Here is a 144,179-nt window from a genome sequence, read left to right as displayed (position 1 = left end):
CTTGCCGTGGTAGCGAGTCTAACTCGGAAACCGGCAGATACTCCTTGTATCACTTCCCATTCCTCCCTGCTATCTCTTTCTTCTTCTTAGAAATAATAGCATATCGGAGGTCATGTAGATTGAGTCGATGGTCACGCGGGGGGGGAGCGGGCTTCGGGGGCTCCCCCGAAAAAAAAAAAAAAAAAAACCTCCACAGTATGCACTAGCCATGGGTCTTGGTGGGTGTGCTATGTACCAACTGATGAGCCCAACTTAGCACATAGGGGCGAAACGCAGGCAACCAAGAATGAGTTATCTGGAAAATTTATGATGTCCAATAACGGACCATTAAATTGGTATTAAGAATTTATATGGCATGATTCATGAATAAACATTTAGAGCTATTTTGTGGGTTATTTCTTTCCTACTCCTATTATTTAACACTCAAACATTACTGGTAAATGGTATGATCATTACCACACACTGAGTCAGTGAATAATATATCTTGGAGCAAGGAAAGTCAGTGTGTTAAGGATATAACTTCCTGACAGTAAGCATGGCAAACACAGTGTGACAGGCATTTTATTATTTTATTATTATTTGTAGAAAGAGTCCATGTGAAGAACACACAAGGTTGTTGTGTGTTGCGCTACTTACATTATGAAAAGATTTCTTTAGCTATCATATTACATGCCATACTCCCACAAGTGTGTATTTTATGGGGCTGAACTTTTGTTTATCTGAAACAATCTCTTTGGGGGGGCAAATAATTTTTTTTTTTTTTTTTTTTTTTTGCTAGTTGTTTTACGTCGCACCGACACAGATAGGTCTTATGGCGACGATGGGACAGGGAAGGGCTAGGAGTGTGAAGGAAGCGGCCGTGGCCTTAATTAATGTACAGCCCCAGCATTTGCCTGGTGTGAAAATGGGAAACCACGGAAAACCATTTTCAGGGCTGCCGATAGTGGGGTTCGAACCTACTATCTCCCGAATACTGGACACTGGCCGCGCTTAAGCGACTGCAGCTATCGAGCTCAGTACGAATAAATTAAACCTGCTTGGATCAGACCCAATTCATTGACAAAGGACTCCATTTCTTCTCACCACCGTAGACTCATCAATTGAGAGGAAATGACAGAATAGAAAAGAAAGGTATATTTCTGTAATATTAACTGCATGTGTATTTACTTAACCTCATTCCAGCCTGGTGCCAGGTCACAGGATGAAGTCCCAGCTAGAGCCAAGGTATAGTTGAGGACAAAACATGACGGCCTCAGTTCCTAGAAGCGAGCTGGAAGCCAGTAGTCAATCGCACCCTGCACCCTGCTGAGTTAACGAGTTCTAAGTGATCCTTGTTTGTTTTGGAGAGGCTGTCAAACCACTTTCTTCCTCACTCTCTGTAGTATTTACCCTTTCTTCGTGTAGAGCGCAGTAGCCGATTTAGCAACTCTGACTGCAGTACAGGTAGTAAATCCTGTAAGTCGCTAATAGACACCGAGCTGCCACTGGAAAGTAGTGGTGTGAGGCAAGGTCGTCATGATTTGTCCCCAACTATACACAAATGTGCTGGACAGCAAGGACATCAAGGGTGTTTATGAATAGATGCAAGATGTTTTTGTTATTAGCGATAAATGAGAAAGTTGTTTATCTTTTAAAATGAATTTGACACAGTTCTGAAGTGGTTTTCATGAATTTGAGAATTTGGCCTTTTTTCGAGAATATTGTTTTTTCTGGTGATATATGAGAAAGCTGCTTTTTTTTTTCATTTTGACTAGAAAAAGTATATATTTGTTTCATGTTGAAATTAACAAAACAATTTCCAAACAAATCTTCAATTAAATGTTAACAACTGTTAATTCAATTAAGTCAGTAATGCTTCATTTTGAAATAGCGGTGAAGGGACTGAGCTATAGGCAGGAACATACGTCGTTGAAGACTTCTCTGCTGTTCGATGATGAGAACAGATGATTTCCTGGAATTCTCCTGCCTTCCCCCACCCCCAATCCCTTTGCAAGATGGATTTTATGGTTGTTTCCTGGGGTTCCTGTTACTTGTATTTTGTTTGAGAAAGGATATTATTGCTAATTACCAGGGTTTTACCACCAATGTTCTTGACCTGTCCTGAGAGTCTCTGAAGGAAGTGATTTAGTATCCAGAATACAGAATACTGTAGCTGGTTAAAGTGAGGCAGTTTGCTCATACGAAAATTAAACATGGGAAGGCAAAGTGAAATAAGTGCAAATTCATGTATTTAACAATATTGAGAACATGAGTTTTGTATAAGTGCTAATAACATTGTGCTTTTTAAATACTGTGACAAGAATTGAGTGGAAAAGCACATTAAAACCACGGGCCATGTTAAGCAAATGTAGGATTCATTTATGCACCTAAGAGGAAACTGAACACCAAAGGTTCGCTTCAAGTGCAGAAAAAGGCAAAAAGTGAAAAAATGGAGTTTATTATGGACGCAACAGAAATTACTATCAAGGTATGGCTGCTGACATTGTTAATTATTCCTTAGATTATGCTATTTGTTTGAGTTAGAATATTATTAAATTGGTTAAACATTTACACGATGTAAAACTTGTATAAACTTTGAAGAATGGAACATGCTTGAAGTCATGTAATGAAGTAAATTTTAAAAGTTGTTTAATATGTTTGCTTGACTTGCTAAAACTAATAGTTTTAGTGATAAAAACTTATTTTATTTAAGAAGTAACACTTGAATTAATTGCCTCAACTTGTCATAATTGCTCCCCCCTCCCAAATTATATGTTACAAATTTTTTCATTATGATTAGTTAAAACCATTAAGATACACATAGTTTTAATATTCCACCCCACCCCTCAAATAGGCCCAAAGTTCTCACGACTGAATATCTAAATTTACATTCATACATCTCTTACGCATGTTTTCTAACATAAATTAATTTATTTTAGGCAAAAATTCCCCTTGAGAAAGTTGACAATCCTGCTGTAAGCTTGAGAATGAAAAAAATACATCCCAGGCTCCAGGGATTTACCTACCGCTGACTGGCTAAGGAAAGAATATCGCCCAATGTATGCAGAAGAAGGTGTTACAAATAAGAGATTTCTGCAATGAAACAACAGATCATAGTGGTAACTGCATCTTTGCAATACTTTTAAGAACTTTAGACAGTGAAATTTGCCAGCAACTATATGTAGGCTCCTGTAGTTTCTTAGAATCACATACACAACCACAACAAATCAGCCAGTTTTGCAGACAATATGACTTCAATATTGATTTCAATACTGTCAAAGCCATTTGTATATGCCTTATATGCTGAAATGTGTAAAGTCTCTTAAAGTAGTAATTGGAGATCATTTGCATGGTTTCACCTGCTGGTGCCTAAGTTCAATTTGTCAGGAGAAATAGGGCAGAAAAGCTTAAAAAGAACTAAACACTGTTGTCTCCGGGCTCAAGAATGTGTTCCAAAATGCACAAAAGTTAAAAAATATAAACAATACCTCGCTAACAGCCGTCCAGATTTAGAAGCACAAGTCTTCCCACTGCCTATACTGACACGCTGATCTAGCTGGTTTGCCTTTTTTTTTTTTTTTTTGCTAGTGTTTTATGTCGCACCGACACAGATAGGTCTTACGGCGACGATGGGACAGGAAAGGGCTAGGAGTGGGAAAAAAGCGGCCGTGGCCTTAATGAAGGTACAGCCCCAGCATTTGCATGGTGTGAAAATGGGAAACCCGGAAAACTATTTTCAGGGCTGCCGACAGTGGGGTTCGAACCTACTATCTCCCGAATACTAGCTGGTTTGCTATGGGCTTTTACGTCGCACCGACACACATAGGTCTTATGGCGACGATGGGATAGGAAAGGCCTAGGAGTTGGAAGGAAGCGGCCGTGGCCTTAATTAAGGTACAGCCCCAACATTTGCCTGGTGTGAAAATGGGAAACCACGGAAAACCATTTTCAGGGCTGCCGATAGTGGGATTCACTAGCTGGTTTGGTTCAGCGGTATACCTTTCTAAATATTTTGCTGTAATTGCCGATTTCCTTTCTAAGAAGGAAAGCCTTTCAGTCCCTGCACAAAATTTATTAGATAATTATTTGAGTGAAGCTAAATACTGCAAAATTGTAAATATACAAGCAATATTTGTTTCTGATAATTGCAGACTAATATCAGATCCAATCTTGGAGTTTCAGTCTAAACAAAAACCCTTTGCTCATCTTGTTTTTTTCTCAAATTAGCTCACTGAGAACCAAATATGAAATATTAGAAAGTGGCAACTTTGAAAATAGAGTAACTGAACTTGTAGAAAGCATGGCACTCGATGCTGAAAATAAACTGGAAAAAAAATTAGAAAGCTTGCTGTCACATGACTTTGTCTAAACTGGATTCCATACTGTTGAAAAAACTCATGATATAATAGTAATTAATGTTTTACATAATTTGTTTGAGCCTTCAAGGTTAGTTACAAGATCAAGCATAAGTGATTTAAATAATGTCATGGCCGAGTTCAACAAACTAAATGCATTCAAAACAGATTCTAATGATTTTGGTTTGCTTCTTTGTTGCAAGGAACTTTGTAGCATTGCTGAACAGTTAAGCCATGACAAAGTTAAAAAATTTGATATTGTAACATCACAGTTAGCATTGTAAGCAGGTCATTCTTACTACGTTTTCTGTGAAAAGTCCTTCAAATACCTCTGGTTGCCAGTATCAAATGCTGACAGGCAGCATAATTTACTTTTTCTTTACCTTTATATATGTTTGTGCATATAGCCTATAGTTATTGCAAATATAAATTAGTTATTCTTTCATTCATACTCGTGACATAGTGGGTGAAGAACTATGTTCGCTTTCATTAAAGCTTATTAACTTCTGTTTGTAGTCACTCAGAGCAGCATAAATTTGGGGATGGAAGTAAGTTTGTTTATTGTTTACTTTTCTATCTGATTTCAGCAAGTGTGAACACCCAGCTACATTGTCCACGAGATGCCACTGCTCAAAATAATGAACTTCAGCTCACAGCATACTGTCAGATTTTCTGATTTTCCATCTTTGTTGATTTAATGAAGTTCTCGTATGTTTCAATGGACAAGGTTCAGAGGATACACAGAATTTCTGTAACATTCTAAATTATTCCAGAAACAAAAGCCATAACAGATTAAAAGTGCTTATAACAAAGAAAGCAGCTGACCTGTATTATGTAAAGTATCATTTTCTTAAAATCACAGACATTTCACAAATATCTACCAGTACTTAAAAAATTGAACTTATGAATTATATAAAAGGCACCATTGAAAGGCATTATGTTAAATACACACCTGCAGTTCAACTGATAGCCATTGCAGTAATATGTAACCTTAATGTTTTTGGTATATTCTGACTATAATAATACTAGAACATTACAAAATTGCTCGATACTTAAGTTGCCATTTAAGTGACAACAAAATAAAAAAAATCAAACACATCAAAGTTCAAGGACATAATTTTTCTCAGTTTTAGAACTAATTTAAGACTAGATAAGCTGTGTGACAATAACAACACATTATTCGTTGCAATTCTCAATTGAACCTCGGAATATCCCAATGAACACATGTTGGCCAATCATTTAGAAGTGAAGCATTTACTTCTATAGGAAGAGAAATAAGAAATAGCTATACATGGACATTAAGACATATCTGTCAATAATGGACATAAAAATAAAAGTTACAATGAAAAGTATAAACCTGAGTAGATATCACATAAAAGAAAGATCCAGATATTAAAGTTCATACATAGCTAATACAAAATTGATTTCCAGCATTTGAGCAGAAAATTATTATAAAATGTAAATATTCACATAGTTTATATAAGACACAACACAGAAAAATGTGATCAAAACATTACAAAAATAAGCTTCCATATTCACAACTATGACCTAAACTATGTTAATCATGCTTGTAAATTACAAACGCAGTGTCCTCAAATGAACAAAGTAATACTGTGTCTAAGGACGGTAACAAAGTTTAGCTGACATAGAAAATGGACTTGAGGCTATCAGCCATACTTTATTGAAATAATAATAATAATAATAATAATAGCCTAATAACTTTTGTGAACAATACTGTTTAACTATTCTACAATAGTTAAAATTTGTATAAAATAATTAATTATTCTGTAACCCTTAAATAATATTTTATCCTAGTTTAGAGACATCAAAGTTTTATGCACATGAGTTTTACAGAAGTACTACTTTATGGTACATGGTCCTTTTTTTAACTTCTTTGTTACTGAATTAACAATGGAGCTCATAACAAACTCTGCATTCATTTTTAAGAGTAGAGTGAAGAGCACAAAAAAAAAAAAAAAAAAAAAACACAAAAAGCCTATGACATATGTAATGGCATAATAATAATAATAATAATAATAATAATAATAATAATAATAATAATAATAATAGCCTAATAACTTTTGTGAACAATACTGTTTAACAGTTAAAATTTGTATAAAATAATTAATTACTCTGTAACCCTTAAATAATATTTGAGCCTAGTTAAGAGACATCAAAGTTTTATGCACATGAGTTTTACAGAAGTACTACTTTATGGTACATGGTCCTTTTTTTAACTTCTTTGTTACTGAATTAACAATGGAGCTCATAACAAACTCTGCATTCATTTCTAAGAGTAGAGTGAAGAGCACAAAAAAAAAAAAAAAAAAAAAAAAAACACAAAAAGCCTATGACACACGTAATGACACAATGAGCAGCTACTAAGTAAGCTCTATATTAGTAGCCAAATATTAAAATAATTGACAATGCAACAGATGTGGGGAGATAACAAGTGGAATAGTATTATATTCAACTTCTGGGTGAATATCTTCCAGACGAAGGACAACAGTGACATTTTTTGTCACGTATACTACTGCTTACATGAGATTTTCAGTTGCATTATTTGCAATTGTTGCCTGTACACAAGACTTACACTTAGCTAAAAATAACACCTTTGAAGTAATTGTGACAAAGGTACCCTCCTACTTCTCTCTGTTCTGCAAGGATTTGACAGCAACTTATCACCTTTATCATTCGTTCATCAGTTTCAGTCCACTGTTTCTGATCACCTCTTCTTATTTCAAAACACAAATTAAACATGTAACAATCAGATAACTTGTCTCTAAAGTTAATAAAGTTAGCCTCATTTCTCATAATCCTCATGAAGTTATCTAAGGTACAATCCCCATCCAAATCTGATCCTTAAGCCTAATGTAATGCTAATCGATGTTTAAAATTGTCCATAACTTTGGAATCAAAACAACTCCTTCCTTATAGCTCCAAAGTCTTACTACTTCTAGCCAAATTAGAGCCAAGGCCATCCTTTGTCATTATGATATATCTACCTTCATAGCCATGAGGTGTATGACGAATAACACAGACTATGAAGCCAAAGTTAACTAGCTTGATTATGGAGTATAATAATTTTGGCAGATAATCTAAATGAACGTTTACCCTAGATTTATTCACACACAACAGTCAAATGTCGGGATCTCAAGTCTTGATAAACATTACCAAATCCTAGCCTGAAGAGATTACAGATATACCAACATCATAAAACAAGGTATTACAAAGATTTCCCAAATACAGAAGATGCATAGGGATCATGATAATTTCCCAGAAAATCAATAATAGCAATTTCCTTTTAAGCCAAAAGAACTTGAGAGGGGGAGGGAGAAAGGGGAGGAGCAGATGTTCATTAAAGAAACCACTGTTTTGTAACAGAAGGTGTCCTACAAATGTACAATACAGAACACCAGACACATTGCCGTAAGACCTATCTGTGTCGGTGCTATGTAAAACAACTTGAAAAAAATACACCGGACAGTTTTTAGCAAACACTATAAATAAACAGTAGCTTTCCCCTTTGTTTTTCACTTTATGGAGCTCTCATTCTCACACAAAATCTCTAACATAACAAAAGTACTGTTGCAAATTCACTAATTTCTTAAGACAGGGTTCTAGGGAGTAGAAATATCAAGGCCCACCTTGGATTAGATTCGTATGTTACTTAATGCTCCATCAACTAGAGCCCTGTAAGTCCTACCCTTCAGACTAGAAAAAGAAGACCCCACTACCACAGTGAACACTTCTGGTATCTTATGACTCAAAGACACTGTAAAAGCCTTTATACTATTAAACAGCCCTACCAACAACTACAAACTACAGATCATATCAAATAATGCTTATCCAGTTTAACACATGAACAATAGAGCCCAATACTGAAAAAAAAAAAAAAAAAAAACAATAAGTACATTTCCTAATTTAACACCAAAACTCCACAGCCAAATGACTCCCAGCCAGACATGTAGCCAGATGTTATCGTTGGCACAGGAGAAGCCCAATTTTAAGGATTAATAAAATATATCTCATAAAATAGATGACTTCATTTCAAAAATGTTATTAGATTTGCAAATCACATACAGATTTAGCACATTTTCATTTTTGCTTACATCAGCTCATAACTGTGCTCATAACTGCACAGACAGCAAAACACATTTTAATCATGCTAAAGGATTTCGAACAGCAAACAGTCTAAGTGTGTATTCTACACAATTAACACTCGACAGAATGAAAATATGTATTTCTTTGACCCTCTGTAACAAGCATGTCACACTGCAACACCAATACACATGCATAGACCGACTTTTTAAAAGCTTCCTTTCCTTGCATTTTATTTATCCTTTCACTTTTTGTCAAGTTATCTTTCAAAGTAATCACTTTATTCTGATTTTAAGTATGTTCCAAAATTCTAAATAAAATATATTTACATGAACATTTCCACTGTTTTAGGGTACTTTCTAAATACCAAAGTGCAAACAACACTCTGTGGTGTGTGTAACAGAACTTAATGGTCAAGTGATAAACCCTTCCCTCATTTTAGACACTAGGGGCCCCCCCCTCATTTCTGTTTAAATTACAGGCAGAAAAAAAGGTGTGAAATCCGTGAGTCTCATTTCCTCTTTTGTTGATAAAACAGACACACTCTTCCCCACCCTCTAATTTACTTCTCTGGTAGTTCATACAATAAAAATCATTATTTTCCCACTTAAAACACTAAAAATTCTACTGTACTTCTGGTAGCACTGAATGAATGTATAGTTATAACAGCAAGTTCATCTAATATAAATATAGCAGAGACCGTATTAATACCATAAAAGATTTCCAACAAACGTGACTGTCAAGTGAACAAATATTTTTTAAAATATTATTCCCTTTGACTAGAATTTGTATTTTGCATATGTGAAGATTAAGTAAAGAGGACCGGGCGAGTTGGCCGTGCGCGTAGAGGCGCGCGGCTGTGAGCTTGCATCCGGGAGATAGTAGGTTCGAATCCCACTATCGGCAGCCCTGAAGATGGTTTTCCGTGGTTTCCCATTTTCACACCAGGCAAATGCTGGGGCTGTACCTTAATTAAGGCCACGGCCGCTTCCTTCCAACTCCTAGGCCTTTCCTATCCCATCGTCGTCATAAGACCTATCTGTGTCGGTGCGACGTAAAGCCCCTAGCAAAAAAAAAAGTAAAGAGGGCTTCGCGTGTAAAGTTACAAAATAATAATAATTGATATTATTTTTACGTCCAATTAACTACTTTTAATGGTTTTCGGAGATGCCAAGGTGCCAGAATTTCGTCTCACAAAAGTTCTTTCATGTGCCTGTAAATCTACTGATACAAGGCTAAAATATTTGAGTGCTTTGAATACCATTGGGTTGAGCCAGGATCAAACAGCCAAAGCCAGCACTTCTATCACCTAAGCACTCAGTCCAGTAGTCTGAAATTGGAGATGAAACTCCACGACAGAGGTACAAAAGCATTAATCCATCACCAGTCATTTAACTTGATCCTTATAATAATATTTGTGTTTTGAATCATCAAATAGATTTTGAAAGCTGATATAAATAGTGAGAGTATATTTCTGTGTCTATAGGATATTAACAATGCCTTAGAGCAAGTCACTAAAATTTATGAAGTGTGTAAAAAAATTAATGATATTCATGCACTAACCCGAATATGAGTGGTGTTTTTACTTTGTAGGTACGACAGCAGGGGTATCAATAAGGAGCTAACAAGAAGACAATAGTAAAGCACTGTTTTTTTTTATATGAATGGATTACAGAACCAGAGACGAATATCAGAAGATACGAATGGATCCAAAAGAAAAGAAACAAAATTAACATTACTTCAATGGAATCGTAAAAATGTTAGTTTCACCCATTTTTCATAAAACAATGAGCTTTTCAGAGCTTTACGTAGGAGCGAGTCCTGATTTTAGTATATTATCCAGAGAAGTTCACTCTTGTTCCAGCCAACTTTGAAAGAGATAACTTTGGTGGCATACATATCCAAATGACAAAATCATATACAGAAATATAGGAACACACATGAGAATAAACAGAATGACAGAGTTATGGAACACATTAGCATTAGTAAAATTTCATATTCTATGCGTATTAAATAGAAGATCATAATGGTTCTAAGGTAAAACAAGAGCAAATTTATGGAACCATTTGTAAATATTGAAACACCTATATACAATACAAGTTCTTCACCTTTCTCACCCCCCTTAAGAGAATTTTCCGGAAACAGAAAAATACGTGTTTATTTATTTTTAAAGGAGATTCCAAATATCAAATTTTACATCTGTAAACTGTTAAGTTTTCGAGACACAGATACACTCAATTTTAAAATTCACCCCCCCCTCCATTTTAACCCCCTTAGCGAAGGAATATCCAAAAATCCTTCCTTAGTGAGCACCTACACTGCAATATGAACGTATCCCCAAAATTTCATTTTTTTAATGTCCAATCGTTTTGGCTCGGTGATGATGAATCAGTCAGTCAGTCAGTCAAGACAAGTTATTTTATATATATACTAGCTGATGTACCCGTGCTTCGCTACGGAATTTTATATTTTATACAGAATTCTAGGTTAGGTAGTGTACGCGTTGTGAGCAAGATTGTATTAAATCGCATGGCCCTTAACGTTACCCTTGAAACGCGACGGGGATGTCACATAACGTCTTTCTTTATATGAAGAATGAATTAGGGAATTTTCATTATAATGGTAGTCCTGCTTGCCTAACATCATTCACAATCACGTTGGGGAGTTTTCATTATAATGGTAGACACTCACTCTCCACCTGCATTTTTAAATCCCAAATGAAATGAACATACGTCATTACAATAACGTCAGTAGGAATGGCGCGATTAAATGCAATGCCTTCATATGAAATACTCGATCCAATGAAACACCACACGTTCTCTCACTTTTAACGAACAGGACTACGCTGCCGATCTAACAGTCCACAGTTCCAGAGCTGGAACGATCAAAGCCGCAGACAGCCGTGATACGTGAACACTCTTCATCCTTTTTCGGCGGGGAGGGGGTCGAATAGTGGAAACTCCCAGGGCAAAAAACCATGCCCTTTTACTAATCTGATTCCTAGCAGTACCCGATACGTCGGAAAATCTTAATTTACTACACTGGCGGCGGAAAAATCTCTCCGACTTGGAGGCAAATTTTTCCTCCATTCCTTCACTGCTAATTTGGAATAAAATAAAATATAATTTAATAAAAGTGAAGAAGAAAAAGAAGCTTTTCTTACGAAACGGCTCTTTTCAGGGTTGAATTTTGAGTTATTTAGTGAACTGTGGTGCTAGTTTGGAATAGGCCTAAATTGTTATTCTAGACCAGGCCATACTACCACTACTACTACTAAGTAAGCTTCTGCCTTAAGTGTGCACACTGCTCATCCAAAACAGCGCGTCAGAGTAGGGATCGAATACTACGATGAACCAATGTGTTATGTACCAGCTGTATCAGAAAATGTACGAACCACAGGAATGGCATACTAAAGAATAAAGTTTTCTAACTCCCCAACTATTTCCCACCAATAACATACGTACAGTATTTAAAAATTGCATTTTAGGCGCCTTCCCCTAAACTACAATTTCATCCAGGGTGAATACATTTTTTTATCGCTTAGACTGTTGTTTCTTATCCCCGACTCTATATACCGGTTGTCATTAAATTATGTTAACTCATTTTCTCGTAGCTCGGCATTGATATAGACTTAGCAACAAAATTACAAATTCATGAATATCTGTGTTATCATAGCCAGTACGGTAAAAATGTATAAGACATAAATGGTCGGACATTTGATTCTATATAACTTTAGTTATGTAGTATTTATCGATAGGACCACTAATAATATAAATATTTGAAAATTAAATTTTAGGCCTTCCTCTAAACTGCCATTTCTATCAGCGTAAATAAAATTATTTATGCCCTAGAATGTAGCAACTTATTCCCCGACTTTGTATACCGATTTTCATTAAATTATCTTTAGCCATTTTCTAGTGATGCGTGTACATACATACATACGTACATACATACATACATACAGACAGACAGACTGACAGAAATTACGGAAAAGTAAAAAGTGCATTTTCTTCTTACTGTGGACATGACCGATACAGAAATACCATTATTTTCAAATTCTGAGCAATGTACAGACAAAATTCTTATTTTATATATATATATATATGTGTAGATAGATGAGAGAGAGGAAGGGGGGGGGGGGGGGGCAAAGAAAGCAAAACACTACACATTAGAGACAAAATTTAACGTTAGTCCATTTGCAACCTTATATAATTTAAATGTTATGACATTTTAACAATATGGCAATTTACCACATGTTAAGTAGCCCATTTGAGAAGTTTCAATGTAATAATTGAAAAACAGTATTGATTGTGACAATCACAACACCAATATTGCCGTTTCCTGCCTTTGGACAAGAATAACAACAACAATAACAACAAACAGCTGTCTTAAGGTTTATTGCCGTGAATTCTCGTACTGTGTATTTTTGTGGACATTACGGCTTGTATACAACAGTTAGTCTTGCTTCTAAGTCAGGTTATAATGGCTCTTTCACCTGAAAACTCAGCAAGGGCAGTGGCATTAGTGGAGGATGGGTGCATTATACACAATGTTGCAGACGTTATAGCCATGTCTTGGTCCAATTTGTACAGACCTGTTAAAAGGTACAGAGAGGACAAGGGAGAGAGTATGGGAAAGGTCCAGGGAATGTTATTCACCCTGTACTTCTCAGCAAGGACACCGTCCAATGGAGGCTCTGTGATGGCCAGGACTACGAAATGTGTTGAAAACATGTGGACAAACGGAATACATACGAAATGGTGCAGAGCTCCAGGTTTCAACATTTCTAAATTCATCTTGGTGGAATGTTGTGATTGTCATGATCAATAATGTTTCTCAATTACTGACCTGAAACTTTTCAAATGTGCTGTTTAATTTAAAGTACACTGCCATATTGCTGTAATGTCATAATAATTTATTTTTGCCTGGTTTCAAATGGACTAACATTAAATTTTGTCTGAAATACGTAGTTTTTCACTTTCTTTTTTTTTTTTTTTTGCCAGTATGTGTGTGTGTGTGCGTGTAAATACACACATTTATATACAAACACACACACATCCATCCAGGACTATTTCACTGCACACATGACATTCTTCACTGGCACTGCGCTTTAATGTGTTGTCCTTTGTTACCTGTTGAGGTGCAGAGCTGATACAAAAGAATGTCTAATATTATGTCTGTGGAGATTGACCATCTTCACACTGCACTTTAATGTGTCGTCTTATGTTACTTGCTGAGATACAGGGCTGATACAAAACCATGCTGAGTATTATGTCTATGAAGTCTGAATATCTTTGTCTAGTTACTCTTGTTTTAGCTTGAAACGGTTATGATGATCTAGTGTTACATAACTCAAATGGTTGCTGGGGTTATGCAGAACTGTCCACTTCGAGGGGAGTTTTGACATTCACACATAAAACCATACCACAGCAGAAATTTTATCGATCCAATTAATGGTGCTTAAACCAACCACGGCTTAAATTATAGCCATCTATAGTACAAAGCCATGGCGTTCGAATCAGCAACGCCACCTTAGCAGTTGCCCAACAAGCTGAGAGAATGAAAATCACATGCTCTTTTTAATGCAGAATCTTATTTTGAGATTTATTGTTAACTAGCTGATGTACCTGTGCTTCGCTACGGAATTCTACATTGTATACAGAATTCTCCGTCAGGAAGTCGTAAAATTTAAGAAACGAGATTTCAACTTCCGGAGTTACACATGGCCCTGAGGTTCACTCAGCCTACATAAAAAATGAGTGCCAGGTTAATTTCTGGAGGCAAAGGTGGTCGGGCGTAGAGCTAACCACTCTACCCCATCAAGTGCCGAGGTTACGGATAGTGGAAGCCTTTACCTTCCACCCCTCCAAGGGCCTTCATGGCCTGTACGGAGATGACTTTGCTTTGCTATACAGAATTCTAGGTTAGGTAGTGTACACATCAGTAAGATTTAAATTGCATAGCTCTTAACGTTACCCTAGAAACCTGATGGCGAAGTCACCAAATGTCTTTTCTTATGTGAAGACTGGGTTAGGAAATTTTCATTATAATGGTAGGCCCTCTTGCCTACCATCAGTCGTAATAACGTTGGCGAGTTTTCATTATAATGACGAACACTCACTCTCCATTTGCCTCTCTTACATCCTCAGAAAGACTGTCTTAGTGGTTTTCCCAACTGAAATCAACATAGGTCATTACAATGACGCCAGAAGGAATGCCGTGATTGAAAGCAATGCTATCATATGAAATACTCAATCAAACAAAAAAATCACACATTTTCTCACGTTTAACAGAGGCTGCCGATGTAACAGTCCAAAGTTCCAGAGCAGGAATGACCAGGCCGTAAACAGCAGTGAGCCATGAACACTCTAATTTGGGGAGGGGGGGTATAGTGTAGAGTCCCAGGGCAAACACTACGCCCTTTTACTCATCTGTTTAATAGGAGTACCCAATGAGTCTGAATATCTCAATTCACTACACTGGCGGGGGGAAACTATCTGACTTGGAAGCAAATTTATTCAGATGAGACCCCCCCCTTCTTCGCTGCTAATTTGAAATAAAACGAATGTAGAATTTAATAAAAGTAAAGAGGAACAAGCTCTTCTTAGGAAAATTCTTCATTTCACAAAAGAGCCCTGGACTAATAGTACGAGTAATTAAGAAATTACGGCTATATCCTATTAAGTCATCACTTTGAGATTCGATTCAACAAAACTAAAGCAAAGAACTTCACAAGAGCTAGACAATCTACATGTAATGAAACATGAACTAAAGAGATGATAACACATAGTGCCCTTGTAAAGAAAGTCGTGTGCAATGTATATGTATGTTTTGATGATTTAATAATATTTACGAATGGTTCCATAAATTTATTCTTGTTTTAGCTTTAAAGCATTATGATCATCTATTTAAGACACACGTAAGTATAATTTTTTTATTTATTTTTTTGCTAGTTGCTTTACATTGCACCGACACAGATAGGTCTCATGGCGACGATGTGATAGGAAAGGCCTAGGAGTTGGAAGGAAGCGGCCGTGGCCTTAATTAAGGTACAGCCCCAGCATTTGCTTGGTGTGAAAATGGGAAACCACGGAAAACCATTTTCAGGGCTGCCGATAGTGGGATTCGAACCTACTATCTCCCGGATGCAAGCTCACAGCTGCGTGCCTCTATGCGCACGGCCAACTCGCCCGGTAGTATTTTTTAAAAAAATTACGAACACTAATGTGTGCAGTAACCTGATGACAGATCTGTATGGGAGTGGGAGCAACAGTAAGAAAGAAGAAACAGTTCACACATCAGGACTGAAAACCTATCAAGATGGCAACCCAGCAAGTGCTGAAACCAACCTCCTGATGAAACTGAGAAACAGAAACAAGGTTGTTGGAGGCTGAGAATAAACTGATATAGAAGCAAGAAAAGGAGGGAGACCATCTTCAAGAAGAAGGCAGTGTATGAAGATGTAAAAATCATCCACATCCTTTATGATTCCCCACTTAATAACAGCGTGCATGACTAAATAGCTACAGGACTGAGATTAATTCGACATATTTATAATATTCTTCGAAAATGTTGCAGATTTTAAATATACAGTAGAAGTCCGTTATAGCGAGAATTCATAACAGCGAAAAATTTACTCACTATAACGGATTCACGTTATATCCGATTTTTGTATAAAAGTCGGAAAACCCTTCATGCACTTTATTTTTTTTTTGCTAGGGGCTTTACGTCGCACCGACACAGATAGGTCTTATGGCGACGATGGGATAGGAAAGGCCTAGGAGTTGGAAGGAAGCGGCCGTGGCCTTAATTAAGGTACAGCCCCATCATTTGCCTGGTGTGAAAATGGGAAACCACGGAAAACCATCTTCAGGGCTGCCGATAGTGTGATTCGAATCTACTATCTCCCGGATGCAAGCTCACAGCCGCGCGCCTCTACGCGCACGACCAACTCGCCCGGTCATGCACTTTAAAATCAGTATGAAACGGCAATCAGTTTGTTCAAAACTTGCGTTTCCGTAGATTATATTCACACTACGGCTTACTTGTTTGTTATTTTTCGTAATCCGATACTACGTGAAAGTGTATGTTTAATTTCATTCTGAAAAAATACAGTACCGTAGATCTCCGAATCCAAGATGAACCCCACTTTTTCCTTCAAAAAATTTAAATCAGGCTCAAAAAGAAGTTTGTAAAATCATATGAATGCCTTGTCTTACAGTGGGCCTACGCATTTTTAGACTATTTTTAGACGCCGAACATTGACTTTCGTCACGCCGTATTTCTTTATTTTTTGGCGGCTGCACAATTATTAATTTCCGCGGGTTTAACCCAACATTGGCATCATAATATCGAAGAGAACTCGTTGAAAAATTTTCCGGCAATACCTATTCCATGCGTCTCTACATACAACGATCCATCAGGAAATTATTCTTGCTGTCTATAAAACTGTTACTTTTACGCAGCGTCAGATATAACCGCCACTGCGCTACACGCACGTCTCGCTTGTCGGGTTCGGCCAAATTCAGCGGCTAGCGATGTATTGGCCTAATCGCGAACGTTGAAAGTCAACGAACGAGTTTATTACGCCACGGTATGGCAATTCCGCCCTTGCGTTTTTCGTGCACATACCTCACAATTTCATCTTCGACTTCTTTAAAGCGTCCTTGTTGCGGACAACTGAATACATTTTTTGTACAGTACGCATTTTTTTAGCTCTTTGTCTTCACGCTAACGCCAAATATTGGCTTTAGTTAGGCCTATGCCGTATTTGCTTTAGTTACGCCTATGCCGTATTTACTTGCGGCTGCACAATTATTCTACATTTCCGTGTGTTCAATAAACATTAACTTATAACTGGCATCATAATATCGACTAGAACCCGTTGAAAATTTGCCGGCAATCCCTTTTCCACGTATCTTTACAATACGACTATCCATCACGAAAATATTCCTGCTGTCTATAAACCTTAATTTTACTAAGCGTCAAGTACAATAGACGCGTTATGACTCTGCCACTGAGTAGCCATGGCTTTTCTATGAATTCGAAGGGTCGCATGCTTTGATGCCATTCTGCAGATTTGAGAAACACACAGGCTCTGTACAACCGGTTGTCGCGGCTTGCGATGTGTAGTAAAGAGGCGGTCGTTTATTGTCAACGAGTTCAGTGCGCGTGTGAAAAGAAGCAGCGTGGTTACCGTGGTAGATTCCAGTGGTATCCATTAACTTACTGTTAGGCCGCGAATGCAACAACCCTTGAGTTTTCGCATGAGATTCTGAGAAAAAAAAGTCTTGGATTCGGAGAAATACGGTATCTCTCCAGATATTTCTGTGGCAAACACCTCAGGTTTCTTCTTCAGTGTCACCTAACCTAACCGTATATGTAGCCTATTATGAAAACATTTGAAACCCATGTAGAGAAATAACCTCCTCGCGAAAAACTGACATGTAAATAGCCGTAGCTAGACGCGAGAAGATATGAAATATCCTCTGAAATCAGTGATGTACTCTGCCATATCTTAAGGTGTATCACATTCTTACTTAATTTCCGTATATAACATTAAAATTAGGATATCGTTTACTTCGGTCTTTATTTTTAATGAGTTAACAACTGCTATCGGCCACGTTATTTACGCATTTATTAAGAAAACATATTTTCCTCTTTCATTTCGAATTTTCTTTAGAGAACAGCAGTCAATGGGTATTACTAATAAACTCCAACATCGCCTTTGAATGTCAACGAGAGAGCTCGCAAATGCACAACGTGAGAAAACTATACCGTACCGAAGATGATCGATAGCATTTTGTTGCAAACGTTTCGGTTTTCTTATTCAAACAGCGTCACGTAACTTAACCGTACTATACGTATGATGAAAACACACTTCAAGCGCCAGTAGGGAAATTATACCTTTCTCGCTATAAATTTTCATAAAACCAGACGCGCCAAAATATAAACTAACCTCTGAAATCAATTAAGCACTCTGCCATATCTCAAGGTGTATCCCATTCTTACTTAATTGCAGATTTAGCCTCAAAATTAAGCGGTGGTTTAGTCAGCCTTAATTTTAACGAGTTAACAACCGTTATTGAACACGTTATTTACGCATTTATTACGAAAATATGTTCTCTTTCATTTCGAATTTTCTTTACAGAACTGTCGACGGATATTACTAATCGACTCCGACATCGCCTTCGAATGTCGACGAGAGAAATCGCTAGTGCACATAGCGAGGAAACGATGCCGAAGGTAATGGATCGCATGCAATATCATCGCTGGGGTGCATAAATATCGGCAACGGAAAAAATCGCGCGCGCTTAATCGGTCGTAATAACGGATGCGCCAGTAGTAGGGTTCTCGCTGTAACCGAAGGACGATACACAGTTTAATATAGGAATTTTGAAGGGACAGAAAAATGTCGTCGCTATAACGGAGTTCTCGTTATATGCCGTACTCGCTATAGCGGACTTCTACTGTACATACAAATTACAAAATATATACTGGAATAACTCCAAATTATCTGATATAGCATATCCCTGAAGCTAAATCTTTTGCATTCTCATCCTGAAAAATCTACAGAAATGTTGGGGAACGTCACAGGATGAACAAAAGATTCCACTATGATGCTGAAGACAGAAGGTATTATGTTCAACAGAATGTGTATGTACTGTCCACTTACTGTTGGGTGTTTAACAAGACAATCAACTTTACAAACCGTAACTCAGTATTCATTTACCACAAAGTAGAGATGCAATCGTCTACCAGATTAATATCAGATACATACAATTAGGATTTATCTGTATAATATTTGTTTGATTTCAGCAAAACTTCAAACGTTTTATGGAAATGTTTAAATAATTTACAATAAATGTAAAAATTGTGTTTAATTTGTTTAACCCTTAGCCTCAAGCAGCAAGTTTAAACTTATTAGCCTTTGACATCTAAGTATTATTAACACAATACTTTCCTATGGTCTAAAATGCAAGAACAATGAATTTTTTTGTGGGCTTATGCCATCTGAACTGAATAACAATGGAGCCAATTTCAAGTTACATTCATGTCCTGCTCTTCATTCCTTTGCAGGCCAACCACCTCAGCTGTGCTTACTAGGCACAATGGAAGGACTAAGAAACCATGTTTGTTTTAAATTATTTTATTTACAATTTGCTCTACGTCACGATGACACAGACAGGTCTTATGCCAACGATGGGATAGGAAAAGGACAGAAACGGGAAGGAAGCGACTGTGGCCTTAATTAAGGTACAGTATTCGTCTGGCGTGAAAATGGGAAACCAAGGAGAACCCTCTAGCTACTTGTCTACATTTAACAGTAGGGTATGAACCCACTATCTCCCGAATGCAAGTTGATAGCTACGTGACCTAAACCGTGTGACCACTTGCTCGGTGAAACCAAGTTAAATACCACACCTTGATGATTCTCAGTGGCTATTTGAAGGTGGTTTCTCTCCATGTTGATGTCTAGAACCAACAACTTTGAAGAGTCAGATAGATACAACAAAGTGAAGTTTATAGATTCAAATTTCAACAGCATATATGATAGATACATTTACATTCTACTACATGAGCAATTCAAAAATCTCCTCAGGAGGAGATCTCTCATTTACTCTCATTTCACAAAAAATCAAATTCTGACCATATGGGCAGTATTAGTTCTATATTAAGTTACTACTATAAATACTGATGATTTCCACAGAAAAATTTTTTATCACAAAATTATTCTAAATACATCGTATCTTTTGATGTCTAGAATTTCAAACAATATCACAATGAACTAAATAAAAATAAGATATTTTGATTTCTTAATTAATGCAAACACAAACATTTTGTAACAAGAATGGTTTTAAGTATGGCTTAATACAACAATCTAGTCACAAGAAAACAAGTACATTACTTATTCTAGATAATGAATAGGCATATAGTCCATGAAGCATATCTGCTTAATGCATAAAAGAACAAAACAAATTTAAACTGAAGAAGATAGATATACAACAATGACAAAAAATCCCACCAACAAATATGGCTAATTTTGTGAGCAAAGGTACAACAAATTTTAAAAAAGCAGCCTTTGGTCTCTCAAGGGGCACAATGGAGGAGCTTCTGTGCTTTTTGTGTGTAACATAACAGAGCATAGGACAGAGCTCAGTTTTATAACTCTGATGGCAAACTGACCACGACACTTCAGGCAGAAGACTTATAAACACACAGTCTCCAAGAATTTGCAGCTTTACCTGTCTATGTATGCCAATTTCATCATACAAAAAAACAATATGAAGGTAAAACACTGATGCTTTTCAAGAGGCAAGTAATCTATCAACTCCAGTAAACTCTGATTCAGCCAATCAGTAGACAAATCATTTCCTGATTATACACCAAGACGATCAAAAAGTTACATGGCCAGTAACAGCTACACGTGTTTACAGAAAAGCAGCAAATACTGCAAGAATACTTAATCAAATTTAGACCTCTGAACTACATAATCAGTGAGGTGGAATTGTGGAAAACCCACATCTGTCAGGTCATCAATTTTTAGCAGACTGGCATTCACTTATTCTGTTATAAAATTTCTCATCCCACTTTTAAAACAAAGAAATGTCCTTTGTTATAATTCAAGAATACAATTGAATGGGTGCTCGCAAAAACATGCTAACCAATAAATTTGGAAAAAATGAGTTATGTGCTGCCATCTATTGCACAAGGTTCAAACTATCTTCTGTGAGTTGGGCTAACATGAAGTAATCCTGTGTGATGAGATACAGCGCTTTGAATTTTATGCCATTTTTATTTAGACTAATTTTGTTATTGCAAAATCGGGCTAACAGACTTAACGGAGGTGGCCGTAAAGATGGCGTTGCTGTATATGTAGGTTAACAAACCTTATTCCTATGTATGTTAGAGGCTGTGGGTGTTTCTTGTGTTTTTGTGCCAGATGAATGGATGGATTCAATAACAAGAGCTACAGTAAGAAAGCCATTTCAAGAAGTAAAAATGACAAGTGATAAGTTTGTGAGCACTCAACCTTTGCTAGAAAAAGTAACCAAGAGATTGATATCTCTAAATAAGCAAAGAGTACTAATTAGTAAAGTTGCAGGCACACTATTTAAGAAAGATGAACCATTTAAGTATTTTTTTAATATTCATATGGTATTGTTGAGGAATATGATTGTGTTGACCTTCACAACAGGAACAGTAATGGTGGTCGGCCATCATTTGCTAATATTCAGCTGTCACGAAAGTACAGTGTTACAAGGTCAATAAAGCCAGCAAAGCTTAAGGACTTGCTTGAGCTACTTGAACATGTCCCTGCAAGATATCACCAGTATTGCAGAGAACTGACAGCTGGCAATGGCCAAGAAGTGACTGAGGAATCATTTTCACAATGCATTAGAATATGACCCATATGACTGATGATTGTCCCATGAGGGAAAGTTATGTCATATTTCAAAATAAGTCTGAAGCATCTTTATGTCTAGTTTACTGTATAAAACACCTTTTTGTATTGTATGATCATAAAATAAAGTTTGGTTACGAATCTAAGGTACTATTAACTATAGCTAGGTCAACGCAGAAGTCAATTTTTTCCCTTTTTTATATTCCTACTTTCCAAAGCCCTTTTCATTTTTAATACAGTTCCGATATATGGTATTGATAATTTAAAGGTACTAAATCAAGATAAAATAATTAAACAAATAGTATTTTTATGGTATAGTTTTTGTTTTTTGACATTTGCAAAAGTTGATTTATCTCTGTTCTGATAAAATTTTGTTAGCCCATTTTTGCAAGCACCCATTCAATTCTAAAAAGCTCAAATGCCTAAATCTACATCAGTGTCAATCATGATCACAGCACAAAGATCATGCTCAACTGGTACACTGGAAGATCAACAACATAAAGGAGACTAATGGTCATAGGCATCCTCTAGTAATAAAAAGAGTAGATTGAATATCTATTAACCAGCAAGTGAGAACATACTGTAAGGTATGATCTGTGTAATTCTATGTGTCACTCTGTTGCGGTCAGTTATCTAGATGGATTGACTAGAAGGGTATTATATGAATTTACTACTCTGTTTGACAATGGTAGAAAATATTATAGTATGCCCAGTTACACACACACACGTTCTTTGAAGTGCACTTAGGTATATTTATTATTTTGAGGCAGCAATACTACTGCAAACATAAAAATAGCATGAGTATTCCTGTAATGGCAATACCATTAATTATTAAAACCATGAAATTCATTGTGATGCATGGCATGGGTGACCAAGTTTCAATAACCATAATAAATTATATAGTTTGTTGTTGTTCCATCATTTTAAGGGCTTGGGACAACATAACCAACAGGCTTAGGTATTTACAGTGCATAAAATCTGTCACTTAACCTGTATGATTGCAGTACTCATATTTATAACTAATCAGCACTAGGATTGAGGAGAAAGTGGTTGTAATCTATCCATTAGTTACTATTCTGTTATTTGTCCAGAGTTGTAATTAATCTCCGGGAAGAAAGTGGAATCTAAGGAAGATAGAGTAACATTTGTAAGCTGCTTTTTTAGGATGTAATCATATCCATCCCCATGTTCTCATCTAGTAAACCATGAAGCTGTATTGTGGAACTGCAGGTCTGGAAGGTATACACCGACCAAAGTGATGGTCACGTAACATCCCTCTTCATTCCAGGACAAGAATAGGCATTTCAATCATTACCAAAAATGTCCCCACATTAAGTAGTTCTCCAGTAACCATCAATTGTACCAAGCTAGCCAAACAACAGTGACATAACTTATATGCTGGCAAAATCCAACAAGTTGACTGAGGCATGATGCCAGAAATAATGAACTTCTCTCTCTTGATGTACATCATTACCTCTGTTGCCAATGAACCCTACAGACTACTAACCAAACTTTTGTTAACTAGCTTTCTGAAAATATTGAAATGAAGACCCTCTATACAGTTTTTAGTTAAAAACCTTCAAAATGATATTACAATGAATTTGACAACTTTTTGATCAAGAAATTTTAAAAATTAGTCACATTTTCCCAGTTATGAAATGCATATATGATTTACAAGTCAAAATGCAAGAGATTAGGTTCTACCATGTCAATTACAATGATATTTTAAAAACAAATAAACTGAACTTTAGATTTAAAGAAATAACTTCCTCTCCCCCCTCCAATGCTAATTTAAAATATTCAGTCATTTTACAAATTATAAATCATTCTGAGTTTATTTCAATGAAATCTAATCACAGAATAATGGGAAGAGAGATCAGGATGGGTAACGTTACGTTATAAAGCATTTTATTTCATTCCTGGATACTTTGGTTCTATGGTAACTCTGCACGAGATTCTATGGTCACACTGCAAGAAACAAGCCACAGAATTTATGTTCTGCAATATACAGTATTACCATAACTATGCAAACATTGTACCTCTTCTGCATTGAAAATCACTGTATTTTCAAAATCCTTGCTTATGAATTATGTCTTAACTGGGCATACTTTCCTCAAAAACATACGAGGCACATCATATCACTCATGTAAGGGATGTCAAATTTAGTGGCCCTTGAAGAATCTTAACCATCAATTCAGTGGCTTATGTGACATCACACACAGATATATATTTAAGGAATGACTAGAAGCTGATTAGAACATGCCATGGAACACCATGATATGTGCTGTGCAACGAGTGTAAGAGCAACTAGCCAGCATTAAAGTATCAGCAGTAGCTCTTAGCATTCACAATTCTCAACACATACGTATCAATTTGAACATATGGACAGAGAATTGGACAAAATTTGTTAACAAAAAGATCATTGAAATTTGTATTAATTTCAAAAACCTCGAAAAGTACAATAAAAAAAGACATGCGCACATAAAAAAATATACCGATTGCTCTGTTAAAATTTCTCTTACACATGCCTACAATAAATAATAAACCAATGTCAACTAAGACACAAAATCAAAACTCCCATAAGGTAATTATTACAACAACAAAAAGTTAGTCATAGATACTAACTCACATATTTAGAATGAAAAGGAATGCATTATTACATTCACTCACATTTAGGCAGTATTTTACCAACATTAACAAACTAATTAAAGCTTGAATATTGAAAATAAAATATCCAGTTGGAGTATGTTGTACAGTAAGAGCATTCTAAAAACAAGGCAAAATTACATTTGGTGATAGGAACAGTAACTTGAATAAAATGATAAATACTTTTAATTCCAGAAGTTGATTTCCACTATGTAGTGACGATACACTTAATATGACAGACATTATTAGATTTTCAAAAGGCAAGCAAGTTTTCTTTTAGGATTACTTTTGGCTGAGAATATGGTAATTCTCAACAAATGATTCCATGAATAGGGACATTTCAATCCTGTGTCCACTAATTATCATAGGAACAGCCAGATGTCAACGGTGCAAGAGTAGCCAGAAAATTACGAAGAGACATTGATAGAATTTCAGCATTTCATAATATGGCAGCACACTGAAAATTTTCTTGGTCAGATAAGAAAAGAAAGAGCATGGTTTGGTTACTGTGGTAGTTGTAAGTGGTGTTCATTACTATCAGGCCGCAAATGCAAAACGACCCTTGATTTTTCACACGATATTCTGAGAAAAGAACGTTGTCTTGGATTAGAAGAAATACGGTATCATTCCAGAGGCTTCTGTGGCAAACATTTCAGTTTTCTTTTCCAAACGGCATCACGTAACCTAACCGTATATGTATCATGGAAACCTATCTAAAACGCATGTAGAGAAATGATAACCTCCTCGCTAAAAATTGACATGGGAATAGCTTTCCGAAATTTAACTAGAACGCGAGAAAATATAAACTATCCTATGAAATCAGTGATAGTACCCTGCCATATCTTGAGGTGTATCACTCTCTTACTTAATTTCAGTATACGGTATACCATTAAAATTAAGAGATCGTTTACTTCAGCCTATATTTTTAACGAGTTAACAACGGCTATCGGCCACGTTACTTACGCATTTATTACGAAAACATCTTATCCTCTTTCATTTCGAATTTTCTTTTGAGAACATCAGTCGACGGGTATTACTAATCGACTCCAATATCGCCTTCGAATGTTGACGAGAGAGCTCGCAAATGCACATAGCGCGAAAACTACACTGTACCGAAGATGATTGATCGCATTTTGTGGCAAACATTTCAGTTTTGTTATTCAAATAGTGTCACATATCCGAACTTATCTGTACTACATGTATGATGAAAACACACTTCAAGCGGGAGTAGAGAAATTATAACCTTCTCGCTATAAATTTACATAATAATAGCCTTTCTGTAATTTAACGGATGCGAGAAAATATAAACGATCCTCGTAATCAATGACGCACTCTACCATATCTTGAGGTGTAGGCCTATCTCATTCTTATTTCATTGCGGTATTTAGCATTAAAATTAAGCAATCGTTTATTCAGCGTTTATCTTTAACGAGTTAAAAACGGCTATCAGACACATTATTTACGCATTTATTACGAAAACATGTTCTCCTCTTTCATTTTCCTCGCGGAAGAGCAGTCGACGGGTATTACTAATCGACTCCGACATTGCCTTCGAATGTCGACGAGAGAGCTCGCTGGTGGGCATAGCGAGAAAACGATACGGTACCGAAGATGATCAATCGCATGTAGTATAATGACTGGGTGCATAAATATTGGCAACGGAAAAATCGAGCGTGCATAATCGCTCGTAATAACGGATGCGTCAGCGATAGGGTTCTCGCTGTAACCGAAGGATAATACACAGTTTAATATAGGAATTTTGAAGGGACGGACAATAGTTATCGTTATAACGGGTTCTGGTTATATGCCGTACTCGCTATAGCGGACTTCTACTATATTCAGGTTTTACTGTCAGCAGTGTTCAACAATGAATGGAATTCCTCAAACCAACATAGATTGCGTTCAAAATGTCTTAGACCTGGACACATCATTAGTAACTGTTCTTCCAGTTCCTGCTCTTCATGCGGCTTGAAAAAATCACACCCTACTTCGTTGAACCAAACAACCAGCGATGTGAAGGCAGCTTGAAGCCAAACCTGGAAGACACTGTGGTGCTGATGTCAACCAGCAACAAACTGTTTCAACAATGTATTGTTCACTAAAGGTAAAACATCAAACCCAGATACTATTCTGCACTGCATTGGTTGAAGTATGTGACGAATATGAAAGACTGCAAACCTGTAGAACTTTCCTAGACTCTTGTAGCCAGGCATACTTCATTACAAATGCCCGAGCAGAATGACTCAACTTAACGAAGGTTTGAAACCCAGTACCAATACAAGGCATAAGCAGTGCTACTACAGAATTTTGCAACAGCGCTACCGTTAACGTGTATACCAAGTAGAAATTAACTGTACTGTGCTGCCATAATCATACATTAATTTTGTTGATGGGGATATTCCAGAAGAGCTCCCTCTAGCCGATTCAATGTTCAACCAACCTGGGCAAACTGATATGCTGACTGGTGCAGAGGTATCCTTCCAGCTTCTTCAACTTGAAAGACAGATCAGACCAGGTGACTATCCTGTTCTCCAGAACATGGAACTTGGATTCTTGCAGGGCTGTTTCAGTTAGAACGGTTTAAGCATCTTCACAGACAATACAGTCCTTTGCAAAGAGTGACAATTCACTCAACCATCCAGTTAAATGATTCTGGGAACTGGAAGATATAAATCAACTAATCAGATTGAATAATGAACTAGAGTGTGATAAACATTTTGCTGTCAACACCAGGAGAGAGGCTGAGGGAAGATTCAGTGTATGCCTTCCACTGAGTGAGGACTCAACAGATCTTTGTGACACTGTTAAAATGGCCATGTCATGGCTTCATCATCTTGAGAGAAGACTGGAAAGAAACAACCAACTCAAGAACTTTCTAGAGAAATATGAAGTTCTAGGACACATGGAGGCTATCAACACATCACAACCTAATGAACATAGCCCATGCCCCATCAACCAGGTCTTAAAGAAGCAAGCTCTACTACGAACATGAGGGTGGTGTTTGATGCTTCTGCCACCACTACAAGCAGGAAATCGCTAAATAACATCCTCTGAATTGCGCCAACCATCCAGCAAGATATCTGGTCCATCATGACAAGATTCTGCACTCGCCAAGTGTGCTTTACAGTAGACATTCGCCAGACGTATCGACAAGGAAAGGTTGATAGTTGCGACTACAACCTTCAGACAATTGTATGGCACCGATCACCAGAAGAACCTATAAAACATTACTAGCTAAAAACAGTCACGTATTGAACAGTTTCAGCATCCTTCCTCTCTAGCAGGTGTCTCCAGCAGCTCGCTACTGAGGAGTCTCTCAGCCTACCCACGATAGCTGAAGTTCTCCAGAGATTTGTGTGTGGATAACAGCACATCTGAGGTGGAAACCGTTAAGGAAGCTCTGTGAATTCTAAAGGAACTCTCTGATCTTCTACAAAAGGGTGGTTTCCAACTTCAAATATGGTGTTCCAATCATCCACGACTACTCAAAGCTCTTCCTTCAGAGTACAGAGAAGTCCAGGTACTCCTTCAACTTGATAATGACCAAAATGTTAAGACATTAGGACTCTTGTAGCATCCTGCCAAATCATCCACAGATTTTGAATTATACCGGGATCACTAACATCAATGGACCTGTTAAAAAAAAGAAAGGTACTTGCAGTCATAACGTCAATATACAATCTGTTAGGACTGATGGGTCCATTCATCATCACCTGCAAATATTTCCTGCAGCAACTGCGCTTAGGTTGGGATGATAAACTACTAACAGAACTACTCCAACGCTGGGAGAATCTATACAATCAATTTCCTCTTGTAAGCCAAATTTGAATCGACAGACTAGTGCCAGCAAAGGGAATTGCCATCAACATACGTAGGTCGATCAAATATAAACGGGATTTTTGTTCCTGAACATCAACAATTGGTAGGACTGGCCCCGCGCTTCTACTATGCTTAGGCGGGACCTTTAGGAGTGGGTAGAGTGTGCTGTTAGGTATTCCCTCCATTCCGTCAGTAACACTCATGATGTCTGAGCAAGAAGTGCACCCCTCCACTGCGCAACGCATAATTATAAAATTTCTTGCTCGTGAAGGAGTTACAGCAGCGGAAATTTGCCATGCACAGTTCGGTGATCAAACATTGTCAAGGACGCATGTGTTTGCCTGGCATAAGAAGTTCAAGGAAGGACGAGAACGTGTGGAAAATCAGCAACGCGATCGCCATCCTCGGTCCAGCATTACAAATGAAAACATTTCTGCGGTTAAGGATATTATTGACGACGATCGACGGGCGACAGTATCAGAAACTGCAGAACAAGTTGGAATCAGTTATGGGAGCCATCAAGCAATCATCACAAACGACCTACAGTTCCGTAAAGTGTGTTCCAGATGGGTCCCTCGCCATTTGACCAAAAATCTGGAGTTGAGGCGTTTTGAAAGTCTGTCAGAGGCTTACAGCAAGGTTTGTGGAAGAAGTTGATGCATTTTTGAGTTGGATCGTCACCTGCAACGAAATATGGAACCACCACTACACTCCCAAATCCAAACAGGCCAGTAAGGATGGGGCAGAGGAAAGGGGAGGCAGCACCAGTGAAAGCCCAGACTCGACTGTCAGCTGGAAAGGTTCTTGCAACCGTTTTTTTCGATCGGCGAGGCATGTTGTTCATCGATTTTTGCATGAGTGACGCACAATCATTGTTCCTTACCACTGCAAGCTGTTGAACAAGGCGAGGGTTGCATATCGCCGCAAAAGACGAGACCAACCGATTCGACAGGTCATCCTCCTCCACGATAATGTGCGACCGCATACTGCAGCTCTAACTCTCTCCATGCTACAGCAAATGGACTGGACTACACTAGATCATCCTCCTTACAGCCCGGACTCATCACCCTGCGATTTCCATTTGTTCAGACCGCTTAAAGAAGCTCTAGGAAGGCAACGATTTGAAGATGACGAGAGTGTGGAAGACTTCATGTGCAACTTGTTGGTGACACCACCCTGTTGTTCTTACGATGAGGGCATCAAAAAGCTGCCCATACGCTGGGACAAATGTTTTTCAATAAATTTAAATAAAAAATAAAATCATGTTTATATTTGATCCCCCCCTCGTACAACTGCACGTTTTCGGATGCATCTGAGAAGGGCTACAGACGCTGCATTTATATTACATTGGAAAATCAACAGGATGAGCGTACCACGGGCTACTGTGCGCTAAATCAAAGATCGCCCTACTGTAAAGGGTCATCCCTCCTCATCTAGAGTTGTGTGGAGCACTGCTGCTAGCTCATCTTTTCAAGAAGTTTACATCTAAAATCAACATCTATATCAAGTTAACATCTGTCGCAAATTTAACTAATACAGTAGTAGGATCCACCAGTGGACAAATTCAACGACAGTTCTTTCATGCATTGCAGCATCTCTTACACAGTGGAAAACTTTCATTGCCAATAGAGTTGCAGATATTGACAACAGCATATTGATTGCAGATTGGAAACACAATGTATCAGGGGATAACTTGTTTTTTAAAGTTACTATATGCCGCACCAACACAGACATGGATAGGGAAGGGTAAGGATTAGGAAGGAAGTGGCCGTGGCCTTAATTAAGGTAGAGCCCCACCATCTGGTGTGAAAAAGGGAAACTAACAAAAACCACATTCAGAGCTGCCATCAGTGAGATTTGAACCCACTATCTCCTGAATGCAAGCTCATAGCAGAGTGCCCCTAACCGCACAGCCAACTTACTCAGTGGAGATAACCCTGCAGACCTGATTTCATCGGGACTCGACCCAGGCGCCCTCATCACTAAATCACTTTAGTGGAGTGGGCCACTGTGGCTTGTGGAAGATACTCTGTTACTGCCTGATTCAATCCCTTCTGCGGAGACTCAGGACATCCCAGAACAGCAGAAGCATCCAACGTGGCACTCCAACGTGAAAATGAGCTCCATGAAGCGATTCTCTAAGATTACGCGACTGAAGAGTGTGACAGCATACTGACTCAGATTTGCCATCAATGGGAAACTTTGTCCCACGGAAAGAAAGGCGGGTGAATTAGACCTTCCAAGAGTTAATTTCTAGACTATACGCATGTATCAAGAGTGCCCAAGCATCAGCATATGGTGTAGAGATTCAAGCCCTTCAGACTATATAAACAATTAGTAAGAAGAGCAAGCTTATACCTAGTAATCCATTACTCTGTAAACTGGAACTATTTCGAGTTGGTGGCAGATTATAACGATCTGAGCTTCCTTTCAATCAATATCATCACATAATCCTGTTCCCAAGGCACCACCTAACTAAACTGATTATTGAGAACAAACATCGACGAATGTTACATGCTGGGCGCCAATTGCTTCTCTTTTCCCTTCACTAGCAATACTGCATACTAAGTGGAAGGAATGCCAATCGCCAAATCATACACCACTACCTCATCTCCCATGAGCTCAAGGCAAAAATAATGCCCAGCAACTACTGGGTCAGTTGCCAAACTACAGAGTATCACCTGTCAATCACGAAGTTTATACAAGGAGTAATTTTAATACCACCTATTCAATATAATTTATTCCACTATTGTGTGGTTAAATATACATGGAAATTACAAAAATTAGAAGGGTACATGTTTCGCCCACTGTTTATTGAGCATCATTAGCCTCAATCAATCTTAAAAGATACAGGGTCTAAGGAGTCATAATAATTTACATAAAACGTATTGAAGAATATTTACAAGTGTTAATACTGTGGGTGTAAAATGTTTACAGTACAAAAATATAGAATAAAACAAAACTTATGCTAAAATCACTGAAAAATTGAAATGTTCCTCAAAGTGATTTTAGCATAAGTTCTGTTTAATTCAATATTTTTGTACTGTAAACATTTTACATCCACAGTATTAACACTTGTAAATATTCTTCAATACGTTTTATGTAAATTATTATGACTCCTTAGACCATGTATGTTTTAAGATTGGTTGAGACTGATGATGCCCAATAAACATTGGGCAAAACATGTACCCTTCAAATTTCTGGTAATTTCCATGTATATTTAACCACACAATAGTGGAATAAATTGTATTGAATAGGTGGTATTAAAATTACTCCTTGTATAAACTTGGAGATTAGCCATTCTTCAATACGGAATAATGACGAGAATAATGGTTTGTAATCACTTGTCAATCCAGTCTTACACTGCAGGACTGATTATACTAGCCCAGTGTACATAAAATTAGGCTCCCGTAAAAATAGCACAAAGCTTAAATACTGTGTATCAATTTTTCTATGTTTGGCTACTACGGCTATTCAGCAGGAAATCGTTAGCAGCATGTACAACCTGGCCTTTCTTCCAGATCTCAAGCACTTTATTTCATGATGAGGGTGACCTGCACACACGTATTTGGACAATGGCAGAAACTTCATACACAATGAGGACTTTGGAAACTGCAGAGATTGTTCGATAAAGAACATCATCAAGACATCTCAAACTTTGTTCAAACTGAAGCTTTCAGTGGCACTCCATTCTGCCTCAAGCACAACGGTCTGGAGGCATTTGGAAGGCTGGAATCAAATCATTTAAGCATCATCTTCAACAACTGATGGGCACAGCACAACTTACCTTTGAATAACTGACAACATTTACAACAGAAATCGAAGCATGTCTAAACTCTAAGCCTTAAGTTCCCCTATCCGATGATCCCAAAGATCTAGTTGCTATCACTACAGGTCACTTTCTAACTGGAAGACCTCCCACTACCCTTCCCAAACCAGATCTGAGTAGTGTACGCCTCAATGTACTCTATAGATGGCACCAACTGCAAGGGCAGCTCCAAGGATTTTGGAAGGTGTGGTCAATTGACTACCTCTCCTACCTGCAGCAGAAGAGTAAATGGACACTAGTAAACAATAATGCACAATCAGGCACATTAGTGATTGTCAAGGAAGACTTTTTCCTCACTGTGCTGGAAGTTTGCAGTAATTGGACTAGTAGGCATTGCCACTATCTTATTTCTACTGGAATTTCTTTGCTATCATTTAAGAAAAGGCTAGGAAAACAAGAGATAGGGAATCTGCCACTTGGGCAACTGCCCTAAATGCATTTCAGTAGTGACTGATTGATAGGGATTGATGAGGCGCATTACAAAATTCCGTACACACACTTCAAGTCTCAAGAAGTTGATATCTGAATGGTGTGTTTTCTGTACTGTAGTTATATTCTTTCTTTTTTTTACTTTGTGTGTGGAAAAAGTGTTTAACCCTTTTTGGCAGGAAGCACGTTTGATTACTAGTACCAGATTCAACTTTGTCGCTTTGCTCTTACTTGATTTTTAGCAGGCCCTCACAGAAGTCAGATTAGGACAGAGCTCCTCTGTATTACCACAGTTCACTTAGGTAAGGGAGGCAGACTACCTGCTGCTTCCTGCCACCACACTTAACGGGAAACAAAGAAGATGTGACAAGGAGTAGTGACAAACTGTAGCGTTACAGAACTAGCATGCTATGACACAGTCGATGCAGAACAAGCATAATTTGGAATTCCTTGTACTGTGTACATATGTGTAGGGAGTTTATTTTATTACCGTATATATTATGTGTGTTTAAGTGATGTGCAAATATATTTGCATTAAGAATTCCACAGAGATCCAATGATATGAACAAACTATCTACCTTGTGTCCTATACCTACAGTCCATTGTCTTTGTCAATCTTTTATATACCCTACTACAATCAATTCAGACAGTGATAAAAGTGATGATGAACCTAAATTATTTAATGGTGATTACTGTCTACACAATTAATTGGCAGAAAATGTATTCCTTATGCTTTGTATGCTTCATAATCAATAAAAATCTTTTAAATTTTCATTTTTTGAGTTCTGGGGATGTTACAATCAATGTCAGCTTATAATTGAATAAATATGTTAACTAACTAACTAACTAACTAACTAACTAACTAACTAACTAAATAAATAAATAAATAAATACATACACTGAACATTATTTCAACAGAAATCTTTTCAAATGTGCTCCTAAGATGGGCTCTAAAAACACATCCAGAGAAGAACGGGCAATGTAAAAGCTAACAAGCTTGTAGTTTTTCATGACTGTCGATATCAAAATCATAGTCATGGGACCTCCAGTTTTACATGTAAACCAAACCACAGGAACATAGCTTTATACTTCAAAAATTCTACATGCATCGGCCAGGAGAGAGAAGTCAGTGATGTCACTCAACCAACCTTCCCTTTCAGTAGCATGGTCATGTTGGGTTTTAATTCCTAGAAATCTGTTAAAATATCCTCCATACATTTTTTAACTCTAAAGAGTCTTAAAAATGAAACCTATCCAACTTTAAGAACAGTGGTGGTGGTGGTCTTAAGGTGGTTAACCTCTATATCATCAGCCATTGTTTAGAACCAAGATCTATGGACTGACTTCATTTTATTCAAGTAATTGTTTACCCTAATAATACACTGGGACAAGTTCCCAGGGATATTGAAAAGCCTTACTGCACAAACATACTATGCAAATACATTTACTTGCAACATATATATACCACTGTATTTAAATGCAGCAAGCACATCTACAAGAATCGTACAATGACTCAACTAGCAACATATTCGTAAAGTAATATGAGCATGACAAATATACTTTTAGTTTATTGATCTGGTAGTTTGAGATTCACTCTATTGTCAAGATTACTACTAATGAAAACTATGTCCGACCTTAAGGTCAGGTTGTACACATTCAAATTTCCACATAATTCAAAACTTTACAGGACTTCAAAGAGAATTTACAAGAGTTAATAAAATAACTTAAGCTCTTCAGTTGGCCAATCATATTCATGAACTCGCTTGGTATTCGCAGTTTCAATCATGCAACTATTTCTATTCGTTCACTTTCCTTTGCTCAGATAAGCTCAATTTCTCCTAGTTCTCCCAGAGAATGTAAGATGTGAATTTCTAACATTTTTAATATGCAAACACACCTACACTTTGTAGTATTAACGGTTATTCAAGCTGTGTAGAAGTCTCTACTTGTAAAAACACAGTACAATACACATAATAAAATAAAGTAAGATATTCATGCAGTGTAGAAGTCTCTACTCGTAAAAACACAGTACAATACAGATAACAATAAGTACTTCATTAAATTTAAATTAGGCCACTCTGAATTACTGGTTTTGAACAATAATCACTATCATTGCAGTTCAGTATCTAGTCCATGAATCGCAAGATATTTGGCAGTGTGGAAACAGATCACAATGTTGAGCGAATGAGAGAACTGGATGGCATAGAATAGGAACTGTTGTTGCCTATCACAGCTAGTTTAACCTATGATCCTGAGAAAGTACTGACCAGAGAACAATGTTCATCCTGAACAAAGGTATATTTATCGGGCTTATGCTCTTTCGTTTATCTTTCATAAAGATACTGATCTACTGAGAACAGCAAATAAGCCTCAGCAGATATTCGTTCTTTACACATATAATTTTGACACAAATCAGGAGTCTTCTGAACACACTGAATTTTAAAGTACGGTAAATTATCTACAAAGCATGTTTTTTAAGTGCCATTTTTAAATATAGCCACTGCAGTACTTTGGTAGTCGTCCAAAGCATGCGCACTCAGTACGTATATCTGTAAGCTAGCCGCAAACACCATTATGGAAGCATTCGCCTATATTTATGTTTGTGCGTATTGAAAATTCCTCTGACAATTAATGGTCGCGCCGAGTGTGAAGTACGTGCTGTGATTGGTTTCCTAAATGCAAAAGATGTGAAAGCTGTTGAAATTCATCTGTAGATTACTTTTTTTAAATTACAACTTGCTTTACATCGCACGAACACAAGTAGGTCTTATGGCAACGATAGGATAGGAAAGGAAGCAACCGTGACCTTACTTGAGGTACAGCAATTACCTGGTATAAAAATGGGAAACCACGGAAAACCATCTTCAGGGCTGCCGACAGTAGGGTTCGAACCCACTATTTCCCAAATGCAAGCTAACAGCTGCGTGGCCACTTGCTCGGTCAGGCAGATTAGTGAAGTGTATGGAGAACACACTATGAGTGAAGGAATGGTATGAAAATAGGTTAAAGCATTTAAAGAAAACTGTACTAATGTCCACGATGAGAAGCGTAGTGGGGCGACCGCCTGTCATTACAGAAGACTTGGTGCAAGAAGTTGAAGCAAAGGTTTGAGGAACCAGATGCCTTACAATTTCGTCATTAACTAACGAGTTGCCTGAAATTTCAGGGAGTGTTCTTTATGAAACTGTGTCAGGATGCTTATATTATCAGAAGTTGTGCTCACACTGGGTACTGAGGATGCTGACAGAGGTGCACAAAACCAACTGTGCAGGCAGTGCTTTGACTTTCCTTGAGCAGTAATGAAGGTGATGCATTCGTAAGCCGAACTGTCACCAGCAACGAAACATGGGTGGCATATGTTATGCCGGAATCAAAACAGCAATGCACGGAATTGAGACGCTCAACATCACCCACAAAAGCAAACAATTTTAGCTCACAAACTCACGTGCACTATGTTTTGAGATAGGCAGGGTGCGTTGCTTGTGGATTTCTTGCACCGGGGTGACACAATAAATGCCAATATTTACTGTGAGACCTTACGTAAACTCCGCCGTGCAATCCAAAACAAATGGTGTGGAGGGATTCTTTTGCTTCGACAATGCGTGACCTCACATGGCTAATCAAACCCAGAGACCTCATCGCTTCATTTGGCTGGGAACAATTTGATCATCCTTCGTGTAGTTCTGACCTAGCGCCTAGTGACTAAAACTTGTTCCTGCACTTGAAAAAGCATCTAGGAGGTCAGTGCCATGGCGATGATGACCTAACAACGACCGTGCTGCAGTGGCTGGCACATCATGTGGCAGATTTCTATGAGGATGAAATTCAGATGCTGATTTCATGATATGAGAAGTGCCCTAATATGCTTGGAACTTATGTTGAAAAGTAGTTTAAGGTACAGGATTACATCTACAAAAAGAATTGTTTAAAAAATTGCATTACATTTTTCTATATCAAAATGGTACTTAAGAAACATGCCTCATACATAATTTTGTAATGTTTATTGCAATTTTAATATATTTATCATGTAGCTCTTTAATCAGTAAGTACAGTTTCTAAATACTGTAACACAGCAATCACCAACAAATAATTGAAAATAACAATGTTCAAATTACTGTAAATGAAGAGCACTAATTTCTAAAATTAATATGACAGAGCTCTGAAAATTATGATTATAGGAGGAACAATATATGAAGGAATTTAGGTAAAATGTGTTTCTATTCCTTTTACTTTCTTTTTTACTTTGAATAATACACATATACATAGGTTCTACTTACTGCTACTGATTGCAATTTACTGTCAGTATTGTAACTGTGTCTCACTATTCTTTTCCTATTTCCACATTTTCTAATTTATATCCCTTGAATGCTTCATGAAACAAGTGGTAGTTAGTTATAAGCATGCATGAAATTTATTGCATTTTGTTCCATGCTTCTGTTCATTTATATTACTTTCAATTCCTGTTGAATAGGTCTACTTTACTGCCACTGATAAAACAAATTGTCAGCACTCTAACTGCACATCATAACTCCCACGTTCTTATTTTACATATCTTGAATGCTGTATGAAATGTGGGGAAACTATTGCACTTAGTTCTTTGTTTATGTCGTTAATGTGAGGCAATCCCTCATGCACAATCAACCAAGCAACTTCTTCCCAGCAACCACCTCTGGGTTAAACCAAATGCAGATAAATGCTACATGCTTAATATCCCTTCAACCAACAGTCTTGTGAGTCCTAGGAGAGCTGGAATTTTGACCAAAAGGAGAATGTTAACATGCCAGCACTTCTGTTAACACAGATGACTTCGTGTTTAAGCATTCTTTGATTCTGGCTGTTCTGAAATTCAATCCTACCAGCTTGAACACAGCAGGTTAACATACAACCACCTGCACTACACAATCAATCGTTCAGATGAACAAACAAAAACAGAAAACAATGCACCACAAACAATACCACTCACTAAATAAATGCTCTTACAGAAAGCAAGAGAATAGATCGAATATACTGTATATATATGTGTGTGTGATTTGGAATTGCAAAATAACAGTATGTAATATTTTCTTCGTATGATTTGTACCACTTCACTGATTTCATCACTCACCAGCTTCATTTACTTCTTGAAATATTTACAATGTAACTTACTAACAGAATTCTCAAGAATTATAAAACTTTTACAAACTCTTCCTTGATTCCCATGATCCACCTTCTTAAACTAAACTGAAAAAAAAACATAGATTTATTCTGTATAAAAATGCTATGTAAATATTTGTCTGGTATGCATAAATTTAACATGTGGCAAGCTGATTAGACACTTTGACAGATATGAACTTGAAGTACTGAAAGGTTCCCATCTCATGAAGTCTTCTTCCTAGCATTTGTCCCGCCTAGGTGTAGGGTCCGCTTTCTTACACTCTAATCACCCCTTCTGCCAACTGAGGGCATCATTGGGGCGATGTTCAGAAGTTTCATGTTTTCCTTCAGCCAATCAAGTCAACATTTATTGGGTCGGCCACAGGGTCAGTGTCCTTCTGGGCTGAGATAGAAAGCTCTTCTAGCCACAGTCTGTTCACTACTGCATACAACACAGACATACAAGGGTATATGGGCCTCACATCTCCTCTGGTATGGGTTCCACTCCAAGAACACACTAGACGTCTTCACTCTCTACACTAATAAGTTATTTAACTGAAACTTTAACTTCATTTAAGAGATCAGGACAGGTGACATCTGTGACTTATTCCTGGTAATCTTACAGATCAACAGCTCAATTAACATGTTCACTAATTAAGGCTACGGTTGCTTTCTTCCCATTCCTAGGCCTTTCCTATCCCATCGTCACCATAAGACCTGTGTCGGTGTGACGTAAGACAAATAGGGAAAAAACCATGTTCACTCCCATATCCGACATAAATCAGATAGTGAATATTGCTTGTAAAAGACTGTATCCAGACCTAAGTCGGATTAGCTTTCGTGGGGACTAACACAATTTAAACCCAGCTCCAATTACATTTTTTATTGTAGTTATGCTTCTAACCTATACATGGCAGATAAATGAAGTATAACTCAAAGAAGGAATACATTTTCACCCTGCTTATGTGCAGACCCTGTGTCTCCTATTTGTTATTTGAACAAAAGTCGAGGTAGAGCATTCAGGATGCCTCACTGTGTTTCTAAGAGTGTATTGTGTGTGTTGACTAGTCAACAGTTCAGAGCAATACTTTCGTAACTAGCATTTTTCACATCAAACATTAAAACAAATTAAAAGTTCCCATGATGGAGACTTATGGCTGTCAGTATTGCTTGAATGCTGCTAGCCATAGTCTCCATGGTGATTTTTGACATGCACATATTTTTAATTTGCTCCAACATAAAATGTGAAAAATGCTAGTTACTATAGTACTGCTCTGAACCGTCTAAGTGTGTTGTGAAATAGACAAGAAGCTATGGCCTATAAGGGAAGTTATGAAGTGGATGACATACTGGAGGTGTTGCTCAATCACGACTTGGGTGATGTATTTACCATATTCCTGTTGAAGGGGAAAGTGATGGTTATAGTAAATTTGAAGAAATACCCTACAAAATGCAACCCGGAAGATGTTTTACTACCCGATACAGATACTCTATATAGGCCAACATCGCCATTATTCACAACTAATTCAGGGCTAAATGTTCTGCTGGTTAATGATACTGAGGGTATGTCTTTCATGAATTTGTTTATTTACAAGAACGTTTTGACTGTTTGCACCAAAAAGAACTCCTGCGGGACAACATTCCGGCACTTCGGTGTCTGTAAAAACCGTAAAATATTACTTAGTGGGACGTAAAAACCAATAAAGTTATAATTAATGTTGGAAAAACTATCATAAACCAATAAAGTTATTATTAATGTTGGAAAAAACTATCATATATGCCAGTCATGTGATTAGCGATTCATCTAACACTGCCATGCACAGAAGTGAAGGTCTGTAAAACATTTCAGATTGTTAAGTTCAGTACCGGTACCTTAGGGGCAGTGAACAAGAATATCCAGTGATGTACAGCAGGACATTAGGGGCAGTGATCAAAGAATATCCAATGATGTACAGTGTGCCTTAAGGGCAGTGATTAAAGAATATCCAATGATGTGCAGCACGATCTTAAGGGCAGTGACAAAGAATATCCACTGATGTACAGCAGGAGTTTGAAACAGCACGGCATTTAAATGGCTGGGCTGGTCAATTAAATCACCCACACACTAGCTGGCAGTGAACATGTTAAGAAAATTTTGCTACATATTTTAACACAATGTAAAAAAAAAAAAAAAAGACTAGCCTCTTTTGCCTGGTTTGAATCTGTGAACGCATATTACAAATGCACACACAAAAACCCCAACATAATGTTACGAATTCTGTGGCTTGTAATAATAGCTGAAGGTAGCTACTTCCATATTTCACACTATTTTAAATAGTTATCCAGATTTATATTGCAATTTTGTTGACTGAGGTAATAACTAAGGATATCCTGACAGTACGGAATTTCTTGATTTACTTCATCGACTGATTTGGAGTAAGTATTTACAAGTGACATTCCCAATAGTAAAAGACAAGCAGACAACGACGGTGATGATGATGAGTATGCTGTAATGTCATTATTGCAAGTAAGAACTGTGGCAATATTCAAAACAATAGGACGATCTTCACTTCAATGGGCACTCTGTTGTTCTTTCAAGAGAGTCAATCAATATCATACATAGCCATCAGTCCAAGAGAATAGAATGGTAGAAGAAGAATATGATTCTGCTGTTGTCCGACTCGTTGGCTGAACGGTCAGCGTACTAGCCTTCGGTTCAGAGGGTCCCGGGTTCGATTCCCGGCCGGGTCGGGGATTTTAACCTTAATTGGTTAATTCCAATGGCACGGGGGCTGAGTGTATGTGCTGTCTTCATCATCATTTCATCCTCATCACGACACGCAGGTCACTTACGGGTGTCGAATAGAAAGACCTGCACCTGGCGAGCCGAACTTGTCTTCGGACACTCCCGGCACTAAAAGCTATACGCCATTTCATTTCATTCTGCTGTTACCAGATAACAGACAACTCTTGCTTCACAGGGAATAAGGAGATATATAAATTCCTATGTTCTCTGCTCTTAGTATTATCAGATAAAAATTGTTGTAATTATTCAGGCTCAAATAGCACAAAATGAGAGTTTCAGAGCACATCCATGCTAGGTGCTAAGCTTGTCCCATAATAATTCAATGGCCAGCTCTTCACTCGTTTTCGAAGGAAAACTGTGTGCACTAATAGCCATCAGCAACAAATAATGTTGAAAACAGACTTTACTACAACAGTACCTATAATGTGAGTAATGTTATAGCTTACATTTGTACTATTAAAAAATTCCTGATGACTGATTTCTTTAGTACACAGATATACTCTTTTACAGAGGATATACGTATATACTCATAAATATAGGCCTATCTTCCATTGTGAAGAAGGAGAGAGATTTCTTAAGATTCACGTTTGGCAACCAACCTGCCAAGTAATCTAGAACCAGAATTTTTTAATGCTGGATTAAAAAGGGTATCTACATCTGCAATATTGCATGTAACACTCGGACTATTGACTATAGCAAAAAAGGACATTACTACAATTCAATCAAGGAAGTTATTAACTACATCAACATACATCATCAAGGTTTCTTATTTAAATGGATGTACTTATTAAACATGATAATTCATTAATACCTCAAGACTTGTAACCAGGAAAATGTTCAAACAGTAACTTCCCCCATTTGAATGATGCCCATTTTCAATGAACACATTTCCATGAATATTTGTTGGAAAGTGAAATTTTTCTTCACAGGCTAATTATTCTATATGTCCCTTTTTGTAAGCAACTAATTCTACTGATCTCAAAACTATGTAGAGTTTGAATTAGAGTGAAAATTTGAATGTACACAACTAGTTCCATTCTGCCAAAACTATAAGTTTTGCAATTAACATTTTCATACAACAGTTATGATAATCATACACAGCAGTTTAGTAAATAAATAAAACTTGTACAAAAATGAATGGCCTGATGTTGTCTAGATAATATACTGTTCTCTCTGTATCTGAAGTATGTCTCCAGACAACCTTACCTAAAAATTATCTGCTAACAGCCACCACTCTGGTATTTCTCTTCCTAAGATTAAAAAACACTACAGAAAAATTACTATATAAGATCATACTACATAACTAAAAAATCTCAACTGATTCAAATTCATTCCTTGCCTGTTACACATCTTCAACAGGTTTGATTTTAACAGCATTTGGTGCATACTGATGTTGTCCTCCTTTATCTTCTGGGGGCATTATTCCATTCAAAGGATCATCATCTTTTGCTGGAAAGAAAAAGGCCTTCTATGACAAAACTCTGATATACAAACAACAGTAATAAAGATAGTCACATTCTACCAATAGATAACAAGGTATAGCTTGCTTTAGCCAATTTCAGAAAGAAGAATACAACAATGTACCATGCAGCTTTGGTCTAGTTCATCTGTGAAACAAAAAGTGAAATGCAAGGGATGGCATGGTGAGGAAGCAAAAGATGAAGAGGTAAAAATAGTAGGATGTGAACCTTAATTTATTACTCTACTGGATATGAAACAAAGAGGATCATCAATAACATTAAAGATTAAATAAATTTTCACTACTTAATAAATATGGACTAATCAATCTCAATTATTAAGTCTCAATTCTAAAGAACTGACTATCCGAGATGAGTAAGTAAACAAACATTTTCAGCAAATTTTCAGTCCAATTCACCAAATTATCTGTAGGAGAAATGATAATGAATAACTTTGTAAGACATGCATTTTACATATGATTCATTAATTACTGAGAAGAAACTTTGTAGGACTGACATTTAAATGAGATTATTTGATCAACTGTGCAAGTAAGGTGCATGCACTAATGTACTGAAAAAATAAAATAAAAATGTTCAGGCACCCTACAGAGCTTCACAAAACACAATACAAAGTTTGAGGTAACACAGTATTTACTCATATGTAAGATTCCACTAGTTTTAAGAGTAAAACAATAAGTTCTTGCATATTGGACCCTTTTAAATAAAAAAAGTAACACTATTACCGACTGTGCTGTGCATTTCATATAACACGACATAACATTATGAAGATAGTTTATACATATTATTAACTTATTGTCGCTTTTTTAAAGCTCAAAGAAGAACACCAACTACTCTTTTAACCTATTTTCGCACTGCACTCAGCACGTAGTTCTATGCATATGTTGTGGCTACCGATGCCGCACAAAGAACTTAAAACTACAAAAAATTTCAAGAGTGCCAAAGGCTTTGAACTTGTTTTTCTACAAGGCTCCTCAGCTTCAGTTATTTTTATTTCTGACTAACAATTTGTCATACCTGCACAAATTGTGTATTTAAACCTGAATATTTAGCATGAATATGCTTTGTATTTTAACTTGTTATAGACAGTTTTAATTATGAAGGTCAATTTTGTGTGTTTTAACATTACTATGTATCTTTGTATAATGACCCTACTTGGCTCATGATGACATCCATGGATGTTGAAACCGGTACCATAAATACATGAGGTTGTAATCTTAACCAACAACACATCTTGTATTGAAAAGGTGGATCTTGTACAATCTACTTCATTGGTGTTCCTCACATTGTGCGTACTAATCACAGGCAATGCCCAGACCCGTGGTACATAATGGTACTAAATACAGGCACAGTAAGTGGAGCCCTGCGCGGATATACAAAATATTATCCGCATCCGCTCTGCATCAGCACTACCCACATCCACATCCGCTCTTCCTTGATCCGCATCCGCTAATATTGCAACTATTTAACTATATTACAGCGATGAAACGTCTGGTTTCTTGATATCTGATTTAGAAGTAAAGAAACTAACTATGCTCTTTTCGTTTTCACATTAGCGTTTTATTAAGTTTGAAGTTCCAGATTTATGTGCTGTCTAATGATACACATTCTTGCAAATAAAATACCCTACTACAACTTTCACTTTCTTATTTCCAGCAGAAACATAACCAAATTTCTGCCTCATCGACGATTTGAACTTTGCTTCGCGCAGTAATGTATATTCGCCTTGTTTTATTTTACCGGTACGGGATATTTGAACCATAATGATACGTTTAACTCAGACTGAACACTCGCAAAAACATTCACTTAGTAATGATCCCCAAACCACTAGGCAATGTTGACTGTGCTTGTCACGTAAGATAACATACAGACTTCACAAGAATACAGACCGGCAGATAACGTGACGTGTGGACGTGCAGAGAGATACTCCCCTCCAGTTTGGAAGCTGCTTGCGTCGCACATGGCTAGTAGCGAAGTGACAGCTATCGGGGAACTGAAACAGTATCTGCTACCGGACTGTAAATTAATTCATAATAGCATTTATTATTACATCATAACTCTAAGTATATTTATTCCGATATCCTTTCTCATACTAGATATGTATTTACGTAGTTTTAGGCATTGAATGTAAAGGCAAGTAGCAAATGGATGTCATAATGAAAGCACCTATTGTAACAATTCTCAACAGCATTCAATTCACCCTACTCACTGGTTCCTAAAAATGGAGCATTATAGAATCAATACACAATGGCAGCACCACTTTGTCTTACTTCATTCATCGTTCTTAGGAATGTTGCTCTTTATATAGGGCCTACCATCATTCTTCCGCACCAATGTCAAGGGTTGCCTCACCAAAAGCAAAAATAACTCCATGAAATATATGAAAGACTGACTTTTCTAGATTTCAAGAGCATACCTGAGTGAAAATCAATAAACATCATTATCTATAAATGATCAGCAAAATTATCCGCACTGCCACATAGTTTAGAATGAGTTAGCTGGAAAATTTATTATGTCCAATAACGGACAAGACACTAACCGCACGGATATCCGTGCAGGGCTCTAACAGTAAGCCCGCGGTGTTCCGCATGTTAGTGGTACTAATCACAGGTGCTGTAAAACCCATCCTGATTTACACACGGTTGCTACTTATCACAAACATATTGTGTACCTAACTCAGTGGTACTACTCGTAAGTAAAGGCGACCCATGGTGTTCCCCGCATGATGGTACTAATTACAAGTAGTCTCATGGTTCTAATTCGATCATCCCTTGATTGCCCATTTTAGTCGCAGGGGATACCATGGGTGCATTCTTCGTCTGTGTCCCCCACCCACAGGGGCTACTCAGAGAATTAGAGTAGGCAAAGCTATAACTGACCCTGTAATAATTAAGAGGGGAATTCTCAAGACAGTATTATTGGACCTTTATGTTTACTTATATACACATATAAATGATATGAGTAAAGAAGTGGAATCAGAGATAAAGCTTTTTGCGGATGATGTTATTCTGTACAGAGTAATAAGTTAAAAGATTGTGAGCAACTGCAAAGACCTCGATAATGTTGTGAGATGGACAGTAGGCAATGGTATGATGATAAAAAGGGTTAAAAGTCAGGTTGTTTCACAAATAGGAAAAGTCCTCTCAGTTTTAATTACTGCATTGATGGGGTGAAAGTTCTTTTTGGGGATCATTGTAAGTATCTAGGTGTTAATATAAGGAAAGATCTTCATTGGGGTAATCACATAAATGGGATTGTAAATAAAGGGTACAGATATCTGCACATGGTTATGAGGGTACTTAGGGGTTGTAGTAAGGATGTAAAGGGGAGCACATACAAGTCTCTGGTAAGACCCCAACTAGAGTATGGTTCCAGTGTAGGGACCCTCACCAGGATTACTTGATTCAAGAACTGGAAAAAGTCCAAAGAAAAGCAGCTTGATTTGTTCTGGGTGATTTCCGACAAAGAAAGTAGCAGTTCAACAATGATAAAGGTGTTTTAATTTATTCCACCTATTCAATACTTATATTTTCACGTATAGTTGTTACATAATTAAATTCTTAGTTACATGGGACATGTTTCACCCTCAATTAAGGGCATCTTCAGCCTAAATACAATAATCAAAAATACAACTAAATTAAAAGTGGAAGTTAAATACAATCATCAAAAATACAACTAAAATAAAAAGTGGAAGTTAAAAGTTTAGTCTGTTATTAAAATTAGGAACAATAAAATTGTGAAAAATGATAAAATAAAAAGATGCTAATGGAAAACTGTCTTATGATTAAACTATAATCTTGTCGGAGACTAAAACTTCTATTAAAATTCTAATTAAAACAGTTCATATAAAATATTGGAAAATCAAAGTGGTAGTAATAAAAAGCCAACGACATGAGGGCGTGTACACAAGCATAAACTTGATTGTCATGAATACAATCTTTTCAAGGCCGCTGATGAAATTCGTAGTAAGTAAGGCAGAAGCGTCTATTGAAAAATTGTAAGAGGTCGTTAGCACCGGTAGGTAATAAAATGGCTGAATCCTTGCCAGAAAATGTCAACAGATGCAGAAATAAGTTTTCTGTAAGAGAAGGAAAAGAAGAAATAAGAAATTGAACGTAAGGAGAGACTTCAGTCTTACATAATTTTGAAACAGATGAGGACTTACATGTAAGTGGAAGTTGTTATTTGTTAACTACTGTTGAGTTGGTTGCTGCCCGTCTGTTGGCTCTAAGTCTGGTGTTATAACTGTGCTGCAGAGGCGGTAGCGAACTCGGAGGGGAAGGAATAGGGGAGTGCGGAAGGGAGGAGAGGATGGGTGGAGTCAAATGTGACGAGGCTGACAAAGGGGCGGAGTCAACTGCATTGCTGGAAGTAGGTCTAATATCTGTAGGTATGGGAGGAGTATTAGGGTTTGAAGAATTAAATATATTAGGTATCCTAAATTTATTCAAACTAACTGACTTTAATAATTTCGGCATTAATTCATGTAACATACTTTTATTGTCCGTGGTTTCATTGAGATTCTTTTGCTTATTGTACGTCTGATCTAAATAGATGTATAAACTTTCTAATTCATTCAGCATTCTTCCTTTTTGTATGTTTCTAATTATCGTTAAGTCTTTCTCAATGGATTCAAATCTGTGGCCAGTCTCCCTCATATGCAAACTCATCGCTGAGTATTTCCTATGTTTTTCCGCGTTAACATGTTCCATGTATCTTGTCATAAAATTTCTCCCAGTCTGTCCAACATATGAAAAATTACACTGAGTACATTTAAGTCTGTATACTCCCGATCCTAAATAACGATTCTTATCATAATTAACTTTTTTATGATTAAAGAATATGGACTGGTTAGTATTAGTAGTTTTAAAAGCTATATTAAAATTATGTTTCTTGAATACGCTAGTAATCTGGTGTATAGCTGGATTATTAAAAGTGAATGTAGCATACTCAGTTTTTTTGGTCTTTTCTGGTATCAGATTCGTAGATAATTTGTTCTTAATTTTATTGATTAATTTGTTGATCATTTCTATTTTGAAACCATTTTGTTTAGCGAGGTATCTAATATAATTTAATTCTTTCTTCAAATTCATGGGAGATAGAGGGATTCTAAATGCTCTATAAATTAGACTGTGAAAAGATGCTTGTTTATGTGAACTCGGGTGTAAAGAGGAATTGTTTATAGTTGTAGATGATTGTGTCAGTTTTCTAAATATTTGGAAATCAAAAGTGTTAACCTTACGCGTAACTCTTATATCTAGAAAATTCAATGAGTTATCGACTTCGTCCTCTTTCGTGAATTTCAAATTAGGTTCGATTTCATTTAATTTATTTAAGATTTCTTGACTATTAGTGACATCTTTGTTTATGATTACAAATGTATCATCTACATATCTCAACCATAAATCTATTCCTTTAATTTTTGCTATTATTTCATTGTGTTCGATTGAATCCATAAATATGTCGGCAAGGATGCCCGATATTGGGTCACCCATTGCTAATCCATTCTGTTTATAAATATTATTGTTAAATGTGAAGTAGTTATTGTCTAATACGAACTTTAACAATCTAGTGAATTCTTCTACTTCCATTTTACTAAGATTACTGTGTTTACAAATATTATCATGAATGATATTAACAGTTTTATCTGTCGGAATATTCGGGAACATATTCACTACGTCATACGAACACATCATCTGGTTTGGAAGTACGCCAAATCCAAGCAAAATGTCACACAAGTCAATGGAATTTCTTAATGGTTGTTTATTATTAAAAGTGTAATGTCTTTTCAAAAAATTGTGAATGTATTTGGAGACTTTATACGTGGGAGAATTACGGCAATTGATAATCGGACGAATCGGAATATCTTTTTTATGTATTTTGGGCATAGCTCTAGTTTCCGGGAGCCTAGGATTCATATTGACAAGTTTTAATTGTTCTTGTTCAGTAAAGAGAGATGCGGATCTTTTAAGTAAGGCTTTTAGGTTGCGTTGAATTTTAGTTAGCGGATTTTTTGTTACTAATGTGTATTTGTTATTATCAAAAAAATCTTCAGTTTTCTTGATATATGTATCTTTATCCATCAAAACGATCGATGTTCTTACGTTGTGTTGATTTAAGAAAAGTAGGTACAAGTTTTAGTCTCAGACATTGTTTAAGAAAAGCTAAATCTTTTCCTAACTTACAAATCTTCATTTTCAGATTGAGAAACTTATTTAAGAACATAAGCAATCCAAGCCATAATGTAACCCAAAATAAGGTAAATGAATTATGGCTTAAAAATGAAATCAAGGCATATTACAGGAAGAAGTCCAAATTGAATTTGCAATTATATAACGTTCACTTAGCGGTGACAGGATTTAGCCCCATGAGAATGGCAGTCTTTTTATCAACACATGGAACACAAATTAACATACGCACTTAGTAAGAAACAGGATACATTGAATAAGAAATTGAATCATTTAATAGACACACAAATACGTCGTAGTAAACAAACGAAACAAGAACAAATTAAGGGCCCATCGGACAATGTTACTCCCACGGTAGTTAACTTGACCAAGGTAAAATTTACGGAAGGAGAGAATGACCTACTTAAAAGGGGTCCAAAATACAATTGGCCTAATAAAGATAGAGAAATAGATATCATTAACACAGTTGCAGAAGCGGAGGCGAACATATCAAAACTCCCACGCGATGTACAAGATGAAGTAAGATTGGAGTTAAAGAAGAAATTACCCAGACTGGCTAAAGAGATTTATTCCAATTTTGATCCCAAACAACAGAAAACAATAAAAAACATGAAATCGAAAATTGAAGATAACAATATTATAGTAACCAAGGCTGACAAGGGGGGTGCGATCGTTTTGATGGATAAAGATACATATATCAAGAAAACTGAAGATTTTTTTGATAATAACAAATACACATTAGTAACAAAAAATCCGCTAACTAAAATTCAACGCAACCTAAAAGCCTTACTTAAAAGATCCGCATCTCTCTTTACTGAACAAGAACAATTAAAACTTGTCAATATGAATCCTAGGCTCCCGGAAACTAGAGCTATGCCCAAAATACATAAAAAAGATATTCCGATTCGTCCGATTATCAATTGCCGTAATTCTCCCACGTATAAAGTCTCCAAATACATTCACAATTTTTTGAAAAGACATTACACTTTTAATAATAAACAACCATTAAGAAATTCCATTGACTTGTGTGACATTTTGCTTGGATTTGGCGTACTTCCAAACCAGATGATGTGTTCGTATGACGTAGTAAATATGTTCCCGAATATTCCGACAGATAAAACTGTTAATATCATTCATGATAATATTTGTAAACACAGTAATCTTAGTAAAATGGAAGTAGAAGAATTCACTAGATTGTTAAAGTTCGTATTAGACAATAACTACTTCACATTTAACAATAATATTTATAAACAGAATGGATTAGCAATGGGTGACCCAATATCGGGCATCCTTGCCGACATATTTATGGATTCAATCGAACACAATGAAATAATAGCAAAAATTAAAGGAATAGATTTATGGTTGAGATATGTAGATGATACATTTGTAATCATAAACAAAGATGTCACTAATAGTCAAGAAATCTTAAATAAATTAAATGAAATCGAACCTAATTTGAAATTCACGAAAGAGGACGAAGTCGATAACTCATTGAATTTTCTAGATATAAGAGTTACGCGTAAGGTTAACACTTTTGATTTCCAAATATTTAGAAAACCGACACAATCATCTACAACTATAAACAATTCCTCTTTACACCCGAGTTCACATAAACAAGCATCTTTTCACAGTCTAATTTATAGAGCATTTAGAATCCCTCTATCTCCCATGAATTTGAAGAAAGAATTAAATTATATTAGATACCTCGCTAAACAAAATGGTTTCAAAATAGAAATGATCAACAAATTAATCAATAAAATTAAGAACAAATTATCTACGAATCTGATACCAGAAAAGACCAAAAAAACTGAGTATGCTACATTCACTTTTAATAATCCAGCTATACACCAGATTACTAGCGTATTCAAGAAACATAATTTTAATATAGCTTTTAAAACTACTAATACTAACCAGTCCATATTCTTTAATCATAAAAAAGTTAATTATGATAAGAATCGTTATTTAGGATCGGGAGTATACAGACTTAAATGTACTCAGTGTAATTTTTCATATGTTGGACAGACTGGGAGAAATTTTATGACAAGATACATGGAACATGTTAACGCGGAAAAACATAGGAAATACTCAGCGATGAGTTTGCATATGAGGGAGACTGGCCACAGATTTGAATCCATTGAGAAAGACTTAACGATAATTAGAAACATACAAAAAGGAAGAATGCTGAATGAATTAGAAAGTTTATACATCTATTTAGATCAGACGTACAATAAGCAAAAGAATCTCAATGAAACCACGGACAATAAAAGTATGTTACATGAATTAATGCCGAAATTATTAAAGTCAGTTAGTTCGAATAAATTTAGGATACCTAATATATTTAATTCTTCAAACCCTAATACTCCTCCCATACCTACAGATATAAGACCTACTTCCAGCAATGCAGTTGACTCCGCCCCTTTGTCAGCCTCGTCACATTTGACTCCACCCATCCTCTCCTCCCTTCCGCACTCCCCTATTCCTTCCCCTCCGAGTTCGCTACCGCCTCTGCAGCACAGTTATAACACCAGACTTAGAGCCAACAGACGGGCAGCAACCAACTCAACAGTAGTTAACAAATAACAACTTCCACTTACATGTAAGTCCTCATCTGTTTCAAAATTATGTAAGACTGAAGTCTCTCCTTACGTTCAATTTCTTATTTCTTCTTTTCCTTCTCTTACAGAAAACTTATTTCTGCATCTGTTGACATTTTCTGGCAAGGATTCAGCCATTTTATTACCTACCGGTGCTAACGGCCTCTTACAATTTTTCAATAGACGCTTCTGCCTTACTTACTACGAATTTCATCAGCGGCCTTGAAAAGATTGTATTCATGACAATCAAGTTTATGCTTGTGTACACGCCCTCATGTCGTTGGCTTTTTATTACTACCACTTTGATTTTCCAATATTTTATATGAACTGTTTTAATTAGAATTTTAATAGAAGTTTTAGTCTCCGACAAGATTATAGTTTAATCATAAGACAGTTTTCCATTAGCATCTTTTTATTTTATCATTTTTCACAATTTTATTGTTCCTAATTTTAATAACAGACTAAACTTTTAACTTCCACTTTTTATTTTAGTTGTATTTTTGATGATTGTATTTAACTTCCACTTTTAATTTAGTTGTATTTTTGATTATTGTATTTAGGCTGAAGATGCCCTTAATTGAGGGTGAAACATGTCCCATGTAACTAAGAATTTAATTATGTAACAACTATACGTGAAAATATAAGTATTGAATAGGTGGAATAAATTAAAACACCTTTATCATTGTTGAACTGTTAAATTTTCAATACGGACCTAAAATGAGGTTTATAACATGTAAAGAAAGTAGCGTTACAAAAATGTTTATTATTAACCAAACACAGTTTCATCAGCACACTATTAAAATAGTGTGTGTATGATTAATAATAATAATAATAATAATAATAATAATAATAATAATAATAATAATAAATGCACGGCTCAAAAAATAGGGGAACATGTTTTTGAACGTATGCCATGATCCACAAAACAATACCTCACACCCAGGTATATTACCAACTAAACTTTTATTCTTTACCGTTGAAGTATACAAAAGAACATTGATGGATTCGTATTCATTTTCAGAACACAAACGGAAATGTCCAAATAGGGGCAAAAACAAAGTGATAACAGTCCTCCAGGTGGAGGACAGTTGGAGAGCTTCAGTATGGTGTACGTCCTCCACGATCATTTATAACAGCTTGGCACCTACGTGTAAGTCGACAGAAGTCACGTTGCGGTATCAGGTCCAATTCTTCAATGAGAGCCTGTTCAAGGTCTTGGAGAGTCTGTAGTGGAACAAGACACCCATGAACGCTTCTGTCAAGCCTATCCCACACATGCTCGATGGTATTAAGGTCGGGACTCACTGTTGGCCATTCCATCTCTTGAATGTCCAGTTCTCGCAAGACAGCTCTGGTGATGCGCGCTACATGAGCCCAGACATTGTCGTGCATAAGTACGAACTCAGGTCCAACACCGTATGCAGCAACCATCACGTGCTGTAACAGTTTCTGCTCGATGTACCCCGCAGCAGTAAGATTACCAGACGACCAAGGTCCAACACCGTAACCATCATGTGCTGTAGCAGTATCTGCTCGATGTACCCCACAGAGGTAAGATTACCACGGACGACGACAAGATCCGTACGGCCATCAATACTGATGACACCCCACACCATCACAGAACCATGTCCGAATTGGTCGCCTTCCTGGACAACATTTGGCATGTACTGCTCACCATGGCATCTCCATACACATTGACGCCCATCACGCTGTGTCAGGGGAAATCTGGACTCGTCTGTGAACAACACAGGTCTCCATTGGCAAAGTTGCCAGTTGACGTGGGTACGGGCAAACAGAAGGCGAGCTGCGCGATTTTGCTGCATTTAACGGGGCACTCGCACAGGACGCCTGGGTCGTAAGGACACTTCTCTTAACCTGTTCCTCACTGTCTGGTCAGACAATGTGACTCCAGTGACCCTCCTGAGGTCTTGTTGCAGTTCTCTGGCAGCTGCTGAACGACGCCGCAATGCACAGATGGTCAGATATCAGTCAACCAGTGGGGTTGTCATGTGTCCACGAACTTGTCCAACCCTCCCTGTGAACTGGCCTGTCTCAGTGTAGCGATTTCTCAAGCGTTGAATAACCGACGAAGACACATTGAGATCCACAGCAACATGACAAAAAGTCCATCCTTCCTGGATCAAAGTAACGGCCCTTGCAACTTGAACCTTGTTAAGGTGTCTCATGGGATGTGCTGGTTTACGTACAATGTACTCAAATAACCGCAGCAGTCTGTGTACCTCACGATGACACACGGACACAATGCTATTCACTTTGTTTTCATGGGTCATCTAACAGTTTAATGCATGGCTACGCCTACAGATTGAGTATAACTTCGATTTGACATACCCTGAGAAGGTTTCAAGGTATGCTGTACGATCACTGGAACCCCATCTACCAAATTAACGTTCACATACCAGACATTACAAAATATGTTCCCCTAATTTTTTTGAACTGTGTACTATTGTCAGCACTGTTTACTGAAATAGCTGTAATATTTTATAATGATGATAATTACGAAAATGTTGCAAAGTTTGGGCTGGGGAGACTTGGGAGAAAGGAGATGAGCTGCTCAACTAAATGGTGGGCCGATGACCTAGACGTTACGCCCCTTTAAACAACAAGGATCAACTAAATGGTATGTTCTGAGCTGTCAGTGTGGAGATGGCGTGGAATGACATTAGTAGACGGAGAAGTTTGAGTGGTGTCTTTAAGAGTAGGAAAGATCACAATATGAAGATAAAGTTGGAATGCAAGAGGACAAATTGCAGCAAATATTCATTTATAGGAAGGGGAGTTGGAATAACTTACCAAGGGAGATGTTCAATTAATTTCCAATTTCTTTGTAATCGTTTAAGAAAAGTCTAGGAAAACAACAGATAGGGAATCTGCCACATGGGCGACTGCCCGAGATGCAGATCAGTAGTGACTGATTGATTGACACAGATTGGAAAGGAATTTCAGCTATGCTTGAATCTGGTTCAGTAGTTATGGATTGGCTTGTTTGTGCTCCACTGCCTGTTTCTTCTCTTGAATACAGAGTCTGTTATGTTACAAATCGTCAACAAGTTTTAAATTACTGGATGATAGATGAAGCCTTTATTGACTGTAGCAAAATTAGGGCTCTTCACCATTTCTTACACTTAATCATCACATTATGATTGAAAAGTGTCTAATTTTGGCATCTGGTATAACACATAGCTTTCTTTCTTTCTTTCTTTCTTTCTTTCTTTCTTTCTTTCTTTCTTTCTTTCTTTCTTTCTTTCTCTTCTGCAGGGTTAACTTTCTAAAACACCACCAAAGAATTGAAGAATATTCATCATTTCAATATCGAAATGTGCACATAAGGAATGTTTAAAAGATGACACTACATTAACACATGAATAACACAAGTGAACATAACACAAGGATGCAATTTGCTTTACGTAGCAAAGACACAGATAGGTCTTACAGCGAAAACGGGATAGGAAAGGCCTAGGAGTGGGAAGGAAACAGCCATGGCCTTAATTACGGTACAGCCCCAGCATTTGCCTGGTGTGAAAATGGGAAACCACAGAAAACCACGTTCAGGACTGCCGACAGTGGGGCTCGAACCCACTATCTCCTGGATGCAAGCTCACAGCTAACACAAGGATGCAATTATCAGCACTTTAAGGCGACAGCATTGCCAATGACACAAGGACTCATTGCATAAAAATCTTCCCTCTTCCTCTCCAAATTTTCCTCTCCCAAATACAAATTCTTTCTACAAATGCTGTACCACTTTTTTCACATAGAATTTAAATTAATCGTGAATTTCTTTTTAAAAATTTTATCACCCTGGGTCCAGGCCCAAGCAACTCACTTGTAAAAATTGCCCTCATTATTATTATTATTACCATTGTTATTAACAGGGTGCAAAATCGCAGAGGGAGGGGGGGGAAGGGAGGGTTCCCCTCCCGCCGATGATTTTATCTCAAAGGTTCCCCACCACTAAAATTGCCCAGGGGGCATACTTTCACTATAAAATTAGGAAAATGTAACACACAAACTACTGAAATCAGTGTTTTTACTGTGTATCTTTTCATAAAAACAACAATAATACAAAAGATAGAAATAATCAGTGGCTTACGCTGGGATTAAGACATGGGCTACCCCTAGACTTAGCTTACCTCTTTTCAACGGTTGGTTTAGTGAACGTCAAGCCTTCAGCGTTTTGAGCTGCAGCCAGTAGCCAACGGAGAAGCCTGCTGTGTTGTCAAAACTGCTAGTGCCCTGCCCTCTGCTACTGCCAATACTCAAAACCCCTGATCAGTGGAGATGGTAGCCTAAGGTTTAGCAAATTAAAGTCCGGCTTTGTGGCTAAATGGATAGAACATTTGCCTTTAGTCGGATGGCCCCGTTTCAGTTTCCGGAATCAAACCCCTCATACTGTTAATTCCCCTGGCTTGGGGACTGGGTATTTATGACGTCTTTGTAATTTATTTTATCCACATTACGTCAACACCAAGCCACAATGGGTTAAAATCGAAATCTAGGGGAACAAAATTATTTTTACGTTTTAATCATGAATTTAGAGTGAAAGCAACGTATATAATTTGTTTACTTCATAATAAACATCAGTTCAGACCTCTTTTAAGCTACATCTACGTCTACACATGTAAAATTGTCTATGACTAGGAGTTGGATTGAGCCTACAATAAACTACAATAGATTGAACTCATTTTACCTTTAATTTGGAAGACTGCAATTGTGGATAATTGCAGACAGCACTTCAGTCACTATCACTAACCACTCAATGACCCTGACCTTGATGACTCATCACATGTGTCATCTGAAGCATCATCGTCATTCACTGCCTTATGCTGTTCATGATGAGCCGGTACATCTGGTTCTTTCAGGAGTAGTAATACTCCACTGGATAATGCTCTTCTCGTTTTATGTTGAATTTTGGTTTTATGAGATATTACTGGGTCCGAAGATATCAGAAGCATATGTAATATGTCCTCATTTGTATGTTTTCATGAGGATTTCCTAGAATGTCCAAATCTGTATTTTCTCAAATCTTTGTTACGAGTTTCTTGGGCTTCTTCTGACAATTGCTCGATAGGTATAATACAAAAATCAATTCTATCTGCACCATGAATTAATACTTTATGCACAGTGACTGGCATATAATACCATGGATACAGATTTAGATACAATTTTGCTGTATCCTGGGTGTAGGTTTTGAAAGCGGGTGTATTTATAGGGAACTGACAAGAAAGAGCACACAAAATTGTAGAAAAACGTCTGATTAGCTCTTCATTTATACCCGTAATTTTGGATGACAAGACTGGATCCTTAAAAAAAAAAAATACGGCGAGCAGTGTTGCCATCATTCGAATGTCCGACGCCTCCAGATCTTGGTTTGTCAACATGCAGACCCATTTCTGATCAAAATTTATTTTGTATTACTTTCTTTCTGTTTTCTATTTTTGTCTCATCTTCATCCCCTCTTGCTTGCCATTTCTTAATTTCTATTTTGTAAGATATATGTAACAGGCATTCAAAAAAAAAAAGATCCAACATGGAGGGTAGATAATCCAAATTTATAGCTCTCTTCAGAACAAACTGTTTTTGTGAGTGTGTTATTCATTTCTCTGGGACCAGCACCACACACATAACACCATTGTGCTGATGAACCTGTAATAGAATTGCAGACTTTTCCATCCACCATCAATAGAGTATGATTAATATATATGTATTGATCATCAATGTCTATTTTACTTAGTTGGAGGGATGTTATTTCAGTTTCAACTAACTGAACCTCCCGCCTAGTCAATTCGACAGTCTCCTTTTCAAACAATAATTTAAGGGGTCTGCAAAATCGTGTCGAAGAAGGTCGTGGGTTCTGCCATAAAATTTTCTTTTTGTTGTTGCTTTCTACATTTAAAGAATGCATTTGTAATGGAACAACTGAAACTACAAAAATATCAATGTCACTGCCGTCATCATCTGTAAATTTCTGCTTATACTGACTATGTCCGCTTGAACCATCACACCCCCATTTTAATATAATATGAACTGTATCAATGCTAGAAATAGACTGTTTCAAAACATCTTCTTGAACTACTGCAAGGCGCTCAATTGTATGGTCGACCAGTGATTGCAATGTTATTGTGGCTGATGTTTCTGTTATTGTTATTGATTCACTTGGTGGATAGCATTTCTGTTTTGTTTCTCTATTGATGTGGTAAGGTGGGAAAATATTACAGTTCCTATTTTTGCATTCAAGTCGCATATTCACATATCAGCTTTTGCTGTAATTGTTATCTACAAGGAATGATAGAGCCTATTCACCGGTAAGTGGTACAGGTTTTACAGCTGGTGACATATAGGACTTTTTAATTTTAGTAGCTCTATGTGGAGACTTAAGAGTTTCTTTAACCATTTTTGCAGCATCTCGTTTTCCAGACTTGTGCAATAATACTTGTGTGGCATGAATAAGTTCTTGTTCTGAATGTGCAGAGAGTAGCGGTTGAATTTTTCGTCTCTTTGACTTTTCACTACTTTCATGAAAAAGCTATCTAGGCCTTCTGACTTTCGATGCGGATGGAGTAGGAGGATTTAAATTTTCTGTTAATTTAGAATCATACACAATTTTCGAAAATGTTATCTTCTCTTTTAACCAATCAGAATATTTTGAAATTAATTTTGCTTTACTTCTATGAACCTGCTTCTACCTGCCTGGTAAAATTATCAACAAAATTCTTTAAATCTCCATGCAGGCATTCAGTTATCTCTTCAGAACAATTGTCTATCCCTAATTTACTTTTGACAAAGTCACAAAGTGCCACTCTTGAAACAATCTTCGAACCCAGTGCTTCAAACATTTGTAAACGTGTGAGAACTGGTTGCGCGGCATCTTCCAAAACGTAAAATAACTAAGTAAGTTGCAAAAAGATGCAAAAATTCTTATAATAGGCGTAAACTACAAGACTTTATTTACATTTTAACATTAAGTAGACAGTGACGCAGAGTGACGCGACATACTAAAACTCTAAGTGAAAATATAATTTTAAAAATAATAGTTAAATATTACATGATGCAAATATAGCTAAAATTACATAACAATTACGCCCATTAATAACTGAAACCCGTTACAAATGTAAAGATCATACCTTCAGCTGCATGTTCCATCTTAAAGCATCACACTAACCTCAAAGACAACCAAACCACAGCTACTTACATTCACTCTCCAATTCAGACTGCGAGATACACACGCACAGCGCAGGAGATAAAATAAGATTCCACCTCGAACAGTGGTGACAGATTTACACTAACAAGGAAACATCGGCAATGGGCAAGTCGCCGATCGCGATGAAACTTGGAAAACACATTGAGGTACACGTAAAAATGATGTCGGCATCAATTTTGGGTGCCAACATTCATTAGGGTGTTAACTACGGGGACTAAAAGTTGCGACATTTCAAATTCCGCACGATCAGCGATGAATACCTGCTGGCCAATGCTAGGCCGGGACACTGCGTGCATGGAGACACGCCTCTGCAGCTCCTCCCCTCCCAATCCAATTTGTTCGCCACCGCACGTTTCCCTTCTCCTTGCGCTTGCCGGCTGCTTAGCTGTCGAAGAGAACCGGTGCTACACTTTGTGTACTCTATCAGCCTTCCTCATATCTCTCCTTTGTAATTTCCACATTGTATTAGTCAGTTTACCTTTTCTGAATTGTTTATGAAAACGTTTGCACCGGGCGAGTTGGCTGTGTGCTTGCATCCGGGAGATAGTGGGTTCGAATCCCACTGTCTGCAGCCCTGAAGATGGTTTTCCGTACTTTCCGATTTTCACACCTTAATTAAGGCCACGACCGCTTCCTTCCAACTTCTAGGCCTTTCCTATCCCATCGTCGCCATAAGACCTATCTGTGCCGGTGCGTCATAAAGCAATTAGCAAAAAAAAAAGTATGGTACCTGTTGTTAATTGTGTTTTGTTTCGGTTTTCTTTTCAATCTTTAATGTTTCGAATAGACCAAAGATTGTTTTTGTTTACTATCAGTTATTGACGGGGAGTTCGCCTGATGTAATGTATACGGAGTCATTTATTGTGTTGCCTGTTAATTGTTTGTTGTTGTACCAGTTCATACATTAGCCATTTAACTTTTTGCGTATGTAACTGCCATTATACCCAGAAGACTGTTAGTGTGATACTGTAATATCGGTACTTGTTAAATACATAGACCTTCGTCAGCTAAAACGCAAAAGTACCGATAAAGTAAGACTACAGGTTTGCCTGTGATTACTGTATATCTACTGCGTATATAAATGCACATCTTTTTTTATTTTTCAAGGGTTTTCTTATTACGTCAAACTTTACTACATTCCATGTCATACTCATATCGAAGTTGCCTATGCATTAAATTTATTTATCTTGGACAACCGTTGCTGCAATTGAAATGTGTTGTGCCTGTCACTGCAAAACATAAATATATCATTCAGTACAAGCACAAATAAAAACATTCTACCTATAGGCCTATTCCTTATACCAGAGTACGCAATACGGAAAAAACCAGGAGTTTCAAACTCGAAGTTTATAACTGCTGTTGTTGTCGTCTGCGATGTCGTTTCGTTATGACACAACTGATAACGTACACAAAATGGGTGGGGGGAAGGGGACATAAAAAGATGATCTGGACCTATAACCAGGTTTTGATATCCCGAGGTACCGAATCTCATTACATTCATTGAGATCCTCTACCCGGGCACGTAATTTCTTTACATAAAAAGGTATTTAACGTTGTTTAAAGGTGGGAGATTTATTTAGTGGTGGGTGATTTAATTTAGTTAATTCCATATGTACGTCCACTCTAAAGGACACTAACGACAGCTTTAAGGCGTTTTAGAAGTAAATAATAATTTACGCGTAGGTAGGACGCGGTACCCCATCGCACGCTTGACCACGCCCGGTGGTAGGCTACTTAACTCGGAGTTGTACCCACGAATGTGACAACTCACCGAAATTAGCAGGAATGGGAATATAACATTTGAATAAGATATTGGTATATTAGTTTAGGTTATTTATTATCATTATGTGTGAAATGGAACATTATTTAAAGGATTTCAATAATTATAGTACGAAAAGAAGCAAAGTATAGAGTTGGTCCCGTTCAACAGCTAAGTAGCCAGCAAGCGCGAGGAGAAGGGAAACGTGCGGTGGCGAACCAACTGGATTGGGGGGGGAGGAGCTGCAGAGGCGTGTCTCCAGGCACACAGTGTCCCGGCCTAGCATTGGCCAGCAGGTATTCATCGCTGATCGCGCGGAATTTGAAATGTCGCAACTTTTAGGCCCCGTAGTTAACGCCCTAATGAATGTTGGCACCCAAAATTGATGCCGACATCGTTTTTATGTGCACCTCAATGTGTTTTCCAAGTTTCATCGCGATCGGCGACTTGCCCATTGCCGATGTTCCCTTGTAAGATGCGTTTATATCCCAGAATAGTGCGCGACAATTATATCAGAATGCTGTAGAAGTAATAAATTTTGATGTTTTAATTATGAAAAAAAATAATTTTGTCCTCCTACATTTCCATTTTGACCCACTGTGCAAGCCTATATAGATGCCATGCCCCATTATTATTATTATTATTATTATCTTACTATTTTACAGCAGTCGTACCCATCGTTCACTGGTTAATTAGCTTCCTCGGAAGATCAGTGGTGGTGTCCGACCCATGATCACTGGTTCACCAACAAAAGAAAACACTAAACCTGCAGATCTACCAATAAAACTATATTGCTCCTCTAACAGCAGCCCTGCAGTCTCTTCCTACAAGGATGTAGAAGTACACGGGAGTGAGGAATACCAGCACTCTCTTATCTACATCATTAAGTCAGAAGTATGAGGTGAGGAAGTATATACGATGAGTAACGCATGGTTGATAGTTAGCAGTGGCGATCTGACGGACCGAAGCCTAGCACACCTATCCTCTGCCGATCCACGCTCCTATCCAATATCCAGCAGCAAGCCGCAAGTGGCGAGTCGAGGGGAGAGGGACGAGAGTCTAGGCTGCAATATCAGTCTCCGATGCCTTACTCTCAGAAATATGTGCAATGTTTTTCCTCAGTGCTTTCAAGTTTTGTAAATGGAAAAAAGTTTCAGATGATTACATTATAATGTGCTTTAGACTTTCATCATTCTCAATATTGAGATTTGGGCTTCACTGATAGCCTTGACAGCCCTTAGTATACCCCACTGGAAATAATAGGATGACCGCCAGATCTTGAGCAATAAAACAATGCAGCGGTGACAACTCTGCACATGCAGCTTATTTTTCATGTTTCACTCTGGCAAGTCCATCTGAAACCCGGGAATAATTTTCCATTGAACATCTTTCTTATTATAATAACGGAATTCAAACAAAAATATTTTAAATTTACATTTTTCTGGGGCAGGGGGTAATTTACTTACGAGGGAATTATATACCCCTCCCCGGCCGGATACTGCTTGAAATAAACACTAGTAGATAAGCCCTATGATCCTTCTCCCCCCACCATTTCTTTTCAGATTTTGCACCTTGATTATTAATCTCTGCAGAAGAATATTGTTGGTTTAACGTACAACAAAGTACCTTTAAGATTTTCGGAGTCACCAAAGTTCTGGAGTTTTGTCTCTCAGTCATTTTTGTGTTGGTAAATCCACCACTATGAGCACCCCGCCAGACTATGCCAGGATCCAACCCACGAACTTTAGCTCAGAAGGCCAATACTCAACCATCTGAGCCACTTAGCACAGCTATTTACCACTGCATTTTAGTGTTGTCACTTTACAGCCCTTGGTTATTTCCTGGTGATACTACAGTTAGTGACGTTCTATTGCAACTTATCCCTAGGATTCAATCTTAACAGTGTAGTATTGTAGCAATGACAATTGTGACTGAAATATTATGATAATCCCTTCCTTCAGTTTGAATGCACGGAATATTAACAGCAATTTACGAAGAGAGATCGTCGCCATAAGACCTATCTGTGTCGGTGCGACGTAAAGCAAATAGCAAAAAAAAAAAAAAATTAAAGAAGAAAGATATGTGTTATCTTTCCCCTACTACAACACAGCATAACACATGACCATATCTAGTACCAGTGTACTGAAATAAAAAAAACATACCATACGCTATAACATCTCCTTGGGTGTAATTCACCCTGCAAGTGTTGTAGAGGGGACAGCGTCCCCAGAAGCAACAAACAACGATAGCAACAGTAAGAATCAGGCAGGAACAAATAACTGTGAGGCCCACCACCATAACCATACTGTAACAGAACAAATTATTACAATTTATGAAAGTATGAATAATCTTCTATTAAACACAAACTCAATTACAAATATTTTATGAAATCAAGAAATGTTCAACAAAAAGTAGACATGAAAAAAAAATTAAATAACTAATTGGTTAATTGCAAGATGGTCTCAATTGTGGTTTTTTTTTTTTTTTTTTTTTTTTTTTCTTGTTTGTTTCTTTGTCTACACAACCAGGAAGAGGTCATTATTTACAATCTTTTCAACCAAGTTCATATTATTCACATCACCATTTTTGTTTGCTGTACACCCTTGCCACCATACATCTAATCCTAACGGAGAGCTTCAGCAATACATTCCCACAGTCCGCCAGTCCACTGTTGCATGTTAAGACTAATTACAAACGATTTATTTCAAACCTTGTCTTTTACACCACCTGTCAAATTTTCCATTATATGATAGATCCCAAAAAAGAAGATCGAATTAAGCTCTTAGAGAGCACAGAGAAAGAAAACACAACAGAAACTAAGTTATTTGATCTGAACAAGACTAAAAAACAGAAAAAATGCATTGCTTATCCTGAGAGATGAAGACAACTATACGCAGCATCCTAAAGAAATGCAACAAACGGGAACCATCTGGGGTGGAATATGAAGAGTGGTATCAAGTAGGGAAACAAGGTCTGGTCATTGCACCTACTGTGACTGGCAAAAACACAGAAAGACCAAGACGCAGTGCAGCATATAACAGTCATACATCCGCAAGCAGCACACAGTTTCAACTTGTGTTATGTGTTTGCAGTGGAAGGCTGTGTCGAAGACAAATGAGTAGGCCTATGAGGAATGGAACTGCCTGTAGTGTATGACATACATTTGTGGTATATTGTTATAAAAAATATTTCTATAATTATCATGACTGCTGAAAGTAATTATTAAGTTAACAGTATAATGAGTATCCTATGACTGAACTAACATTTTCAGTTAATTTTGCAATATGTGAATTTTTTAATTAGCAAAAATTAGAATAATTCCATGTAAACAATAAAAATAAAATGTTTACACATTTTTCACTTTGGGATTTCAAAATCACATTCTGCGTACATTACATTCTCATAAATTATGTGGGATATCTTGTCCTCAGAATCATAAATGCAGTGACAGTGAACTGAGGCATTTTCAACAATACCTACCTTACTTCTCATGAAACGTTTTGAAACAACTGTTGTTTGACACAAACAAGTACAACTCATATTTGCTACAGCAAATCCCAGTTCTAGATTTGCAGCCTGAGAGACGACATTTAGAAGCATCTTTCGCTTCTCTGTACTCTGGAAAACGCCCATAATAGTCATGACAAACCTTGGGTATACGCAAAGCCACTTGTTTTCTTGCTTTCTTGTTCGGGGCCATATCAGCAGATTTAATGTCCACCGGCTAAGATATAGGACGATCTCTGCCTCTCAAATCCTGGAAGATCATTGTTTACTCAATCAGGGCTTTATCCAGATGCATTCTTAAAGTTCTAGTCACATGACTAATTTTCTTTGCCACAATGTTGAGGTTGCAGCGACGTTGGTATATTATTACAATTAACAAATTTCATTATATTGGTCCATATTAATACAACTTAACTAAGAACATTAATTTAGTTCACTAGTCCACCTAATCAACAGACCTCATTGCAGCACTGACCTATTATCCATCAGCTGGTAATCACAAAATCAACAAAATGATTGAATAGACACACAAGCCACTTTCTTGTATGTATGTACGTACGTAGCAGTGTTAGAATGAAATGAACCTAACCCAGAGATCTACACCATTGTATAGTTTAACGATCTGTGGTTAATATAAGTCAATGCTTTCCCTGTCCTCATTGGACCACCCTCTGCAGTCCCAACACAAGAGGACAGTAGTAGAACCCTTTTATTATCTTTCCATTTATCCCTGCATTGGAAATGTGGGACATACAGTGACCTGGGGAATTTTTATTTTGCCATAAATGTGTGTTGGTATGACTAGTTACCACCATATCAAGTAACTTTGTTTTAAGTTGGTCAGAATTAGAGCGTGTAAGTTTCATAGTGTTGTGAACTTTGTTGATATGGTTATTGTCATTTTGGGTCATACAGTATCCCATGTTCCTATGTAAGTATCATTCTTACTGGTAAGAATTGCAAGCATTTTCTTCTTTACTGTTGTATCTTCGATTCCCTCACTATGAATGTGAGTTGGTACATTATTTAAGCGTTATCTTAACGTACTGTATATTTCAGGTTAGTAACATGGCTGGTCATTTTTTTTATTTTATTGCTGGTAAGGATAACAACATAAGGGGAAGACTGTGATTGTGGCAAATTGCTGGATGATAACAACACAGAAGAGGATTTTGTGCATGAAGACGTAGAGAAGATATAATATCATGCCACAGCACAGGTTATGAAAACAATCCACAGTCTTGTGAAAGTGGTGACTCATCCTCTGATAACTATGAACATGAGTCTCGTGCTAAGAGCAGGAAAACAGATGTTATATCATCTTCCAATGCAACCAGTTCATTGACTGGTAATACAACCAATAATGTCTTGAATAAGTGCATTTAGATTCCAAGAAAATTATCACTAAGAGGAAAAAATGGCCATCTTCGGTCAACTAAACCTCCTTCGAAAGTTGGAAGAACACCAACATGAAACATTTTATTTATAGTTAATTCAAAGACTCCACAATTCTGCAATACCCAGAGTGATGCGCCATCACTGAGCAGCTGGGAATGGATGTACCTGTGCAATCACGCCCAGCAGGTAACGGTATGTCAAAGCGGTGCCATACCCGCCCAAGGTCTGAGGAAACGAAAGCCACCGTTGTCATGAATATGAACAGTTTGTATGTTTTTCTCATAAAGCAGTAATGTGCCAAGGTAGTAAAAGTAACTGAGTAAGAGTTAATGAAAAAATAGTGCAAAACAAATGGTTCTGAATGTTCAACTTCACATTTCGTATTGTCTTCAAATATTTGTATCCTTTTGAAATATGAGATTCTGTTGGATAAAGTAATACTTAGGTATATTTTAAATACATTTCATAAGTGTAATTATGTGAATTTCAGCAATAACAATTTCAGGTATGTGAGAGAAATTGCAAATTTCTGTCTGGGGCACTGAATGCCCCATGTTTCAGTTAACATCCTAGAAAATACACATTTCCAATGCAGGGTTAACAACTGGAGCGTTATCTTCTCTCACCTTCTCGTTCCATTCACCACTTTGCAATTCACGGTCACATTTTAGTTTCTTATTTGCTGGATCTATCCTGTTTACCAGAACAGTTTCTGTATGAAATACAGATTTGCTCAAAAGATAGTCAAGACTTTTCATGCTAGTGAAAAGTCATCAGTGTACACACAGTGCATGTTATCTTGAATTGTTTCAGTCAGACATTTTGCAATGGATGTGCCAATACCTTAAAGCATCATATCATAATTTGGGATGGTACCCTTTCCAGTACAGAATTAGAAATCTAATGCAAATACATCTGGAGCAGCTAATACAAAACATTTCAGTCCCAGAGGATTAGGTTTAGATGGCGAATACTGTCTAAAATCACAATGGCCAGAAAATGGCACCATTTGTTCATCAAGCAGCATGTGCCGGTTGGGGAAGGCTCCAACATTTCTCTCTCACACAACCAATGAATGGCCTAACCTTCCATAACCTATCACCACCATCCTGCCTACCTCCTTCATTGTCTGAAAAACGCATGTGTGTCTGCAATTCAAAGAAACGATCCCTGTTCAAACTGTTTTAAATTAGAGGAACTTCTAGATCATCTTGCCAGTACATTCACGCTTGTGTATAACCTAAGCAACCCATGATTACATGAATTACAGCTAGGTGAATCGTGTGTTCAGGTGTGGTATCGACAGATCATAATCCTCGGCATTGACAAGAATATAGATTTGCCTGGAAAGCATGTTCTTCCCAGAATTACATTGGTAGATCCTCCATAAAAGCATCCAGAACTCCTTTCTATTGTTCTGTATCTAGCTCAAAGGTTTCATGAATTGAAGGAAATTTTATGGGCATCCTGTAACAAAATTAATGAGTATACTGTATTATACAAAGGAGTTCTCTTTTACTCTCAATATTCACATCTGAAAGTGGTATTGATTTCTTAATATCACAGAAAAACACAGGAAGAAAGTTTACATCAGAATACCAGTAATATAACAATTTACTGAACCAATTACTTGCTAGTTTCTAATACACACTATTTCTCCACTTCATCTCCCTTGTTGTAGATGCTGATGCCTGGTTGTCTTGAAGATAGATTTCTGTGTTGTCACTATTCTGTATACCTATTTCTCTTTCTGTTGTGTTGGGTTCATCACCTGTATCTTTCCTGACAATCACACCATCCTCACCTTCTGATAACTTGGCATCACTATTTTCAAGTATGTTCAATAATTCTTGGTCAGTTAAAAATATATTACCTGAAAGAAAATACATAACCTATAAATAAAAAACAATCGTAACTGGGACCTGAGATCCACATATGTGGACCATATATTCCTGATGTATCAAACACTGTATTATTATTATTATTATTATTATTATTATTAATAATAATATTAATAATAATAAATAATAATAATAATAATAATAATAATAATAATAATAATAATAATAATAATAATAATAATAATACATTATCACAGCCATCCTCCAAGCTTTCATTGCAAATTAAAAAATCTGCACCCAAGTACTAAGCTATAACTGAATTTATTTCCACTTACTTGAAAGGCAATCGGCGCCATTTTACAGTTTTTGCGGAACACGAGTTGGCAATGATTAACACAATTTGATGAAGATTCACAGTGGTGCCTTCTAGTGCTGAAAATAGGTACTAGAAGGTCCACAGAAGAGAACTCTGGGTCTCAATTGTAGAAAGCTTGCACCAAGGAAATAAAATAAAATGATAAAATGTGGTCCTCATATGTAGACCCTGGGAATGCAAGTTTTCAAGATTATTAAGAACATATTTCCCATATATTCTATGTTGTTGTTGTTGTTGTTGTTGTTGCTGTTGTTGTTGTTGTTGTTGTTGTGTCATCAATCCATAGACTGGCTCGCTGCAGCTCTCTATGCCACACTATACTGTGCTAACCTCTTCATTTCTGCATAACTACTACATCTACTCTAATCTGTCTGTCATATTCATACCTTGGTCTACCTCTGCGGTTTTTACTGAATACACTTCCCTCAAATACCAACTGAACAAGTCCTGGGTGACTTAAGAAGTGTACTATAATTCTATCCCTCCCCCTCAACAAATTTCTCCAACTCGTTCTCCTCTCACCAATTCAATATGTCTTTCTTCGAGATTCGTTCTACACATCTCACCTTCAACACTCCTTTGTGACACCATAAATCAAAACCATCTATTCTCTTTCTTTCTGAAGTATGTTAGTTATCATCCGTTTCACTTCCATACAACGCAATGCTCCACACAAAAGTCTTAAAAACTACTTTTTAATTCCTATATCAATGCTCAAAGTGACCAAATTTCTTTTTTTTAAGAAAGTTCTTCCTTGGATTTTGTCATCATTAGTTATTCCACTACCCAAGTAACATTATTCATCTACTTCCTTTAAGACTTCACTTCCCAATCTAATATTTTCTGCATCGCCTGATTTTCTTTTACTGCACTCCATAATTTTTGTTTGAATCTACTTATCATAACCTTGTACTCCTCCAAGACTGCATCCAATCCATTAAGCAATTTCTCCCAATCTTCTGCAGACTCAGATAAAATACCACTGGCAAATATTAGGGTTTTGATTTTCTCGCTTTGGATTGTGATACCTCTTCCAAATTTCCTTTTGATTTACTTTACTGCCTGTTCTATATAAACACTGATAAGAAGAGGGGACAAACTTTGGCCCTGTCCCACTCGTTTCTGGATTGCTGCTTCCTTTTCATAGTGTTTGATTCTGATCACTATAGTCCAATTTTTATACAGATTGTAGATAAATCTTCTTTTTCAGTACCTGATTCCGATCACCGTTAGAAACTCAAACAGCTTAGTCTAATCAACATCACTGAATGCCTTGTGTAGATCTACAAATGCCATGCACGTGGGTGTGTCTTTCTTAATATGATCCTCTAAAATAAGACATAGTCAGGATTGCTTCACATGTTCTTACATTTCTTCTGGATCCAAAATGATCTCCCAACTCAGTTTCAAAAAGTCTCTCCATTCTTCTGTACATAATGCAGTTTAAAATTTTGGAAGAGTGAGATAATAAACAAATGATGCGGTACACATTTGTCAGCACCTGCTTTCTTGTCTAAAATCGGATGGCACTTCTTCTGCTTCATGCATCTTACACAATACATGGAATACCCTCGCAATGCTGGTTTCTCCTAATGCAGTCCGTAGTGCTGAGGGTATGCCACCAGTTTCAGGTGCCTTGATCCTATATAGGGCTTTCAGAGTTCTGTTGAATTCTGACCTAAAATTGGAGCTCCCATTTCACAAGGATCAACAAGCTCTTCTTGTTCCAGAAACTCATCATCTATTCCCTTCCCTTGATAAAATTGCTGAATATGTTCCTGCAACCTTTCTGCCTTGCCTTCTTTCCCTAGAAGTGGCTTTCCATCTGAGCTCTTAATATTCATACACCTAGTTTTTCCTTTACTTTCTTTTTTTTTGGCTAAATGTCACACCGACATGGATAGGTCTTATGGCGACTATGGAATAAGAGTGGGAAGCAAGTGGCCATGGCCAGTATTTGCCTGGTGTGAAAATGGGAATCCACAGAAAATCATCTCCAGGGCAACCGACAGTGGGGTTCGAACCCATTAACTCCCGAATGCAAGCTCACAGCTGTATGAATCTAACCGTACGGCCAACTTGCTCGGTACCTAGCTTTACCTTTCTCCAAAGGTTCCCTTCATTTTCCTTATGCAACATCTATGTTTCCTACAACCATAAAACTTTCAACATCCTTGCACATCTCTATCAGCCATTCTTTCTTAGTTGTCCTGCACTTTCATTCTACTTCATTCTTTATTTAATCACCTGTATTCTTTTCAGCCCTTCTCATTTTTTCATTGTCGTATTTCCACCGCTGATCAATCAGGTCTAATATCTCCCAAGTTTTCCTCTTGATTCTTAGTTGATCTTACCTTTCTTCCTAACTTTCCTTGAACAGCCCTACTGACCTCATTTTTCACGACTATCCACTCTTCATCTATTGTGTTTCCTTCAGCCTTTTCATTTAGTCCTTGTGCAACATATTCCTCAAAACCATCCCTCAAACACTTTTCTAACAACTTATCTAGATCCCATCTTCTTGTGTCCCTTTCTTCAATTCCTTCACCTTCAGATGACATTTTATGACCAGCAAGTTGATGATCCTGGGGTGAATACTGCATTGGCTTGGTGTCTATCTTGACAACAAGAATCCTTTCACTACACTGGCCGTACGTAGTAGGTTATCCGCTGCCCTATTTTCCTTCACTAAGCCAACTCCTGCACTTCCCACGTTTGATTTTATGTTGATAATTCTGTAGTTGCCTGACCAAAAGTCCTGATCTTCCTGCCAATGTACTTCACTTATACCAATAACATCTAATTTTAGTCTATCCATTTCCCTTTTCAGATTAACTAACCTACTACAATGATTCAAACTTCAAACATTCCATGCTCCAACTTGCAGAATCTCAGTATTCATTTTCCTGATGACTGCCCCCTCCTGCGCAATCCCCACCCAGAGATCCAAATGGAGGGCTATTTTACCTCCGGAATATTTTACCTAGGAGAGAGCCATTACATTGTACAATGAAAATGTTTCGGGCCGAAAAATAGCCTATTCTTACATATCTTCAGTGATGAATTCAAAAATCACCATGAAAATGACCGATTAGCTCTTTCTTCGGAGATACAGTGATATACGTTTTTAGAGTCTACATTTTCAGTTTCGGGGAAAATCTATTTTGGATGTTAGCGCACCTGTCAACTGACAAAACACAACATTCTAAAGCTGTGTGTAGGTTATAAACTTAAGTACTGTTGCTGTGACTGAGTTTCTATTTTAATTAGTGCAGAATTTCTGGTTTTGGAGTGCTTTTAACGTGTAAAATTTGTTAAACCAACACGCCACGGAAATGTGTAAATTCCATGAATAATTTTTGTTACATTCGTGGTGAAATAACATTTTTGACACCTCTTGTGAAGACTGCCTATCATCATTATTTTGGTATCAAGGTAGGCGACCAGGATAAATCATGGGCTCCACATATATGTTGCAACTTGTGTTCAGTTATACTTCGAGAATGGATGAAAAATAAAAAAAACGATCTATGGGTTTTGTTGTGCCTATGGTTTGGAGGGAGCCTACAAACCATACAGATGACTGCTATTTCTGCTTGTCTCCACCAATTAAGTCAGGATTGTCAAAGAAAAGAGGAACCGTTGAATATCCAAATCTTCGATCTGCTGTTCGACCTATTCCACATTCAGATAGTTCACCTCTTCCTACTCCACCTCAAAATTATGAAATGGAATTAGAAAATGAAGACAGTGTAGAAGCAGAAAAACCCAACAAGCCTTACTCATCCCATGACCCTGATTTTGAGGAAAAAGATGATAAACCGCACAGACTGAGTCAAGCGGAATTGAGTGATCTTCATTCGAGACCTTCACTTAACACAGGATAAGGCAGAACTTCTAGGGTCAAGACTACAGCAATGGAATCTCCTCCAACGTGATGTCAGGGTCTCACAGTACAGACATCAGAGGGAGCTGCTTCCTATTTTTCAGAAGAAAAACAATCTTCCTTTTGCTGCAAAGTTAATGGTTTGATGAAAAGTTTGAATCTGAACCATGATCCAGCTGAATGGAGACTATTCATAGATGCCTCCAAGCTTAGTTTGAAAGCTGTATTACTTCACAACGGCAACCACCTTCCATCTATTCCTGTTGGTCATGCAGTTCATATGAAGGAGACATGCAAACATGACAGCCCTCCTCGGCGCAATCAAGTACACTGAACACAAGTGGAAAATCTGTGGCGATCTAAAAGTCATAGCTGTACTCTTAGGAATGCAACTGGGGTACACTAAATCACATTATATTAAAGCAGACTGGCCTACAAGAAATCTTAACTCAAGCGAGAAAAATGTTGTTGCTGAGCCTCTCGTGGACCCAAAAGATGATGTTCTTCCACCCCTGCATATAAAGCTCGTTTTGATGAAAATCTTTGTCAAAGGTATGAACCAAGAACGACAGGCCTTTAAGTACTTAACAGACAAATTTCCTACATTAAGTGATGCAAAAGTTAAGGAAGGTATTTTTGTTGCGTTTGAACGAATTTTGGAGGGCAAAGAAAAGGAAGCTTGGGAAGCCTTCAAGGGAGTTATTCATGGATTTTTATGCAACACAAGAGATGATAACTACACTCAGTTGGTGACAGTGCTTCTGCAAAAATACCATCAACTCGGATGCAACATGTCTCTTAAAACCCATTTTCTCCGCTCCCACCTAGACTTTCTTCCTCCTAGTCGTGGAGCTGTCAGTGATGAACACGGAGAAAGGTTCCATCAGGATATTTCTGTAATGAAGAATACGGTAGGGCGTTGTTCAACGATGGCAGTGTTATTCCTTTATTTAAACACGAATTCCATTCTTCTATGCCGTAAATTCACAAACTTAGAAATGACTTTACTGTCAAAGTCAGGCATATCATAAATGATGTCTTTCGCAATAGAAATCATTGCCAGATCAGACAATCGTTCTTCGGTCATTGTGTTGCATAGAAATGTCTTAATACGAGCCAGTGTCGAAAAACAGCGCTCTGCTTCGGCTGTGGACATGACTGTTGTCACAATTATCCTGAGAGCTTTACCGTTTCTTTGAACATTGATTTCAAATTATTTTCTAAAATAAAAGCGGGCATAGTTCATGTTTGTGAGTTACTGTAGTCACGTCCTAGTTCGTGAACCATGGGCAACGGCTGAGTGGCCTAGTAAGTGGTCCTGAGAGTCCGGATACCACTTGCTATGGAATGGGAGTGGGCATCTCGGACATATTCTGAGTTGTGGCCCTCCTTGTGCTCAGGCGGCTAGGACTATACAATTCACCGGTGGTCCATAACCCGTTAGAGGAGAGATCCTCACTTGGACTATGTGCAAGTAGGGCAGCATCCTGCTTCATGAATTTACCGAGCTCAAAACACTTTAAGCAAGCCTCGGTCCTATGGGAGTAATGGAGTCCCACTCCCATTTGACAGGCGAGGGACTCCTTGGAAACAACTTGGCGAATGAAATGGAATTCGATGGGGAGCTATCAATATTAATGGGGCTTATGGAAGAAAGAAGGTAGAACTGGCTGAGTCAGCAAAGAGGATGCATCTGGATGTGCTAGGAGTAAGTGATATTCGGGTAAGGGGAGATAACGAGGAAGAGATAGGAGATTATAAAGTGTACTTGACGGGTGTTAGAAAGGGAAGGGCAGAGTCTGGGGTAGGGCTCTTTATCAGGAATACCATTGCACGCAACATAGTTTCTGTTAGGCACGTAAATGAGCGAACGATGTGGGTAGATTTGTCAGTTGGAGGAATTAGGACAAGAATTGTGTCCGTGTATTCACCATGTGAGGGTGCAGATGAGGATGAAGTTGACAAGTTTTATGAAGCATTGAGTGACATCGTGGTCAGGGTCAACAGCAAGGAGAGAATAGTGCTAATGGGCGATTTCAATGCGAGAGTTGGGAATAGAACTGAAGGATACGAAAGTGTGATTGGTAAATGTGGGGAAGATATGGAAGCTAATGGGAATGGGAAACGTTTGCTGGACTTCTGTGCTAGTATGGGTTTAGCTGTTACGAATACATTCTTCAAGCATAAGGCTATTCACCGCTACACATGGGAGGCTAGGGGTACCAGATCCATAATAGACTATATCTTAACAGACTTTGAATTCAGGAAATCTGTTAGGAATGTACAAGTTTTTCCCGGATTTTTCAATGATACAGACCACTATCTGATCTGTAGTGAACTAATTAAGTATCTCTAGGCCTAGGGTAGAGAAAGTGAAATCTGTCTGCAAACGAATAAGGGTAGAAAGTCTCCAGGACGAGGAAATTAGACAGAAGTACATGGATATGATTAGTGAGAAGATTCGAACAGAAGACAGTAAGCAGGTTCAGTATATAGAAAGTGAATGGGTGGCATACAGGGATGCTGTAATAGAAACAGCAAGGGAATGCCTAGGAACAACTGTGTGTAAAGATGGGAAAAGGCGAACATCTTGGTGGAATGATGAAGTGAGAGCAGCCTGTAAACATAAAAAGAAGGCTTATCAGAAATGGCTCCAAACAAGGGCCCAGACAGACAAGGATTGGTACGTAGATGAAAGAAACAGAGTGAAACAAATAGTTGTTGAATCCAAAAAGAAGTCATGGGAAGATTTTGGTAATAACCTGGAAAGGCTAGGTCAAGCAGCAGGGAAACCTTTCTGGACAGTAATAAAGAATCTTAGGAAGGGAGGGAAAAAGGAAATGAACAGTGTTTTGAGTAATTCACGTGAACTCATAATAGATCCCAGGCAGGGGTGTATTCTCCTTGAATGCAAGGCATTCATTGCATGCGTTATGATAACACAAAGAACTGTCTGATGTACAATTTTAGGTTGTATCAAGTCGAATATTAACGATTTCATCTCTCAGAAGTTCAAAAGGTCCGCGCAACTGTACTGGTTCCGTTGCTTGACTACGTGCGGTGCTGGTGTAGTCTCGCCGTCTACACCACTCTAGGAAGAAAGAGACAGCGAATGGAGGAGTTAAGGATGTAAGGCATTCAATCTTAAAATTGCATTCGGTGGCAGACGTAGTTCTGAAACCCTCCGAACGATGTCGCTGCAATTGAAACTTGGTCAGAATTTGTCACCCCATACCCGTGCTACCCTCTGCCATCTGTTAGCAACTTGGAGAAAGTCGGCATCTTTACAGCGAACGGGACCCACAGATTACGCCCCAGCGAGAACCCAACGTGACGAAACTGACCAATGCCACAGGGGTGACTTAGCTCCAGTGCTCGAGTTGTGGCTAACTAGTGAGTAAATTCATTGTGTTTTCGGTGTTTTATTATATTTTGCGCACATGTGGTATTAACGATGGATGAGTCTAAAACGGATATAATTGTAAATCAGTTTACTGGCCGTTCGTTTGATGAAAAGATTCAAATAGTTAAAGCCGGGAGACCTCTACCTTCCCTCGTAAATTTCTTCTTCTCCTTAATCCTCCAGGGTTGGCTTTTCCCTCGGACTCAGCGAGAGATCCCTCCTCTACCTCCTCAAGGGCAGTGTACTGGAGCTTCAGACTCTGGTTCGGGGGATACAACTGGGGAGGATGACCAGTACCTCGCCTCACGTGCTATGCTGAAGATTGGAAGGGATAGACAAGGAAGCGACCGTGGCCTGAAGTTAGGTACCATCCCGGCATTTGCCTGGAGGAGAAGTGGGAAACCACGGAAAACCACTTCGAGGATGGCTGAGATGGGAATCGAACCCACCTCTACTCAGTTGACCTCCCGAGGCTGAGTGGACCCCGTTCCAGCCCTCGTACCACTTTTCAAATTTCGTGACAGAGCTGGGAATCGAACCCGGGCCTCCGGGGGTGGCAGCTAATCACACTAACCACTACACCACAGAGGCGGACCCTCGTAAATTTAAAAACAGAAAGCAAGAATTGTGTACGCACGTTCAGTCCAGAAACTTACAGTAAAACTGTTTGGCTCGAGTTCACCTACATGTAATTAGGGTGAGTAGAATTGAATACATTGTGTTAACTGCATGGTTACTAGTTGCATGCCTCAGTGGAGATTCCAGGATATGCCACTGATCCCAGGGAATCACTGGAGAGGTTGAGGGAATATTTTGAACATCTTCTCAATGTAAAAGGAAATCATCATGGTGGTGTTGCAAACAGCCAAGCTCATGGGGAGGAGGAAAAGGATGTTGGTGAAATTATGCTTGAGGAAGTGGAAAGGATAGTAAATATACTCCATTGTCATAAGGCAGCAGGAATAGATGAAATTAGACCTGAAATGGTGAAGTACAGTGGGAAGGCAGGGATGAAATGGCTTCATAGAGTAGTAAAATTAGCGTGGAGTGTTGGTAAGGTACCTTCAGATTGGACAAAGGCAGTAATTGCAGCTATCTATAAGCAAGGGAACAGGAAGGATTGCAACAACTATCGAGGTATCTCATTGATTAGTAGGCCTATACCAGGCAAAGTATTCACTGGCATCCTGGAAGGGAGGGTGCGATCAATCGTTGAGACGAAGTTGGATGAAAACCAGTGTGGTTTCAGACCACAGAGAGGCTGTCAGGATCAGATTTTCAGTATGCGCCAGGTAATTGAAAAATGCTACGAGAGGAATAGACAGTTGTGTTTTATGTTTCGTAGATCAGGAGAAAGCATATGACAGGGTACCGAGGGAAAAGATGTTCGCCATACTGGGGGACTATGGAATTAAAGGTAGATTATTAAAATCAATCAAAGGCATCTATGTTGACAATTGGGCTTCAGTGAGAATTGATGGTAGAATGAGTTCTTGGTTCAGGGTACTTACAGGAGTTAGACAAGGCTGTAATCTTTCACCTTTGCTGTTCGTAGTTTACATGGATCATATGCTGAAAGGTATAAAATGGCAGGGACGGATTCAGTTAGGTGGAAATGTAGTAAGCAGTTTGGCCTATGCTGACGACTTGGTCTTAATGGCAGACTGTGCCGAAAGCCTGCAGTCTAATATCTTGGAACTTGAAAATAGGTGCAATGAGTATGGTATGAAAATTAACCTCTCGAAGACTAAATTGATGTCAGTAGGTAAGAAATTCAACAGAATCGAATGTCAGATTGGTGATACAAAGCTAGAACAGGTCGATAATTTCAAGTATTTAGGTTGTGTGTTCTCCCAGGATGGTAATATAGTAAGTGAGATTGAATCAAGGTGTAGTAAAGCTAATGCAGTGAGCTCGCAGTTGCGATCAGCAGTAGTCTGTACGAAGGAAGTCAGCTCCCAGACGAAACTATCTTTACATCGGCCTGTTTTCAGACCAACTTTGCTTTACGGGAGCGAAATCTGGGTGGACTCAGGATATCTTATTCATAAGTTAGAAGTAACAGACATGAAAGTAGCAAGAATGATTGCTGGTACAAACAGGTGGGAACAATGGCAGGAGGGTACTCAGAATGAGGAGATAAAGGCTAATTCAGGAATGAACTCGATGGATGAAGCTGTACGCATAAACCGGCTTCGGTGGTGGGGTCAGGTGAGGCGAATGGAGGAGGATAGGTTACCTAGGAGAATAATGGACTCTGTTATGGAGGGTAAGAGAAGTAGAGGGAGACCAAGACGACGATGGTTAGACTCGGTTGCTAACGATTTAAGGCAGTGTATCTGTGAAAATCCTAAAATCTACAGTTTTCATCCTATCACCTTAGAATTTTGATCATTTAATATCAGTATCAGCATGATACAACATACAAAGTTTCAAGTTTCTATCAATAACAGTTTTTGAGATATTCATAAATTTATCAATATTTTTAACAATTTTCGATGTATTTATAAAATGCTCCTCATGCCAAACGGCTCAACAGATCTGGCTTAAAATTTAATCTTGGTTTTAAAAGACCAATATAAAAGAAGTGATGTGTGGGTTTTGACAAATTTTAATTACACTGAAAGGAACAAATTATTTCACATAGGCTTAACTTTTTAAATATATTTTATGATGATCATGGTGAGAAAAAACTAGATTGCCACTGAACTACTGCATGTATTTTAAAATTTGCACATCAGTTTGTTATTATGTTGTATCTGAAACTATCCTAAAAGTTTCAAGTAGATTGACTGAAAACTGTGGCATGAGGAGCATTTTGAATCTTGAAAAGTGCTGGAAAATAAATTCTGAGGAAAAAGAGATTGAAATTTTAGAGATGAACAATAGTCCAGTACCTGAATCTAGTTGACTTAAAACTCCCCAGCACCATATGTTGGACCCTCTGCTGCCTTCTTCCTGGCCTCATTAGCAGTTTAGAGAGTTTTAGTTTTCCTTCGGGCTGTTTTGAACCCTTGTCACCCAGACACTCCACTGTGGTCAATTCTACGCTTGTCCCTCATTACACTAATATTGTGTCCTGAGCTGCTAACTTTAACACCCGTAACACTAGCTTTTAGTTTTTCACTTGCTTCACAACCCATGTTGAATTCAACAATTGCTGATGTTACAGCAATCTCCAGTTCTTTATTTGACATAAACACTTTCTTCAGACACTTAGCCCAAATTATATTATGTATTCCCCGGGCACAATATTAGGTGTGGGGATGTTAACTTCCCCTACTTGATCTTGTAAAATAGTACTTACATTCTTATTCCTGTTAGAAATGTCATTGTTTCACTTTATCCAACACTTTACTAGGTCGTTTCTTCCGGCGACGACAAGTCTCAATGCTTCTGCCCATTATGTACACTGATAATAACACAACCTCACAAATCCCAACCTCAAAAACTAAGCTGCTTGCACTACGTAGATACTGTTACTGTTTATTGATCATTTATAATACACTTATTACAAATGTAACATTTAAGAAATTGCAGAAAAGCAGAGTAGGCCTAAAACACGAATGATAAACACAAAACGTGAGATCACAACTCTTTGTTTACATTCAACACATGGACAAGCTCCATCCTTGAAATAAGCGCCAATTCCACTGGATATATCGATAGTCCATCAGAATAGCCAACATAAAGACCCACAGCAACACAATTTCTTACATCAACCCGCACGCTCAATTCAAAATCTTTGAAAAACGAAAGATATTCATGAGAATAGTGTCGATGGGCGGCAACGCCTACTTGCACCGGGTCATTTAAATGGCCACTAAGGGCTTTAAATAGCTGATATTTAAATAAAACAAAGCTCAAAAATAAAGTACAAGGTATAAACATTATGACAACGTAAAAAACTAAAAATGGATTTTTTTTCACAATTTTCACCAAATTTCACCGATACATTGCCTTAAAGATAAGAGGTATAGAACTAAATGAGGCCACAACACTAGTTGCAAATCGAGGATTGTGGCGACGTTTAGTAAATTCTCAGAGGCTTGCAGACTGAATGCTGAAAGGCATAACAGTCCTTAATGACAATGTATGTATGTACGTAAAAGCGAGGAGTGGTAGAGCACCTTTGACTTGCCTGAAATCTGTCTGTTTATAAATCACTTCTAGTTCTGTCCTTAGCCTTTTCTTTTGCAACATCGGATAATGTACACAGTAGAAAAGTTTATAGGGAGTTTGTCAAATGAATCGGAATACAGTAGTGTTGCAGGCTCCAAATATACCCAGTAAATGCAAAACAAATCATGCACCTGATTCATTACGACACACACTTCTTTCGCTGCAATGGTCCGTTTGTCACTTACTCTACATCTTTCATCGGAATTATTGTAGTCCGTGAGATCACATGAAATAGTATCCATTTCTTCATGTTCTTGTGTTACACACTTTGTGAAGTCAGAATTAGCTTTTTTTTTATTTGAACTGAATTTGTTTCGCGTTTTTGTAGCTGACTGTACAGTAAGTCAACACGCCGCATTAATTTGTGAAAAATAGACAACCAGAACATGAATACGGTATCCTCTAGAGCACAACTCAGCCCACTGGCTTCATTTATGCTACAGACATTTTACCTCCTTCTATTCTACAAAAGCACTCAATCTGTTCCTCTCTATTCTCGTAAACTATATTCACCGTATGAATGTTGTAGTTCCAGCGAGTAGTGATTGTTCGAGGGAGTCTAGTCTTCATTATTTCATTCAAGAGGTCACTTCTGTGAGACAAGTTGGCAAAAAAAAGTTGGAATTGCGGACAGGTTACAGAAAAATAATTTGACTTGGGGATTGTACGAGCAAACTTTCTGCATTGTCAAATTTAGCTGGTGTCCATAGCAATGAATAAAATGTACATTAGGGTAGTGTACTTTCAATTTTGCCTGCACACCCCCTGTCATCCGCTCATTACACTGGCGTAATCATTCTGAAAAATAAGTTAATGTAGTGTGTCCCTTATTATGGGATCTATTTGCTCGAACAGACATTGGCTCAATCCATCTGCTGTCCTGTTGGTTGGATTCATAAACCCCCAGAATCTTTCATGGACGTGACCTTCCAGTGCATATCGAAAAACAGGTACCAACTGGCATTCCCCAATTTCTGAAGAAATTTGCTCCCTACACATACAACATTCAGTCAAGAAGATTGTTCTGAATGGTCTTTGACGTACCTTTAATGCAGAAGCTTGGGCCAGGTGTTCTTTCATAGCAATGTCTATTTCAGCTGTAAAATTAATGAGACCTTTGAAAATTCCAGGATTTAGTGAATTTTCTGTCTCATCATGGCCATGGAGTGCCACTTCAAATACGCCACAGAATTTTATGCACTGAATAATTCTGCGTAATAGGTGCCTATTTTTCCTAACCTGATCACTGTGTTTGTTAATGGATTGATGATAAGCAGAATCCAGTTGAGTCACTATATTAACTTTCCCTAGCACAGCTAATTCCATGCATGAATTGATATGTTGGGAGGAACTTCCGTGTTTTTTAATTTTTTCTTTCAAGTGTTTGAGATCTGTTACTCCGGTTTACGTCCACGTCAGGTCACGTCCGAATAACATTCACGGAAAACAGAAAAACACATTCATTGAATTACAGCCACATAACCACTCGTATTCTGTATACACCCCTGGCTAGAATCTACGTCGATATTCGCACCCTTTATATTGTCCGACTTGTTCTAGTTGTAAATGAGGTGTTGGTCGACCGAGTCTCTTTATCTCCGTCATTTCCGTTGGGGAAAGTTGAGAAAAAGGTTATTTAAAATATCACTCACAGAATTCATTGTACTTGGCCTACAGGTTAATCATACCTGTGTGATATACCTTAAGTGACTCTTCATAGGGATTCTATATATCCGCACACAATATATGACAGATTTACTTTTAACAACACCACACTAAATATTACGAGATAGGATACTAACTAATTTCATTAGCCAGTACAGGACGTTTATCAGACCGCAGATGACAGATTTGGAACATAAATTTGAAATGGATGTTCTGCTCGGCGCGATAAGCTTTCGCAATATTTTCAGAATCGTAGCAGGCTGGCTTCGGCAATGACCCAATCTTCCATTCAGTGCATGTTAAAAAATAGTTAGTTCCATGCATGCGTGAACGAAAATTACCTAAGAAAGAGTCAATAGCTAAGGGCACAGGGCCAGCATTACCAGCCAGCGAAGAGCCCACAGGAGAAAGCAAAGTACGTGTCTGATGAAAACACTGACGCACTAGCTGCATGCGGCGCCTAATATCAAAACTGAATTTATTACCATTCAAATTGCCAGGATTTATATAACAATGCGTTAACAGTTACTTACCTGGAGGGGAACGTGCCCCTCTGCCCTTTAGAGCGAGCCCCTACTGTATTCAATACTATTTATTGCAACCTTAAAAACATTACATATATTTGATTAAACTAGTTTCGGTCTTGCTAAAGGCCATCATCAGTCAAAATCAATAAAAGTTAAGGCAAGACATGAATTATAAATAAAATTTATGAAGCAAGCATGCGTTGTTGAAGTTCAGTACAAAACAAGTAAAGATTTGGATGTTAAACACTCATCACAATCACATGTCTTGTGTAAGTTCTCAGTTTACTTCCAATTTGAAGAATGCATTTCACAGAAGACCAGGTGAAACACTTAAAATACTAGCACTTGAAGAATCTTCTAGAATTCAGTTCAGCTTAAACAAGTGTGAACAGTATGATGATGAGAAAGTGTTGAGATGTTCATTTTTCCCAATATGGATCATGAAAAAAAAAAATAGAGCTGAGTCGCTGATGGGAGTTATAGTGTAGCCTAAAGGTGGGGCTGAGGGAGGTGGAACGGTGGGTGATTGCTGGAGGGAATTTGGAGAAAAATAAAAAAGGGGGTTTAGAGTACTAATTTCTTTTTATTGAAAACTAGCAATTACCCGCGGCTTCGCTCGTGTGGATTTCGTAATTTGATCAAAGTAATCGTTCCTCGGCATTGTACTAAGACATTATCTGAAAATTCCTAAAGTATAAAAACCCACCCAAAAATTGAGTTTCATTTACCCCAGAAATTCTTTGTAAACCATGTTTGTGGTATTACCCTTTGGGGCTAAGATGACCATGCGACATAGAACTGTACGTACATGCGAAAAACAGTCTTCTCTCAAGTTGAAAAAATAAATACATGTTTCTTTATATTTAAAGGAGATTCCAAATACCTATTCCCACATCTGTAACATCTTCAGTTTTTGGGATATACATAAATATCCCCATAAAAATAATTCAACCCCCATCTAAGTGTATTTTCCAAAAACAAAAATACAAGTTTCTGTACATTTAAAGGAGATTCCAAATAACCGTTTTCACGTCTGTAACATCTTCAGTTTTTAAGATTTAAGTATTCTCATAATAATAAAAAAATTGAACTATTTTACACTTCTTTTCACCCCCCATTAAGTGCCTTCTCCTAAAACAAAAAGGTACATAGTATTCTCATTAAAAAAAAAAAAATTGAACTATTTTACACTTCTTTTCACCCCCCATTAAGTGCCTTCTCCTAAAACAAAAAGGTACATGTTCCTGTATTTTTAAAGGACTTTCGAAATACCAAGTTTTTTGTCTCTAACATGTTAATTTGACGCATAATGTAGATATGCCGGTACTCATTTTAAAAATTTACCAGTTTTTCCAATTCTTTTCAGCCTCTTAACTGGATTTTCCGAAAACAAAAAAATATGTGTACCATTATTTTTAAGGAGATTCCAAATACCAGTTTTCATGTCTGTACGTCTGTTACACCTTCAGTTTTTAGGATAAAGGTATACTCATAAAAATACTTCAACTTCTTCTTCTTCTTCTTCACTTATTTCCACCCCTCTCCTGCCTTAAGTGGATTTTCCTAAAACAAAAAATACGTGCTTATTTTGAAAGGAAATTCAAAATACCAACTTTCATATTTGTAACAGCTTCCGTTTGTAAGATAAAGTATCCTCATAAAAGTAATTCAACTTCCTTTTCAGCCCCACCCTCCTTTCCTACCCGTTAAGTTGATTCCTCCCTCCTCAAAAGTGCGTGTTTATTTTTAAAGGAGATTCCAAATACCAATTTTCAAGTCTTTAACATCTTTAGTTTTTGAGAAATAAGTATCCTCATAAAAAGAATTCATCTCCTTTTTCACCCCAGCCCATTAAGTTTGCGTGTTTCTTCATTTTTAAAGGAGATTCCAAATACAAATTTTTACATGCGTAACCTTAAGTTTTTGAGATAGAAGTTTCTCCATATAAAGAATTAAATATTTTCACTTCCTTTCACCCTCCCACCTTAGTGAATTTTCCGAAAACCAAAAATACTTGTTTATTTATAAAGGAGCTTCCAAATGCCAATTATCACGACTGTAACATCTCCAGTTTAGAGATATATGTATTATCATAAAAAGGAATTAAACTCCTTTTTCACCACCCCTGCCCCCAAGTTGATTTCCATCCCAAAATGCGTGTTTCTTTATTTTTAAAGGAGATTCCAAATACTAATTTTCACGTCTGTAAGATATTTAGTTTTTGAGATAAGTTATAAGTATCCTCATGAAAAGAATTCAACTCCTTTTCCACTCCAACCCCACCCGTTAAGTTGGTTTCCCGCCACCCAAAAACAATGTGTGTTTATTTTTAAAGAAGATTCCAAATACCAATTTCCACGTCTGTAACCTTCAGTTTTGAGACAAAAGTTTTTCAAGAAAAGGAATTCATTTATTTTCACTTCCTTTCACACTCCCCCACTTAAGTGAATTTTCAAAAAACAAACAGTACCTGTTTCTTTAAAAGAGCTCCAAATACGAATAATCACAACTGTAATATCTTCAGTTTTTGAGATGTATCCTCGCAAAAGGAATTCATCTCCCTTTTCATCCCCCCACCAAGTTGATTCCCCCGCAAAATGTGTGTTCCTTTATTTTTAAAGGAGATTCCAAATACCAGTTTTCATGTTTGTAACATCTTTACATTTTTTGATATATATTCTCATACATATAATTCAACTAATTTTTTAATTCTTGCACCCACCAAGGTTTTTTTCTAATAACCAAAAAATGCACATTTCCTTATTTTTAAAGGAGATTCCAAATACCAATTTTTACGTCTGCAACATGTTAAGTTTTTGAGATAAACTGTAGATATGCCAATTTTAAAAATTCAACCCCTTTTTCCAGTTGCCCTTTTCCAAAAATAAAAGTATTTATGTTTCTTTACTTTTACACGAAATTCCAAACACCAGTTTTCAAATCTGTAATATGTTACGTATCTGAGATAATTTGCAGATATAGTATTTTTTTAAATTCACCCCACTTGTCACTCCTGTTCACCCCCTATTCATCGGATTATCAAAAAAATATATATATATATGTGTTTCTTTATTTTCAAAAGAGATTCCAAATACCAATTTTAATGTCTGTAACATCTTCACTTTTTAAGATACAAGTCCCCTTTTTTAACCCCACTTAATGGGATTTTCTGAAAACAAACAAAAAAAACGTGTTTATTTTTAAAGGAGATACCAAATACCAATTTTTACGTCTGTATAATTTCAAGTTTTTGAGATATAGATATCCTCATCAGTGTTCTCCCCAGAAATTTTTGTCAGCCGGGTGGGGGTATACCACTTCAAAAATGAATGATAAAATTTCAATATATTCCACTTAGGCATTAACAATAATCTCAGAGAGGTAAACATTTACTGCAAAATTGAACTATTTCACTGTTATCACGAACAAGACAAAATAAGGTATTTCTTTTTCTACCATTACAAAATTGAAATTAATTTTAAGCATGACGTTTTATATGTTGATTCTTCTTTTCTTCTTTGAGGGCCAGTTGTCTGCAGCTCTCACATCATTGAATTCTGTTGAGTCTGGTCCCTCTAGTGAAATCAGCATCAAATTGTTGAGTGTGGTCTGCTTCATACGATTTCCCAAACAGGTTTCAACTCTTTTCAAAGCCAAAAATCCCCTTCCACATTGAGTTGTGCTCACAGGTATGGACAGTCCAATAGCAGCTAGTCTTGCTAAATTTGGAAAAGATACCTTAAGCTCACATGTTGTTGCAAACTTTATAATTATTTGTTTAGGTCTTAACCTGATGTAGGACTCTCCTTGGAACATTTTTGATGCAAAAGACCATTCCAGTTTAGCACTATTGTAATTTATGACTGGAGGGCTTCCCCATTTTAGACTTCAAATCACGAAGCAACTCAGAAGCTTCATTCTGATCTTGACTTTTAGCATTAAACACTCTTGAAAAGCAGGAAATGATTGGCATATCTAGAAATCTGTGCTCTAGATGCAGTGTTGCCAACTTATATTTTCAAGATCCGGAGATGGTCACCTAACAAACTTTTCGAAGTCTTGCACACCCAAGTCACTTCCTTCTTTGCTGGTATCTTCAGTGAACATTTTATACATGTGGAACACAACATACCATACCAATTTCTTTCACAACCACGTAAATTGCTTAAACCAGTCATTGCTGATGCTCGATAAGATAAGCGGTGTTCAGAAGAATGTTGTGGTTTTTCATTTTGAATAATTTCCACTTCACCAGATGAGCCGGCCTCAGCAATGTATTTTTCGGAAATCTCATCTGGTGTTGAATTATTACTTTTACTAGGTTCTTTCTTAAAGAAAATTAGTAGATGTTTGACTAGATTTCCTGCTCATTTTGAGAACATAAAATTTGGCGTCAAAAACATGAAGAAATGAAACAGGCAGTTCAATTTAGCTAATTCCCACAGAAATTGAAAATAATACCAATATTCGTGATGAATTAGAAAGTAAAGTACAAGTGGAAAACACTTACATTAACAATAGTTAAAATGTAATTAAATTCAATGTTAGCAGCAGTAAATGTTAAAGAAACTAATAGAACACCAAACAAACAAATTTGCTTCGAAAACAACTAAGTTGGTGACACTGAACACTAATACATACTCTATCGATTCCTGTGTTTCATATTCGATTGTAGATCAATATTTACCATCAAAATGGCTGCCATAGCAATGTGTAATACCTAATACTGTATTAAAGTATTTGGTAATACCAACTATTTGATAAAACGTTGTGATGAGCTAGCGATGGAGTGGAGTCGAGAAAGTCGGTCTCGAGTCGAGTCTATGGGATTACGCGTCGGTGTCTCTGACCGTTCGTAATATTACTTGCAACAACAAAACTAGCGGGAATGAAATCGTGATATAACGAAGGAAGTGTATTTAAAATAGCACTTAATGACTCCAAGCAATGATATGGTTCAAAGTACATATATTTCAAATCAAGAATAAAATAATAAACACCGAGCTTGATAGCTGCAGTCGTTTCAGTGCGGCGAGTATCCAGTATTCAGGAGATAGTGGGTTCGAACCCCACTGTCAGAAGACCTAATAATGGTTTCCCATTTTCACACCAGGCAAATGCTGGGATTGTACCTTAACTAATGCCACGGCCGCTTCCTTCCCACTCCTAGCCCTTTCCTGTCCCGACGTTGCCATAAGACCTATCTGTGTTGGTGCAACGTAAAACAACTTGCAAAAAAATAATGAACACAACCCCAAACTTGGTTAAATCTTAATTTACGATAATCTCATTAAACATTAGTGTGGTATTCCCCTTACCGCTTCATGAAATTAAGTATTGAAGGACTGAATGTCGGTAATTTCTCTGTAGCTGCTTGTGATATTGTTGCCTGGCTGAGTGGCTCAGAGGGTTGAGGAGCTGGCCTTCTGACCCCAACTTGGCAGGTTCGATCCTGACTCAGTCCGGTAGTATTTGAAGGGGCTCAAATACGTCAGGCTTGGTAGATTTACTGGCATGTAAAAGAACATCTGCGGGACACAATTCCGGCATCTCCGTCTCCGAAAACCGTCCAAAGTAGTTACTGGGATGTAAATACAACATTATTTTTACCGGGCGAGTTGGCCGTGCGGTTAGGAGCGCACAGCTGTGAGTTCGCATCCGGGAGATAGTGGGTTCGAATCCCACTGTCGGCAGCCCTGAATATGGTTTTCCGTGGTTTCCCATTTTCACACCAGGCAAATGCTGGGGCTGTACCTTAATTAAAGCCATGGCCGCTTCCTTCCCATTCCTAGGCTTTTCCTGTCCCATTGTCGCCAGAAGACCTATCTGTGTCGGTGCGACGTAAAGCAAATAGCAAAAAAATATTATTATTATTAGTATAACACTGTTAATTACTTCACCAAGTTCACTGGGAGAATGCCGGTACCAAGCATTACATTGAGATGCATGACTTACTAATGCTGCGACAGACAATCCTCTCCAATTGTTTCGTAAATGTTTTTCTATATTGAGAGAATGTAGTTCGAATTTTGTTTTAGAATGCTACTAATATATCACAATCACTATCTCGTTCTTATAATGGTCTCTAACGATCCTGGCCAATATTATATGGTGTACTTCTTCCATTTGTATTGCATGGAATTTGTTATAATCGTTATTAATTCAAGTATTAACAGAGAATTTTGAACTTCTAGTGTTGTACTGCTTGTTCATAATCGCATATCATCGGGCTTGGCCACTCCGTTGCTGTGGAGTGCCGTGCGTGTTTGTGACGTCATACAGAATTGACCCGAGTGCTCGCATGCGAATCCACGCTGATCCAAGAGCCGCTCATGCACAACGCTACATGACAGTCAAGCAAAAACACTTAAAACTCCAATGTAATTATGCTGACAATAATGAATTTTTATCATTTAAATAAACAGTTTCACAGTATTTATATTTTAATTCGAAACAACTTAACTCAAATATGTGTTCATATTACGTAACTAGCACACATCTAGGTTATGTTAGTTGGGCGGTATACATCTGATATGTTAATGATGAATCAGTCAGTCAGTACATGTTATTTTATATATATAGATAGGAATTAATAGATCAAATAAAAGGTTTGGTTTTTCTGATATCTCACTACAGTTGAAATTGGTACTAAAGAACTGATCCAGGTGGATGAAACAATTTTCAAAGATATTGAGCAGAGAGCCCTTATTAACCACTTTTAAGATTTTAAGATCTTGATCAATATTCATGAATTTACGGTTTGAGTCCATCATACGTTTTCCCATAGCAGAAAATCTACATGAACTTACCTGTTCTAAGTACCTCATGTCAAAGTTTCTACCCGTTTGGCTGACATAGGTGGACGAACAGCTACAACATTTAAGCATAACTCGATCTATAGAATTTATTATTATTATTATTGAGTTTGTGTTGTGTAGAACTGTAGCATTATTATTGTCTGTTTTAAAAGATATTTTAATATCACTTTTTGAAAATGTTAGAAATCTGGTGTGTCTGTTGATCATTAAAAGTGAAAGTGGAAAATAAGGTTTTGTTAGTTTTTTTCTTCTTTAATGAGGGTAGTGGAAAGTTAATGTCTGAATTTATTTATTATTCCTTCAATGAAATGTTTATTATATCCATTGTTTCTGATAGTGTTTAATTAATGTATATATATTTTTTTTACATTGGACTCAAACCATAAATTCACTAATATGGATCAAGATCTAATCATACATACATACATACATACATACATACATACATTACATACATTATCATTATAGACTGTTATGCCTTTCAGCGTTCAGTCTGCAAGCCTCTGAGAATTTACTAAACGTCGCCACAATCCTCGATTTGCAACTAGTGTTGTGGCCTCATTTAGTTCTATACCTCTTATCTTTAAATCGTTAGAAACAGAGTCTAACCATTGTCGTCTTGGTCTCCCTCTACTTCTCTTACCCTCCATAACAGAGTCCATTATTCTCCTAGGTAACCTATCCTCCTCCATTCGCCTCACCTGACCCCACCAATAAAGCCGGTTTAAGCGTACAGCTTCATCCATCGAGTTCATTCCTAAATTAGCCTTTATCCCCTCATTCTGAGTTCCCTCCTGCCATTGTTCCCACCTGTTTGTACCAGCAATCATTCTTGCTACTTTCATGTCTGTTACTTCTAACTTATGAATACGATATCCTGAGTCCACCCAGATTTCGCTCCCGTAAAGCAAAGTTGGTCTGAAAACAGACTGATGTAAAGATAGTTTCGTCTGGGAGCCGACTTCCTTCTTACAGAATACTGCTGATCGCAACTGCAAGCTCACTGCATTAGCTTTACTACACCCTGATTCAATCTCACTTACTATATTACCATCCTGGGAAAACACACAACCTAAATACTTGAAATTATCGACCTGTTCTAGCTTTGTATCACCAATCTGACATACAATTCTGTTGAATTTCTTACCTACTGACATCAATTTAGTCTTCGAGAGGCTAATTTTCATACCATACTCATTGCACCTATTTTCAAGTTCCAAGATGTTAGACTGCAGGCTTTCGGCACAGTCTGCCATTAAGACCAAGTCGTCAGCATAGGCCAAACTGCTTACTACATTTCCACCTAACTGAATCCGTCCCTGCCATTTTATACCTTTCAGCATATGATCCATGTAAACTACGAACAGCAAAGGTGAAAGATTACAGCCTTGTCTAACTCCTGTAAGTACCCTGAACCAAGAACTCATTCTACCATCAATTCTCACTGAAGCCCAATTGTCAACATAGATGCCTTTGATTGATTTTAATAATCTACCTTTAATTCCATAGTCCCCCAATATGGCGAACATCTTTTCCCTCGGTACCCTGTCATATGCTTTCTCTAGATCTACGAAACATAAACACAACTGCCTATTCCTCTCGTAGCATTTTTCAATTACCTGGCGCATACTGAAAATCTGATCCTGACAGCCTCTCTGTGGTCTGAAACCACACTGGTTTTCATCCAACTTCCTCTCAACGACTGATCGCACCCTCCCTTCCAAGATGCCAGTGAATACTTTGCCTGGTATAGGCCTACTAATCAATGAGATACCTCGATAGTTATTGCAATCCTTCCTGTTCCCTTGCTTATAGATAGGTGCAATTACTGCTTTTGTCCAATCTGAAGGTACCTTACCAACACTCCACGCTAATTTTCTACTCTATGAAGCCATTTCATCCCTGCCTTCCCACTATACTTCACCATTTCAGGTCTAATTTCATCTATTCCTGCTGCCTTATGACAATGGAGTTTATTTACTATCCTTTCCACTTCCTCAAGCATAATTTTCACCAACATCATTTTCCTCCTCCCCATGAGCTTGGCTGTTTGCAACACCACCATGCTGATTTCCTTTTACACTGAGAAGATGTTCAAAATATTCCCTCTACCTCTCCAGTGATTCCCTGGGATCTATTATGAGTTCACCTGAATTACTCAAAACACTGTTCATTTCCTTTTTCCTCCCTTCCTAAGATTCTTTATTACTGTCCAGAAAGGTTTCCCTGCTGCTTGACCTAGCCTTTCCAGGTTATTACCAAAATCTTCCCATGACTTCTTTTTTCATAATAATAATAATAATAATAATAATAATAATAATAATAATAATAATAATAATAATAATAATAATAATAATCCCTGCCCAGTGTATGGGACGCAGAGCTGACTGCGACCAGGCGGGTCCACAGGTGGCGGATAGTGGGCATCCCTCCAGATATGGAGGGCAGCTGCGATATAAGCAGGGAAACATGACATATAAGCAGTCCTGGACCAACAGCGGCATTGCCACCAGGATGTGGTGGGATTATGGAGGGCACTATAGTCTCTAAAAAATGCCATATAAATCCAGTGACGGTAATGTGACAAGGCGAGTGAGTGCCGCCTAAAAAGCACTCTGCCATTCCCGTGGCGTCTGTTCCCCATGTTAGGGGCGGCTTGGAAAACTTCTTGGTGCAGCGAACCAAGTCGTAGCAGATGGAAATGCAAATTTCTAGAAGCACAAGCTCTAAACAAGTATCAGTCATGAAAGGTGCAATGAGTAACTCATATCCTCGTGGTGGCGAAGCTACCGAAGCTGGGAATTCGGATCCGGGGGTCCAGCAGCATTGCGCAAGTCAAGACCAGTCGGAGGGTCTTAGAATCCCAAAGACAAATCACAAATGTAAACAGAGAACGTTCATAGGGACACTGAATGTAAAATCGATGTTGAAAATTGGGAAACAAATGGAACTGACTAAAATGATGGATGAACAAGAGATGAAAATATTAGCTATACAAGAAACAAGATACCGAGACGAAAATACGGTACAAACACACAACTACAGGATTTATAAAGGTAAACCAGCAGAGAAAATACAAAACACTAAAGGTCTTTGGATGTTTGGAACAGCATTTGTAGTACACAATTCACTGGCAGACAAGATAACGGAATTCAAATCCACCTCACCAAGGATGTCAACACTAACTTTCAAAAACAAGAACAAGAAATACACAATAATAAATGCACATGCACCAATAAATAAGGACAACCAACAAAATCCACAGAAAGTAGAAACATTTTGGGAAGGTCTGGAAGAAATCCTAGGAAATACTCCAGAGAAAAATGTTGTAATTCTGGTAGGAGACTTCAATGCACAAATTGGAAGGAATGAACCATCAAGAACCACAGGAAAATTCACGGCTCACAGCAAGACAAACATGAATGGTAAGAGGTTGATAGAGTTGTGTGAAAAATTCAATTTGAACATCATGACCACCAAGTTCCAGAAGAAGCCAAAGAAACAAACAACATGGATATCACCTAACAAATTATTGGGCGAATTTCAGATTGACCATGTTGCAATCAGTTATGAAAACTCCAGAGAAATTCAAGATGTACATGTAACTAGAGGAGCAAACTTCGACTCTGACCACTATCTGACAAAAATTAATATGAAATTAACACCAGAAAGGAGAAAAAGTAGTGGTACAAAAATTACAAGATACAGAATAGAAGATCTGAAGTTCAATCAGCAGACTGTGAATGAATACCAGAACAGGATAAATAAGATTCAAAGTCACAGTTGGACTGAGATGGCAACATCAATACAACAAGCAGCAGAACAAACAATCCTACGAAGTAAAAAGAAGAAACATCCGTGGTGGAATGAAGTTTGCGAAGAAGCACTACAAAGAAGGGCTCAGACATGGAAGAAATGGAACTCAACTAAGAAACCAGAAGACTGGGAGGCATTCAAAGCACAAAGGAAAACAACAGCTAAAACCATAAGAGGTGAACGGAAACATTATGACACACAGCAACTAAAGAAACTAGAAGAAGATTTCGTGAAAAACAATACACGTAATTTCTACCAGACATTCAGGAGGAACTTAACAAGATACAAACCGCCAACCCTATGCTTCAAAGATGACGAAGGAAATCTAATCACTGGAAATGAACAGAATTGCCAACACCTTGCAAATTATTTCCAGAAACTACTGAACTGTAAAAAACCTGAGGAAACTCTAATGTTTGAGAAACCCAAGAACCAGACACCGGACTCAGAACCACCTAATAAAGAAGAAATCAGGGGAATAATAACAGGACTGAAGAACAATAAGTTGTCAGGTGAAGATTCAATAGTTGCAGAGTTATTGAAATATGCCGGAGAACACTCAGTGACTCAGCTAGAAGCACTGTTTGAGGAGATTTGGCAGACAGAGAGCATCCCAAAGGAATGGAAGACATCATTAATACACCCGCTGCACAAAAAAGGAGACAGAACAAACGTTAACAATTACAGAGGAATATCATTGCCACCAGTTACCTCTAAAATTCTATCCAAGGCACTACAAAACAGGACTGAAGGGATAATAGAAAAAGAACTTTGTGAATACCAGGCAGGATTCTGGAAAGGGAGATCATGCAGCGAGCAAATTTTCAACCTAATCTCCATAATACAACTACGTGCACTCACAGCCAAAAATCTAGTGATTGTATTTGTGGATTTTAAGAAAGCCTATGATTCAGTCGACAGAGCAACCTTGATAAGCACGTTAGAAGAGTTTGGGATAGATAAAAATACTAGAAACTTAATCAAAGAAACCATCACTGACACTACATCACAGGTTAAGTTTATGGGTATGTTGTCAAAACCATTCAAGATCGAAACAGGTGTCCGACAAGGGGACGGGATGTCACCACTACTGTTTAATGTTATACTTGAAAAAGTGGTCAGAGAGTGGAGAAAGAGACTGACGGAATTAGGGGTGGAAAATGGAATATCACTGGGAAGATCTGGAGTCAAAATTGACTGTCTAGCATTCGCAGATGATATGGCAATACTGGCAGAAGACACTGAAACAGCCAAGGTACAAATTGAAACACTTCAAGAGACTGCTGTAAAGACGGGACTTCAGATATCCTTCGAAAAGACGGAACTAATGATTCAGGACAAAAAGGATCCGACACAAAATATTGTCACCAAGTATGGAACAATTAAAAGAGTACAGAAGTTTAAATATCTGGGGGAATGGATAACCCCAACAGGACTACCAGGAATAGCATTACAGGAAAGGGCAAGAAAGATGGAAGCAGCATACCAGTTATGTCGAAATGTCTACAATAAAAAATCAGTTTCATTCCCTGCAAAAATCAGACATTACAACACTGTCATCAAACCAGAAAGTCTATATGCGATCGAATGTATTCCCCTGAACAGGAAGGGCTTACTAGAAAACATTGAAAAGACAGAAAGGAAGATCTTGAGGAAGATACTAGGGCCCAGGAAAGTGGGTCAAGAATTTAGACTGCGACCAAATGAGGAACTATACAAAAGGACCGAAAAAATTACAACATCCTTCAAGAAGAGAAGACTCTGCTTCTACGGACACATTAAAAGAATGCCACCAGAGAGAACAGCCAAGCGAATTCTGGAATACATGGAGAACAGGAAGACACAAACTAGCTGGCTTAAAGGGGTCAAGGAGGATATCGAGGAAAATAATATATCACAGCAGGTAGTACACAACAGACAGGAATACAGAAAAATCATCAACAAAATTAAGGGATTCCAAGATCAAAGTAGCAAAAAACGGACCGGCAACAACTGGTCACGAGAACGTAAAGAAGCCCACTCCGAAAGGATGAAGAAGTACTGGGCCGATCGAAAGAGGAAGAACCGTAAATGAATGATGCTTAACGTGGTAAATAGTAGACCCATTCGAAAACAAGAAGAAGAAGAAGAAGAAGAAGAAGAATCAGAAAATGACTGGGAAACCTACAAAACCCAACGTGCCCAAGCAGCTAGGGTGTTCAGAACTGAGAAACGTAAATATGAAAAATCTCTCATTGAAAAGGTAGAACAAAACTTCAGGAAGAATGAAAGCAGAGAGTACTACAGAGCCTTCAAACGCAAACTCACTAGCTATAAACCAACATCTCTATGCTTTGAGCGAAAGGACGGCACACTGGCGACGTCAAATGAAGAAAATTGCAGCATTCTGCCAGATTACTTCAAGAATTTACTTAATTGCTCTAAACCGCAAAGCCCCATTGAGACCAAGGAACCCTTACTCAGGTACCCAGATTCCAGACCACCCGACAGAGATGAAATCAAGCGCCACATTGCCCGTCTCAAAAATAAAAAAGCGCCGGGGGAAAGACTCAGTAGTAGCAGAACTATGGAAATATGCCCCAGAGGAATCACTTGATATCTTGCAAAAGCAAATAGAAGAAATTTGGAACAAGGAGACCCTACCAGAAGATTGGAAAATAGCTTTGATCCAACCATTGCACAAAAAAGGCAGCATGAAGAACATCAACAACTACAGACGAATATCTTTGCTACCCGTGACTTACAAAAATTCTATCACTTGCCATCCTGGAGCGTTTGGAAGCACAAGTCGAACATCAAATAGGTGAATACCAAGGAGGGTTCAGAAAAGGTCGCTTAACAGCTGAACAGATCCAAAATCTCAAAACAATCATCAGATATTGTACATTAAGGTCCAAGCGGTATGTGTCTGTCTTTGTGGACTTTAAGAAAGCGTACGACTCCATTGACCGGGAAGTCCTGCTAAACATCTTAAATGAATTTGGAGTTGATTTGAAACTGCTGGCATTAATTAGAGCCACCCTGACCGATACAAAATCCAAGGTGAAGTTCCACGGATGTCTCTCGCATTCCTTTGACATCAAAACAGGAGTCCGACAAGGTGATGGGCTATCCCCGATACTCTTCAACTGTGTTCTTGAAAAGATCATCAGAACCTGGCGGGTGAGATTACAGGAAACCAACTACAGTCCATTGAGAATAGGAACCAAATCCAACGGGATCGCAACAGACTGCTTAGCATTTGCCGATGATATTGCTGTTCACTCAAATGACATAGAAACCGCTAGAGCTCAAGTTGAAATTTTAAAGGAAATTGCCGAACAAACTGGTTTGCAGATATCGTTTGAGAAAACAGAAGTAATGACTAACATCAAAGAGGCTCCACCAAAACTCCATACAAAATACGAGGACATCACCCGAGTAGACAAATTCAAATACCTGGGTGAGATCATCATGAAAAATAGACTGGACAAAGAAGCACTTCAGGAGCGAGTACGCAAACTGGAAATAGCCTACCAAATATCCCGCACAATCTACAACAAAAAATGCCTTTCCCAAAACACCAAGATACGTCACTATGAAACAGTTCTGAAGCCAGTAGTTCTACATGCAGCCGAAACCCTGTCTCTAAATGCCAACAAAGGACTCATTGAAGAACTGGAGAAAAGAGAACGCAAAATTGTGAGAGGAATCTTGGGATCAAAGTACAGAAATGGAATCCATCAAAAGAGATCCAACAAGGAAGTCTACAGCAAAATAGAGAAAATTACCGACACAATCAGAAAAAGACGGGCACGATTTTACGGTCATCTGAAAAGAATGGACGGAAGAAAGTTAACTAAAGAAATCTTTCACTTTTTTGATTCAAACCCCAAAAGCACAATTCCCTGGTTTAGAAATACCAAAGAAGACCTGCAAATGCTACATATCTCAGCTGAAGACGCCCTTAACAGAGATCTCTTCCGCAAGAAAATATTGACGAACGGGCTAATGCGAGACGAGCAACCGAAGAGAAGACACGGTGCCCCTTGGACAGAGGAGTGTAAGCAGGCCCACTCACAAAGAATGAGGGAAATTTGGGCTCTAAAGAAGGCCAAGTTCAGTGTCAAATGCAACAAGACTTAACGTGGTCCTTGATGGCCCCAGAGAATTATATATAATAATAATAATAATAATAATAATAATAATAATAATAATAATGTTATTTGCTTTACGTCCCACTAACTACTTTTACGGTTTTCGGAGACGCAAAGGTGCAGGAATTTAGTCCCACAGAAGTTCTTTTATGTGCCAGTAAATCTACCGACACGAGGCTGATGTATTTGAGCACCTTCAAATACCACCGGAATGAGCCAGGATCGAACCTGCAAAGTTGGGGTCAGAAGGCCAGTGCCTTAACCGTCTGAGCCACTCAGCCCGGCGATCAATACCTAAAAATCTTAAATATGGTTAATAAGGGCTCTCTGCTTAATATCTTTAAAAAATTGTTTCATCCAGCTGGATCAATTCTTTAATCCCAATTTAAACCGTAATATCAGAAAAACCAAACCCTTTATATGATCTATTAATTCTTATTTTCAATAAAAAAAATTAAGTACTCTAAACCCCCTTCTCCAAATTCCCTCCACCAATCACCTACCATTCCACGTCCCTCAGCTCCACCGTAGGCTGCACTGTAACTCCCATCAACGATTCAGCTCTATTTTTTTTTTTCAATGATCCATATTGGAAACAAACATCTCAACACTTTTCCATCAACATCATTCTGTTCACACTTGTATCAGTTGAACTGAATTCTAGATTCTTCAAGTGCTAGTATTTTAAGTGTTTCACCTTGTCTTCTGTGAAGTGCATTCTTCAAACTGGAAGAAAACTGAGAACTTACACAAAGCATGTGATTGTGATGAGTGTTTAACATCCAAATCTTTACTAGTCTTGCACTGAATTTCAACACCACACGCTTGCTTCATAACTTTTATCTATAATTCATGCCTTGCCTTAACTTTTATTGATTTCGACTGATGATGGACTCTAGCAAGACCAAAACTAGTTTCATCAAATATACTGTACCAGTAACGCTGGTCCAAGCTAAAGTCCTTGCACTTCAAACTTGAATTCCGCGCTGCACACTGGTTCAACAGCAAGCGATAGCATGGAGCTCGTATGTGATGTGGAGCGAGTGACGTCACAGCTACCCCTCCTTGTGGCCGAGAGACTGCATCAGCCAGAGAACATTCGAAATGTTCTATGCTTAATAACTTTTTTCAAAAGAATAATTAGGTTATGGGAATAACATCATCATGTTGCCCGAATTTTTATCTCCAATTCTACCAAGTTTGATGTGAATCCAACATAAATCCAGGGAGATATTCAATGTAATGCAATTGCTGTTCTCTTCAAGATTTGAGTATATAAGGAGGACCATTTCTCAAGGCAGAACACAGTGTCTTCTGTACCACGGTCGAACCCAGTTGATCAACTCGTGGAGATCGCGATGTTACGCTAAGTGATAGTCTTACTTCGTCGAGTTCCGAACTTTAATTCCATAGTGTCGAGTACAAACTTATAAAATTTTCTTCAACTTGTGAATGACAGAATTCTGCTCCAACTTAGAGCGATATAAACTGTGCCTCGTCAAACTCTAATATTTTCAAGTGATTGTTTATTCTGAATGAATGTCTAAAGACTTGTGATTATTTTTGCAAGTGCTCATAATTCAAAATTAACATTATGAACAGTGATAGGATTTGAACAGTGTTTGCTTCTTACCGAGTGATTGAAATATTTCGAGAAATCTCACTGACGTAACTGTGCTCCAGTGGCAAACATTAACAAGTGGCTGAGTACAGAATTAACCTGAACTTAGTGACTACGTCACCTGACTTACAATTTCCGTGTGTAGATGATTCTCGAAACTGTGTAAATATTCTTGTAGGTGATAGATTGTAGACTGTGTATTTGAACTGTGCATTTTAAAATCTGCGAACATTCGAACTAAGGACTGTTGATAAATGGTCAAATTCATTTTATTTTTATTAACATGCGTGAACAAGATTGACTTTATGAGTAAAGGATTCTTATTTCATTTCAATCCAAGTGATTACATTCAAACTGTGTTAAGACTTAGAAACATTTCGTGTGGGATAACTTTAGATTATGCCAAATATCACAAACTTTAAGTGGCTATTTATTAGGTCGATTTTATTGACATTCGATGACACAAGTTTCAAGTGGCTATTCATTTTATGAGTTTGATTTCATTAACATTCCACTCAGCTTGTTTAATTTCCATGTGTTAAAACTAATGTGCGGGTTCGATCTTATTGACATTCGACCGCACAGAATTCACTTCAGAAGTGATTAACGAAAGAACACGGGATAGATTTCAGTGACACTTACCATGTGATAATTCTTCAATTATCCACGAACTTGCTACACAGGCGTAGCAGGGGGAGAGGTGATACTCCCACGTGGCACGTCCCAGGTGGCGGATAGGGGGGTCCTAACCGGCTTGCCGGCAGACTTGAGGGAATTAAAATACCTCTCGCGGACCAAACACACTACCCCCTGCGGGTGGGGGATGCACATGTAGAATACACCCGCGGTATCCCCTGCCTGTCGTAAGAGGCGACTACAAGGGGCGACCAAGGGATGATTGAATTAGAACCATGAAACTACTCTTGATTCGTACCATCATGCGGGAAACACCATGGGTTGCATGTACTTGCGAGTAGTATCACTAAATTGGTACGAAATATGTTTGTGATTAGTTGCAGTAAAAAGCCTGGCTTGGTGGATTCCAGTACCTGTGCGTTGTACCCATGTGAGCAACACCGCGGGTCTGGGCGTAGCCTGTGAGTTGTACCGCTATATGAGCGGCACCGTGGGTCAGCGTTGCCTGTGATTGGTACCCACTATGTGAGGAACACCATGGGAATACCGGCGCCCGTGACTAGTACACCTAGGTGAGGAACCTTACCGGTTTGCGTTGGCTATGAGTGGCGCCATTGTGTGAGAAACACTATAGGTCTGCGTTCCCTGTACGAATTGCAATGCTTGTGAGTAGTACCATTTTGTGTGGACCACCGTGAGTCTTCGCTACTTTTGATCAGTACCCCAAAATGACAAATACCATGGTTCTACTTGACTCGTGACATGTACCATTCTGTGGGGCCTTAGACGTGAATTTAGCACCCCTTCAGACATCAAGCATCATTGTGCTTTATAAATGGTCCCTTGGTCTGTAATACTCTAATTAACGACCTTCTTTTTGAGTCTGATCCACTGTTTTTGTTTGTTTGTTTTTGTTTTTTGTAGGGTTCATGTCCATCCATTCATTCTTCATGACATTTTTTTATTTTAGTCAGTGGATGAATTTGAATTTTTTGTTATTTCATTTCGTACCATTAGGGGCCGATGACCTCGATGTTAGGCCCCTTTAAACAACAAGCATCATCATCATCATCAATTCTTCAATTATACAGTTCTTATGTGTCATAAATCTTGTTAAATCCATTACTATATCTTTTTCTCGTCTGTGCAGAAGCCGCTTCCGCATTAACACGTCCTAAGCTTAACTATGTGCGTTCACGTTTATCATTCATATGACCTGTTTCGACACCCTTACTTCTACACCGCATAGATCTTCTAGACATCGTATGGATCTTCTAGAAATTCTAGATCTTCAAGAACTTCCATCGAGGGAGGAATCGTGGTTCCATGGTGCAGAGAGGAGAGGAGAAGCTGGAGTTCAAGGACATCACCAACCCTAGGACGAAGAAAGAACACTTCCCAGTATTTCTCCTGTACAGAGGTGATATGAAATTTGAACATTTGTTAATAAATTCAGTCTTTCTGAATCAAACTTTACTTCGATAAACCTCTCTCCCTCTGTAAGCACTCCAGTTCAGTACTGTACACGCCCTGCGCCGAACCTTATGCTTTGCTAGCCCAAGTACGGCATTTAATGTTACAATATGTAATTTAGTTAAGGTTACAATAAATAGTATTGAATAGGTGGAAACCTTCAGCTTTGGTTTTACATTATATTGCTCTTCAATATGGAATAATATGAAATTTATTACCTATGACGCCGTATAGGCGACCTGTGCATCTATGAGGATGGAGCCCTTCCTGTAATGAATTCTAATGATGTAAATGGCATACAGACCCAGCCCATGAGCCATCGGAATTAACCAATGAAGGTTAAAAATCCCGACTCAGCCAGGAATCAAATCCAGGACCTTCTGGACCAAAGGCCAGCACGCTAACCATTAGCCATGGAGCCGGACAAAGTAAACTCCTGTCCTCATCCTGAGGTGGTGCAGTTCTTTTCAGGCAAACCCCCAATGGAGGTGAGCTGAATGTACCATTCCAACTACATATCAGCCCTCATGCCATTCTTAAATTTCCGGCAGTACCAGGAATCAAACCCGGGCCACCGACGACAGCAGCTAATTGTGCTAACCATTACGCTACAGAGGTGGACTATGTATAATGAAAGTATTTTTCAAATCACTAACTTACTCAAAAAACAAAATTTCATTTAATTCCATAACCCCAACAGCATTACTAACAATAATAAAAATTTCTTGAATTCCGGAATCTATAAAATAAATTGTGCACACTGTGAAGCCAGCTATATAGGTCAGACAGTAAGAAGTTTCATCACCCATTATCAAGAACAAATTAATGCCAAAAAGCACAACAAATACATTTGCTGGACTATAGCAATCTTTTTTCATCAGTTCAAGATTTGTTAATATTACATGTGATAGATTAAGGCACTCTGTTGAATGTACATTAGAACATCTACAGTCATATTGATCAGAAGAACAATCAGACTTGCAATCTTAATGAAATAACCGATAAACTCGAATACCTTTTGACAAAATTATAAAAATATTTCTCCCAGTAAATGAAAATAATAAGCTCACCGGACCAAAAATTAGTCACCGCAGATCAGGGACAGCAAACCTTTTCCTGCCAGGCTGAGTGGCTCAGACGGTTAAGGCGCTGGCCTTCTAACTCCAACTTGGCAGGTTCGATCCTGGCTCAGTCCGGTGGTATTTGAAGGTGCTCAAATACGACAGCCCCGTGTCGGTAGATTTACTGGCACGTAAAAGAGCTCAAATACGACAGCCCCGTGTCGGTAGATTTACTGGCATGTAAAAGAACTCCTGTGGGACTAAATTCCGGCACCTCGGCGTCTCCGAAAACCTTAAAGAGTAGTTAGTGGGACGTAAAACAAATAACATTATTATTATTATTAAACCTTTTCCAACTAGCGTGTCAATTAAGGTCTTATTTAATACTTTTTTCCCGTCTAGTGTGCCACAAGTTCTTTTTATTTAAAATCATTATGAAACCAAACCCCCCTCCCCTCATTTCACTTCATTTAGGTATTGGATTACATTACATATAAATCAATACGACTGAAAGTTCCATGATTTAAATCTGCAAACATCACTGAAAATAACATTTCAAAAAACAGGTAAATTTTAAGAATAAGATATATATTTTGCTTTAATCTAATAACATCTGTGAAAAATACGGCCACAGAAAAATGTGACATATTTCTTTGTGAAAGCGCAATGTTAAAATATGCTATGTTGGTAGATTTTCAACCTATTTATAACATGTTAAAAACATTAAAAATTGTTAGTATGATGTGTGGCATCACAGAAGTCATGTTTGCATGTCACCTAGTGGCACCACGAGTCATAGGTTCGCCGTCCCTGTTCTCTGCCTTCTGTGTTCCAAATATCGTGGAGATCATCGTTATTTTCCATTCTTTCAATGTATACTTAAACAAGACCTTAATTAACACGCTAGTTGGAAAAGGTTTGCCATCCTTGATCTGGGGTGACTCATTTTTTGTCCGGTGAGCTTATTATTTTCATTTACTGGGAGAAATACTTTTATAATTTTGTTAAAAGGTACTGTATTTGAGTTTATTGGTTATTTCATTAAGATTGCCAATTGGATTGTTCTTCTGATCAATATGACTGTAGACGTTCTAATGTACATTCCAAAAAATGCCTTTATCAACCACATGTAAAGTACACATTAAGTTGTTTCTTCTTCATCACTCACTGCTATACAACGCTTATATTCGTACAAGGGTCCTGATCTGTATATGCAATTCAGTGTATAATAATAATAATAATAATAATAATAATAATAATAATAATAATAATAATAATAATCGTATAACAGATGTATACACAGGAGGATTATACATGGTTTACTAGTAACAGATTGCATATAAACGGTGTATAAACCTTGTATAAAAGTTCTACATGGGGGTGGATGCTATTTTAAGGAGGAAAAGGTTGTCCTCATAAGTTCCTCTTAATATGATATGCTGGTAGATTTTCCACCTATTTATTACATGTTAAAAACAAAATGTGTTAGTATGTTGTCTGACGTGCCACAGAAGTCGTGTTCGCAGGTCACCTAGTGGCACGCGTCTACGGTTCGCCAGCACTGCCCTAGATGATGGATGATTAAGCCTGTACAGATGGTGCAGCGAACTAGTCCCATGCTCGTGCACTGCCTCTACGTGAGCATATGAACACACTACATTATTTTATAATTTGACAAGTTGATAAACCTGTTTTTCCAAGTGCTATAATTGCACCACAGGTTTCTCTGGTTATCTCCACTCTTGGAGCCACATTAACGATGCACAATCTGCAAATATCACTAACAGGCTGAAATCCAAACTCTCTTTTTTTCAGTCACATATTTGAATATCCTGTTCTTTATTTCTGGAAACTTCACTCTCTCTCCACAAAACGCCCACTGGTTACTGTTTGTTCAAGATGAGCTTTACGTTTCCTCCAATCACATACTAGTCCCACGGCACAATCACAATTTGCTCTGCTTCTTGAATAATATGGAGATTTTCTTCATCCATGAACGACCCATAAGGAGAACTCAAAACCAGCCATCCTAAACTTGTTTCTACTTAAACTGATGCTATGCAAATGACACTATATGTAAGTGGCACCATTCTTGATTGTGGCGTGAACAGAAATGCCCAACAGAGTGGGCAATAATACACCAACTTTCGGATTTCTGTATGTCAGTATTGTACGAACTCTGACACAAAAAACACCTGCAGCCAAAATATTCACAGCCATATTTTGAATAAAATATGCGGGGATTATTCATATATGTACGGCATTTGAAATTAAACCTGGTTTTTGGGTTTCTTAGGAAATAAATGGGTTTTTCTCAATACTGTGTCTGGGTTTCTGTCTATCGACTGATCTCTGCGAGTGTTAAACTGAAGTGACTGTTGAAAAATATAAACGGACATTTCAGTTTACTGATATTGTACACACTATTACCATAAATTATAGCAAAAATCATCCGTAACTAAATATATTTTTAATGGTCAAAAAAATATCTACCCGTTGGTAGAACAGTAGAACCTTTGTTAACACATGGAAGACTGAACAGGTGCAGTTAGATCTTATGTTGTGGACTGAGCATTTTAGTGAGTTTTCACATTTTTACACAAATATAAGTGATAACCTTACTTACAGTCACAAACTTATTTTGGATTCAGCAATACTTGAGCTACGCATGCATACCTTGTTTTTCAAAATTGGACTAAAACCACTTTTATAAATAAATTTAAAAACCTTTTTTCTAGTTTAATTTTTCACAATGCATATCAAAAACATGTTCCGTATTCACACATACCATGATACATTTATGAAACACAACATACATACTAATCGTTGAGAAATGAAAAAATTTGCATCATTTGCAGAAATTGGCTCTAGTCGTGGATCAGGCGATACGAGAAAATTGCACCCCTCAGCATGAAGAAATCGAATGACAGCACGCACTTCACACTTAGTGGGAGACTCTATTGTCCTAGGCATGTTTACGTGCTCACTGCATGCTCAGAACTGACAAGTGTGTCGTGATGTGGTCAACAGGTATACAAGAGGTACTGTCAACACATCTGCACAACACTTCGTCGGATTCTGACTGTGGTTTTAATTTCGAGACTGATCAGATGTTGAAAAAAAATAGCCCCCGTAATATATTAAATTCCATCCTCTAAGAGTTAAGAGATTGTTTACACTCCTCTGGAATATATATTTACTTGATGGTATATCGAGCTTGTATGTCTTATTAATATTGTTAAAGAGAGTTACGAGAGAGATTAGAAAGGATCAGAGTATTGCATGCTGAGTGTGAGGAAGTGGAGAAGTTCTTTGACTCTGATGGAGCTGAAAAGAACACAGGGAGAGAACAGTAAAACAATATTATATTCCAAGTAGAAATATCCATTTAAAATCCCATGGCAGAAATTCAGATAAGGTGCCTGTTGCCAATGTGCAGTGGTGACACATTTATTGCCCTTAATACCTGCTGCTGAGACTGATTCTTACACTCTGTGTTTTTATTCCTCGGTGACAGCAGCAAAGGAAACCTATAACTGGTTAATACTAGAGAGGGAGGCTGCTGTTCAAATCGAAGAACAGTAGTTCGGGAAAGGTTGAAAAATCTTGAGGAAGAAAAACCAGCAGCAACAGCAGCAGCAAAGAGCACTGGGATGGGAGATTTCCATAAAACAATAGAGAATGCCTGGTAATTTCACGGCCTTGGCTGTATATATTTGTACATGGCTCTTGAATTGTAATTTGGTATTGAAAATTACACCTAAGTCTCGCTGCTGACTACAGTTATTGGCTCATCGAGCAGGTAACATAATGCCAGTAATGGAGATTTATGTAGAATTATGTTCAAGTGGCTGAATTTTTCTGGACTGGGGTTCATTTTCAAAATACGGCACCAGTACAAGAGGACACTGAGTAGGGACTGTAGAAGAGCCATCAGTTTCATTCCTCTAACCACCTTGCAGTTGCCAGCAAAGAGTAGAGTACTTGCGGTTGAGTTTAGTTTGCAGATCAGCCAAAAACAAGGAAAATACCACAGGGCTAAGAGACATCAGAGATAATTGACAACTGTGAGGATGATGTGCCTGATATTTCTACTCCCTGCCAACGGTTCTGTAGGAAGCCAGCAACAAGAGTGTGTGTACGGAATCGTTCAGAGAGCTTAAGGAGTACCGGGGTATGGTCTACAGAATCAAAAGCATTTGAAAAGTCTACATAGCAGATATTCAGCTGTGATTTAGGTGCAATAGTAAATGATGTGAAATTAGGTAGACTAGTCAGATTTTTTGGACAGAAACCCCCAGGTAGGAAACAATGCTTCCTGGTTGCGGTGAAAGAAGACATTGGTGAACAATTTTTCCAAAGATAAAGCATAGTGTGGGGAGAATAGAAATTGGACAATACAATGAAACACTGAATTTCTTACTTGATTTAAACACTGGAACAATATTGGCTTGTTTCCAGGTTAGACGAAAACAGCCCATAGCAAAACATTTGTTACATAATTTTAGCGATAAGGATGCAAAGGCTGCTGGCAGTGCTTTTCAAGAAAGGGGACCTCTGGCATCAAGACTGGTAGCTTTATCAGTAAGAAGGGATTGGAGAAGGTTTTAAAGTTCACTTGAAATACCTGTTAAACAGTTCACTGTGATCAGCTCCATCTGCCATGGTTATCATCAAGCCTCATGCTGACAGAAATCCACTCCATCCTTCTCTTTAAGTTGAAGAGACTCTAGTAGTGCTTGGGATTGTTCCAGATGTTTTTGATGACCGTGTCTAAGCACGTCTTCTAGTCTCTTCTGATCATAAACCCTGCATGGATGCAAATGTTAACAAAGGTATTGTGAGTCTGTAGGTCAGGGAATCTCTCCTCTTATTGTTTATCGTCAGTCTGGTCCCTTGTGATATCCTGTGTAGATACTTGTTGGTAGTAGTCTCATGTGCGGATATGAAATCTTTAATTGTATCTAGAAGCCAGCCATACAGCACGCCTATAGCTGAATTGAAGTCAGCTGGCTCCTCCAGGAAAGGAATTCCAAAACACGAGAAATTGCAGACCAGTCAGCAGAGTGCCAGATATAGGTGAGGAGAAAAGATGTCCTGCTGTGAGGCTTTGAAAAGAGGTGGGGTAGAAAGAATGAAGTATCGAAGAACTGGTGGTCAGTATGGAAAAATTTTCTGCCTGGGGTTATTGTTGAGATTTTGAGGGAGTAGAGCAGGGCCTCTCAGATTGCATGCACCGTGCACAGTGCAAAAGACGACTTTACTTGGTTGACCAGAGTGCAGACCCCCACTCCTCCATTTGGAGCAACAGCACTGTCTCTCTCTTTCCCCATGCCTGTCTCGCTCGCTCCGCCTGTCTCCCTCTTCCTCACTTGCTCCTTAGCGCTCCAGATAGTTCACAATCAGACAGTCCATTACTATGGCAGCACACGTTGTGACAATAGATGCTTAGATCTGATTTTAGTCCTTAAGTGGTGGGACCAAGGTTTAAATGTAGTCTCCCACCAGCAGCAGGAGGCAGAGCAAGCCTCTAATCGCCGAATGACTAGGCCTAGACTAGACCAACAGAACAAGCAGCCTGCAAGTCTGGAAAGAGGTGCACCCAGTCACAGAGAACACCAGAATGTAGTAATTTTCTCTCTTGTTTCACTTCATACAGCATATACCCTAACACTACCATGTCTATTAACCTAGGCCTTGAAAGCATTAATCAAAATATTTTTTTGCTTGTTTTGCTCACATCACTAAATTATTTCCGCTAATCATATTGTGCATCGAAACGTGTACATATTAAAGTTGCACAGAATTGCTACCTTATCAATGGGAAATTTAATGTAATGAAATTTACATTAAGCATAAACCAATTTTGCCACAATAAGCTCCTATAATGTGTATGAATATATTATTTTCATGTCTCTTACCGATCATCAACCTGATAAATTGGTCGCTGTGATGGACAGCATTGAAAACGTGAGTCCCAACAACACTCCGTGTAGTCACTTGGATCGCCAGGGCCAGGACAGGATAGTAAGCCGACTTTTCTGCGCAATGATGCTCCTGATGTATCGTTAAATTCTGCTATACTCACATCTTCCTTCAAACTGCATTGCACACCAACTGGAAGTGAATAAGATCAAACTGTAATATACTCCTAGCTATAGAACAAATTTACTATTAATATATTTAGCACAAGAAAATAAGAAATTAACCATGTACCAACTAATGGACTGCCTTAGTGAATACTTTCTGGCATGGATATCCCATTCATAGAAAATGAAAGAAATGTTCAGTGTAACCTAGACCTACATCCATCAGAGCATACAAATTTATCTTTGTATTAATGCTATCTGCCCTAAAATTTCACTTCTGACCACTTAGCACCAATAGCTCTTCCATAAAATTAATTGGTCTTTGAGACACGAGAACAGTATCTCGTATTCTAACGGGACTGTTTAGGACTATTCGGCATGAGTCTTTGCTGTTTGTGTGTGAGAATGCTGTCTGTTACTGAAATGCAGCTGCACACCAAGGGACTAGCAGGGAGAGAGGAACACGCCAGCGGACTAGTGGAGAGAGATGAACTAGCCACAGGCCCAGCGGGGAGAGAAGTACATTTCATATCGCAGTGTTATTGACACCAGGCATACATTTGTCAATATACAAATCAGTATGATATGAAGCCCTTTATTTTAAAGTAAATGAAACTAATTTACATAAAATTAAATGGCTAGTACATACATTTACAATAATAAAAGGAACATAATAGGACAAAATGACAGAACTGTGTGGGAAGGGGGAGCACAGAAAGAGACACGGACAAACATAAAAAGACAGAGACAATCTCAAAGTCTTCATGTACAGCTGTCTTCAAATAGACAGACATCAATCACAGTTCTTCTACATCCATTTCTTCTCAGCCAAGCTTGTTTCTGTTTCCCAGCTTCATCAGGAGGTAGGCATCAACACACATTAAGGAGCCATCTGTATTTTCCCATATTTATCTGGCTTTCTTCTTATCCTACACTTCCTGGGTTGCCAAGCTGAGTGGCTCAGTTGACAGGTTTCATCCTAGTTCAGTCCGGCGGTAACTGAAGGTGACATCAGCCCCATGTCGGTAGATTTACAGGCATATAAAAGAGCTTCTGCGGAACAAATATCTGGCACCCTGGCATTTCCAAAAACCGTAAAAGTATTTGGTATGACGTAAACCAGTACTGTTGTTATTACTACTACTACTACTTCCCATGTTAAAACTGAAGATCTGTCAAGATGGCCCCTCAACGAGTGTTGATGTCTGCCCTCCTGATAAGGCTGAGAAGCAGAAATGAGCTCATCAGGGGCTGAGAAGAAATGGATGTAGTACTAGGATTGATGAGGAGAGAGCCTATCTATTTGAAAATTGCAGTGTATGAAGACACAGAGATTACCCTCATCTTTTTATGTTTGTCCTTGTTTCTTCTTCTTGTGCTCTCTCTTCTCACACAGTCCTGCCATTGTGTTTGTCCTACTGAATGTTCCTTTTCTTGTTCCTATATCTCTAAACTTATGACTTGACAACTTAATAATTCATCAATGAGTGGCTCTTAAGTTGAACTTGTAATTTCATCAACAATACCAGCAGTCTCTCATGCCTCCTGATTGGGTTCCTGCTTACTGTCTTCTTCACTACTTTTCCCTACCATTACTTATCACTATTTTCTCAACCTCCTGTTTCATAAGTGCATCATCGAGCCAGGATTCTTTCTCAACATCTTTAACTTCTACACAGCTATCCCATTTTTGGTCACTTCTCACAAGCAGTAGTGAGTTAGTTCTTTTTTCAGAGCCAAAAGCAAAAAACTGGAGACAATGTGGCTATTTTTTGTTTCACTCAGTTCCACAGAGTTCGACTGGATTTACAGCATGTCACAGTGAGAGAGAGGTAATAACAGAACAGTTAATCCACTCTCTTTCACAATCCTCTCTACCGTGTACACAGGTTCCAGTTTATCTGGTTTTACAAGTTCCACCAACTCACTCTTGGTCATATTGTCAGTCACAGCAATTTTGCTGTGCATCAAACATGACACTAAAATGTCTTTGAAAGTAGCACATGTGGGAGGTTTGTTTTCCTGAATGGGAATATACGGTGCATTGTCCTGCAGCCACTTCGTGCTGCTCATTTCATCATGGTAAACCTGTGATAGCGACTATGAATCATAAATCAACTCTGCACCTTGAACGAACCCCATTTCACCATCCTCATGAACCACAATACCTCTTTGTCCGATGCCTTGTTTCACCATAATACCTGGAATGTCTTCGTGCTGCCAGCACTTCTTTATCATTAGTGGGTATGAACCCATGACTCATCTGTGTACATGGCAAACTTTCTTTTTTTTGCTAGGGGCTTTACGTCGCACCGACACAGATAGGTCTTATGGCGACGATGGGATAGGAAAGGCCTAGGAGTTGGAAGAAATCGGCCATGGCCTTAATTAAGGTACAGCCCCAGCATTTGCCTGGTGTGAAAATGGGAAACCACGGAAAACCATCTTCAGGGCTGCCGATAGTGGGATTCGAACCTACTATCTCCCGGATGCAAGCTCCCAGCCGCGCGCCTCTACGCGCACGGCCAACTCGCCCGGTGGCAAACTTTTACATCCGTTTTCATTTTGTCTCACTGCACTGAGAAATTCTGTGCACATGCAACAATATCACTACACTCCAATATATGTTTCACATTTTTTACATTTTTTAAAATTAAACCCCATACTTTTTATGAGACTTCACAATGTGTGTTTCCCCTCCTGTAAATAGTATTTTTGTTTTGACAGTAATAAGAAGTTTACACATAGTGAGGATTTCTGTTTGAACTTCATAAAATTGCAGAAATGTTCAGCACACAACACTCTTATTGAATTTGCCAAGCTCATATAATAATAACCCCAAAAGGAAATGACTCCGCATCCACCTAATTCAATACCAATCGGATTCTTAAAATCAAACATATTATTGTTATTATTATTATTATTATTATTATTATTATTATTATTATTATTATTATTATTATTATTAACCAGAACCATTTCCTTTCGAGGTTTCATAAGATAATGGTGTCAGTATGGAGCAGTGAACATGAGATTTATAAACTGCAGTTCGCCAAGAGGGTACAAATCACAGTTTCATCTTCTGCGGCTTTTTCACACTGCCTAGCAATACTATGCATGGTCCTTTCACTTTACTTTCCCATTTACAAAACCGTAAAACATTATATATTAAATTCCTCCAAAGAGAGAGAAGTATTTCATGCAATTTCTTTGGGAGCTCCTGCATTCTATAGAATGCAATGAGATGTCAGATTCTGTATAATTTCCTGGAAAGTTACCAGCTCTCCAGCTAAGAATGGCAGCACTGGAATCCTGCCGACAAAGACTCATGCAATGGGCAATACCCAGTCTCCTTGTTTTGAAAGAAAATGAAAACATGAATTTTATTACTAACAACCTCTCTCAAAAAAAAAAAAAAAAAAATAATAATAATAATAATAATAATAATAATAATAATAATAATAATAATAATAATAATAATAATAATAATAATAAAACCTAAAAGGTAGTTATGCCTACTTGTAATACAAATCAAAATGAAAAACTAATGTCATATTTCTGGAATAATACCATATACGAGGATGGATCAATAATTAGGATTTTGCTAAGGGTTTATTTTTTATGTCACACCGACAGATAGGTCTTATGTCATAGAAAGAAAGAGATCCACCTTATCAATACTTTCTATGACATACTATAGATATCAATACGGAACATCATGAAATTTATTAATCAAGATAGGTCTTATGGCGACGACGGGATAGGAAAGGGCTAGGAGTGGGAAGGAAGCGGCCATGGCCTTAATTACGATACAGCCCCAGCATTTGCCTGGTGTGGAAATGGGACACCAAGGAAAACAATCTTCAGGGCTGCCGGCAGTGAGGTTCGAAACCACTACCTCCTAAATGCATGCTCACAGTTGTTAAGGATTTTTATCAAAACTGGGTGTTACAATTACTTTTATAATAGTTATATCAAATTGATAACACAAAGAGCTCTAAATTTAAAGATGTATATAAATGTCTCATGATGTGTCTATTATCCCACAAAGATTAATCTAGTCTCTGTATTTTAATCATATAGATTTTAAGTCACATACATAATGGTAAAACTTTACAACCTAGTTTAGAATGCTCTGTTCATGTTCTTATACTGGTATAAATATTTCATGTAGCTATATAAAAAGCCTTGCAAAAAATTTCCTAGGCTGATGATGGCACAGGAAGGTGCCGAAACCGGTCCGTAAATTGACAGATAATAAATATGTGATATTTTAAATATATTTCACTATTTATCGTACTGAACAGGTGGAAACTTTTGTCCTTATCTGAAACTCACATGTGAAAGCATACATGCTAATTTAGGCCAAATACAGTGCGTCCATCAAATACAGTACCACATGATACAAATAAAACATTACACAGAAGTGCATCAAAATGTGTTCAACAGATCTCCGTCCCTTTATGGTTGTTTCGGGAATAGGTTGCTAGATCTATGTCAAAAACAATTTAATGTTGTCGCAGACTATGGACAAATAAACGCTGCCGATATTTTTACTACAACAATTTATTAAAAGATCGCCTTTCTGATGATGATCTTGTAGCATAGTGGAGAAATAACAGAAGAGAATATCCAAGACTTGCTCTGCTTGTGAAGAAAATATTGTTTATTCCAGCCTCCAAAGCGGCAAGTGAAGGAAATTTCAGTTCAACTGGTAACTTTATTAGTGATAAGAAGCTCACTTAACCAAGATATACTGCAGTAAATTACATTCTCTTGATTCATTCTGTACTAAAACAGACAAACTCAATAATGATGAATGTTTGTGACTACGTGAAAGACAGTACAAGTTAATGTTCCGTGTCTACTAACGTGACAGGTTGATCTCACAGTGTTTATAGTAAGTTTGTAATTACATTACTTCCATGCATATTTCTTTAAAATATCTGCATGGTGTCCAATATTTTATTGTCAGCCACACTCCTCGTAAGTTTGTTCATTTTAACTTCACTGATACTATCTGTAAGTGCACCAGCCACCTTATCTCAGATTATATACCGCTAGACAAACCTGCTCAAAGTCGACAGAGATACAGTTCTAATGAGCGTGAGCAAACGAACTGGGTTGTTTACAGACCTCTATTCCAACCCTTCCATCTCCTAATATGATACGCGAGAACCAATCAACGTAAAACTATGTTGTAAACACCCATATCCCCAACCTCCCTCCTGAAACAAATTGTTTGAACGCTTTGTCTTGAGATCATGTTAAGATCTACTTTGAATAACTGTGTTTGACAATGCCTAAAGAACAATCTTTGTTGTGGTGGTGATTTTTGTTTTAAGAGGAAGTGCAATAAGGTATCCATCCTCAGCTTTCCAACTCCTACTGGCTGAAGCAATGGCTCCCTGGAGATCCCAACCTCCTTTTTGTGATTGAGGACTACGATCACATTTCATTGTAGCATTTAATAATAATAATAATAATAATGACGTAAAACATGGAACAATCAAACCCACAAGACAAATCTGATGTCAACAAGCACAAAAAGTGATAAGATTTTAACTCATTTCACTCATTTTACCTAAGTTTGCATCCTGGATTGAAGAAAACCTAAAACCAGATTAACTAGCTTCATTGAAGTTTTGTCCCACCACTTCGCGTGATGTTGAGTGATCCTTCTCAGAATACAGAAACATTCCTCAACACAACAGAACAAGATTGTTACTTGAAAATATTGATAATCTGTTAGTTGTAAATTCCTTCCTTTTAAAAAAAAATGCTATTTGTTTGGGGCATCGACCCATGTGGATCTTTTGCCCCTACTGACACCATATTGTATGAACCTGCGTGTAATTGGAATGGCGGTAGTGTGGAATGGTGTATGTGAGGAAAGGAAGATTAAGGACGTCACAAGTCCCCAGGCCACGGTTATTAATCATTACAGTTAAAAAACCCTCACCCAGTCGGGAATCGAACCCGGGGCCACCAGGTGACAGGCGGACGCGTTGCCCCCTACACCGCGGGGCCGGTGTACAATTAAATTATAAGTATTTGTTTATGCCTATTTGGTTGCCTATATTACACAATGGTGCATACTTTTGTATTTTTAGTGCCTGCATGACTGCCTATTTTAACTGTCTTAGCACCTTAAACTCCTGACCCTAACAATGTTATTAGTTTTATGCCCCACTAACTATGTTCACAGTTTTTGGAGATGCCAAGGTGTCAGAATTTAGTCTTACAGGAATTCCTTTATGTGCAGCTAAATCTTGCAACACACTGCTGGCATATTTGAGCACCTTCAAACACCAGCAGACTGAGCTGAGATCGAACCCACCAACCTGGACTCAGCCTGACTCTAGCCAATTTACAGACTGATCCCATCTTGTTGTAAGCTTGAAGATCCCCTCTCTGTAGAAATTAGGATCTTGATGTTCCAGCTAAAATCGAATACCATCCTGTACACTTACATCAACCCAACATACCGTTCTACTAAGACGTGCCTTTAGTGGCCCAAACAAATGAAAATTGGACAGTACTAAATTCAGACCAATAAAGAGAATATTCCATTATGTTTTAGTGAAAGAAATGTCTAAGTTCCAGAACTGCCAGTAGAGTGTAGGGTCTAGCATTATCATGAAGAACTTTAGATGGAAGATCCGGCCTCTTCCTCTATTGCTGCCTTAATTCGTACCGTTGCACAGTACCTCTCCTGTAATGTGTTCTCTGCTCTTCTTAAACTTAAGGTGAAGTAGATTATGTGTACCTCAGAACTTTGGGTGGCCATGAACTTGTTGGCCACTTCAACTATCTTGGCAAATTTCTTTTGTTTTTTGCTAGTTGCTTTACGTTGCACCGACACAGATAGGTCTTATGGCGAGGATGGTATAGGAAAGGCCTAAGAGTAGGCAGGAAGTGGCCATGGCCTTAATTAAGCTACAGCCCCAGCATTTGCCTGGTGTGAAAATGTGAAACCATGGAAAACCATCTTCAAGGCTGCTGACAGTGGGATTCGAACCCACTATCTCCCGGATGCAAGCTCACAGCCACGTGCCCCTGACTGCACGGTCAACTCGCCCGGTTTTGCGCGATTATGTCGCACTCCCTCTCCATCAAAGATCATTTGATTTCAAGAATGAAACAGTATACCCATGCCAGCGTTCCTTTCATCATTAATGTGCTGCAAATGTGTTAAGTGGAAAAAATGAAACATCTTTGCATGCTGTGATAAACAATTTGGCACCTAACATGCACACACAATGTATTAGTGAAGATCCTCATGAATGATGGGATAATAATACCATCACCTTCTACAGTACTGTACATAATTTTTCGTCACAGACCCACCCAAATCATTCCTTCAATTCAGGTGTATTGACAGCAATGGTCCAGAAACATCTGCCGTTGTGATGCTCATTGCCAGTGTCAACTTTTCCACCACAGTAATTTCTATATTATTCTCTGAAGTGTTTGACACTTATTGCTTGCTGATCATTATAGGCTGGATGTTAGGCAAAATGCTAATGCTTTTTTCTTACGAATATCATGCTAACGATTTAATGTACTGAACCCATGACATTTGTGCCCTAAGAACATTATGCATAATGTAACAATTAAACTAAAAGTTGGATTCTTGATAGCATGGATTTGACACGTGACGAGGAGGTGATTACCTTCGGTCCCACGCTCTGGGGTACGTGACGTCAGCCACACGTGTCAACGGCGGAAGAATCTCAAGCCATTTTTGTGAACTATTTCAAAGCGCGTGTACATGGCATGACCCACGCCAAGTCAAAAAAATATAGTGCCTATCAAAGGAGGTCAATCATCTCACAAATCGAACCCGTAAAAGTTTTAAATGTCCATGAACACTACCGCCAGAAATGTAGCAAGCATGTAGTCACTTTCAAAACTCTTGAAATTACAGTTTTGGTAAGTCAGAAGATTTATAGAAATTTTCTTGGCGGCAAAGGGAGAGATCCGAAGAGAGGGGGTAACTGCTATAAATATGAAGGGACGCCATGACGAAGTCTCCTTCTCCGGCATTTGTGATACAAAGCGGACGAAAAATTGTTGAGCTGCTCTGCGAAATCCAACCAACGAAAGTAGACTGAGTTCAACTCCAGATTTCAGCCAGTGTGGCTAGGTCTTGAGTCCATGAGGAGATAAGTTTTCTTGAGTGAAATAATTGTACCAGATAGGACGGTCAAAGTACTGAATAAATTCTAATGTGATTAAGTAATTCGGGTGCCGAAATAATTATAGTCCATCGTGTGCGCCCAGCAAACAAGTGAAGGGTATTTTCTTTTTTTTAATGCTTTATTCCAGGAAACCTGAAGAAACATAATGGTTTGTAAAGCCATGAATGTAAAAATGGCTAAATAAAATGCCAGGGTCGCAGGTGAGCCCTATGACTACATGAGGTAGGTGATTTTCCATCTTACTACCTCTTATATCTTGTCTCGTGATCTCTAAAAGTGTATTTGAATGGGGATATACGACGCAGTGGTCATCCCTACTAAGTTTTGTAAATGTGAGAATACGACTAAAAGAGTCATTTGTTTCATTTTCCACTTGGATAAATTTTTGAAGTCTTGCGAGTGCCGTATAATGTTGTAAAAAGTTATTGAATAGGGTTCCGAAGTGATATCACGTCCAATGTAGATCGTCATCCGTGTGAAGTGTACTGCCTATATTTTGTGATGCCAAATTAAGATGTTCATTCGACGTAAATTTTTCCTGTCTGCAATTTGACGTTAATAATAGTAATCCATGGTCACTCATTTTCAATCGAGTGGAAGCGCGCTGTCGGGTGAGAACCTAGGGTGATGAATTTGGTCACGGAGAGAAACTTTTTTTTTCTATGCCCATTTTAAACTGTGTCTGACTGACAATAAAAAGATCTAGTAGAATGTTTCAGTCATTTTGTTCATAAAAATCAAGTTATTAAATACGATTTCATTTATGCGAAGTTATTCATGAATAATGCATTGTGCCATATTAGACGTCGAGATTTCTAGTGAGGATTTTATTCCAGTTCTTTGTCGATGATAATTGTGGAGCTGGGAAACAGAGGTTAGTTTTGTTGATATGAGATTTGTGAATCAGGTTAGAGTCCTGTCATTGAAGCCGGGACACGGAAGCCCGAGGAATGTTTATATGAGTTGAGATGAGACGAGATGTGCGAATCAGGTTAGAGTCCTGTCATTGAAGCCAGGACATGATAGCCCGAGGAATATTTTATAATGTTGGGAATGGAAAGAAATTCATAGAAATCCATAGCGGTATCAATTGGCGACGCGTATAATTAATGTGGGCATCTTGAAGCATAACCTGTGCATTTTGTTCGTTAGAATATCGTATTTGTTTAATTATGTTGGCAGAGTTTAAAGGGAGCATTTTGAGAAGTCAGTCAGGTAGAACGAACCGGGTGTTTCATGTAACTGCCAAGCGAACTTGGGGGATGAGAGGCCTCAGATGTGATATAATGGGACAGGCGTAGAATTGAGATTGTACTGTATTCCCGGCCAGGGAAAACGTTAAAATGCTGGATTTAGTTGAAATTCATAGCCGGTAATGATCTGAGTATTGTGAAATACTGTAATTGGGGACGTAATGAACATTTGAAATCACGAACTTTGAGTATAAGGAACAGAGTAACCAAATTCAGGGTTGTCCAAAATATAGATACGACCCGTGATGATCGGTTTGTCTGTGAGGGGTGTGCAAAATTCATAAATGGTAATGACGAGATATGACATCGTAATTATATGGCGAGTTGTTTGGTTTGTACGTAGATTATTAGGATATCCAAGTGTTAATAACGGTTAGGACTAGATTAGATTTTAAAAGTGTGAGATCAGGAGACAAGATATATAACTGGACATGGATTATGTAACAATTCTTTTCCAGCCAGATAAAGATCATAAGATTGAATTCACATCACAGCTGCGTAGAAATTCGTGAAGAAACCAGAGTCCGCGGAGATAAAATTTACTGTTCTTTAACATTTCGATAAATCATTTAAATTTATTTAATTATTAAATTCAGTGAAACCGCATTATGAAATAACTTTAATCAAGCGAATAACTTGGAGATGCATTCTGGAAATTTTAGATTGTTTTTCTGGGGGAATATTAAAATATAAAGTAACGTTTAAGGGGACATGTCCGAAGGAAATGGATTGTACTGCCACAAAGTTTGTGTATGCATTGCTATTGTTGTAATTATTGAACTTTGATTGATTGAGCAGTGAATGTGCTGGGGATAGTAAATTGGAACTTTGGTCATCAACCGATGTAACTTAATTGTGTTTAGCCTTCAGCCTAGAAACTTGGATGGTCAGGGGATCATCAATCTCAGTGACTTAGATTAGGGCCATATGCCATTGTAGCATCATTTCCTTGCGGTCAACATCCACAATGACTTTAAAGTAACTTAGAAGATTAGATGTCGGTCCATGACATAGACGCAGGTCACATCGATTCAATTAAGGGTCCATGCCGTAGAACCACTGTGTGGCACACACCGATTGGACGGCCTTAATTATACCCAGAGTCCAGAGTTCGTGTTACGAGGGATGGACCATAACGAATCACTATGATGGTACATGTGGTCTCACATGGAAGCCGAATTTAAGGATTTCCAGACTTTCCTTTCTTAAATGATTAATAATTGAGGCAGTGGTTTCTAGTAAGAATGCCCATCAGGCAGTTACGTTAAAGTCTCACACCAGTGTTCTGACGTTTATGTAAAAATGATTGTGGTGTCCAGTGGACACAATTGACTTCTATGATACCATTGATATATCAAATGACTTCAGAATTTTCCTGAATAAATAGGAATTTTTTAAATAGACCTTTCATTCCAGTAGATAGATTAGAATTACTGAACCCTACCTTTACCTCAGCAAGTGACGAAAAACCCGATACGACCCAAGAGACAGATCTCATGAACTTTGCTGATAGGTAAGGAAGGTAGGTATCCCTCAATATGGACCTAAAGGGTTCAGTACATTCATTTCAGGACCTTAGGGTCTGCTGTCTGCCCAGTTACACCGCTACGGTAATGAGTAGATGATATAGCCTGTGCCTCACCAGGAAATGTCGGTAAATAACCTGATCCCCTAAAGTAACCAATGGCTTTGGGTGAACAAGTTTCCCCTAGGTGGCGTGATCATCCCCTCAGTGTAGGAAATGACACCGGAACCCATCAAGTAGCGTCTGACCAAAGGTTAGGGCTGGCTGCAAAAGTTGTCTGTACTCCATGTTAGGAGCAGACTGATCACCAAATGGCAGCATCTCTAAAATGCCTTTGGGAGTGGCGACCCCACCGTAATAAGTCTAAAATGGAAATGGCACTTTTATATCAGCCTCAGTGAAAGGCTGGGGTGTTCCCCGGAAGCAACGCGCAGTTCTTATGATGGGGAACCTTGAGAATTGGGCAATCAGTACAGAACGATATGAAGATGGCAATAATCAACCTTGTATCACCAACTGGAAAGTCAGAAGAAGAGATTGATTTTATTGAGGAGAAAATTGGGCTTGAGTGAGGTTAAGTAGAGAGGAAAAGGAAAGAAGTTGAGGATGGGATACACTCTCTACTGGAGTGAAAGACATAAGGCAAAGAATGGAATGAGGATAACAATAAACAAGATTTTAGATGAGTATGTAGATAAAATGGACTACATAAGTAATAGAATAATCCATATACAGTTAAGGACAGAGGAATGGAAGGAATGGAAGGGATGGAATAAAGGAATTCATGTAAGTGTATGCACCCCAGACTGGATGCAAATATACCTATGTACAAATTCCTGGAGACACTGAGAAATAAAGGCTGTGGAAGTGACTGTCATGGGAGAAAAGGAATGGAAGAAGCAACCTCTTGGCGGAAAGAGAAAATCGTAGACAGTTGTTAGAGTAGCAGCCTTGCCAGAAGTATCCTTTGATGGAGACAATAGAGTAGTGATAGCAAAAATGAAAGTAGGAAAAATAGTAAGAATGAAAGAAATAAGAGACAAGGAAATAAAAATATAGAGACTAAAAGGCACGGAAGTAAAAGAAAAAATTCAAAATGAATTGAAACAATATACACCCATAAATGAGGTGGAGAATGCGGAAGTGGAATGTGACATGTTCCAGAAGGTACTTGTTAAGCTGTGCAGAGGAGGCTTGTGACAGAATAGCTGAAAGAGTGAAACACAGTGACAAACCATGGTAGAATAAGAGGGTAAAGGAAGCATTAAAAATTAAGAATGAATGGCAATTAGGGATAGGAATAAAGTGGAAGAAAGTATCAGGAAATTAAAAGAAGGCACAAGAAAGTATATACATTTCCATTTATTTAGAAACAACCTCCTGTATTTACAGGCTGCCACTAAGTACAAGGTAAGACATATCAAATTTTCTGTACAGATCTATTAATTGAAGAAAAATCTAAATTATAAAGGAACAGTATAATTAGTGCGGCATTTCAGAGCTGTAGCTGTAGAGGTGGTGTCTCAGGATCTTGATGGAGCCTTGGAGGATGAGGGTCGCAATTTTGGGGATCAGCTTCATTGGGAGTTGGAAGCGCTTCCATGTGGTGACAAAGTGACAAGGTACGGTACTGCGAGCTCCGACCATTATCCCTACTATTTTGATTTCCTGAAGGTGGTATTTAGATTTGTAATAAGGGATAGTGGGTTTGTATTTGTTAATCTTTTCTAGATTAACCTCCTCTGGCTGACCACTATGGTGCTCGAAACTGACAGTCGGATCTAATATGAATCCTTGAGAACTGTTGTCTTTAAATTCCCTGCAAACTACCGTTTATGGCCAGTCCGTGTACCTCCTCATGTACTTTGAATCCCTTCATTCTCAGTTCTTCGGCAATGAAGGATCTGACCTGGTGGTGCCACGTTTCTTAGGAGCTCCCCGCATGTGCAGAAACCCAGGATATGAACAAGAGATTCTTTCTCTGTGGCAATACCGACAGAGGTCGTTGTCCAGGGATCTGCCTGGTACTGAGCATACCGCAGAAACATAAGCAGTCATCTTTATAGCCTCTCTCCACTCGTTATAAGACTGTCCAGTATGATCTCGCACCCAAAAGTTTGCTGGTGTGCACTCTTTGTAAAGTTGTACTCCAAGTCCTTTTTGCGGTATCAGGAGGTGAATTCAATTCACGTTCTCGTAGCTCTTGTGAAGAAAACACTAAAAGCTGGGAAAGCTTTACACGAAAGTTTTAAGAGGATGTGTACAGCAGTGAAAGGATGCCATATGGACTATTATAAGAAGGAAGAAACAAGAAAGTCTACACGAAGCAGGTGAAAGGGAAAGAAAGAGGGGTAGTAACAAAAGCAGAGGAAATAAGGAAAAGATGGAAGGATTACTTTGATGAACTCCTGAATGTGAGAAGGAATGTAGATGGGTCATCCTCCATTGAGGGCAGATCTTGATATAAGTGTTTAGAAAGGGCACTAGGAAAGTTTTGCAATACACAAAAACGGTTGGCTGGACACCCCTGTTATGGTGAGGGATGAAAAGAGGTGTGAAAACCAGTCTAGACGACAGCAAGGCGCGACCTTTACACAAGTTGTTATCAAGCAGTGGGATTGAAATCAAGTTAAGATGTCAGCGTGGTCTAAAGGTAAATACTGTGCAATTATCCGCTACAATTTTGCTCGTGGATTAACTGTTGACCAGTGCCTGGAGGCAATAACTCCTGTGCTGGGGAAGGAATGTCCACATCGGACAACAATCTTCCGCTGGTACAAGGAGCTCCATCTCCATGTCAGAAAGGTTTGTTCTCTTTGGGTGCCCCATTCACTTTCAGAGGAACAAAGGGCACATCGAGCGAAATGGTGCCGAGAAATGCTAAAACAGTTTGAAACTGTACTTCGCGTAACGTCAATAGTATCATTACAGGTGACGAAACTTGGCTTTATTATTACGATGTCCCAACAAAATCGCAGAACAATGTGTGGCTGTTTGAAGATTAGGGTACTCCTGTGACTGTGCGAAAGTCAAGGTCAGTGAAGAAAAGGCTGATTGCAGCGTTCTTCACTAAACGGGGCATCCTGACTCGGGCTGTGCTAGAAACACGAAGGACAGTTACTGCGAAGTGATACAGTGAGACTTGTCTGCCTCAGGTCATCCAGGCTCTCAAGCAGCTCCGTCCAAGGTCACAGCTCAACACTTGGCTCTTGCATCACAACAATGCTCCAGCACATCATGCTAATGTAACAATGGATTTTCTTGCCATATCAGGGTTGACTGTGCTTGATCACCCTCCACACAGTCCTGATCTTGCCCCGTGTGTCTTTGCACTCTTCCCAGAAGTGAAGATGAAGCTGAAAGGGAGGCGTTTTGCATCCAACGAGGAGCTCCTGGCAGCATGGGATCAAGTGTGAAAATGTAACCGAAAAAAAGTGGCAGAGTTGGTTCAGTGACTGGTTTCGATGTATGGAGAAGTGTATTGAGTGTGGTGGAAATTATTTTGAAAAAGTCTAACGCGTTCACTCACACTGCAAAACTTTCCTAGTGCCCTTTGTAAAAATGAAAATATATGTGAAGGATAAAGGTGGGAAGTAAATACGCCAACTAAGTTTCTATAACGTCGGTAGTTGTACAGTGTAGTGTTATAGGGCCACTCCTATTTACATAGTTTAACAAAGATCTGCTGAACAAAATTCGAAGTGAATGAAGATTGTTTGCGGATGACTTGCATAACATAGAGAAAAATACAGAATACTAGTGATAATAGGTTATTACAAGCCGATATAAATATACTCCATATGTGGGCACTCGAAAATAAAATTCTTGAAAATGCACTCTCATAACAATGGGGAAGAAACATAGACAAGGGGACTTTAAATATTGTCTGGGATCGGACACACTGGTAGAGTGTGACTCAGTTAAGTACCTACGAATCAACGTAAAGCGAGATCTAAAATGGGACACCCATGCAGGAAGTGTAATTACTAAAGCGTACAATTCCTTACACTTCAAGATGAGGGTGCTAAAGGGCAGCAGCTCCCAGGAGAAGGCGCAGGTCTATATAGACCTTATCACTCATTACATCAGTCCTGGAATATGGAGCAGCCATATAGGATCCATACCAAACAGGATTCATTAGGGAACTTGAGATGGTACAGCGAAAGGGACTAGAAGGAAACAAACACGGTTATGTGCCATGTTTAATGCCTACACGAATAAGCCAGCTTGGGGAGAGCTGAACAGTCGACTAGAAAAGCCCTGTTACATAAAAAGGACAGATCATCAGCATAAAGAAAAAGGTAGATCGCAGAAAACTAACTACAGTAAATATTCCTTTCTATATCGGTGAGTTGATGATTGGAAAGCATTACCGGCAGCTGTCTTTGAGCCTTTTCTCAGAAATGTAAGATACTGCAAGAATAGACTCTAGCATTCTGTAAACTGTGCATACATTTCTATGTGATGGTGTCATATTTTAACACACGAGAGGTCGCACACATTTTAGAACACGAGAGGTCACACGAAGGCAAATTGCTCACGCTTAATACTTTAATGAGCTGCTGTTTTCCTTTTGCAGTGAATGCTCTGATAAAAATATAAATATGTACCCTGTTTAACTGCCTTTCAACTAGTACTAACATAATTACCCAGTAAAAATATTTTCTCAATGTAAAAAAATTAATGAATTTTTATCTGCAAAATCTGGTAAAATTACGCGAGTTTTCAAAGAGCATGTGAGGTCGCGCGTGAGCAAATTGCCTCAACGTTTGCATTTGTACATTTCAATGAATGATCTGGTCACAACTCAAGATAAAACTACAGCACCACACTTTACTGAAAGCCACCATAAACCGCACAAACTTTACTTAAGAAACTTTCTTGGAAATCCAGTCATGTAAGAATGTCGCGGCAGATGCGAGAGTGAAAGAAAACTTAAACTACTCCGAAACGCAGCAGGCAATACACTGACGATAATCAACGTCAGGCGAGAGAGAGGGACGGATGAAACAAGCGCCCTAAGCCCTGCAGTGGCTAGCAACGATATTATTAACAAATATTTAACAAGTGCGGCAAACTGCCGTGAGCGCGACCTCTCGTGTGTTAATGCAACGCTCAACCCACTGTAGGGGCCGATGACCTTCCATGTTAGGCCCCTTTAAACAACAAGCATCATCATCATCATCAACCCACTGTAAATTTTAGTAATAAGGCATCTGAATGATTTAAGGTTTGTGTGAATTTGTATATGAATGCACTGTATTAACAATGCTAAAGTAATAGTAATTGAACTCTTCAATCTACTGTAAGCCATAGTGTAAAATTTTGAAATACATAAGGTACGTGTGAATTTGTATGCAACAGTGTTGTAATGTTAAGCTAGTAGTAAGCTGGACCTATAGTATTGTAAGCCGTATTGTTAAGCACTGGAAATACTCAAGTTGTGTGCGAATTTGTTTATGATGATGCTGGATGTAGAACGTTAAACTAGTACTATTTATTGTAATATTTTCTTTCAATGGAATTGCTTGTTGTATTCTTGCAGTAGTTGTTGTTCATGTTGGGTAATTATGCTTTAATTTTACTTTATTTTCACACTACTATAAGTGAACATTGCCACTGGGATAATTCCCAATTATTATGTATTTGATAATAATAATAATAATAATAATAATAATAATCATCATCATCATCATCATCATCATCATAATAATTGTACCGGCTGGTACACCTCTATGCCGCACATTTGAATTTTCCGCCTTAAAGTACTCCTCTACTGGAAAAACCGTGAACTTAAAACTGGACCTACCTAAATCTTTCCTATGAAGATGTCACTGTGTGAACTTCGACTTGTTTTTGTTTTCCATTGATCAAGAATGTTGGACATTCTCTCATAGATGTCACTGCCTAAGAACTGTGATCATGCACACTGGTGCGAAGTGTGGGAAATTTCTTGAAAATATTTTGTACTCATAAGTTTTCTTATTACTAAATTTCGTTCTTTCATCTGCGGGTTGGCAATATTAATCTTTTCTTTCCGCCAGTTATGAAGTTAGCCAATCAATTATTTCTGTAATTAATTTTCAGCCAATCCCGTATGTCTTCTTCGATTTTGTGTGTAACTGTGTACTGTAACCAATAAACGCCCGTGGGTGTGTCTTAATTATTCATGAAAGGTCTCGAATCTTCCCCGAGGGTATAAAAACTGCTGATTTTCTTGTCTCTCGGCCACTTCATCAACTTTTAACCTAGTGTATGGACATGTAGCAGGAGGCGGGAAGCGCCTCTTTCATCAGGCAGCAGCTCTTCAATAAGGTAATGGCCGCTTAACATCTTTATTTCTTGCTAGCTCAGCAGTTTAACCCGTGGGGAAGGTCCAAAACCTTCACCATGTAACCTATCTCTATAAACGTGTAAAGTTCTTCCTGTTTATGTAAAAACTTCATACATCTTTAGCTGTAATTCGGGGATAGAGAGTGATTTACCCTCTCGAGCTCCCTTTCATATTGGTTTTAGGTGACTACATTTTGTAACTGGTTTTCTTCCTTTCTGTAATGTCTTAAAATTTTCTCATACGAGTCACCTCCATAGTTTGGGAATAGCCCCTGTTTCATCGGCCTAGTGCCTCTTAGGTTTTAAGAAGTTTCATGTAGGAGTGCAAGTACATGCCTCCATTCATCTTTGTATTTGGGCCATTTACTTAACCTGTTCTTTTCTGCTAAGGCCCAGTAGGTTGGGTACAAGATACCCCTGTTTCCTTATAAGTTGTGCCTTGAGGGCAGTTAATAGTAAAGACTGTTATGGCCTTTAATAGGCTCAGAAAATTGAGAGCGGGTCAGCTCTTTTATTTGAGGTAAACGTGCCTCAGAGAGGCTAGATATTCAAAGTTGGGAGTAAGTGCTCCATGTATGGAGGGGTTTTCTGCCCTTTGGTAAATATGTGGTTGTGAGCTGAGAACTCAGAAATTGTATAAAAAATAAAAATAAAAATATATATATAAAAAAAGGGGCTTGAGCCCAAATTGTTAAATTATCTCCAAATTTTGGCTTTTCCTAGTCTTGTACCTGATTGTCGGTTACTTGTTGGCATGTGTTATTTGTTAAACTTTGAAATTCTATGTGAAAATTGTTAAGTTTTGCTATTTCAAAAATATAACCTTTAATGAAATTTTAATTCATATCTCGGCTTTGTAGTTAAGACATTGTAATTCATATCTCGGCTTTGTAGTTAGACACATTCCCCCCGGCACCTTCTTTCACCTCTGCCGATCCACCAAACCACGGTAACAATAATAATAATAATAATAACAAAAATAATAATAAAGTATTTAGTGAACTTGTAGGCCTACTGGCCATAATTGTTCAACAGTATTTGGTCAAGTATACCAACTACATCTGATACTTTTACAGTAGGTACTTTTTAGTTCAGTCCTGTTTCTGCACAGTTTTTTTTAATTTTAAGGCTAGGCTGTTGTCACCACCGATTTTGCTGTTTCCACATGGACCAGGTTGGGGACTAAGTGGCGGTGTACTTTCCTTTAGCATTCCATTCATTTTCTCATTCTTCTTTTTGGATTCATAATATTTCCTACTTCTTCCTCACCAGTCTTTTTTAATCCTTCTCTGCTCGCATTGACTTATGTCCCCTATAAGTTGTATTTTTCTTACTTTTTTTCCTTCCATGGTATCGCTCCCTTTCATTTTGTATAGCTTCCTCACATCTGATTGGATCATTCCTTAAATGATTACCTTAGATTTTGCATGATTTCTCCTCCTTTTCATTTGAAGATTCTGAAGCTTCTATCTTTCTTGGATATATTCTTATTACTGTAAAAATAAAGCCTCATTTTAGGAAAGGGTACTTTTCATTTCATTATTTAGATGACCAATAGGACTGCATAAGTTACTGAGGAGAAATCTATATAACACCCAATATTATAAATTAGACTACAGCATCACAAACTCTGTTCTTGTTCTCACCTCCGTGAATAGCACTCAAGGATGACAGTAACGTAGGTGAGATTTTTCTCCTCTTTGTTGAACTACTTGAAAAGACTTGAGGTTAGGGAAACTTACTTACTGTATACAGGATGTATCAGAACTATACCGACATGAAAATCAGGGATGCTCGTGTTATGTTAATGGCACAATCAGATTGGCAGAGAATATTTTTCTTTTCGAGAAAATGAGGTTACTTTTGAGCAGGCGAATCAAACTGACAAACTTGCTGTGTTTGCTATGCCAGAGATGGTATACCATGAAAATGATGATTATTTCTGATACATCCTGTAGAGTTAGACTCTGTACTACTTATGATTATAATCTGTAGTATAATTAAATTATTAGTCATAAAACTTTTTCTTCAGGAGCATGCTTTGGACATGAGAAAGTCCAATTACCAAATCTCCACTAGCACTTTCATACACTGAAACAATACCTAGAAAAGCACATGCACAACTTGGCTTCAGGCAGCTGACAAGATAGCTGCCAATAGTTGAATCCAATGAAGCTAGGAAGCCTAGAGTGCTATCTGTGGAGGTATTATTGAAGTTCATCATTTTTCATAGAGGTGAGACTTCAGCTGGGAACAGGTATATTCAATGCAAAAAGTCTTTTTTATAAAATAATAGAAATATTCTTGAAGTGCTTATGAGTAACTTTTCAGCTGCATATTCTAACACAAACACGGCTTTGAAAATAAAATCTACCAAATTATGAAATGATCAAAATGCCAAGTCAGGCATGGGGACATGACACAGAGATGGGGACCCCCCCGTAGGCCTACTGAGCTCTAAAATGTAAAACTTTATTGAAAAAATAGATTATGGGATCAAATAGGTCTTACTTGAAACTAAAATACAATAGTATATAATTCATAAAAAGATATTTTACACCTGAAAACCAACTGGGACACAAATCTGCCTTTATTTTTTTTTTTTTTTTTTTTTTTGGAGAATGACCCAGATAAGATCATAGAGTTACAGTGTGAGGGGAGAGAATCCGACCGTGAAATCACAATGGAAGAGGTGGAAATTGCTGTCAAACGAATGAAAGTTGGAAAAGCAGCAGGAGGTGTTGGTCTACAATGGCTGTATAGGCTATATCGATCTATTTAGAAAGAAAAATCAGTACCAAATGACTGGAGGAAAGGAGTGATAATACCTATATTTAAGGAGGACAAGAATATATGTGATAACTGATAATTATTGAGGAATCGCTATCAAATCTCGGGAAGCAAAAATATTTGAAAGCGTACTAGAAAAGAGAATGAGAAGAAAGGTGGAAAGACAAATACAAAAAGAGCAATATGACCTTCAAAATGGAAGATAAACACTAGACCCCATCTTCAGTATGAGGCAGTTAATGGAAAAACATAGGGAATATGAAAGAGATATCAATCAATATCAATCAATACTGATCTGCATTTAGGGCATTCGCCCAGGTGGCAGATTTCCTATCTGTTGTTCTCCTAGCCTTTTCCTAAATGATTTCGAAGAAATTGGAAATTTATTGAACATCTCCCTTGGTAAGTTATTCCAATCCCTAAGGCCCCATTCACAATGCAAACGTAACCGTAAACTTAACGACGTAACGTAACCGTAAAATTAATGTAAAATTTGTGGTATTCACAGTGGAGGAATGTAACATTAACGTAAAGAGTACACAGCAGCCAATCAAAACACTGCCATGTTATTTAGTACGGAAGTCAGGTTTTGGGCTATCTCGCAGTTTTATATTTCAATACCTCGATGGAATCAAACAACGTGGTAGCGGAATCCATATTACTTCAAACATCTATTGCTTTGCTCCTGGGAGCTGTGTAGGCCTACGGTACCTGAAAAGGCGATCTAAACAACGGTGCAGAAAATGGGTTCATCCCTTGAATCAAAGAAGGTTATCTCAGGGCGATTTCGGTAATCTACTGTAAGAAATGACCCTCATCAGTTCATTTTGGACATGTGGATGAAACCTGAACTGTTTGCCTTTCTTACGATTTGCTTCCCCTTTTGTAATAAAAAGAAATGTAAAAGGTCTCCTTTACCGACATCTATGACCCTATCTATCACACCCCGATAAGATATTTGGATCTATTTGTTTGGATGATATCGTTTTCGTAAACTAGTAGTCCGTCATAATGTTAAGAAATATACAGAGACACTGTTTTATTTATGACAGGGATTGTCTCTCGTCCGTTTGCCAGCGCTGCGAGCTTGTCTCCCGCCATTTATTGTCAGATTTCATTACTACAGGATATTAATTTCCACCTATTATTTTTCGGTACAGCGTATTTGTAATTCTTTTTCCTTCTATCATACATAGCCTATACACAAAGATTATTTTGAAAGAGAATTGCAAGTGTTTCGTCGAAAGAAGTCATTATATCGTGCACAACACACAAAGTTTACCTCTGCTCTGATTGGCTGGTTCTTAAAGTTAACGTAAAATTAACCGCAAGAGCTTGGAGTTTGCAATCCCTTAATTTTACTGACTCGCAGTTAAGTTTACGTCGGCGCATTGTGAATGGATCCATTAGATAAGATGGCCGCTAACTTCTAAGTTAACGTTAATTTTAAGTTTACGTTACGTTACGTTACGTTTGCATTGTGAATGGGGCTTGACTCCCCTTCCCATAAATGAATACTTGCCCCATTCCTTGATTTAGAAAACGCCTACGATAGTGTACCCAAAGCAAAGGTATGGGTATTAATGCACTGGAAAGTATTTGAAAAACAAATTATTGAGTATGTGCAAGCAATGTACAAAAATTGTTGCAGCAGTGTCCAAAGACATATGGGGAGATCAGAATTGTTTACAATGAAACCGGACTATGACAATGTTTATGGTTGCAGTCAGATGACATTGCTAGGAGGCCCTAGGCATGACTTCCAGCAATGATGAGAACTCAAGTCTTATCATGATCTGGACTTAAGTTACCTGACTTCATACGAGGAAACTGATTTACTGCATGTCAGAGGGGAGAGAGCAAAACAGTCCACCTCACACCCACCTCATCACAGCTACACACACTTCTATTGATATGACAATATCCACAGTAATCCGTTTTCACAAATATATACAGTAGCATTCATGGCCAACAATGTCCTTAGTCTTAGAAATAAATCAAATACAATTCTAAGTTAGGACCTATATGTGTGAATACTTTGGCTGTAATAGATGACAGAACCACAAGCATGTAAAAGATAACAGATGGAAAACAGAAAATAGATATATATTTACCAGATATTGTAATAGGAGTTGAATCATGGCTGAGAAATGATATAATGGATGCAGAAATTTTCTCACGGCACTGGAGTGTGTATCGTACAGATAGGATAGGAATGGTGGGAGGGGGAGTGTTCATTCTGGTGAAAGAAGAATTTGTAAGCTACGAAAAAGTTAAAGATGAGACGCATTAAATTCTAGGTGTAAGGCTCATTTCTAAAGATAATAGGCAACTTGATATATTTGGAGTGTACAGATCAGGAAAGGGTAGCACTGACGCGGATTCGGAATTATTTGATAGGATAGTCAGCTATGTGGGAAACGACATGGAAAGAAATGTGATTGTAGCGGGAGATCTGAATTTGCCAGATGTAAATTGGGAAGGAAATGCGAACGACAGGAAGCATGACCAACAAATGGCAAATAACTTAATATGGGAAGGACAGCTGATTCAGAAAGTGATGGAACCAACCAGAGGGAAAAATATCCTGGATGTCGTGCTGATAAAACCAGATGAGCTCTATAGGGAAACTGAAGTAATAGATGGTATTAGTGATCATGAAGCTGTTTTTGTGGTAGTTAAAAATAAATGTGATAGAAAGGAAGGTCTTAAAAGTAGGACTGTTAGGCAGTACCATATGGCTGATAAAGCAGGCATGAGGCAGTTTCTAAAAAGTAACTATGATCGGTGGAAAACGGTAAATAAAAATGTAAACAGACTCTGGGATGGGTTTAAAGAAATTGTTGAGGAATGCGAAAACAGGTTTGTACCTTTAAGAGTGGTAAGGAATGGTAAAGACCCACCTTATTACAATAGAGAAATAAAGAGACTAAGAAGGAGGTGCAGACTGGAAAGAAATAGAGTTAGAAATGGCTGTGGAAGTAAGGAGAAATTGAAGGAACTTACTAGAAAATTGAATCTAGCAAAGAAGGCAGCTAAGGATAACATGATGGCAAGCATAATTGGCAGTCATACAAATTTTAGTGAAAAATGGAAGGGTATGTATAGGTATTTTAAGGCAGAAACAGGTTCCAAGAAGGACATTCCAGGAATAATTAATGAACAAGGGGAGTGTGTATGTGAGGATCTTCAAAAGGCAGAAGTATTCAGTCAGCAGTATGTAAAGATTGTTGGTTACAAGGATAATGTCGAGACAGAGGAGGAGACTAAGACCAAAGAAGTAATAAAATTTACATATGATAACAATGACATTTACAATAAGATACAAAAGTTCAAAACTAGAAAAGCGGCTGGAATTGATCAGATTTCTGGGGATATACTAAAGACAATGGGTTGGGATATAGTACCATATCTGAAGTACTTATTTGATTATTGTTTGGTCGAAGGAGCTATACCAGATGAATGGAGAGTTGCTATAGTAGCCCCTGTGTATAAGGAAAGGGTGATAGACATAAAACTGAAAATCACAGGCCAGTAAGTTTGACGTGCATTGTATGTAAGCTTTGGGAAGGCATTCTTTCTGATTATATTAGACATGTTTGTGAAATTAATAACTAGTTCGATAGAAGGCAATTCGGTTTTAGGAAAGGTTATTCCACTGAAGCTCAACTTGTAGGATTCCAGCAAGATATAGCAGATATCTTGGATTCTGGAGGTCAAATGGACTGTATCGCAATTGACCTGTCTAAAGCATTTGATAGGGTGGATCATGGAAGACTACTGGCAAAAATGAGTGCAATTGGACTAGACAAAAGAGTGACTGAATGGGTTGCTATATTTCTAGAAAATAGATCTCAGAGAGTTAGAGTAGGTGAAGCTTTGTCTGACCCTGTAATAGTTGAGAGCGGAGTTCCTCAGGGCAGTGTTATAGGACCTTTATGTTTTCTTATATATATAAATGATATGAGTAAAGGAGTGGAATCGGAGGTAAGGCTTTTTGCGGATGATGCTATTCTCTATAGAGTGATAAATAAGTTACAAGATTGTGAGCAACTGCAACGTGACCTCGAAAATGTTGTGAGATGGACAGCAGGCAATGGTATGTTGATAAACGGGGCTAAAAGTCAGGTTGTGAGTTTCACAAATAGGAAAAGTCCTCTCAGTTTTAATTACTGCGTTGATGGGGTGAAAGTTCCTTTTGGGGATCATTGTAAGTATCTAGGTGTTAACATAAGGAAAGATCTTCACTGGGGTAATCGCATAAATGGGATTGTAAGTAAAGGGTACCGATCTCTGCACATGGTTATGAGGGTGTTTAGGGGTTGTAGTAAGGATGTAAAGGAGAGGGCATATAAGTCTCTGGTAAGACCCCAACTAGAGTATGGTTCCAGTGTATGGGACCCTCACCAGGATTACCTGATTCAAGAACTGGAAAAAATCCAAAGAAAAGCAGCTCGATTTGTTCTGAGTGATTTCCGACAAAAGAGTAGCGTTACAAAAATGTTGCAATGTTTGGGTTGGGAAGAATTGAGAGAAAGAAAAAGAGCTGCTCGACTAAGTGGTATGTTCCGAGCTGTCAGCGGAGAGATGGCATGGAATGACATTAGTAGACAAATAAGTTTGAATGGCGTTTATAAAAGTAGGAAAGATCACAATATGAAGATAAAGTTGGAATTCAAGAGGACAAACTGGGGCAAATATTCATTTATAGGAAGGGGAGTTAGGGATTGGAATAACTTACCAAGGGAGATGTTCAATAAATTTCCAATTTCTTTGAAATCATTTCGGAAAAGGCTAGGAAAGCAACAGATAGGGAATCTGCCACCTGGGCGACTGCCCTGAATGCAGATCAGTACTGATTGATTGATTGACTATGAGGCAGTTTTTGAATTGAGCATTAGCACTAGTCTAGGACTAAAAGCTCATTTTAATCCAGGAGTTAAAAATTAGCATGCTGGGTCAGGGAATATTTTAGTCTGAGACTATTTTTAATCCACGACAGTTGCTGAGTCAAGGTCTGGACTAAAATCTTCTAGTCCAGTATTTTAAAGCTTTATTGTAGACCCGCTGAGGAACAGGAATAAAATTTTAGTTCTGGACTTAAACAGACATTGAATGTATATTTCGGTGGAGTGACAGTGGATTTTCTAGGTTATATAGAATACGTTCAAAATCAAGGACCTAGAATTCAACATCAAGTCGGCAATAATTCTTTTGTTGACTTGTATGAAACTGAGTTTGTAGATCAATATCATTTCTCAAAGGAAAATGTTAATGAACTGATCCGTTTGCTAACTCCCAGCTTAGATGTAGGTACAGCAAGAGGATGTCCAATTCCAGTTTGGAAAAAAGTGCTCATAGCATTAAGATTTTTTGCAGATCATATTCCATCGTGAAACTAGTGACTTAATAGAAGTTACAGAGTTGTTAGCTTGCCGATAGTTCAACTAGTAGCACTGGTAATTTGTAGAACTCTGAGGAGAGGTTATCTACAGTTTCCCATGAATGATTACGTTAAATTTCTACGAAAGAAAGCTTTTACAGAAGATTCGGTTTTCCGGGGGTACTAAGCTGAATTGATGGAACACACATTCCAACAACACACTACAATGACAAGGAGGAGTATCGCAATCGCAAAGGATACTATTCTATAAACGTGCTAGCGGCCACCAGGGAACAAAATGAATTTACGTACATTGTTGCTAGATGGAAGGGAAGGCCCCATTATTCTAGGAGCTTTGTCACGTACTAGATCAAGTGTAGAAAGGGTATCTGGACTCTGGAAGAATCGTTTCAGGTGCCTTCTCAACCCAGTGCGGTTTTTGCCTTGCCGTTCTTGCATAATAATTGTGGCTTGTGCTGTGCTACATAATTATGGATTGGGAAGAGGGCAAGGGGACTTTGCTGTGGATGAACCTGGAAGAAACCAGGGAGAAGAGGAGGAAAATGAAGCTGGTGACGAAGGGTACAATCTAGAAGAGGCTGTGAGGCCAAGAGACGATTTCGAAGAAATTTTAGCTGAATCTCCTTCATAATTATGAGCCAGTTCCTTCGAATTCTATAGGTGATGTTTATTTTATAACGAACACAAACAAATGAAAACATACTCAGCTAACCGCATGGGTAGAACAATCAATCAATAACAAGATTAGGATGTAAAATAAAATGTAAAATAATCACTTCCACTACAAACTGTTTTCAACAATTTTACAATTGGAAGACTGCTTCCTCCTATCTTTCCAATATTCCAACTCCTCGCCAAGTACCAGCATCTTCATATCATGTTCTTCTTTCAGGTACCTCATCTTCGCCTCATGGTACTCCTGAACATGGTTCACCATTGTTCTTGTTGTCCATCCCAAATTTGTTCGCAGAAGTACCAGTATGAGGAACATGTCTAGCATCTGCATTATGAGGTGCCTCAGTAACCGACTCAACTGAGGTCTCTATAGTTTCCTCCGTAACAGGTAAAACAAAGAATGACAACTCTGTGTAATTATCTGAAAAGTAAAAATATTTTGTTTCATATATACTGTATATCTCTTACAAAAAAATTTACAATACTACTTTAATTCTCCTAGTCAATACAATACAATTTTACGTCCAATGAAGACGAAACTTTACGTAGGTATCTCTTATAAATGCCATGACCCAGGGATGATTGTATTTTGTGTGTGTGTTGGTCCCAGGCCAAGGAATGAAATCATGTTGTAGAGCGAGTGTGCACAGCTAATAGGGAGTTAAAGGCACCAACTATTCCAATACGCCGATATTTATTGAAACTTGAGTCGAGAGTATTCAACGTAAATTCATAAAGCCATAATTTCCTAAAATATATTCATGTTGTCTGGTTTAGAGGGTGTGCTTTGAAGGAAATGCAATGTGTGTGCTACAGACATATTTTTTTGGCAAGGGACCACTACAGTAAACAAATGCATATGTTAGTTTAGCCTACATTACCTGTGTCATAATAATCCGGGATATTTTCCAATGGCTGCTAGTCAGCTATCACCTCCTCAACCATTCTTTCAAAATTACTATCATCCTTGGGAGATGAAGGGGGTCCACCATCAGTTACGAATTTTCTTCTGCGTTCTTCAGCAAGCTGGCCCTTTATTTCATTCTTTATCCTTTTCCACGCATTCTGAAGATGCTCCTCAGACTGCTTTGTTTTTTCTGAGTTGGAATTGAACTCTGTGGAAATTTTCCGAAAGTTCTCTTCTTAATGTCCTCATTTTCCTTATCGTGTAATTTTCTTTAACCTGTGGATTTTTTAAATACTAGTATTGTTAAGCACTTAAGTACTCTCATTCAGACTGAAAATTGATTCCTCGGTTGCGATTTCTGTCTTGTGACGTTTTCACGCTTATTAAACGCACAGGCAACACAAATATGGTACAAATAATGAATTCACATGTGTTACACAATATTGAAATCAGTTGTTTCTCCTCAGAATAAGCATAACCAACATCACGGAGAGAAATTTAACTATTTTTCTCCTCTTAGTCCTCAATTAAACTAGTTTAAGGTTAAACCTAGTCGGGGATTTAAGTTAGTCCGTCATGACTTAACCCAGTACTAAAAAGACCTAGATGCATTTTAAAATGCCAGTTTAAATTTAGCCTAGACTACTTTAGTTCTAGACTTATATAAAACCTGGACTCAGAAAATGGCCGTATATGAAGAACAGGAAAGTTGACCCTGTCAACTGAAGATTTACAGCTACTTTCAGGTAAAAGAATGATATCTCAGTAGATCTGTTGGGACAAAGATGGGGAAATTTCTACTAGAGAAAGAAGAAAAGTTGAAAGAAATAACAACTAGAGCATTTACAGGAACAGGAAAAAAAAGAAGATGAAAAATAGAAATGACAGAGACACTATAAGTTAATTAAAACTCAGGAATACACTGCCCAATAATAAAACGTTTGTTTACAAGTACACATGGCTGACATATATTTTACAAGTCCTACATAGAGCACCTCCTTTCAATGTTATACCAGCACCTCTCTCATAATAGAAAAAAAAAAATAGCAGTTTACAGCTGGGCTGAGCAGCTCAAACGACAGAGAACTGGCTTTCTGAGCTCAAGCTGACGGGCTCGAACTCAGCTCTGTCCGGTGGTATTTGAATGTGCTCAAATACATCAGCCTCGTGTCTGTAGATCTACTGGCACATTAAAGAAGTCTGGCAGGACAACCTTCCAGCAGCACCTCGGCCTCTCCGAAAAGCTTAAAATTAGTTAATTAGTGGGATGTAAAACCAATATCCTTATCAAAAGTATAGAATATAAAATTGATCCTGAATGCTAGGATGGTACACTTTCAAAGGAGGGAGATGAACGAACATTCCCACTCACATATTGTACCAGCTCCTCTGCCAATCTTAAATCTGTGGCAATGCCAGGAATTGAACACTATCTTCATAACATTTCTGCTACAAAGGTGATAGGTACAGTAGGCTACATAATGAGCATACCTTACACACAAAAAAAAGTAGCATTTTAGAGTTCTATTTTATTTGAGGAAGGGCCTTGGTGTTATACATGCAGGCTAGTGCTACTTAAATTTGCCAATGACATCCTCAATTCCTAGACGGCTAAGGAAACAAACAGAATTGGCTTCACATCGCACCAACACAGACAGGTCTTTTGGCGACGATGGAATAGGAAAAGCCTAGGAAGAGGAAGGAAGTGGCCGTGGCCTTAATTAAGTTACAGCCTCAGCATTTGCCTGGTGTGAAAATGGAAAACCACGGAAAACCATCTTCAGGGCTGCCGACAGTGGGGCTCGAACCCACTATCTCCCGAATGCAAGCTCACAGCTGCGCACCCCTAACCGCACGGCCAACTCGCCCGGTTGAGGGAACAAATAGACGCAACATTCTAAACAATGTAAACATTTCATTACACCTTAATAACAGATTTTCAACACAAAAATTAGGAAGTTTATGTGCGAGCGGGGAGAATAGACAATTCTCTCAAATCTCTGAAAATTATTATAACCTCTTTCAGGCACTGTTGCTAACAACATAGTACCACGCACGGATTACATCGCTTAGCTTGTGGAAGTAACCCTTCACACATTAAAATACATGTAGTCGCATAAATCGCAACCAAAGAAGTGTCAAAACGATGGTCAAACTTTCATTATCTTACAAATATAAGGCAAAATCGTACAAGAATATAACTAACATACATCGTGTAAAATAACACAAAAATAAAAATACTCACCACAAGTCTTGACCAGAAAAACAAGAACCTCTGTCAATATTAAAAGCCTCGCACTCCTGGCAAAACCATAAAAGGTAACTAATATACCCATAACAATCCTAAACGTCCCTTCCAAAAGGCTCCAAAATATCGCTGGAGGAACCAAACCAAACGCCTCAGTTCAAACTTATCGGTCCTTCTGCAGTATCAATAGTACGTCTTTAATCAATAAGCAGAATTTTGGAATTTATTCTTACTCACTAAGTCAAATTTCTCGGGCTAACAACAAACACCACACAATGACACCCCGTGACCATAGAATATTTATATATATATATATATATATATATATATATATATATATATATACTCTCTACGACTATAAATTTTAAAAGTCCATGAAGGGGACATTCTTCTTCCTCTTCGTCTTTAGTTGTCAGACTTCGTAAGAATACGTTACGTCCAGACTCTGGTTTGCAGGTTAAGTACATGCTATTAGAGGTGAATAGGTGTAATAGGAGTATTAGGTGTTAATGTGAGTATCTTACCTGGAAAGGACACAACACAATGGAACACAAGGTTCTAAAATCTTCACGTCTGTGTGGTCCGTCACGGCGGCTTACTACAAAGCAAGGTACGTAGACAATATGGTAGGAATCACGAGAGAGTTAAGCCTCATTCGCAATGCAAACGTAACAGTAAACTTAACGACGTAACGTAACCGTAAAATTAACGTAACATTTGTGGTATTCACAATGGAGGAACGTAACATTAACGTAAAGAGTACACAGCAGCCAATCAAAACACTGCCATGGTATATAGCACGGAAGTTGGGTTTTGGGCTATCTCGCAGTTTTATATTTCAATACCTCGATGGAATCAAACAACGTGGTAGCTGAATTCATATTACTTCAAACATATATTGCTTTGCTCCTGGGAGCTGTGTAGGCCTACGGTACCTGAAAAGGCGATCTAAACAACGGTGCAGAAAATGGGTTCATCCCTTCAATCAAAGAAGGTTATCTCAGGGCGATTTCGGTAGTCTACTGTAAGAAATGACCCTCATCAGTTCGTTTTGGACATGCGGATGAAACCTGAGCTGTTCGCCTTTCTTATTCGCTTCCCCTTTTCTAATAAAAATAAATGTAAAGTCTCCTTTACCGACATCTATGACTCTATCTATCACACCCCGATGAGATGTTTGGATGATATCGTTTTCGTAAACTAGTAGTGCGTCATAACGTTAAGAAATATACAGGGACACTGTTTTATTTATGACAGGGATTGTCTCGTCCGTTCGCCAGAGCTGCGAGCTTGTCTCCCCCCATTTACCATCAGATTTCATTGCTACAAGATATTTATTTCCAATTATTACTTTTTCGGTACAGCGTATTTGTAATTCATTTTCCTTCTATCATACATACACACAAAGATAATTTTGAAAGAGAAGTACAAGCGTTTCGTCGAAAGACGTCATTATATCGTGCACAACACACAATGTTTACCTCTGCTCTGATTGGCTGGTTCTTAAAGATAACGTAAAATTAACCTCAAGAGCTTGGAGTTTGCAATCCCTTAATTTTACGGACTCGCAGTTAAGTTTACGTCGGCGCAATGTGAATGGTTCCATTAGATAAGATGGCCGCTAACTTCTAAGTTAACGTTAATTTTAAGTTTACGTTACGTTACGTTTGCATTGTGAATGGGGCTTTACGCAGTAGCGAAGCAGAGCTGTGACGTCACGCAGGACCTTTGCCTTGAATCTGCCCTGAATGAGGTAGAGGTAGTTCGAATAAGAATCGCTGTGCACGCAGAAGGTAGGCGTTAGTAATTCACGATAGAAACATATCTGTGGTGTATAAGAAAACGCGTGTGTTTATTTTATGTTATAAAACGTAAAAATCAGTAATAGTGTACACTTTTCAGTGTAGTTTGTCATGCGAGTACAGGCTGCACAAATCACAGCAGGCACGCGAAGGAACGAAAAATACACTTTCATGTATTCCCTAAAGCCACTGACCTAAATAAAAGGTGACAGAAAGAATCAAGACATTATCGAAAGCTATCTTTCTCAGCTTGGAGGGTTCGGAAGACTTTATGACCATCCTCTTCTGACAGCTGTGATGCAAAAGGTGAAATCATTGCTCCTTAGCATCAATGCTTCCGAGGCGATAAGAAATTCCAACTGTTCTCCGGAAGATTATGAAATATTACGTCCAAATATGTTACATACTACTGATGAACTCGATCAAAAGTCGGATATCGTGTACCAGTCTAAGGCCAGCGCTCAGCCCACAACATCTTATTCTTTATCGGAGGATGAGCTAAGGGTTCATTAAAGCCCTCGAAGAGCTAGTAAAACAGCTCGAGAACAGTCACGAAAACAAGGATCGTGATGAGACGCTTGAAGACTTCACTGGCTATATAGCTTTTAGGGTAAAGAAGAAGAACCTCGATATAGAAAACAATTACGGCGAGAAAACAGGTCAACCTACAACGGGTGGAAATTAGATTTCAAAAACATCTAGAGACAGTTTGATGCAGCCTACAGAGAGATGGTACATCACAGTAGTGTAGATGGAAAAAGAGATCAAATTTTACCACGGGAAAGAACTGAAAGAGGGTTCTAACACAAACCTCACGGATATCCTGAAGAAGAAATTCCCCGAAATTTATGAGCTTACATGTTGCTTCGTGAGAAACCATTCTTTTATTCGAATGGACACTTTAAACAAACGTAAGACATTCAAGAGACCGGGTTTCAGTTAATGCAAAACCTATAAAGAAAGAAGAAATGCAAAGAAATTCCACTAACGCTATAGATAAGTGTCCTTGATGTTCTTTTTTAAAAAATATAACATACCTGTTGTTTTTTATGAAAGGCAATTTATTATGTTGTATATGAAACGAGTGCTAAGAATGTTAATTTACAGGCTCATTGATTTATATAACCTATTTAATGTTAAAGTGGAATTTGTCAGTTCCTGGCACTTTGAGGAGAACATTTACTGTACTGTTTGTGTTGTGGACAGTTTCCTAACATTTGCTCTTTGTGTTGTTGACAATGTATATAGTTTCCCAATATTGCTTGTAACACCGGACATATATCTTGCAGTCACCAAGCTTTAATGTTCGAGTCTGTAACAATTAGAGCCCCTTGTTATTGTTATCATAGGTGTTGAGAACATGAAAATATGGAATGGCCATTCCACTGCGATTAGAGTCTTAGCATTTGTACAACCTTTTATACAGATCGAAATACTTCAGAAACGCTGCTTAGTACACACTGTATTTGATCTCCTATTATTACTCTACTGTAATAGTGAAGTGGAACGTCTTTTCTGAAGTGATGTTAAAATAGCAATGAAGATCCCTTATCACTAGTTTGTGGCTAAAACAGAATAGCTCACAGCGCTGACGGTTCACGATGACATCATCGACGGCCAAGCGTGGTGGGGAGACCTGCGCGTGATCCCTACCTCTTACTATAACTACCTTGATTGCAATGGAACTAGACCGGACCACAAATAAGGATTGGGATGTTGATGTACAAACCTGGGGCCTATTCCACAAAAGTATGGTCTTGTACATTACAAGTAAATTCTCTAGTAACTTGTACAAATACCAGAGTTTCTGTTCCACAAAAGAATTTTCTACAGTTGTACTTTACTACTCCATACTTACAAATTACTAGTGAATTTTTATAGGCGTGTTCCACAAAAGTACTAGTACTTGTAACTTACTAGCAAATTGAGAAGAATTCTCTACCAGTGAAAGGAAAATAATATATAAATGTACTAGTGCTATTTAAATACGCTTATTTTGGATATATTTTGATAAATATGTGGTCTAGCAGTAGTGATAGTGATGGTGATGAAAATGAAAACTATCGTCTGTACAGGGAAAGAATAAACTTCCAGTTTAACACTGTATTTGAATACAATGAACGTTTTAGGTTAATCACAATACAAGTGGAAGACCTTTTGATAGATATTGGCCATAGGTTAAAATATCCTACGAACAGAAATAAACCTCTCTCTGCTAAACAACATTTACTAACAACATTACATTGGCTAGGAAATGGTGGTCAGTACCATGGTACTGCAGATATGCTTGGGATGGCAAAATCTTCGATCTGTGGTAGCTGCAATAAATGATATAAAATGTCCTCAAATTGTTTGTTGGCCTGAAAATACTGAAAAAAACATATTCCAAGAAGGACATTCCTGGAATCATTAATGAGCAGAATATCTCTTACATACGTCCAACTTTTCCCCTCAAAAGCTCCATGAGCTTTTCCCAAGTCAAATATTTCCATCCAACCATTTATTTTGTCTTGTTTTTACAGACTCTCGCTGAAACGACCGAAACGAATATCTTTCCTACCTTCTATTTCCTTCAAAATGAATAACTTTGTTTCTCTTGACATCATTTTAACAATTCATACAGAGTTTGCAATTTCGTAACAATTAAGTTTGGCGGCCGAATATCGTTATTAGCGGCATATGATTCCTAATGACAGACCAAGGTAGGTATGTTAGACTCTCGTAGAACATACGCGAGGATCGCGGAAGAACAGAATGGGTGATACACGGAGTAATTTCCTATCATAAAGAAATAAACTGAAAAATAACATCGTAGCATTAAGAAATTCACAGGAATATTACTTCTTTCAATCTTTGCTGCATAAGTTACCGTAAAATACGTTATTACGATAAATGAGGCAAGCATAACCTAATTCAACGAATGGAATACGAAGATAAACAGCTGATTCATGCTATGACGTAGTATGTTTATTGATATGTCGTCACTTGTAAAACTTGTAACAATTCACTGGTAATATACAAGCGACTATCAATCTTTTGTGGAACAGAAATGTACAACTCCATACATTACAAGAACCCACACTAGTAACTTGTAATGTACAAGACCATACTTTTGTGGAATAGGCCTCTGGTTGAAAGGAAAAGGTTACAGTCGAATGTCACAGGCAATTAAAAATTGGTTATTAATTCTGCAATGCGAACTGTCGGATGGTACACCAAACACGAAACTTTTGACGGCAATTGGTAGTCCGCTTTAAGAAGGTTAGATATGAACTCGCGTCGTCAGTATTCATATGTCTGGCATTGAAAGAAGATGTGAATTATACTGCCAAGTGTCTGTCCACATGGGCATATATTACTTTCAATAATAATATTGAGTCGATAGAGATGTTCCGGTGTACATACATGACTTAAACGGATCCGTATGATTGTAGTAATATGACGGCGAGTGTATTTTCCAAAAGCGAACCACGGTTTGTTAGGAATGTCATTCAGAAGAATGAAGACCTGCCGGATTGTAAATATTTCGACCGTAGAAGAAGAAGAAGCTAGGTGTGGTAGAGTGTTTTTTCACAGCCAGTGGTGGAGAGTAAATTGCTGCGTTTACGCCAGTTGGAGATATTTAGAACCATCCGTGTAGAAAGTAATATACTGCTCGTCATTGTTTAAAACTAGGTGAATTAGACTTTTCGTAAGGTGACAATTTTATTCAGCAATGAAGTACTCTCTTCGAAGATAATGTGAAGAATGTCGTTTTTAAATGTACTAGCTCAGAAGGGTATGGAGTATTTAGGGTGGTTTAAGGTTTGTACCATACTAGTTCGAAGATGACCAAATTGGATAAATGCTCATAATAGAGCCGGCTGATGTTCTTCATTAACATTCCGTTTTTGATAATATTCTTTTAAAAGCTGTAATTTCGGGAGAATGGGATGGCGATATTTATTTAATTTGTTTAGAATATATTTGCTTGCGCGTAGACGTCGTCTAAACTTTATGGCGGTTCCGATGCTTCAGCTAAAAGTGCATTCGTTGGGGATGAAGACATAGCTCCCATTATTAATCGGATCATTTTAAAATGAAAGGTATCAAGTTTGCGTATGTGGCAAGGGGAAGCTACATCAAAAAAGTGACAACCATATTCTAATACTGATCGGATTATATTTTTATATACCGTAAGAAGTATATATGGATCAGATCCCCATGTGCGTTTCGTGAGATACTTAATAATATTGTATTTAGTTTCTACTATGGAAATAACATAATCTTTCTAAAGTAATTTTTAACAATTTTAATTCCCAGATATATGGTCATATTTTATACTAATCTCATGGGGTCCTAATTTTATTGGCGTATGACCATAATTACGCTGCCTTGTGAAAATCATTGCAGAAGATTTTTTACCGTGATGTAGGAGCCATCTATGGAGAATCGTTAATGTACTTTCAATAGTAATGCGTGATTCTATTACCAATTCTTTAATGGAATAAATAACGATATCGTCGGCGTATTGTATGATTCTAGTTTGTTGAGTGATCACCTGCTCTAATCAGATGGTATATAACAGATACAAAATCAGGCTCAAATATTGCCTTGTGTAAGACCTTTGGAAGTGTACCTAGAATCGAGATTTTGTATGTTGTTCTTTACGAAAATATGATGGTTAGTTAGTAACTGTCCTATGATATTAATAAACTGGATAGGAAATTGCCACTTATGTAATTTGGCGAGGATTATTCCGATATCCACATTTTCATATGCCCCTTTGATATCAAGAAACAGAGCGGTCAAACCGTCACCTCGACTTCTAGGGAGTAATAAGTCAGTAAAGAATATGTTAAGGGCGTTTGCCGTACTTCTGTCTTTCAAACATCCAAACTGATAGACTGGAAGTATATTATAATATTCCGAACGGTGCAAGAGAATTCGTTGGAATGCTTTACGAAGACATGATCCCAACGCGATCCTTATATATCCGGTTGCATCTTGAGGATATTTACCTTTTTTCAATATTGGTATGATTTGCAAATCATTCCAATCGATATGAATTGTATTGCTGTCGAGCATGTCGTTAAATTTATTTAGCCGCGTATACATAGCGTGGGACGGTGGATACTTCAATATTTTATAAGCTATTTAATCTCTACCCGGACTAATATCTTTCAGGTGATCGAGTGCCATATCGAGTTCATTTAGGGAAACAATTTGAAGCAGACTAGAGGATTTCGCGGAGGAGTGTATGAAACTATATTCTTAGGAGGGTTCCACGTAATCTGGTGTCAGTTGATAACATTGAGAAATAACGATGGGTCCGATTTATTGACAAGATTTGTCCTGAATGAGTAAATTTATAATACCAATATAATGGTCCATTATTTACTCATTCAGGACAAATATTTTAGGTTCCCTATGGGAATCAACATCTACATCATTTGATGGCCAGGCAGGCATCAATTTTTTGGAAAAGAGACATAGCTCTCATAGTGCATTGGCACTGCTGGTGGCTTCAAGTAGCCTATGCAGTGGCCTCCACGGTATGCACTAGCCTTGCGTCTTGGGTGGTGTGCTAAGTCCCAACTGACGAGCCTAACTTAGCACACGAGGGCGAAACGCAGGCAACCAAGAATGAGTTAGCTGGAAAATTTGTAATGTCCAATAATGGACCATTATATTGGTATTACTGTTGAGTTTTACACAAAAACAAAAATAACAAATATTACCTATTTACAGTTACAATTACGAACCATTTTCCTCCAAATGCCAGTATCCCCTGGGACCGAATCCCACATCACTAAGTTAAAATTTACTTACACTACCACAGTTACACCGCAGAGTGGTCGTTTATCTTACATCTACCGCCACCAAATATCTATACATGAATAAAATATCCTGGAGAAATAATCATATGTTTTACTTAAACCATGGAAAAGAAAAATAAGGTTACGCGTCTCCATGAATTAGAAGAAAAATGAAATAAAAATCAAACGAACACAGGCTTGACAACGAACTCGTCACTTACAACAACTATCAGTGAAATTTCACGAAGTCTAAATTCGCGCAGAACAGTACTTAACACAAAACAAGATTACACCCTGAAAAGAAACATATATTATACACCAACACAAAATATAAATGGCTGTATTTCATCTCGTAGAATCCGCTGCTTGTGCGAGCAGCCGACCTGTCTATGTGCAATCGAGGTTCGAACTGGAGACTATGTTCGTCTCCAACAAAGATCCTGCAATTAAACCCTAATTTACCCTAATCATGTGAACACTGTCATACAACGGAAACATCTACATTGCTTCGTGGTTCATGGCTTACGGCGTATGTGGTAATCACAGAACTCTACTGTCATTATTTCTCAAAGGAAAAGGCAGACTGTTAGCACGACCAACACTTCGCTTGTGCAGGGACCTACCCTCACAAGTATCTCCCCTCCTCCTCGCTCGTAAATTACAGCGGTCATTCTTTCCACTGTCTGGAAGCTAAAGACACCAACCAACCTGCTCACGCTAGGACATTGTGTCTATAAAATTTAATTCATTAGAAACTGGCGCAATCTATTCATTGCTCAAGCCAGCCCACATACTTTCAATACACGAGAATTATTTCTCGAATTCAACCGTTAACTCACATCAAATTCTCTCATATCTCTGGAGGTCTGGGGTTCAACTCGTATCTTCTCTCCTTCCTAATATTCACCACACGTCAGCCACTGACCACAGCAATGTTCCCAGTTCTCTGCCTTCTGAGGCGAGATTGTGTACCTGTCATACGCTACCCTGTTGCTCGAGATGTATCGGTATAAAATCACCGATCAAATTACTATAAGAAAATAATAATAATAATAATAATAATAATAATAATAATAATAATAATAATAA

General features: G+C 38.0%; 1 protein-coding gene across 1 annotated transcript; it reads right to left on the bottom strand.

Moving 5' to 3' along the window:
- Nucleotides 1–40,608: 40,608 nt before the first annotated feature.
- Nucleotides 40,609–135,736, bottom strand: LOC136863098 (uncharacterized). Its single transcript, XM_067139433.2, has 4 exons — nucleotides 135,488–135,736; nucleotides 105,984–106,179; nucleotides 61,879–62,021; nucleotides 40,609–41,930 (listed from the first exon to the last, which is right to left on the bottom strand). Exons 1-4 carry the CDS (start codon nucleotides 135,576–135,578, stop codon nucleotides 41,824–41,826), a joined length of 537 nt encoding a protein of 178 aa, XP_066995534.2. The 5' UTR covers nucleotides 135,579–135,736; the 3' UTR covers nucleotides 40,609–41,823.
- Nucleotides 135,737–144,179: the final 8,443 nt, after the last annotated feature.

This window comes from Anabrus simplex, chromosome 2 (genome assembly GCF_040414725.1).
Source record: "Anabrus simplex isolate iqAnaSimp1 chromosome 2, ASM4041472v1, whole genome shotgun sequence".
Taxonomy (NCBI): Eukaryota; Metazoa; Arthropoda; class Insecta; order Orthoptera; family Tettigoniidae; genus Anabrus; species Anabrus simplex.
Note: the sequence above shows the minus strand (reverse complement) of the source record. Positions and strands in the feature narration are given on the sequence as shown.

Bases quoted from the DNA above. Each gene is read 5' to 3' on its own strand.
- LOC136863098 (XM_067139433.2), bottom strand. From the start codon at position 135,578: ATGGGTATATTAGTTACCTTTTATGGTTTTGCCAGGAGTGCGAGGCTT. The intron at 106,180-135,487 runs GTGAGTATTTTT...ATTCACTTCCAG, and splicing joins TTTTCTGGTCAAGACTTGTG to TTGGTGTGCAATGCAGTTTG. The intron at 41,931-61,878 runs GTATGTTTTTTT...TTTTCTTTCCAG, and splicing joins AGGAGATGTTATAGCGTATG to CAAAAGATGATGATCCTTTG.